General features: G+C 46.9%; 4 protein-coding genes across 4 annotated transcripts in view; 2 read left to right on the top strand and 2 right to left on the bottom strand.

The window, feature by feature from the left end:
* Positions 1-13,304: 13,304 nt before the first annotated feature.
* LOC130110452 (fish-egg lectin-like) lies at positions 13,305-20,700 on the bottom strand. Its single transcript, XM_056277559.1, has 5 exons — positions 20,553-20,700; positions 18,638-18,874; positions 16,357-16,574; positions 14,640-14,767; positions 13,305-13,624 (listed from the first exon to the last, which is right to left on the bottom strand). The coding sequence occupies exons 1-5, from the start codon at positions 20,626-20,628 to the stop codon at positions 13,483-13,485; spliced, it is 801 nt and encodes a 266-aa protein (XP_056133534.1). The 5' UTR covers positions 20,629-20,700; the 3' UTR covers positions 13,305-13,482.
* A 48,032-nt stretch (positions 20,701-68,732) lies between these two features.
* e2f7 (E2F transcription factor 7) lies at positions 68,733-96,143 on the top strand. The gene is made up of 13 exons (XM_056275756.1): positions 68,733-68,846; positions 69,466-69,561; positions 69,910-70,212; positions 71,006-71,165; positions 72,161-72,412; positions 85,777-85,935; positions 86,832-86,969; positions 87,462-87,635; positions 88,508-88,592; positions 89,577-89,889; positions 91,182-91,374; positions 94,258-94,640; positions 95,988-96,143. The coding sequence occupies exons 2-13, from the start codon at positions 69,466-69,468 to the stop codon at positions 96,141-96,143; spliced, it is 2,412 nt and encodes an 803-aa protein (XP_056131731.1). The 5' UTR covers positions 68,733-68,846.
* Positions 96,144-105,873: 9,730 nt separating this feature from the next.
* Positions 105,874-124,302, top strand: csrp2 (cysteine and glycine-rich protein 2). Its single transcript, XM_056276499.1, has 6 exons — positions 105,874-106,020; positions 110,253-110,375; positions 114,811-114,979; positions 119,678-119,807; positions 121,260-121,353; positions 124,027-124,302. Exons 2-6 carry the CDS (start codon positions 110,264-110,266, stop codon positions 124,101-124,103), a joined length of 582 nt encoding a protein of 193 aa, XP_056132474.1. The 5' UTR covers positions 105,874-106,020; positions 110,253-110,263; the 3' UTR covers positions 124,104-124,302.
* A 3,636-nt stretch (positions 124,303-127,938) lies between these two features.
* Positions 127,939-144,179, bottom strand: part of zdhhc17 (zinc finger DHHC-type palmitoyltransferase 17) — a 34,534-nt gene continuing 18,293 nt past the window's right edge. Inside the window, exons 9-16 of the mRNA XM_056277343.1 lie at positions 143,939-144,039; positions 138,134-138,258; positions 134,046-134,108; positions 133,525-133,618; positions 133,208-133,291; positions 132,526-132,683; positions 129,824-129,918; positions 127,939-128,077 (exon numbers count right to left, since the gene is read on the bottom strand). Of these exons, the coding sequence (XP_056133318.1) occupies positions 127,939-128,077; positions 129,824-129,918; positions 132,526-132,683; positions 133,208-133,291; positions 133,525-133,618; positions 134,046-134,108; positions 138,134-138,258; positions 143,939-144,039 (859 nt within the window). The remainder of the gene's footprint in view (positions 128,078-129,823; positions 129,919-132,525; positions 132,684-133,207; positions 133,292-133,524; positions 133,619-134,045; positions 134,109-138,133; positions 138,259-143,938; positions 144,040-144,179) is intronic.

The following is a 144,179-nucleotide window of genomic DNA, read 5'->3' as shown; positions in this document are numbered from 1 at the left end:
GGGGCCCAAGTGAGAAACTGGGGCCCCTGTGAGAAGCTGGGGCCCAAGTGAGAAACTGGGGCCCCTGTGAGAAGCTGAGGCCCCTGTGAGAAGCTGGGGCCCAAGTGAGAAACTGGGGCCCCTGTGAGAAACTGGGGCCCCTGTGAGAAGCTGGGGCCCAAGTGAGAAACTGGGGCCCCTGTGAGAAGCTGGGGCCCATGTGAGAAGCTGGGGCCCCTGTGAGAAGCTGAGGCCCAAGTGAGAAACTGGGGCCCAAGTGAGAAGCTGGGGCCCAAGTGAGAAGCTGAGGCCCCTGTGAGAAGCTGGGGCCCCTGCACCGTAACAACCAGGATGTAGACGTCCTCCAAAATGTCCCCGCATCACCCAGATGGAGGCATCGGTCCACATCTGGGGTTACTGGTGTCGTTAACACCGCCCAGTCCGGGCCTGCATCTCATCACATGTCCCTGTTTAATATCATGGTACACAATCACAAAAAACTGCAACGTCACTCCCCCCCCCCCCCCCGACATCGTGCAGCCTCATCTCTGGAGACTCAGCGTCCATTAGCAGCCCGGTCATGGATGGAGTCCGTTCATTAAAAGCACCACCCGTGGTTCTTGTAGTTGAACGACAGGCCTGGGCGATGGTGACAATATGGCTCCTGCTTCCATGTTGGACATTACAGAAGCATTAGACAGCAGGGGAACGGCTCCCCTCCAGGTACGACCCCGGGGAGGATTCCTCCAACCAGCTCGTTGCCCCCTTGAAACTGACTGCCAGACTAATTGACGGCAGCAGGAGAAGCCGTCCCAGCTCCCCGTGGAGGAGGCCGGAGGAGCGCGCTCCGATCTCATTTGACACTTTAAATGAAAAATCCTTCACTGTCACCGACCTCCTCCTCCGACGTGACTCCTCGTGATCCAACGCACATGCGGCAGGATGCAAAAATGAAAACGGTGTAACCTTGGAGACCGGAGGAGAGGATCAAGAGCAGGTTAGGAGGAAAGAGAGAAGAGGAGGTGACAGGAGGGGTAGAGAATATGAGAGGAGACAATAGGGAAGGTGTTGAGACAATAGAAGGGTAAATGATAGGAAAGTAGAGTGGAGGAGAGGACTCAAAAGAGGAGGAGAACAAGACTACTGGCAGCAAGGGGAGGAGGATTAGAAGAGAGAGAAGGGAGGAGAGACTGAATGGAGGTCTGCTGGTAGCTGATGCTGAACAAAAAGGAACCGCATGGATGAAAGAAGTCAGTTCATTTCGAGTCCTTGAAGCTTCACTGAAGAATCCAAACTGACACCCTCTACTCCCCTCAACCTCCTCTACTTCACCTCTTTTCATTCACTCCCTCTCCTTCACTCCCTCTTCTTCACCTCTTCTCTTTCACCTCCTCTCCTTCACTCCCTCTCCTTCACCTCCTCTCATTCATCTCCTCCTTCACCTCTCCACTTCCTCTACTTCACTACCTCTCTTTCACTCCCTCTCCTTCACCTCCTCTCATTCACCTCCTCCTTCACCTCCTTTCCATCACCTCCTCAACTATACACCACCACAGACAGTCACATTATGTGGGAGGAGGTGAAGGTCTTGTGATGTGTTCTGTGGTAGTAATCTGTTTTTACTAACTGCATGTAGTGCTGGGTGAGATATAGAATATCATCATGACAACCATTGGGGTATTTTACATAAAATTATTTACTTTACCTTATATTGTTATATCGTCTATCTGTAATACTGCCAATCTATCATACTGTCTGTAATACTGCCAGTCTATCATACTGTCTGTAATACTGCCAGTCTATCATACTGTCTGTAATACTGTCAGTCTATCATACTGTCAGTCTATCATACTGTCTAATACTGTCAGTCTATCATACTGTCAGTCTATCATACTGTCAGTCTATCATACTGTCTAATACTGTCAGTCTATCATACTGTCTGTAATACTGCCAGTCTATCATACTGTCAGTCTATCATACTGTCTGTAATACTGTCAGTCTATCATACTGTCAGTCTATCATACTGCCAGTCTATCATACTGTCTGTAATACTGCCAGTCTATCATACTGTCAGTCTATCATACTGTCTAATACTGTCAGTCTATCATACTGTCAGTCTATCATACTGTCTAATACTGTCAGTCTATCATACTGTCAGTCTATCATACTGTCTAATACTGTCAGTCTATCATACTGTCAGTCTATCATACTGTCTAATACTGTCAGTCTATCATACAGTCAGTCTATCATACTGTCTGTAATACTGCCAGTCTATCATACTGTCTAATACTGTCAGTCTATCATACTGTCAGTCTATCATACTGTCTAATACTGTCAGTCTATCATACTGTCAGTCTATCATACTGTCTAATACTGTCAGTCTATCATACTGTCTAATACTGTCAGTCTATCATACTGTCAGTCTATCATACTGTCTAATATTGTCAGTCTATCATACTGTCTGTAATACTGTCAGTCTATAGTACTGTCTGCTGTACTGTCAGTCTATCGTACTGTCTGTAATACTGTCAGTTTATAGTACTGTCTGCTGTACTGTCAGTCTATCGTACTGTCTGTTGTACTGTCAGTCTATCACACTGTGTTATACTGTCAATCATACTGTCTGTTATACTGTCAGTCTATCATACTGTCTGTAATACTGTCAGTCTATCATACTGTCTGCTGTACTGTCAGTCTATTGTACTGTCTGTTCTACTGTCAGTCTATCATACCGTCTAATATTGTCAGTCTATCATACTGTCTGTAATACTGTCAGTCTATCATACTGTCAGTCTATCATACTGTCTGTAATACTGTCAGTCTATCATACTGTCAGTCTATCATACTGTCTAATACTGTCAGTCTATCATACTTTCAGTCTATCATACTGTCTAATACTGTCAGTCTATCATACTGTCAGTCTATCATACTGTCTAATACTGTCAGTCTATCATACAGTCAGTCTATCATACTGTCTAATACTGTCAGTCTATCATACTGTCTAATACTGTCAGTCTATCATACTGTCAGTCTATCATACTGTCTAATACTGTCAGTCTATCATACTGTCAGTCTATCATACTGTCTAATACTGTCAGTCTATCATACTGTCAGTCTATCATACTGTCTAATACTGTCAGTCTATCATACTGTCTAATACTGTCAGTCTATCATACTGTCAGTCTATCATACTGTCTAATATTGTCAGTCTATCATACTGTCTGTAATACTGTCAGTCTATCGTACTGTCTGTAATACTGTCAGTTTATAGTACTGTCTGCTGTACTGTCAGTCTATCACACTGTGTTATACTGTCAATCATACTGTCTGTTATACTGTCAGTCTATCATACTGTCTGTAATACTGTCAGTCTATCATACTGTCTGCTGTACTGTCAGTCTATTGTACTGTCTGTTCTACTGTCAGTCTATCATACCGTCTAATATTGTCAGTCTATCATACTGTCTGTAATACTGTCAGTCTATAGTACTGTCTGCTGTACTGTCAGTCTATCACACTGTGTTATACTGTCAATCATACTGTCTGCTGTACTGTCAGTCTATCATACCGTCTAATATTGTCAGTCTATCGTACTGTCTGTAATACTGTCAGTCTATAGTACTGTCTGCTGTACTGTCAGTCTATCATACCGTCTAATATTGTCAGTCTATCGTACTGTCTGTAATACTGTCAGTCTATAGTACTGTCTGCTGTACTGTCAGTCTATCGTACTGTCTGTAATACTGTCAGTCTATAGTACTGTCTGTTGTACTGTCAGTCTATCGTACTGTCTGTTGTACTGTCAGTCTGTCATACTGTCTGTTATACTGTCAGTCTATCATACTGTCTGTTACACTGTCAGTCTATCATACTGTCTGTTATACTGTCAGTCTATCATACTGTCTGTTGTTCTGTCAGTCTATCATACTGTCTGTTATACTTTCAGTCTATCGTATTACCCGTCCATCTGTTATACTGTCCATGTAAAGTGCCGGCAGCTCCAACGCATCCCACCTGTTACACCAGTGGTTCTCAATCAGGTCCTCAGGTTCCACCAGCCCTGCTGGTTTTCTATTCTACCGGAACAACCAGAATAATAAATATAACAATAATAAACAACAACTACTACTACTACTACTACTTTCGGCTGCTCCCGTTAGGGGTCGCCACAGCGGATCATCTGAACAATAATAAACAAATACTATTATAATAATAAACAACCAGATAATAAATAACATACCAGAATAAAATTTATCTCCCCCAATAACAAGTGCTAAAACTTGAGCTGGGACTGTACATCATACAAGCACAGTACAGTACACTTGGTTGTAAACCCATCTACCATTTGTACCTTACAAGTACTGCCATGTGAACCAAGTGGCTGAAATGGATGTGATGGACCATCTGTGATGGCACATCTGTGATGGCACATCTGTGATAGTACATCTGTGATAGTACATCTGTGATGGCACATCTGTGATAGCACATCTGTGATGGTACATCTGTGATGGCACATCTGTGATAGTACATCTGTGATAGTACATCTGTGATGGCACATCTGTGATAGCACATCTGTGATGGCACATCTGTGATAGCACATCTGTGATGGTACATCTGTGATGGCACATCTGTGATAGTACATCTGTGATGGACCATCTGAGATGGTACATCTGTGATGGTACATCTGAGATGGCAAATCTGTGATCTGAGATGGCACATCTGAGATGGTACATCTGTGATGGACCATCTGTGATAGTACATCTGTGATGGTACATCTGTGACGGCACATCTGTGATAGTACATCTGTGACGGCACATCTGTGAAAGTACATCTGTGATGGCAAATCGGTGATCTGAGATGGCACACCTGAGATGGCACATCTGAGATGGCACATCTGTGATCTGAGATGGCACACCTGAGATGGTACATCTGTGATGGCACATCTGTGATCTGAGATGGCACACCTGAGATGGCACATCTGTGATCTGAGATGGCACATCTCAGATGGTACATCTGTGATGGCACATCTGTGATCTGAGATGGCACACCTGAGATGGCACATCTGTGATGGCACATCTGTGATCTGAGATGGCACACCTGAGATGGTACATCTGTGATGGCACATCTGTGATCTGAGATGGCACACCTGAGATGGCACATCTGTGATGGCACATCCGTGGGAAACGTGTGTACTAAACTGCGCAGGAGCAGACTTCTTTACGCGTCATGCAATGCCAGTAAGATTGTAAAAGCTGTGCATCGTAGGACAAATAAAAGAGAATTTGGATGTGATCTGTTGCATCCCTCATTAGTCTCCGCGCAGACGCATCTATTATTAAAACCGTCCCTGGTATCTCTCGTGGCATGCTGGGAGAGACGCCACAGCCAGGACCGCACAGGAATGACGCTGATGGACGGTCCCTGACGTGAGCATCCACCACCAGGGCCGATTAGCCTCCAGACACGTTGCAAGGAAACCAGTACACAATTCCCATCCCAGCATTCCCAAAGACAGACTGACAACAGAACAGCCTTTTGTCCGACCCGAGCTCCTCAGGTCGCGGGTTCTGTTTCCGGCCGTTGCTTAAGTAAAGTTTCCCTGCCGTTCACCAGGTGCGTCCGGGAACACGCCTCCATTAAAAGAGGGACAAGCTGTTTGCAGACCCCGAAGCGTTTCAAGGACGGGGAGGGGGAAACCCCCCCCCCCCCGCAGCACCCTTCCCAAACAAATCCGGTTTCCTTCGCGACACGGATCGATCCCCGTGTAGCGAATCTCGGCGGCGCAGGAGGTTTTGGACTGCGGCGGGCAGACCAGGCGGACTCCGCCTGTGCAGGTGCAGCCGGTCGGTCTGCAAAGAGCCATTTTCTGCACCGCCGTCCACACGCCTCCACGCACGCGCCTCCCCAGCAGGACGGAACCCCCGACCACGAGCCAGAGGAAACCAGAATAAAGTGACCTTACCTGGTGCCTGTCAGCTGGACGGAGGAGGAGGAGGAGGTGTTGAGTCGCTCCACCGCAGCTCCGTTGTCAGGCGGGCGGAGCGGCGAGTTGAAAAAAAGAAAAAGAAGGAGCCGGTGTGTCGGAGGAAAAGTCCGCCGCAGCTCCGCTGAGACGCTCGTGCACGGCGGAGAAGACTCCCGTCACTCCCGTCAACGCGCCGAAAAGGCTCCTCTGCTCCGGAGACGAGGAGGAAGAGGAGGAGGAGGAGGAGGAGGAGGAAGAGGAGGGGGCGCCAGGCTGCGGACCGAAGCGCTGCACACCGCGGAGTGCCAAAGCGGAGCGTCGCGGACAGCGCGGAGCGCCGCTGAGCCGCAAGGTGGCGGTATTGCACACCATAAACCCACAATGACACAGACGCGGACAGCCGCGCGGGGTCCCAATTTAAAAAGGTACAGCCCTTAATAAGAAGGCAGACCTTAATTGTCCTTAATTAGAAGGCAAACCACAGCACTGGCAGCTGCTGTCACTCCCACGTTGATTGACAGGTGTCTTAACACAAGGACGAACACTAAACAACGACTAAATCTGAGTTTCTGATGTTTTCTGAGGCTGGAAAGGTTTGTTCACGTCTCCAAAGGTTGCAAAGAGTGGAGTCAAACACACCATATGTTCCATTAGCATCTGATGAGAAGACTCCATCCCTCCATCATCCCTCCATCATCCCTCCATCATCCCTCTGTCATCCATCCATCATCCATCCATCATCCCTCCATCATCCCTCTGCCATCCATCCATCATCCATCCATCATCCATCCATCATCCCTCCATCATCCATCCATCATCCCTCTGTCATCCATCCATCATCCATCCATCATCCCTCCATCATCCCTCTGTCATCCATCCATCATCCATCCATCATCCATCCATCATCCCTCCATCATCCATCCATCATCCCTCTGTCATCCATCCATCATCCATCCATCATCCCTCCATCATCCATCCATCATCCATCCATCATCCCTCCATCATCCATCCATCATCCCTCCATCATCCCTCCGTCATCCATCCATTATCCATCCATCATCCCTCCATCATCCCTCCGTCATCCATCCATTATCCATCCATCATCCCTCCATCATCCCTCCATCATCCATCCATCCATCATCCATCCATCATCCCTCCGTCATCCACCCATCATCCATCCATCATCCCTCCATCATCCATCCGTCATCCCTCTGTCATCCATCCATTATCCATCCATCATCCCTCCATCATCCCTCCATCATCCATCCATTATCCATCCGTCATCCCTCCGTCATCCACCCATCATCCATCCATCATCCATCCATCATCCAAACCGCTGTCCTGCTCTCAGGGTGGCGGGGATGCTGCAGCCTATCCCAGCAGTCATTGGGCAGCAGGTGGGGAGACACCCTGGACAGGCCGCCAGGCCATCACAGGGCCCACACACACACACACACACACACACACACACACACACACACACACACACACACACACACATTCACACCTTGGGACAATTTAGTACGGCTGAGTCACCTGACCTACAAGTCTTTGAGTCACCTGACCTACAAGTCTTTGAGTCACCTGACCTACAAGTCTTTGAGTCACCTGACCTACAAGTCTTTGAGTCACCTGACCTACAAGTCTTTGAGTCACCTGACCTACATGTCTTTGGACTGTTGGAGGAAACCCACGCAGACACGTGGAGAACATGCAAACTCCACACAGAGGACGACCCGAGACGGGTCCCAAGGTTGGACTACCCCGGGGCTCGAACCCACGACCGTCTTGCTGTGAGGCGACCGCGCTAAACACTGCACCCCCGTGCCGCCCTTGAGAAAGACTCAAAATATTTATTTTACACCCGTAAGACAAACGCTTCAGTTGTGTGTGTGTCGACCCACCTGCGTTTGATATGGGCACTAAGTCACAGACTGGGCCTTCATCCAACCACGGCAGCATGACGTCACTTTTCTGCCCCCTTTGGTTGAAGGTGTGTAAATCATCTGATGTGGTAGAAAGGAAAACATACTCCTGACAATCAATCAATCAATCAATCAATCAATCAGTCAGTCATTAATCAATTCATCAATCCGTTAACCAATCAATCAATCCATCAAACTTTACTTCTAAACCACATTTCATACAGGAAAAAGCAATGCACTTTACATTAAAGGCCCACTGAGATACCAACATGGGGATCGCCGGTTCGAATCCCTCGTGTTACCTCCGGCTTGGTCGGGCATCCCTACACGACTCTGTGCATAACTGTAGTCCACTGGCTTCCGGGTTCTACTGCAGCGGTCACACCAGTTTCCTGTTTGTTGGCGTGTGCTGTTGACGATGGCATATTTTTCACGATGCCTGCAGGATTCACCATGGATACATGTCAACCACACGCACACACAACTGTCCACACACCTCCACCTGCACCTCCCAGCACACCTCCACCTGCACCTCCCAGCACACTTCCACCTGCACCTGCCAGCACACACCTCCACCTGCACCTCCCAGCACACTTCCACCTGCACCTGCCAGCACACACTTCCACCTGCACCTCCCAGCACACTTCCGCCTGCACCTGCACCTCCCAGCACACTTCCACCTGCACCTCCCAGCACACACTTCCACCTGCACCTGCCAGCACACACTTCCACCTGCACCTCCCAGCACACCTCCACCTGCACCTCCCAGAACACTTCCGCCTGCACCTGCCAGCACACACTTCCACCTGCACCTGCCAGCACACACTTCCACCTGCACCTCCCAGCACACACTTCCACCTGCACCTCCCAGCACACCTCCACCTGCACCTCCCAGCACACACTTCCACCTGCACCTCCCAGCACACGGGTGGAACATTTCAAGTTGTACATATCAAGTGACGTCCACACGTATGAGGACGAGGGTACTCATCCTCATAATTGTGGATGTAACTTGATACAATGGTGCTTTAAAGTTTGTGAACCCCTTACAGTTCTATATTTCTGCATAAATATGATCTAAAACATCATCAGATTTTCACACAAGTCCTAAAAGTAGACAAAGAGAACCCAATTAAACAAATGAAACAAAAATATTATACTTGGTCATTTATTTATTGAGGGAAATGATTCAGTATTCCATATCTGTGAGTGGTAAAAGTATGTGAACCTCTAGGATTAGCAGTTAATTCGAAGGTGAAATTAGAGTCAGCTGTTTTCAATCAATGGGATGACAGTCAGGTGTGAGGGGGCGCCCTGTTTTATTTAAAGAACAGGGATCTATCAAAGTCTGACCTTCATAACACGTGTTTGTGGAAGTGTATCGTGGCAAGAACAAAGGAGATTTCTGAGGAGCTCAGAAAAAGCCTTGTTGATGCTCATCAGGCTGGAAAAGGTTACAAAACCCCCTCTAAAGAGTTTGGACTCCACCAATCCACAGTCAGACAGGTTGTGTACAAATGGACGAAGTTCAAGACCATTGTTACCCTTCCCAGGAGTGGTCGACCATCAAAGATCATTCCAAGAGCAAGGCGTGTAATAGTCGGCCAGGTCACAAAGGAACCCAGGGTAACTTCTAAGCAACTTAAGGCCTCTCTCACATTGGCTAATGGTAATGTTCATGAGTCCACCATCAGAAGAACACTGAACAACAATGGTGTGCATGGCAGGGCTGCAAGGAGAAAGCCACTGCTCTCCAAAAAGAACATTGCTGCCTGTCTGCAGTTTGCTAAAGATCACGTGGACAAGCCAGAAGGCTACTGGAAAAATGTTCTGTGGACGAATGAGACCAAAATAGAACTTTCTGGTCTAAATGAGAAGCGTTATGTTCGGAGAATGGAAAACACTGCCTTCCAGCATAAGAACCTTACCCCATCTGTGAAACGTGGTGGTGGTAGCATCATGGTTTGGGCCTGTTTTGCTGCATCTGGGCCAGGACGGCTTGCCATCATTGATGGAACAATGAATTCTGAATTATACCAGCGAATTCTTAAGGAAAATGTCAGGACATCTGTCCGTGAACTGAATCTCAAGAGAAAGTGGGTCATGCAGCAAGACAACAACCCCAAGCACACAAGTCGTTCTACCAAAGTATGGTGAAAGAAGAATAAAGTTAATGTTCTGGAATGGCCAAGTCAAAGTTCTGACCTTACCAGAAAAGTTTAGCTGCAGTTATTGCTGCACGGGGGGGGGGGGGGTCACACCAGATACTGAAAGCAAAGCTTCACATACTTTTGCCACTCACAGATATGTAATATTGGATCATTGTCCTCAATAAATAAATGACCAAGTATAATATTTTTGTCTCATTTGCTTAATTGATTTCTCTGTCTACTTTTAGGACTTGTGTGAAAATCTGAAGATGTTTTAGGTCATATTTATGCAGAAATATAGAAAATTCCAAAGGGTTCACAAACTTTCCAGCACCACTGTGTGTACAACTTGAAACTTTTCACCCGTTTGCTGGAAGGTGCAGGTGAACGTTTGTTGACAACTCTGCGGAAACGGATGATCCGCTGTGGCGACCCCAAAGGGGAGCCGCCGGAAGGAGTAGTAGTTGAAATCTATGGTTAAGCCGGCACGGTGGCACAGTGGTTAGCGCGGTCGCCTCACAGCGAGAAGGTTCTGGGTTCGAGCCCCGCGGTAGTCCAACCTCGGTGGGTCATCCCGGGTCGTCCTGTGTGGAGTTTGCATGTTCTGCCTGTGTCTACGTGGGTTTCCTCCCACAGTCCAAAGACCTGTAGGTCAGGTGACTCGGCCGCACTGGGAGCACTGGGAACACTGACAGCACCGGGAACACCGAGAGCACTGGGAACACTGAGAGCACTGGGAGCCCTTTTCGACCAAAGTAGCCCTGGTTCAGGCACCGGTTCCGTTCAGGATTCTGAGAACCTTGGTGTTGTGTGGCGAACGGGCCCACGTTTCGACCAGTTTTTAGCGGAACCGTTGTACATCATCAACGGGGGACTTTGTGTGTTGCACACCGGATGTAAACATTAGCTACATCCCACTGAAACCCACTAGCTAGCAATAATATGGCATCATATTATTACGTCGTCCAGCTCCACTTTTGGATAAGTCTTTTTTTATTGTCTCTGTAGTCCTTCTTAAGTTTTTTTGTAACTTGTTGATAATTTGTTCTTGCGTTGGAGTGGACCCATTCTTGGCCATCTCTTCTACTAATTCGCCATACAGCTTACTCTTTGTCGTGCTACTCTCTAGTTTCTCCTGAAACTCGGGAGATGCCCAGATAACAACCAAACGCGGAGTTTCCTCAGCTGACCACTGCGCACCCTTGTTATCTGCTGATTTCGCCATTATCCAGCGTTAGGCTATCTCCTCCCTCTTCCTCTGGAATGTCACATGCCCATCAATGTCGTCACGGTTCGCGTTGAAAATCCTGCTATTTTTTGGTGCCGGTTCGGAACTAACTTTTTGGGTTCGCAACCAATGTATTTTTGGTCGAAATGGTGTGAACCGCCAAAAAAGGGTTTGCAAACCGGCAGGGAACCCATTCCCTGTTGGTGGTAAAGGGCTATGGGAGCACTGAGTGCACTGAGAGCACCGGGAACACTGAGAGCACTGAGAGCATTGAGTGCACTGAGAGCACCGGGAGCACTGAGAGCACTGGGAACACTGAGAGCACTGAGAGCACTGGGAACACCGAGAGCACTGAGAGCACTGGGAACACCGAGAGCACTGAGAGCACTGGGAACACCGAGAGCACTGAGAGCACTGGGAGCACCGAGAGCACTGAGAGCACCGGGAGCACTGAGAGCACTGGGAACACTAGGAACACTGAGAGCACTGAGAGCATTGAGTGCACTGAGAGCACCGGGAGCACTGAGAGCACTGGGAACACTGAGAGCACTGAGAGCACTGGGAACACTGAGAGCACTGAGAGCACTGGGAACACTGAGTGCACTGAGAGCACTGGGAACACTGAGAGCACTGAGAGCACTGGGAACACTGAGAGCACTGAGAGCATTGAGTGCACTGAGAGCACTGAGAGCACTGGGAACACTGAGAGCACTGGGAACACCGAGAGCACTGAGAGCACTGGGAACACCGAGAGCACTGAGAGCACTGGGAACACCGAGAGCACTGAGAGCACTGGGAACACCGAGAGCACTGAGAGCACTGGGAACACCGAGAGCACTGAGAGCACTGGGAGCACCGAGAGCACTGAGAGCACCGGGAGCACTGAGAGCACTGGGAACACTTGAGTGCACTGAGAGCACTGGGAACACTGAGAGCACTGGGAACACTGAGAGCATTGAGTGCACTGAGAGCACCGGGAGCACTGAGAGCACTGGGAACACTGAGAGCACTGAGAGCACTGGGAACACCGAGAGCACTGAGAGCACTGGGAACACCGAGAGCACTGAGAGCACTGGGAACACCGAGAGCACTGAGAGCACTGGGAACACCGAGAGCACTGAAGAGCACTGGGAGCACCGAGAGCACTGAGAGCACTGGGAACACCGAGAGCACTGAGAGCACTGGGAGCACCGGGAGCACTGGGAGCACTGGGAACGCTTTTGTGGGATGTCTGGGCTGCTTTAAAATGTTGATGTTTTATTGAAAGCTGCCCTCATCCACCTCAGATCTGTTCGGCACATCTAGGTTAGGTTTGCTGAACACAAATTCCCCAACTCTTTACATGCCGGGACTTCATGACAGGAAACGTCACACTCCGATCCAGATCCACTTCCTGACGCCGCGTGTCCGCCTCACTTTACACGTTCAGTTTTGTTTGTGTGTTTCTGGGACTTTTCTGGCATTGTACCTGCCGGTTTGGTTAGTTTCAAAACCTTTCAATTTTCTTTTTTTAATCTAATCTAATCTAAACTCATCTAATCTTATCTAATATCTATTCTAATCAAATTTTATCTGATGCTTTCTAATCTAATTTATTCTAATCTAATGTATACTTGGCACAAAAAGTAAGGAAATGTGTGTTTGGTGGGTTATGTCTGTGTTGTACCAATGCTTCTCGGCAGTAAATCTTACACCGTTGGAAAGCCTGTTTCTCTGCCTTTTAGATGGCGCCACATGTGTAAGGCACATGTCTATATGGGATGAGCAGCAGAGCTGGGTATGTGGGCTGCGCCCAGGAAACATGTGCCAGATCTCCTCTGCCAATGCCAAACAGCTTCTCTTGCTGCTGCTATTGACTCTTGTGTTGAGCTTCTGGTAGCCCAGGTGCTGCCCACCAGCTGCCTGGTGGAGGATTTACTGCCCAGAAGCATCGTTACACCAAAGACATTGTCTACCACACACACATCTCCTCACTTTGTGAGCTGAGTTTGGTTTAACGGAGGGATCATGACATCAGTTCTTGTCTATCAGTGAACATGAAAGGAAGAACACATTAATCCATGACACATACATTTACGCTTTATAGAAGTTTATTGTCTGATTTTTGTTTGTGGCATTTTGAAAGAAGCACAACAATTTACTAGTAGACCTCATGAATTAGCTGCAAAAACACTACCACCACCTCCCCCACCCAAAACAAAAACCACCTGCTTTTGGTGGGACTGCTGCTGGGTTTTACGGTGTGCAGGTCATGACGTTGTAGGCGGTTGTGACGACCCAGAGCTTACCCAGGTCATAGCTCACGTGTCTGGCGGTGATGCACGTGGACACGCGAGTCCAGCTGGTCCCGTAAGGACGACTGCTGGAGATGCCGGTCCTGCAGAAAGAGGAGGTCAGATGAAGAAGTGCTTATGGGGCTGTAAATGTGATGACAGTCATTTTACCAAGAATCTTTTGTCTTTTTGTCGTTTTCAGCTGGTCCGTCTCACGGGCTTGTGGGTCAGCACCCGCGCTCCTCGGGCTTTATGATGCTGACTTGTCTGTGGGGCTTGCTAACATGAATGTTGCTAGGTCTGCTGGGCGGGTGTATTGTTGTGTTTAGGTGTGTTTCTGTGACTGCCTGCTGAAATCTTGTGTTATTATAGTAAGTATAGATTTTGTTGTTGCTGTTTTTCTCGTGCATTTGTTAGCGGGTAGTTGTGGCGGCATTGGTGAGGGGGTTCGTTTAGATGAAAGTTTACCTTTCAGTTTTTGGAGCGCTTGCTTGAAAAGTGATTCATTGATTCCGAGTCACCGAGTCATTCGGTGATTCATTCCCTACACCCACTCCATCAAATTCAGGGATTAGGGGCTGTTGACAATGGCATATTTTTCGCGATGCCTGCAAGATTCACCATGGATAAATGTCAACCACATGCACACAACTGTCCACACACTTGTTTCACCTGCACCTCCCACCCGTGCCATCCTGCACGTCCACAATTCCGCCCGTCCGCGCATCCTCATAACTGTGGACGTAACTTGATATGTACAACTTGACACGTTTCACCCGTGTGCTGGGAGGTGCAGGTGAAGGTGTGTGGACAGTTGTGTGCATGTGGTTGATGTGTATCCATGGTAAATCTTGCAGGCATCGCGAAAAACGTGCCGTTGTCAACAGCGCACGCCAACAAACAGGAAACTGGTGTGACCGCTGCAGTAGAAGCCAGTGGACTACGCTTATGCACAGAGCCAATTGAATTGAATCCTATCCCAGCATGCACAGGGTGAGGAGCTGGGAGACACCCTGGACAGGACGCATATCTATCAGAGGATATATGCACACACACACACACAAGACTTCCTATTAACATGTAGGTTGACTGGCACAAGTCTGGAGGAAATCACTTTACCTTTCATAAATATGGCCAGCTGTGGTCACACCGAACACCTTGCCGTCGCTTCCCGCCTCAATCATCCTCATGGAGACACCGCTGATGTAGCTCCATCCGCTGTTGGAGCAGGTGGTCGGGCTCACAGTCTGCAGACAGACATTCAGAGAAAGGAGGGGGTTAACGGGACCATGTCTGCCGTTAGTGGCTGTGGTGTCCCTGGGTGCAATAAAATGGTTAAACCGGATGAAACTCCACTCACCCCGGGCTTGAAACCGTTTGACCAGCTCCACTTAAGAAGGAGCCGTAGTTAAACGGAGGCTTCACACATGCTCAACCTCATTCGCGTGTGCTAATCGTAACGGCGGCGTTGTAGTGGTTATGGGGGTACGTAACTCCCCTTATTGAGCTGGTAGGAACGTTGGTTTACAGCGGCTGTTTTCTCGGTTCGGGTTTACAGTGACGCACTTCCGCTGCGCGGGTTCTGGTTGTTGTTGTAATGGTGGAAGGAATAAACGGTGCACGTTGTGTAGCCGAAAGAGACAGTTGTCACGACTCCCGCTTGAGCTCCTCTGCAGCATCTCCATAACATACTGTAGCGAATTCGGGGGGGACAAGGCGACCACAGGAACTGCCGCGGCCGGGAAGCGAACCCGTGTCGCCCGGACCGCAGGAGACATCGCTAACCGCTCGGGCTAAAGGGTCAGACCCACCAGCCAGCGGCCAGCGGGTCTTCTTATCCATGCACATATGGCAGGTCTCTATCATATGGCGGGTCTGGCCAGATGGCCACGCTGGCCATCTGGCGGGTCTGACCCTTTAGTCGAGCGGTTCGTGATGCCTCCTGCGGTGCGGGCGACACGGGTTCGCTTCCCGGCCGCGGCAGTTCCTGTGGTTGCCTTGTCCCCCGAATTCGCTACAATACCTCCGCCATAGAAACCCTATTGCCCCGGGTCGCGCTGTTCGGAACTATCCGGGGTCTCCCGTGATCCGCCATTGCTGTTCAATAATTGGCCCATTGACATCTACGGAGTTGACTCTCTCTCTCTAGGGCTCTGGTCTGACTGGCTGACACACATGTTTTCCTCTCCCGCAATGCATTGTGGTACATGTTGGCAATGTAGCGCAGCTGCGTGGGCAGGAGAACGTCGGTTTCTCTGTGAAAACGAAGGGACCCGGAGCGGTTTTGGTTTTAACGGACTAGACAGACCACCAACCCTCACCGGCTGTGCGGATGATTAGAGGAGAGAGTTCCCTTCAACCCTTATTGTTGTGGATTCAGCTCAGGTGTGTGTAATGAGCCCCCAGCCACGACAAGAGGGGTTGTCACACTACACGACCGACCCCGGGGAGTAAGTGTGGCTGTAATGGCTTACGGCGGACTCCGACTTTTACCGACCTTTGACCCTTTACAGTGATGAGCATGGCCCACGACTCGAAACGCCACTGCTGAAAAAACCATCGAACAACTTCTGAGCAAGTCTCTTAATGGTTCTACTGGAAGCTGTGATGGTGTGAGGTGGTCTGTACCGGTATGTCTCGTGGAAATCATCAGAGTGTGCTGTGCTCTACTGGAAACCATAAGCCTCCGGGTTTTAATGGTTCCTGGTGGAAACCATTAAAACCATTAGATCAGTGTCCGAAAGCAGACCAAAGCCTGATGCAACCACCAGCACCCCGCTGGAGGTTTCTGACCTGTTCTGCTGATCCCTGGTATGACGTGTGAGGGCGCTCTTACCCTTGTGAAGTAAACTCTGTACCGGTTGGTGACCCCCCAGCAGCCTAGAGATCCACAGCTGTAGTAGACCATGTTGCCTGACAGACGAGACCAGCTGAGGCTGCCGGCGCCGTTGAAAGTCACGGCCCTGGACGTGCGCAGGCAGTAGGTGAGGGTGGAGGTGGTCGTCCCGACGACGAACGTGTCCCCGCCCGCGTCGATCTGCTTCAAGCTGAGACCTGCACACAGCAGCGGGTACCGGGTTTACTACACGGACATCAAGGCTGGTTCTGCTTTGTTTTTGTCTGTGAATAGCCTTAATCCCTCTCTCTCTCTCTCTTTCTCTCTCCATCTAACTCTCTCTCTCTCTCTCTCTCTCCATCTCTCTCTCTCCTTCCATGTAACTCTCTCTCCTTCCATGTAACTCTCTCTCCTTCCATGTAACTCTCTCTCTCTCTCTCTCCATCTCTCTCTCCTACCATGTAACTCTCTCTCTCGCTCTCTCTCTCTCTCTCTCTCTCTCTCTCCATCTAACTCTCTCTCTATCTATCTAACTCTCTCTATCTATCTAACTCTAACTCTCTCTCTCTATCTATCTAACTCTCTCTCTCTATCTATCTAATTCTCTCTCTCTATCTATCTAACTCTCTCTCTCTATCTATCTAACTCTATCTATCTATCTAACTCTCTCTCTCTATCTATCTAACTCTCTCTCTCTCCATCTCTCTCTCCTTCCATGTAACTCTCTCTCTCTCTCTCTCCATCTAACTCTCTCTCTCTATCTATCTAACTAACTCTCTCTCTCTATCTATCTAACTCTCTCTCTCTATCTATCTAACTCTATCTATCTATCTAACTCTCTCTCTCTATCTATCTAACTCTCTCTCTCTATCTAACTCTCTCTCTCTATCTATCTAACTCTCTCTCTCTATCTATCTAACTCTCTCTCTCTATCTATCTAACTCTCTCGCTCTGTCTGTGTGTCTCTCTCCCATCTCTCTCTCTCCCTCCATGTAACTTTCTCTCTCTCTCTATCTAACTCTCTCTCTCTCTCCATCTCTCTCTCCCTCCATGTAACTCTCTCTCTCTAACTCTCTCTCTCTCTCCATCTCTCTCTCTCCATGTAACTCTCTCTCTATCTATCTAACTCTCTCGCTGTCTGTGTCTCTCTCCCATCTCTCTCGCTCTCTCCATGTAACTCTCTCTCTCTCTCCATCTCTCTCTCTCTCTCTCCATCTAACTCTCCCTATCTCTCTCTCTCTCTCTCTCTCTCTAACTCTCTCTCTCCATCTCTCTATCTAACTCTCTCTCTCTCCATCTCTCTCTCTCTCCATCTAACTCTCCCTATCTCTATCTCTCTCTCTAACTCTCTCTCTCTCCATCTCTCTATCTAACTCTCTCTCTCTCCATCTCTCTCTCTCTCCATCTAACTCTCCCTATCTCTATCTCTCTCTCTAACTCTCTCTCTCTCCATCTCTCTATCTAACTCTCTCTCCATCTCTCTCTCTCCATGTAACTCTCTCTCTCTGCATCTAACTCTCTCCATCGCTCTCTCTAAGTAACTCTCGCTCTGTCTGTCTGTCTCTCTCTCTCATCTCTCTCTCCATCTCTCTCTCTCTCTCTCTCTCTCCATCTAACTCTCCCTATCTCTATCTAACTCTATCTAACTCTCTCTCTCTCTCCATCTCTCTCTCTCTCTCTCTCTCTCTCTCTCCATCTCTCTCTAACTCTCTCTCTCCATCTCTCTCTCTCTCTCTCTCTCCATCTAACTCTCCCTATCTCTATCTAACTATCTAACTCTCTCTCTCTCCATCTCTCTCTCTCTCTCTCTCTCTCTCTCTCCATCTCTCTCTAACTCTCTCTCTCCATCTCTCTCTAACTCTCTCTCTCCATCTCTGTATCTATCTCTCTCTCTCCATCTCTATCTAACTCTCTCTCTCCATCTCTCCCTCTGTCTTTCTCTCTCTATCTCTCTCTTGTTATTTCGGCTGCAGGAATCACATCAGCCTTTCAACACATCGGCATTCGTTACCAAACCGGGTTTCATCCGGTTTACAGTCTCTCAACATCCGGTTTACAGTCTCTTAACTTCCGGTTTACAGTCTCTTAAGCCAACATGCTGAGTTCCTCCCCCGCAGCACAGCATCTCCGTCTCGCGCAAGAAATGCCAAAACAAGACCCCTGATCCGGCACCCGCCACGGGTCCCGTGCCCAGCATCACTCTTTCATGAAAATGCTGCGAAATATGATTATGTTTCTGTTAAAGTTTACTGCAGTCAGCAGGAACACAGACTGGTCTTACCGGAGGCAGCGCGCCATCTGCCGGCCACGAACCGGTAGACCCTGTAGGAGTTGGTGACGCCCCAGATGCCGGCGGAGCCCACGGTCACATGCTGCAGACTGGCGGAGGGCAGGCTGGTCCAGGAGGTGCTGCTCAGGTAGAAGGTTCGTCGGTAGAGGTCTGTGGCCACCACCTGCCCGAGTCCCGCATCGATCTGAGACGCCCGGTAGAGCCGGGGCCCGTCTGAACAGCTCCAGGCTGTGTGTGTGTGTGTGTGTGTGTGTGTGTGTGTGTGTGTGTGTGTGTGTGTGTGTGTGTGTGTGTGTGCGTGCGTGCGTGCGTGCGTGCGTGTGTGTGTGTGCGTGCGTGTGTGTGTGTGTGTGTGTGTGTGTGTGTGTTAGCCACACAAAAGGAGAAAGGAGAAAAATATATTTTAGTCAAAGATCCACTACTACTACTTCCGGCTGCTGCCGCTGGGGGTCGCCACCTAATGAGAACCAGACTCAACGGATGAACTTAACACGCTGGGAGGTTTCTGGCCCCCGACTCGGTGCAGCTCTGCAACCGGGCGACCTGAGCAAAATCCACCAACCACAACCACCGGGATTTCACGCCTACCTACGACGACCACGGGCGGTCAAAATGACGGCCGGTGTTTAAACTCTATATTGTGTCAAGATAAAGACCCAACTGACATATTAACGCATCACATATGTTAGTGTGTCTGTTAAGAAACTGACACTGAAATTAACATTTTAACAACTTAAATACTGTTTTTAAACGATTTAAAATGGCCGCCGTCCAACACCTGTAGACACTGCAGCGCCTCGTGGTAAAACTCATTTTAATGCAAGCATATGGAGAATTCAGGGACCCCCCCCCACACACACACACACACGCACACAACGTTATTAAACTTTGAAAACCCAAAACGGCCATGATGACCGTGTTGGTGGTTCTGGTCAGCGGTTCGGTATCGTTATTCATCCCTGTGATGGTATGAGAATGAAAAGTGGACGTGGTCCACGTGGTCCAAATGCATGATAATGAGAATCTACGACCTCACCTTTCTCATAAAATGAGGAATATTTTTATCATTTTATTATTGTTGCTACTATATCATTTTTATTTTATTATGAAATCATAATCATAATTATGTTATTATTAATACGTGAGTTTGGTTTTTGTACTTTTTCTTTCCTTTTCCTATCATCTCAGATGGAAAAACTGCCCGTGTTGTGTTTGTGTGCTGTACGAGTCCGCAGCCCCCCAGCACAAGTTGCCCTGTCCAAGGCAGAGAGGATGGACCCAACTAAAGATAACGAGGTAGAAACGCTGTTCATTCACACGTTGACAGTATTTGAGGGCGCAGTGGGGGAAACCCGTCTCGGTTCGACACCTTAACTGACGTGACCGGGCGGTCCCGTGTGACCACGCGCTACACATCTTATTCTCCACACGCGGGAGCGCGGCTCAGGATATAATGTATCGACGGTGTGTAAAACTCCCTGTGGTTGTCATGGTAACATTTTTCACATCACCCAGAACTACGAGAAGAAGAAAGCCACTTTATCTCGTCACCGTGCAGCTGTTCTGGTTGCAGCGAACGTGTTGTCTGCATGTATAGCAGCAGCAGTGTGCAGCTGCACCACCCATGGACCAACGCCACTTCTGCCACTGCCTTGCTCACGGGCACAGGCAGGAGTATTAACCCTAACATGCACGTCTTTGAATAATAATAATAAATTATAACAAAACAAGTCAAATAATGTGTTTACATGACGTAACATTAACTCAAACCAGCTGTGACCGCGCCATCAAAACCGCTATTGAACTTGTGAGTGCAGGTCTTCAGACATCCCACACGTCAAAATGAGCCCATCGTGGATTCATCTGGACTCCAGCTGTGAACAGAGTCAATGGAAAGGCGACTTACCCTGGATGGTGGACAGGAGGCAAAGCGCCAGAAGCGCCAGTGCAAAAATAATCTTCATCATAATTCTCATCTTCATCTCTTGCCTTTGCAGAACTAGCTGTGTGTCTTTATATACAGTAGCACCTGGACCTCAAATCCAGGTGACACAATAGCTCCAACCGGTTCTGCAGGGACCAGCGAGAGTGCCACACGGAAGCTGACAGTATTTACTGGAAGACCTGCATTCCTCTTCTAGGAAAGACCTGGTTCCGCAGCTTCAGAAAGAACACATTCCTGATTAGTAAACAAATTGGATCTGCTACGAGGAAGACGCTCCTCATGAAAGCTTGATATTATGATGAACAAGCCTAATTCAGAAATTCAAAAACTAGTTATTACAGCTCGAGCTTCGTGGGAATTCCCCAGTGAGGACACAAGGGAGGAAACATGGTGCTGCAGAGCCTCCACCTCCCCTTGACCACATCACAACCCCGCTGCCCGCCGTCCAACAACCACACCTGCTCCTCACCGGCCCACAGGACACCATGCCGGTTCAGTACATGATACTGGTTCGGTACACCATAACCATTCAATACACCATACCGGTTCAGTACATGATACCAGTTCAGTACACCATACCGGTTCAGTACACCATACTGGTTCAGAACACAATAACAGTTCAGTACACCATACTGGTTCAGTACACCATACTGGTTCAGAACACAATAACAGTTCAGTACACCATACTGGTTCAGTACACCATACTGGTTCAGAACACAATAACAGTTCAGTACACCATACTGGTTCAGAACACAATAACAGTTCAGTACGTGATACCCATTCAGTACACCATACCAGTTCAGGACACCATACTGGTTCAGTACACGCTACTGGTTCAGTACACCATACCGGTTCAGGACACCATACTGGTTCAGTACATGATACCGGTTCAGGACACCATACTGGTTCAGTACATGATACCAGTTCAGGACACCATACCGGTTCAGTACATGATACCAGTTCAGTACACCATACCGGTTCAGTACACCATACCAGTTCAGGACACCGTACTGGTTCAGAACACAATAACAGTTCAGTACACCATACCGGTTCAGTACACCATACTGGTTCAGAACACAATAACAGTTCAGTACACCATACTAGTTCAGGACACCATACTGGTTCAGTACACCATACCGGTTCAGTACATGATACCAGTTCGGTACACCATAACCATTCAATACACCATACCGGTTCAGTACATGATACCAGTTCAGTACACCATACCGGTTCAGTACACCATACTGGTTCAGAACACAGTAACAGTTCAGTACACCATACCGGTTCAGGACACCATACTGGTTCAGTACACCATACCGGTTCAGTACATGATACCAGTTCAGTACACGATACCCATTCAGTACACCATACCGGTTCAGGACACCATACTGGTTCAGTACACACTACTGGTTCAGTACACCATACCGGTTCAGGACACCATACTGGTTCAGTACATGATACTGGTTCAGGACACCATACTGGTTCAGAACACAATAACAGTTCAGTACATGCTACTGGTTCAGTACGCCATACCGGTTCAGGACACCATACTGGTTCAGTACATGATACCAGTTCAGGACACCATACCAGTTCAGTACATGCTACTGGTTCAGTACACAATACCTCGTCTGCCTCCTCTGTGTGACAGTGTTTCCTTTGTTTGGTATTTTATGTTTATTCTGGTTTGCATTTTTGCCTGCCCTCTTTGGCAGTGGTTTTTTTGTGGTTATTGTGTATTTGCTAAAGTCCAGTAAAGCGACTTAGCACTTACCACCTGCCTCTGCCTCTTCTCTGCGATTGGGTCCAAACGCACTGCGTTACGGATACTGGTTTAGGTGGTTCAGCACATGATGCTGGTTTAGTACATGATACTGGTTTAGTTACTGGGTCAGTTCATGATACTGGTTGGATGGATGGTGCATGAGGTATGTGATGGGGATGACCGCGGTCTGCTATGTTGCTCTTTTCTGTCGTGAAGCCGCACGCGTATCAGCACCACGATGAAGAGGTCTGGCCAGCAGCTCCTGGCAGACTCAACCTCTCCATGACTCCAGCCCACTCGTTCTGCAAACGCGACTACAACAGAAATTCACGTTTCTTATCAAACACCCGGCTCTTGCGCCCCGGTGGCTCACCTGGTAGAGGGGTACCACATATGGCTGAGCCCTTACTGCAGCGGCCCGGGTTCGAATCCCACCCGGGTCCTTTGCTGCATGTCATCCCCTCTGCCTTTCCTGTCTCTCTCTACTGGCACTATCTAATAACTCAGGAATCTCTGGAGAAATATCGTAAAATTGAGTTTCTGTTGGATGAAAATGGACATAATCCCTTGACAGAGACTCTGCGGGTTGTGGTGTTGGGCGACTTTAGAACGATGAGATCACGTCCATTCACCAGAGGTTTAGGAAGGTGTGGATCTACATCACTCTGATGCGAGTCATAAGACATCACTATAGAGTGTGGGACTGCTTTGATAACAGTTTCATATTGTTTTCGGTCATTTAAATCAAATTTTGAACAAAACTTCTCATAAGATGTAACGTCCCCTGTATTTTCCATTAAGTGCATTACAGACCATGTTCCTTTCTCGGGCCAGTTTTTATAAAACAAGGACTTATTTCTAAATACCACGTACCTGCAATTCCACAATGGGGTGGTATGAGGACCAAAATGATGCTCGTATCATTTCCAGTACAGTACTATCTGTTGACGACACGGGGATGACGTCATAGGGAGTTTTTTTTAGGTCATAATCACATCTATTGACCCCCTCCAACTTTCCGATCTGCTCTCCTCTGCTCTCCCCCTGGAACCAGCCTCTACCTTACCTGATGATCTCACCAATCACCTCAATGCCACCCTGTCTGCCTCCTTCAACACACTGGCCCCTCTCAAAACAAAAAAGTCTCCTTCAACACCTCTGCACCCTGGTTCACACCTGAGCTCCGCACAATGAAACAGACTGCCCGCCAACTGGAACAACTCGCCAAGAAAACATCTCTCACTGTACATCAAGAAGCCCACAACCTCCACCTCTCTGCCTACAAAGATGCCCTCACCGCCCCCAAGTCTGCCTATTTTTCCACTATCATTAGTGATTCCAACCACAACCCCCGCACCCTCTTCTCCACTGTAAACAACCTCCTCAGGCCCCATGCCGATGCCCTCTCCAACTCTACTGCTGAACAATGCAACTCATTTCCTCAGTCTTTTGCAGACAAAATCGCCGCTATCAACAAATCACTGTCCCCTGCATCTGACTCAGCAGCACCTACTCCGGCCCCTCTTCTCCTCATTCCTCTTGACCTGCCTACCCCTCCCCCTGATCGCCGCCTCTCCCGGTTTGTTCCAGTTGCCCCTACCACTATCTCTGAACTCATCAGCTCATCAAAATCCACAACCTGCTCCCTTGATCCCCTCCCCACCCTCCTACTGAAGAAATGCCCCCCTGCCCTATGCCCCTACCTCACCAACCTTTTCAATTCCTCACTGTCCCATGGAATTGGCCCCTCTGCCTACAAACTGCAGCTGTCACCCCAGTTCTCAAGAAACCTGGTCTTGATCCATCCTGCCTCAACCACTACCGGCCAATTTCCAATCTCCCCTTCCTCTCTAAAACCCTGGAACGCATTGTCGCCACACAACTCCAAACCTACCTACACTCCAACAAGCTACTTGAACCCCTCCAGTCTGGTTTTCGCCCACTCCACAAAATTGAAACTGCACTCCTTAAAGTACTTAATGACCTCCTCATCTCTGCTGATACTGGAGCCCTTAACATCCTCATCCTCCTCGACCTGAGTTCAGCCTTCGATACTGTGAGCCACAACATCTTGCTCACCAGATTGAAAGATGTCGGTATTGAAGGCACCGTACTCAGCCCTACCTCTCCAACAGGTCACACTTCATCTCACTTCACAACCACTCCTCTGTTCCATCCACAGTCACACAAGGTGTTCCCCAAGGTTATGTACTTGGCCCACTCCTTTTCATCATCTACATCCTCCCGCTTGGTCAGATTCTCTGCCATTTCAACTTGGACTTCCACTGTTATGCTGATGGCACCCAGATATACCTCAGCACCAAATCCCCTCACAATCCACCCCTCTCTCACATCGACTCCTGTCTGTCTGCAGTTAAAGTCTGGATGCAGCAAAACCTCCTCAAACTCAACAGTGACAAAAGTGAACTCCTCTTCATTGGCTCCAAGTCCACTCAGCAAAATCAACAACCTTGCACCCACCATCGATGGCACTACTGTCTCTCCTTCCCCCCAGGCACGCAACCTTGGTGTGATCCTTGATCCCTCCCTCTCCCTGGAGCCACATATCCGCCAAATGGTCAAATCCTCCTTCTACCACCTTCGCAACATCGCAAAAATAAGATCCTCTCTCACACGCCCTGCTGCTGAGATACTGATCCGTGCCTTCATCTCCTCCCGCCTTGATTACTGCAACTCACTCCTCTAAGGCATCAGTGCTAGCTCTGTCAAGAGACTCCAATTGGTCCAGAACGCATCCGCCCGACTTTTAACTTTCACCAAATCCTGGCACCACATCACCCAAGTCCTAAAAGACCTCCACTGGCTACCCATCTCCCACCGGATCAATTACAAACTCCTGGTTCTTACCTATAAAGCCCTTCACAAACTGGCTCCGCCATACCTCACCGATCTCCTCTCCCTCTACCAACCCTCTCGGTCCCTCAGATCCACCTCAGCCTCCCTTCTCTCTACCCCCAGGTCCAACCTCCGCGGCTTTGGTGACCGAGCCTTCTCCAGAGCAGCTCCCAGGCTCTGGAACTCACTTCCCCAAATCATTAGAGACTCAAAATCCCTCCCACTCTTCCAATCGAAACACTTTTTCTCTATTGCCTTCTCGTGCCCCCCCGTCCGCTCATACACCCCTGGTCTGGGGCAGGCTGGGGACTGAGCGCTCGACCTGCATCTGTGATTTATGATGTTTGTTTTTCTTTCCCTTTATATCTGTCCAAGTCGGAGAGTACTGCTGGCGTCCTCTTCTGTGGCTGCCTCTTCTCCCTTTCGTAGCCCCCCTTCCCATCCACCCCTGTATGTCTGCCCCCCCTTCCCATCCACCCCTGTATGTCTGTGTTATGTTCATCTGTCGTCTTGTTTCACTCCGTTTATTGTAAAGCGACTTTGAGTACTAGAAAAGCGCTATATAAGATTGATTTATTATTATTATCTAACCAATTTATAAGCACCCTAACCAATTTATTTTGATAGCACCATTAATGCCATAGTACCATCAATAAAGGCGGAAAATGCCAAAAAAAAATAATAAAAAAAATCTTAAAGAACAAAAATATGCGGCTCCCGGAAGTTTGGAACCAGATCCAAGTCAGAAGGTCTCTCGATATCCAACCTGACGAGAAGATGAAATCCATTTAAATTATAAATAAACAAGCCTCGCTGGTTAATTCCAGCAAAGGCTTTGTGTGTGTGTGTGTGTGTGTGTGTTACACTTTTAAGAATTACGCGATGGCCGGTTCTTGTGTAGCATATTCATTTTCCTTTTTACTCCTGTTGGAACACAAACAAACACAACATCAGTCCTGGCGTCTGTGTATTATTCGTGCGTCTGACGTCTCACTCTACTTGTGACAGGCGTCAGTCACCTTACACCTACAGTGCCCCCTGTTGGCCATGTGTTCCAACCATTTAAGACAGAACCAGAAATACTAGAAAATAATAGAAATCACATGAACAACATTGAAGCAGTAATTTTAACATATTTTAAAGTCTTTCGCTTTTTTATAAGGAGTTTTAATTTTAAATGGGGGGCAAGATATTTGAATCTTTTCCATGCCAATGTCTATGAAAACACTCAGTGCCACGTGTGTGTGTGTGTGTGCGTGCGTGTGCGTGTGCATGTGTGGAGTTACAGTAAAAGGCTTCAAGTTTTCCAGCAAGTGTCCTCATTCGTGGAAATTGGATCAGCTGAGCGTAAACATTTGCAGACTTAGATTTTATGGAATGTGGATTTGCAGACTTCCTGGCACTCGACTCATTCGTTCACTCATTTACAACAGCAGCTGCCACTTCCAGAGCTGCCACCGCCCCGTCACGATAACCTTACCACACTGTATTCATACCACACAACGCCTGCTCACCTCTGTTCATCTGCACTCAGACCTGCAATCACTGTTCTGTCGTTAACCCCCAGTTTTAATCTCGCTTTCACGTGTGTTCATACGAGTCGTTTCTGCTCATCTGAAGCGCTCTTTAAGCTCTGCTTTACAGCAGACTCGTTTTCATTGCAGGATCAGGATCAGGAACAACTTATTGTCGTCTCATTCATGTACTTGCCTACACAAAAGAGAAGAAATTTCGTTTCTCCCTGCCCACAGCAGTGCAACACAAAAGACAAAAGCACACATCCGAAACCTCCCCAAAACAACACCACCAAAAACCTACAAAACCAGAGAGAATCAAAAATCAAATCAAATCAATTTTATTTGTACAGCCCAATATCACAAATTACAAATGTGCCTCAGTGGGCTTAACAGCAACACAACATCCTGTCCTTAGACCCTCTCGTCGGATAAGGAACAACTCCCTAAAAACCCCTTTAACAGGGAGAAAAACTAGGAAGAAACCTCAGGGAGAGCACCAGAGGAGGGATCTCTCTCCCAAGACGGACAGCCAAACCACCCCCGGTCTGCATGGGCCAGCAGCCAGCTCGGCCTGCCCCGCTCTCCCAGCCGAACCAACACCAGCTCTCCCAGCCATCACAGACATAAATCCTCATACAGAAGACATAATTTCACACGAACTCCGATGGACACGTGGACAAAGACACTACATAGTCGGCACTGGGTGAGGCCGCCGCAAACGCGAGTCCGCGCCGCAATCTTCCCACACCGGAAGTAGATTGTAAGATGTCTGACTATCAAGTGGGTAATGATGAATACTTGAACAATAGTTCATTGCTTGTAGACTTTTCGAATGTAACTTTTTAAGAGCAATGCGTTATCACTTTTTATGAGTTATGTCGGTGTTTTTGAAGAAATTGGCAAACCAGTGTGACATGAATCTCTTTCAGACTTTGGGACCATGACAGGTAGTGGCTGTCCCTTCTATTCAGTTGACGGAGACGTGCTGAGTACAAGCATTCCAGAGAGCATGGCAATCAGAATGCTGATCTGCAAGGTTTTAAAAAGTTGACAAGGAAACCGTACTAATCAAGATCACACATATTTATGCCTTAACCGTCTAATCGATATGCTGGAAAGATTGTGAACCCTTTAGAATTTTCTATATTTCTGCATAAATATGATCTAAAACATCATCAGATTTTCACAGAAGTCCCAAAAGTAGATAAAGATGAACTAATTAAACAAATGAGACAAAAAAATCTTATACTTGGTCATTTATTTATTGAGGGAAATGATCCAATATGACATGTGAGTGGCAAAAGTATGTGAACCTCTATGATTAGCAGCTAAGTTGAAGGTGAAATTAGAGTCAGGGGTCTTTTCAATCAATGGGATGACAGTCAGGTGTGAGGGGGCGCCCTGTTTTATTTAAAGAACAGGGATCTATCAAAGTCTGGTCTTCACAACACGTTTGTGGAAGTGTATTATGGCAAGAACAAAGGAGATTTCTGAGGAGCTCAGAAAAAGCCTTGTTGATGCTCATCAGGCTGGAAAAGGTTACAAAACCACCTCTAAAGAGTTTGGACTCCACCAATCCACAGTCAGACAGGTTGTGTATAAATGGACGAAGTTCAAGACCATTGTTACCCTTCCCAGGAGTGGTCGACCATCAAAGATCACGCCAAGAGCAAGGCGTGTAATAGTCGGCCAGGTCACAAAGGAACCCAGGGTAACTTCTAAGCAACTTAAGGCCTCTCTCACATTGGCTAATGGTAATGTTCATGAGTCCACCATCAGGAGAACACTGAACAACAATGGTGTGCATGGCAGGGCTGCAAGGAGAAAGCCACTGCTCTCCAAAAAGAACATTGCTGCCTGTCTGCAGTTTGCTAAAGATCAGGTGGACAAGCCAGAAGGCTACTGGAAAAAAATTTTGTGGATGGATGAGACCAAAATAGAACTTTCTGGTCTAAATGAGAAGCGTTATGTTTGGAGAATGGAAAACACTGCCTTCCAGCATAAGAACCTTACCCCATCTGTGCAACGTGGTGGTGGTAGCATCATGGTTTGGGCCTGTTTTGCTGCATCTGGGCCAGGCCGGCTTGCCATCATTGGTGGAACAATGAATTCTGAATTATACCAGCAAATTCTTAAGGAAAATGTCAGGACATCTGTCCGTGAACTGAATCTCAAGAGAATGTGGGTCATGCAGCAAGACAACAACCCCAAGCACACAAGTCGTTCTACCAAAGAACGGTGAAAGAAGAATAAAGTTAATGTTCTGGAATGGCCAAGTCAAAGTCCTGACCTTAATCCAATCGAAATGATGTTGAAGGACCTGAAGCGAGCAGTTCATGTGAGGAAACCCACCAACATCCCAGAGTTGAAGCTGTTCTGTATGGAGGAATGGGCTAAAATTCCTCGGACTGATCAACAGTTACCAGAAACTTTTAGTTGCAGTTATTGCTGCATGGGGGGGGGGGGGGTCACACCAGATACTGAAAGCAAAGGTTCACATACTTTTGCCACTCATAGATAGTAATATTGGACCATTTTCTTCAAAAAATAAATGACTAAGTATAATATTTTTGTCTCATTTGTTTAATTGAGTTCTCTGTCTACTTTTAGGACTTGTGTGAAAATCTGATGATGTTTTAGGTCATATTTATGCAGAAATATAGAAAATTCTAAAGGGTCCACAAACCTTCAAGCACCACTGTAAGGAGCCAATACGTGAAACTATAAGAATGTCTTGATGCATACTCAATAATGTCGGTAAGAAAATCAAAGTAGGTTGAACCAGTTCAACTACATACATCATCTACCCTAACATAGTCAAAATAACAATCGACAAGTATGTGGTTTCACAAAGTGTGGCAGCCAAACATTTTAGTGTTACGTTTGATCCCAGCCTTTCCTTTGATAAGCATGTTAAAGAAATCACCAACACTGCCTTTTTTCAGTCACATAACACAGCTAAAATTCGGTCTTTTCTCTCCATGGCTGACGCAGAGACTCTAATACATGCATTTGTTTCATCCAGACTTGATTACTGTAATGTTCTGTTCTCAGGTCTGCCACATTCTAGTACTAAAAGTCTTCAGATGATTCAGAATGCTGCTGCTAGAATCCTAACTAAAACTAGGAAATTTGACCATATTACACCAATTCTTGCCTCCCTTCATTGGCTTCCTATCCATGTTAGATCAGAATACAAGGTGCTTCTGCTGACTTATAAAATCCTAAATGGGCTTGCTCCATCCCACCTGTCTGATCTCCTTAAACCTTACATGCCATCTCGAGCACTTCGTTCTCAAAATACAGGGCTCCTGTGTGTACCCAAAGTTAAGAAGAAGTCAGTTGGTGGCAGCAGGGCCTTTTCCTATCAGGCCCCGTTCTTGTGGAATAACCTGCCTGCTGCCGTCAGACCATCAGAGTCTGTTGAGTCTTTAAATCCAAACTTAAAACTCATCTTTTTGTCTTAACCTACAATTAGTTGTCTTTAAGTTGAGAGCTTCGGGTTCTGTCTCAATGAATTTACCAACCACTGTTCTGCCCACCAGATTATAGAGCATAGATTATTGACTATTGCAAACTGTTCTCTTCGCTCACGTCTTTCTCTCGCTCTCTCTCTACATCATGTCTTTATACTTCTCTCTCTTCTTTGTGAATAGTTTTGTTACCCTGTGTTCTTGTTTTTCACTGACACTTTAATATTGTATATCAGTTACACATTTATTTCTTACCAATTGTATGCAAGTTCCCCCTGAGGGATCAATAAATCAGGAATCAGGAACAATGTCTTGCCATGTCTTCATGTACCTGCGTACGCAAAAGAAACCAAATTCTGTTTCCCTCAGCCCACAGCAGTGCGACACAAAAGACAAAAACACACATCCCAAATTTCCCAAAAATGACACCACCAAAAACATACAAAAACAGACAGAACAAAGCAAAAAAGACAACAACAAACAAACAAACAAAAAACACACAGTTAACAGCACAGTCCACTCAGGGCAACTCAGTCCAAAAATTCCACTGTCCAAAGAACCAACACCAGCCAGCATGACTGGAGGAACTGCCAGTCTGCATGGGCTAGCAGTTAGCTTAGCCTGCCCCGCTTCTGCGTCCTGTCAGACCGCCCTCGGTGTTTCCTCCTTGGGCACAGCTCCAGGCAGGGCCGTGGTCCCTGGGCCCACAGGACGCAGCAGACCAGGTTCCCCCAGCCGACCCAGCGCCAGCTCTCCCAGCCAGACACCTTCGACACACCTCCCCGCACTCCACACGACAACACTAAGACACAGTCAACGCCAGGCGAGGCCGCCGCCAGACCATCCTCGGTGTTATCAGAGCTGCCGGTCTGCATGGGCTAGCAGTTAGCTTAGCCTGCCCCACTTCTGCATCCTGTCAGACTGCCCCTGGTGTTACCTCCTCAGGCGCAGCGCTGGGCAGGGCCGTGGTCCCTGGGCCCACAGGACACAGCAGACCAAGCTCTCCCAGCTGATCCAGCACCAGCTCTCCCAGCCATCAAACAAAGACACAATAAACTTAGACACAGACGTGGACAACGACACTGCATGGACGGTACTGGGTGAGGCCGCTGCAAACGTGAATTCGCATCGCTATTTGTAAGGACGTTGAAGGGCAGTGAAAGGAACAGCTCCTTCCTATCTGCAGGCCATGGTCAAGCCCTACACCCCCGCCCGACCACTTCGCTCTGCTGCCTCGGGACGCCTGGTGGCCCCGTCGCTCAGAGGCCCCTGCTGCCGATCGACCCGGTCCCGGCTCTGTTCTGTCCTGGCCCCACGGTGGTGGACTGAACTCCCCACTGATGTCAGGACAGCGGAGTCGCTGCCCATCTTTCAGCGCAGGTTGAAAACTCACCTCTTCAAGAACTACCACCCTGTTACTTGTTCTTACCACTTATTGTATGCACTCATTAAAAAAGCAAAATCTGTTTTTCGCGCTTTTACTTTAGCACTGGTTTTGCTCTTAGATGCTTGTTTAGATGCACTTATGACCTGTGATGACCAGTAGTTCTCCTGATTTCCTATGTTAAATGATGCACTTATTGTAAGTCGCTTTGGATAAAAGCGTCGGCTAAATGACTGTAATGTCATGTCATGTTTTGTTTTGTGCTTCCTGACCTTGCAGCTTTTTCCTTTTTTTACTGTTTGTCTGTATTCTTCAGTGGATCATCAGTTTACACACACACACACACACACACACACACACACACACACACACACACACAATACCATACATCACACACTATTTATTATTACTACTGCTGCTTTTTTGTTCCGTTTTGCTGTTGTTCTATTGTTATTGTGGCTGCAGTGATGAGGAGCTGAACGCTTCTTCCTCCTACTGCTTCACCAGCAGGTAACAAACAATCTGCTGCACACGGAGATGTGTTCACTGAGTGCGATGTGTGTATTTGTTGATCACTTCACATTACTGTAATGGATTATCTGTATGTTATATCCTGCTTATTTACATATTCTAAATAAATCATCATGTCATATCATACCTTTTAGATCTGTTGTGTGTGTGTGTGTGTGTGTGTGTGTGTGTGTGTGTGTGTGTGTGTGTGTGTGTGTGTGTGTGTGTGTGTGTGTGTGTGTGTGTGTGTGTGTGTGTGTGCATTCATATATCACATGCTTATCTCATGTCAAGCTAAATTCCTAACGCCCGTGCTGAACATGGCAGTAACGAGGTTCTGATTGTGGGTGTGATCACATTGGTCCCCATTCTGTATCACTGGTCTGATAACCTACATGAACTGGTTTGTCTGGTCTTGGGACTGTGTATGAAATGTTCATCTTCTGACAATGGAGACCAAAAAATACTGTAGCAGGGCCGTCGGAGCACCATAGGTCGTTTGTACAAGCAGCTTATTACGACCTATAGTTACGTTTTAAAGTTAAGCGATCTCTAGCGGTCGTGCTGCCAATGGAAATCTTAGTTACTTGAGTAGACGGCGAAATAACACAAAAACGCACTGACTACATATTCTGTTGTTCTCAAATTGTTTTTGTCACTGTTTACTGACGACTTACCTGCATCAGCCTGCCTATGGGGCGTTGTAAAAAGGATGTCAACAAGGAGATAAAAACCCACAATGCACAGAGGCCAACAGTATCTGCCGCAAATCTCCTGCTGCCGGTAGGGGCGCTAACTTAGGAAAAGCTCCTGTGGGTCGTATTAGCGGGTATACCACTTCTGTGATCGTATGGGTTGGAGGACTTGTAGTGAAAATAGCAAATAAACCATAAAGCAGCAGGCCTCATACATACGGCAGATGTGTCCTACGGTTGTAAAGTAAATGTAGTGGACCCTGATGTGATGCAACACATGTGGACCCTGATGTGATGCAACACATGTGGACCCTGACGTGATGCAACATATGTGGACCCTGATGCGATGCAAGACATGTGGACCCAGATGTGATGCAACACATGTGGACCCTGATGTGATGCAACACATGTGGACCCTGATGTGATGCAACACATGTGGACCCTGATGTGATGCAACACATGTGGACCCTGATGTGATGCAACACATGTGGACCCTGATGTGATGCAACACATGTGGACCCTGACGTGATGCAACATATGTGGACCCTGATGTGATGCAACACATGTGGACCCTGATGTGATGCAAGACATGTGGACCCTGATGTGATGCCAGACATGTGGACCCTGATGTGATGCAACATATGTGGACCCTGATGTGATGCAACACATGTGGACCCTGACGTGATGCAAGACATGTGGACCCAGATGTGATGCAAGACATGTGGACCCTGATGTGATGCAAGACATGTGGACCCTGATGTGATGCAACACATGTGGACCCTGATGTGATGCAACACATGTGGACCCTGATGTGATGCAACACATGTGGACCCTGATGTGATGCAACACATGTGGACCCTGATGTGATGCAACATATGTGGACCCTGATGTGATGCAACACATGTGGACCCTGATGTGATGCAACACATGTGGACCCTGATGTGATGCAACACATGTGGACCCTGATGTTATGCAACACATGTGGACCCTGATGTGATGCAACACATGTGGACCCTGATGTGATGCAACACATGTGGACCCTGACGTGATGCAACATATGTGGACCCTGATGTGATGCAACACATGTGGACCCTGATGTGATGCAAGACATGTGGACCCTGATGTGATGCAACACATGTGGACCCTGACGTGATGCAACATATGTGGACCCTGATGTGATGCAACACATGTGGACCCTGATGTGATGCAAGACATGTGGACCCTGATGTGATGCAAGACATGTGGACCCTGATGTGATGCAACATATGTGGACCCTGATGTGATGCAACACATGTGGACCCTGACGTGATGCAACATACGTATGTGGACCCTGATGTGATGCAAGACATGTGGACCCAGATGTGATGCAAGACATGTGGAGATGTGATGCAAGACATGTGGACCCTGATGTGATGCAAGACATGTGGACCCTGATGTGATGCAACACATGTGGACCCTGATGTGATGCAAGACATGTGGACCCTGATGTGATGCAACACATGTGGACCCTGATGTGATGCAACACATGTGGACCCTGATGTGATGCAACATATGTGGACCCTGATGTGATGCAACACATGTGGACCCTGATGTGATGCAACACATGTGGACCCTGATGTGATGCAACACATGTGGACCCTGATGTGATGCAACACATGTGGACCCTGATGTGATGCAACATATGTGGACCCTGATGCGATGCAACACATGTGGACCCTGATGTGATGCAACATGTGACACACAAACACTGCCCTGTTTCTTTTATAATGTGTATTTGTCCATCTTCTCTGTGTTCCTGGACGAATGTCACAGGTCATTCCTGTTTCCTGACAATGGGAACTCATATGGAGACTGAGAGGATGCTGAAATCCGTGGACTGTCCCCCAAGACCTTCACACCTGTGTGGAGTCTCTGAACATGCAACTGTGCTGTACGACTGCACTGGATGAATGGAAGCAATAGAAGTAGAAAAAAAAACAACTGTTTTCTCCTCCGCCTCCGTCACACCCGGACTTGTTTTCAACATATCCATTTCAACGCGTTTTGTTCCAATTTACCCTCACTTCCCTGTTGGGTGGAGAGATTACTTCAGGCAAATACCATCCAGTCACTGGGCATGAAACACCTCACATGAACTCACACATGAGGACGAGGGCGAGGATGAGGATGAAGATTAGGGTGAAGATGAAGATGAAGACGAGAATGAGGGCAAAGATGAGGATGAAGATGAGGGCGAAGATGAGGATGAAGAGGAGGATGAAGGTGAAGATGAGGGCGAAGATGAGGATGAAGATCAGGAAGAGGAGGACGAGGATGAGGATGAGGACGAGGATGAGGACGAGGATGAGGATGAAGATAAGGGCAAAGATGAGGATTAAGATGAGCGTGTCTTCTCCTTTAGGTATAGCAGTCCATCTACACCTAAAGGAGAAGACACACTCCTTCGAGGACAGCAACGTACACATTTTGGACAGGGAAGATAGATGGTTTGAAAGAGGGGTGAAGGAAGCCATCTATGCGAAACTGGAAAAACCATCCCTCAACAGAGGAGGAGGTCTGCGACACCACCTATCTCCCACTTACAATGCCGTCCTTTCAGCTCTACCCAGGAGACTCAAGAAGCCTAGCCTCCAAGAACAACAGTCACTCACTAACAGCTCCAACGACTCATGACCACTGAATGGAGCACTAACGAAGTCGAAACTAACACCCCCAACGACCGTCGCTGCTTAACATCGGAACACAAAAGAGCCACACATATCAATACCTCTGATAACGACGGGCGTTGCTTAACATCGGGACACAAAGAGCCATGGACATCATTAGCTCTGATAACGACTCCAAAGAGGATAAATATCTGAGTCTCATCACCAGCCAGTCAGACTAGCTTGGTCGAGTCAGAAAGGCACGAACTGATGAAGCCTCTTGGATGAGAGGCGAAACGTCTTCACGGATATATACCAAGTCCAGTTGCACTCGATTAAATTCCTTTGGATATCTGATATCTACCAATCTATTGTCTGATATCTCCTAATCTATCATCTGATATCTCCCAATCTATCATCTGATATCTCCCAATCTATTATTTGATATCTCCCAATCTATTATCTGATGTCTATCAATCTATTATCTGACATCTCCCAATCTATTGTCTGATATCAATCTATTATCTGATATTTCCCAATCCATTATCTGATATCTCCCAATCTATTATCTGATACCTCCTAATCTATCATCTGATATCTATCAATCTAGCATCTGATATCTCCCAATCTATTATCTGATATCTCCTAATCTATCATCTGATATCTCCCAATCTATTATCTGATATCAATCTATTATCTGATATTTCCCAATCCATTATCTGATATCTCCCAATCTATTATCTGATACCTCCTAATCTATCATCTGATATCTACCAATCTGTCATCTGATATCTACCAATCTAACATCCGATATCTCCCAATCTATTATCTGATATCTCCCAATCTATTATCTGATACCTCCTAATCTGTCATCTGATATATACCAATCTATCATCTGATATCTCCCAATCTATTATCTGATATCTCCCAATCCATTATCTGATATATATATCAATCTATCATCTGATATCTACCAATCTATTGTCTGATATCTCCCAATCTATTCTGATATCTCCCAATCTATTATCTGATATCTCCCAATCTACTATCTGATACTTCCTAATCTATCATCCGATATCTACCAATCTATCATCCGATATCTCCCAATTTATTATCTGATATCTCCCAATCTATTATCTGATATCTCCCAATCTATTATCTGATATCTCCCAATCTACTATCTGATACTTCCTAATCTATCATCCGATATCTACCAATCTATCATCCGATATCTCCCAATCTATTATCTGATACCTCCTAATCTATCATCTGATATCTATCAATCTAGCATCTGATATCTCCCAATCTATTATCTGATATCTCCTAATCTATCATCTGATATCTCCCAATCTATTATCTGATATCAATCTATTATCTGATATTTCCCAATCCATTATCTGATATCTCCCAATCTATTATCTGATATCTACCAATCTATTGTCTGATATCTCCTAATCTATCATCTGATATCTATCAATCTATCACCTGATACCTCCCATCCTATTATCTGATACCTCCTAATCTATCGTCTGATACCTCCTAATCTATCATCTGATATCTCCCAATCTATTATCTGATATCTCCTAATCTATCATCTGATATCTACAAATCTATTATCTGACATCTCCCAATCTATCATCTGACATCTACCAATCTATTATCTGATATCTCCAAATCTATTATCTGACATCTCCCAATCTATTATCTGATATCTACCAATCTATTATCTAATATCAATCTATTATCTGATATCTACAAATCTATTATCTGACATCTCCCAATCTATCATCTGATATCTACCAATCTATTATCTGATATCTCCAAATCTATTATCTGACATCTCCCAATCTATCATTTGACATCTACCAATCTATCATTTGACATCTACCAATCTATTATCTGATATCTACCAAATGACATATTAAATAAACACCCTTATTTGTCCTCTGTTGGCTCGTGCCTTCATAACCATAGAAACTGAACTGGAGGAGAACGGACATGAAACTCGCTGCTGTGGTCATTTGACTAGGTCAAAAGAAAATGGTGGCTGTTGCTAGTTGCCATGGTGACAACACGTGTCCTCCAGTGACCAAATCAGTGTCCTGTGTTGGACAAATGAAATGAACCTCTTAAAGCACACGCGCGCACGCACACACACACAAAACACACAATACACACAAAACAAACACACAACACACACTACACACACTACACACACAACACACACACACACACACACACACATACCAATCCAACCAGAAAAGCGCTTCCAGGAAGCGGGTTGCCAGGGTAATTGGTGAAACAAAGTAAAACATAGAAAATAAAAACCTGCTCGGTCTCGTAACCTTGGCTACAAATGACATCTTAATGTGATACATTTCAATGGGACACGTGAAAGGAAAGAAACAAACACAACCCCTTCAGCAGAAAATCCCTGGCGTGGTTTTCAGAGGCAGCGGTCTTCATGACATTTCCATCATATTTCCATTTATTCCAGTCACTAAAGTGTTGACAGAAAAATATAATACACATAATACACAGTACCGTGAGGCATCGATGGCGGCGTAACCACGACAACACAAACACAGCACCCGTGAAGCCGAAATGAGCCACAGAGAGGCCATTTTGTGGAGAGATAATAGGACTGTAAACAGATGACGTCACCTGAACATGACCATCCTGTTTTAGCACAGATGGACAGAAACTGGACTCTCGCTCATATACATGCGTATACATACACTAGCAGAGGTACCCGGCGTTGCCGGGAAAATGTTCTCGCCAAAACAACCAACACGATCTGATCTTTGCGATATAATCGATGATGGCATATTGGATAATTTACGATGACATGTGATAAACAAACGTCAAATAAACGAATCTTACTAACAAAAATGATCAAATGTCATAATTTTCAATCCATTCATCAAGCTTCTTTGCCAGTGTGTGTATTAGTCGCTCAGTGCTCAAGCGCCTCAGGGTAAACCACGTTGCATGTCTTACTATTTGGCGCTACGATAGAAAGCTTTTCTGCACTACCAGTTGTGGAGGCAGCTACACACAACTGGCCGTGTGAGAAACATGGAGCAGAGAGATTTACTCCAATCGTTTTAAAAGTCTGTGTTGGTTTATGGTAAACAGCAACAATCAAATCCCCATCACCAACTGCAATTTCACAGTGTAAGAAGCCTAACCTGTCATTTTACACACCCACCAAATTGTGCTCCAGTATTTCAATGTCATTGTTTTTGTTTGTTTGTTTTTTGGTTTGTTTTGTTTTTTGTATTTTTGAAGTCGTATGTGGTCCATCTGGAGGTCACGTTTTTTTTTTGTTTTTTTTTGCTTGATTCTCCAGATGGAAAATGTTTAAAACCACCTAAGTTCAGTCATAATGACATAGTAGTATTTCCACGAGTAATGGGGGAGAGGTTTTGTTTGTGGACACTACACTCCAACGCTACTCGGTGGCACTGTGAGACGATGGATAGCGGAGAGGAACTGCTGTAAGGGGACAGAAGAACAACCACAGCGAGCAAATAAACTCAATTTCGCAAATAAATCAAATTTTTTACTTGGTTTTTGAAATATTTTTTTAACTGTGCAATCCTTGGAAAGGGCTGATTCTAAAGATGCCTTTCTTTTTGTTCTACAATGAGTATTTCTGGAGTTTTAAGCGAACATACAAACATACACTCTCACTTTATATATATATAGATAGATATATAAAAAAATCTCCCTCACCCTTTTTCGGGTGGTGTGTGTCTTCCTCAAGCTCAGGTCCTCTACCAGAGGCCTGGGAGTTTGAGGGTTCTGCACAGTATCTTACTGTTCCTAGGCCCGCACTCTTCCAGGAAGAGATCTCAATTGTTGGTTCTGGAATCTGCTGGAGCCACCCTCCCAGTTTGGGGGTCAGAGCCTCTAGTGCCCCTATTACCACTGGAACTACTGTGGATTTTACCTTCCACATCCGATCTAGTTCTTCCCTCAGCCTTTGGTATTTCTCTAGCTTCTCATGCTCTTTCTTCCTGATGTTGCCATCACTCAGGATTGCTACATTGATCACTACTGCCGTCTTCTGTTACTTGTCGACCACCACAACGTCTGGTTGGTTAGCCAGCACCTGCTTATCAGTCTGGAACTTGAAGCCCCACAGGATCTTAGCTCTGCCATTCTCAACCACTTTGGTGGTGTCTCCCATTTGGACTTGGTGACTTCCAGTCTGTATTCAATGCAGATATTCCTGTATACTATCCCAGCCACTTGGTTGTACTTTTAAGTGTACGCTTTCCCAGCTAGCATCTTACACCCTGCTACTAAGTGCTGGACTGTCTCAGGGACGTCTTTGCACAGCCTGCATCTTGGGTCTTGTCTGGAATGGTAGACCCCTGCCTCAGCCAATCTGGTCCTGAGTGCCTGTTCTTGTGCTGCTATGATCAGAGCTTCTGTGCTGTCCTTCAATCCAGCCTTTTCTACTCACTGGTAGGATTTCTCGGTATCAGACACGTCTTCTATCTGTCGATGGTACATCCCTTGGAGGAGCTTGATCTTCCATGATACCTCCTCTTCTTCTTACCCCACACTCTCTGTCTTCTGCTGCCTGAGGTACTCACTCAGCAATTCATCCTGGGGAGCCCTCTTTCTGATGTACTCATGGATATTCCTTGTTTCATTCTGGATAGTGGCCCCGACACTCACTAACCCTTGGCCCCCATTTTTTCGCTTAGCATTGAGTCTCAGGATGCTGGACTTCAGGTGGAACCCTCCGTGCGTTGTGAGGCGTTTACATGTCCTGATATCTGTGGCCTTTACCTCCTCCTTTGGCCAGCTCATTATTCCAGCTGGGTATCTGATGACTGGTAGGGCATATGTGTTGACAGCTTGGATCTTATTCTTCCCATTGAGCTGGCTACTCAGGACCTGCCTCACTCTCCGGAGGTATTTGGCTGTAGCTGACCTCCTTGCTGCCTCCTCGTGGTTTCCATTTGACTGTGGAATACCCAGGTACTTTTAACTGTCCTGTATGTCTGTTATCCTGCCATCTGGTAATTCAACCCCTTCAGTGCTCACCACCTTTCCTCTTTTTGCCACCATTCGACCGCACTTGTCCAGTCCGAATGACTTCTTTTTCTTTTTCTTTTTTTTTTGGTCATTTATTTTTTATTAGGTTTTATTCTAAAGATACATGTGCCAACTGGACACGAAACACACACTAAAAAAAACAAAAGCAAAATCAGAGGGGAAAAAAAACAACAGGGGGAGGATCCATCTCTTAAATGAACAACAAATCGACATTTACATGTATATAGATACATACATATGCACACATATACATACATATACATATCTGCACAAACCTGTATAAACATATTCACACCTATATATAAAATCAGGTCTTACACAGTTGACACATGGCTAAACCATTTTGAGCAGTTCTCATCAAAGATGCCAATTTGAGTTCTTTGTTTAAATGTAATTCTCTCCATTGTGACTATCTTGAACACTAAGTCAATCCACTCATTTATGGTTGGTGTCTTTCCTAAGCCATTTTCTGGCCAAGGCCTTTTTGCAAGCCACTAACAACACCCTTAACAAGTTTTTATCACTCCTTGCACAGTGGAGCTCTTACACATCACCAAGGTACATGGTTTAAAATTAAAATTGATCTTCATCTTAGAAACTGCCTCCAGGACACCGTGGACATTTCTCCAAAATGGAGCCACAGAAGGACAACTCCAGAAAATATGAAAGTGGTTTGCTAATGCGCTTCCACAGGACCTCCAGCAAACAGTCTGATTTGAATAGTTAGTATAGAAGAATCGAGTCACATTCTTCCAGCTGAAGTCTCCCCAGGAGGGGGAGATTGTCATTAACCATTGCTGTTTGCAGATTCTGCCCCATTCTTCCAGTGTTATTGTGAGATTACCCTCCACTTGCAATTTTGCTTTAATATTAAGGGTATGGTCTCCTTTTAAACTTTGAAGGGCAGAATATAAATTTTTTTTTTTTTTTTGGTAAGTAGTGTCTTTATAGGCTTTTTGAAAAATAAGAAGGCTTTCCTTTCCCACTATGGTGTCGTCTTTTGGAAATGTCTTGCCAATAACATCTCTGATTTGTTACCTAAAGTGATCCTGACTTTGTAGGTTAAAATTGTCCTTACAGTCCTGGAAGCTCAAAACCGTACTTTGATTTAAGAGTGTGCAGCATGCGGTAAGACCATTTCCAGTCCAGCCTCTAAACCTTGTGTCATATTTACTGGGCATGAAGTTCAGATCATAGGCAAACCATTTGAAAATTTCAGTCCTGCCCTTCTATTGATGTCTTTTAATTATTTCAGTCCACGTCTTTAGGGAACTAGTTATCCAAGGATTATTGGAGTCTGAAAGATGACTAATTAATGAGGGGTCCCCAAATAACGTGTTAACTGGTAGTCCCTTACCCATTGAGCTTTCTATCTCTTTCCATCTTGATCCTTAGCTGGGTTTACACCAGCCCACTAGTGGCCGAATCTGAGCTGCTCTATAATAATCCCTCAGACATGGAAAGACTAATCCACCTCTCTCCTTTGATAATTGTAGTTTTATATCTTACTCTTGGTTTTATCCCAGCCCAAATAAATCTAGAGATAACTTTATCCCACTCCAAGAAATACTGTTCCCAGTTTTTCAATAGGCACCAAATGGAATAAATAGTCTCCCCGCCTGCCGCCCAATGACTGCTGGGATAGGCTCCAGCATCCCCGCAACCCTGAGAGCAGGATAAGCAGTTTGGATAATGGATGGATGGATAAAAGTCTTGATAAACTATTCATCTTTACTGAATCTATACGTGAACTGATATTTAGGTAAGGAAGTAAATTCAATCTAGCTGTTATAATTTCCCTTTTGAGAGGACCATAATTCATTCCTTCTAATTTGGATAAGTCTATAGGCAAAAAAATTCCCAGGGATTTTACAATTTTTTTAAAATCCAGACCATTTGATAACTAGAACGAAGATACGGGGGGGGGGGGTTATAGATAAAAGTAAGGACCTAGGTTTTTTTGCTCATTTAGTTTATAGCCTGGCTATAAACTAAATTCATTCATCCAGCACTGACCTTAGCACAGGTAGAGAGTCTGTTGGACTTGAGAGATACACAGAAATATCGTCCGCAAACAAGGCCAGCTTTTGCTCCCCTGCTGCCATTATCACACCTTTAATCATGTTGTTCTGTCTAATCCATTGTGCCAGTGGTTCGATAAAAATTGTGAATAGAAGCAAACTTAACAGGCCACCCTGTGTTGTGGATCTCTCTCTCGTAAGAAGAATCACTAAGCTTGCCATTGATTTTGATTTTTTTGTTTGGCTGATGGCCTGCTATATAGGGCTTCTAATGCCAATCAATCAATCAATCAATCAATCAATCAATCAATCAATCAATCAATCAACCAAGTTGCATTTACTTGGTTAAAACAAAACTCCTCCATAACCTTAAATAGGAATTTCCATCTAACAGAATCAAAAGCCTTTTTAGCATCTAAACTTATCAGAATGGGCTGTATTTTATTTTGGTTTATGCATCTAATAATTTGTGAAGATCTTCTAATGTTATCGTGAGTCTGACGTGTCAGAACAAATCCTGTTTGGTCCATATTAATGATTTTGGGTAAAAACTTTTAAAGTCTTTTGGTGACGATTCAGGTAAACAATTTTTAATCAAGGTTTAGGACACTAATTGGTCTGTAGTTAGCACAATCTAATTTATCTTTCCCACCCGTAGACTGAGATAATCACTTCTTTCCATGAAGCTGCAGGTTCCTCTTTTGTCAGAGCCCAGTTGAATGTTCTTAGTAGAATCGGTGTCAGAGCCTCTTTCTCGCTCTTGTACCACTCCGAAGTGAATCGGTCTGTGCCCAGGGATTTATTAGCTTTCAATCTGGCATAGCCACGTAAATTTCTTATTTCCTTATCTGTAAGATTAGTGCTTTATTTTGAGCTTCTGTAAGGGTTGGCAAATTTGATGATTTGAGTGGTGCCTCCATTCTCAGGCCATTATCAACCAGAGGTTGTGAATATAATTTTTCATAATATTCCTTAAAACAATCTTGAATTTCCTTCTTCTGTTGGGGAGTGTCTTTAGTTTTGGGGTCCTTTATCTTATATATCGTGTTATCTGCCTGTTGTTTTCGAAGTTTGTAGGCCAGTAATTTTGTATATTTGCTGCCACCTTCATAGTATTTTTGTTTAGTGAATATAATTTTATTTTGGATTTCTTGTATGTATATATATATATATATATATATATACACACACACATATATATATATATATCTTTATAGTGTGGTGATACACATTTGAAGGTAGATTCACCAGGGGCTGCTGCTCCTTTAAGGCGGACATTTTAGAGTGCTGACGTAGGCACTGCTTAGAGTTTCCGGGGTGGAGCCATGTTGGCAGCAGCCTAGCGGTTGGTTAGCTGGTTGCCAGGAGAGATTGTGCTGTATCGATGTCGTTTTGTGTGGCGAGTAAACGGAACTGACTCGACTCGATCTCTCCGTCTCCTCATTCCTGCACTCCCACTATACACACATATATTATTACGGATACAGGAAAAAAGATTTTAATGCATAACAGTACAAGCCTGTTTTGTGCATCTCGCACTCATCAGTTGTAGACACCAAAAAAAAAAATATCTCATTTGAAACTATAAGTAAAACGTCTTTATTACCCCCCCCCCATTAGATGATACACATATGACATTTTTTAGGTTTTTTTAAAAATGCTATTTTAAATATGGGTTTTCAATATGCTATATTAAATATGAGGTTTTTTAAATATGTTGGGGTTTTTTTTGGTTTTTTTTTACTACCTGTCTTCCCAACTGTGTCCCAACACCGACCCAATATATAATTCACATAAGTTACCTTGTTATATTTTCAACATTTTCAATGTAGGCCATTTCAACAGTGCCCTGGCCCCTAAATGCTTTTCAAAACAAACCCCAGTCCCATTGGTTGTAATGTTTTCTACCCCTCCATTGGTTGCTGTGCATCATAAGTACCTACCCCATTGGCTGTTATAATCTCAATGTTCCCTCGTCTGATTGCTCACTGTCCAACCGAAATTAGGGGCGTGACGCTGGGCAACGTAACGTTATGATTCTTTGTGAAAAAAAACATTAGCAGCTGATGAGTGCGAGACACACGAAACAGGCCTGTACTGCAATGGATTAACATCTTTTTTCCTGTATCCATGTTGATATTCCGCTCCTCGTTAGTCAAGCAATCAACACCATTGACGGTTTTGGAAAAAAACGCTATATATATATATATATATATATATATATATATATATATATATATATATACAGTGCATCCGGAAAGTATTCACACCCCTTCACTTTCCCCACATTTTGTTATGTTACAGCCTTATTCCAAAATGGATTAAATTCCTTTTTTTTCTCATCAATCTACACACAATACCCCATAATGACAAAGCGAAAAAGGTTTTGTAGAAATTTTTGCAAATTTATTAAAAATAAAAAACTGAAATATTGCATGTACATAAGTATTCACACCCTTTACTCAGTATTTGGTTGAGACACCCTTGGCAGCGATTACAGCCTCAAGTCTTCTTGGGTATGATGCTACAAGCTTGGCACACCTATATTTGGGGTATTTCTCCCATTCTTCTCTGCAGATCCTCTCCAGCTCTGTAAGGTTAGATGGGGAGCGTCGCTGCACAGCTATTTTCAGGTCTTTCCAGAGATGTTCAATGGGGTTCAAGTCTGGGCTCTGGCTGGACCACTCAAGGACATTCACAGACTTGTCCCGAAGCCACTCCTTCGTTGTCTTGGCTGTGTGCTTAGGGTCGTTGTCGTGTTGAAAGGTAAACCTTCGCCCCAGTCTGAGGTCCTGAGCGCTCTGGAGCAGGTTTTCATCAAGGATCTCTCTGTACTTTGCTCCATTCATCTTTCCCTCGATCCTGACTAGTCTCCCAGTTCCTGCCGCTGAAGAACATCCCCACAGCATGATGCTGCCACCACCATGCTTCACTGTAGGGATGGTATTAGCAAGGTGATGAGAGGTGCCTGGTTTCCTCCAGACGTGACGTTTGGCATTCAGGCCAAAGAGTTCAATCGTGGTTTCATCAGACCAGAGAATCTTGTTTCTCATGTCCTGAGAGTCCTTTAGGTGCTTTCTGGCAAACTCCAAGCGGGCTGTCATGTGCCTTTTACTGAGCAGAGGCTTCCGTCTGGCCACTCTACCATAAAGGCCTGATTGGTGGAGTGCTGCAGAGATGGTTGTCCTTCTGGAAGGTTCTCCCATCTCCACAGAGGAACGCTGGAGCTCTGTCAGAGTGACCATCGGGTTCTTGGTCACCTCCCTGACCAAGGCCCTTCTCCCCCGATTGCTCAGTTTGGCTGGGCGGCCAGCTCTAGGAAGAGTCCTGGTGGATCCAAACTTCTTCCATTTACGAATGATGGAGACCACTGTGCTCTTCGGGACCTTCAAAGCTGTAGAAATTTTTTTGTACCCTTCCCCAGATCTGTGCCTCAACACAATCCTGTCTCGGAGGTCCACAGACAATTCCTTTGACTTCATGGCTTGGTTTCTGCTCTGACATGCACTGTCAACAGTGGGACTTTATATAGACAGGTGTGTGCCTTTCCAAATCATGTCCAACCAATTGAATTTACTACGGGTGGACTCTAATCAAGATGTAGAAACATCTCAAGGATGATCAGTGGAACCAGGATGAACCTGAGCTCAATTTTGAGTGTCATAGCAAAGGGTGTGGATACTTATGTACATGCAATATTTCAGGTTTTTTTTTAAATAAATTTGCAAAAATTTCTACAGAACCTTTTTCACTTTGTCATTATGGGGTATTGTATGTAGATTGATTAGGAAAAAAAAGGAATTTAATCAATTTTGGAATAAGGCTGTAACATAACAAAATGTGGAGAAACTGAAGGGGTGTGAATACTTTCCGGATATATATATATATATATATATATATGTGTGTGTGTGTGTGTGTGTGTGTGTGTGTGTGTGTGTGTGTGTGTATGTATGTATGTATGTATGTATTCAACCTGGTTTCTTTTCCTCATATGTCTACTTTAATTTTGGGATCTATTGAGTTCTTATGTGCAGACTCTAGGTTCTTCAGTTCAACCTGAAGGGTGTTGAGTTTTTATACTCTTTGTTTCTTAAGAAAGGACGTTAACACAATCACCTTCCCTCTCATTACTGCTTTACATGAATCCCAGAGCACAGGTGGAGACACCTCTCCATTATTGTTATATTCTAAACCATCTGATACTGCCTTTGCAAACCGCTCAATCCTGTTTATTCAGTATGCTGGAATTAAATCTCCAGTGTGTAAGTAAGTAAGCTTCCTTGTACATGTTGTTGTTAAGGACACATACACTGGGCAGTGAGCGGAGAGGTCCTTTGTTCCAGTATGACATTTTTGCACCCTGCTGCTATCCATTCCAACTAATAAGAAATACTCGATTCGCGAGTATGTTGAATGTAGGGGTGAAAACCATGTGTCTCTAACTGATGGATTTAGGTGTCTCCAAACATCAGTCAGCCCTATCTCTGATATTACTGGGTTTATTTTCTTTATCGTCTTGGGTTGAAATATTCTTGTTCCAGATGAGTCAAGGTGAGGATTCAGAATGGTATTAAAATCACCACCACATACAGGAGTCCCTTGTGCTTCTATAGCAATCCTATCCAGATTTTTATATAAAAATCTGACTCTGAGCCGGGGGGGGGGGGATATATACATCGTAGAAGGTAAACAAAATTCCATCAACTTTTCCCTCTATCAGTACGAATCTGCCTTCTCTGTCCTCGTTAGTAGATATATGTTCATATAGCACTCTTCCAGAGAGCGACATAACTACCCCTCTTGTATGTTTTGAGCCATTTGAGGAGGAAAATTCATATTTAAAGCCTCGTCTTTTGGGTTTTTCATGTTCTATCCCTGTCATGTGGGTTTCCTGCAGGGATGCAATATCTATGTTTTCTCTTTTTAATTTTGTAAGAATTTTGGTCTGTTTGACTGGGCTGAGAAGCCCATTAACATTTAGAGAAATTACATTAACCACGTGGTGCATATACTCAAAGTTTTAGTTTTGTGTGCTATATTGTACAAGGTAGTATCTTTCCCAGTTGCAGATTTCTTACATTGAGAAAAAGAATAAAAATAGATCTCCCCTACTTTTAACACAAAACAATAACACACACTCAAGAACATTAGAACAACTACAGAAACTTCCCAGAAAAAAGGGACCCTCGTCCCTAAAGTCCCTGTTGGAAGGTGGAGTATAATGTTCCCGTAAATTGTTGGCGCCCCCTAGTGGCGGAATGACCAACCTGCATGTACATTCCATATCCCCTAGATAAGTCCAACATATACAATAATGTTAACCTGCTCAATCGGTGATTTCAGTATTTGTAAATTGTCTTACTTTATATTACATTTAGTGGGCAACTATCCAAAGGGGGGGGACTCAAATTTACCTCCCTCGTTTCCAATCAGTTCACTTATTATTCCGTGTGATTTGTGGTCTTTTAATGCTGGGGTGGTCTCCTAAACTCCTGAAGCTTTTCTCTCACTCGCGTCTCCATTCGTCGTCCTCCGTCCCTGGCGTCTGCTTGTTGCCATGGAAACGCCTTCTGTACGTTCTCCTCCACGTTGGACCCTGGAGCCTCTCTAGCGGTGGCCACCCGAAATCCCCTTGCTCGCAGCTGCCGTGCGGCTTCCTGCGCGTTCTCGTAGGTCGGGACCCCCTCGTGAACGCAGTTTGGAAGAGAAAGCCCTTCTCTCCGAGTGCGTTTTTCATTCCTCCGTACGCACGGCGCTTCTCCATCACCTCATATGCACAGTCATGGTCGAAGAAAACCTGCTTGTTATTTATGCGAACTTTATCCTTCCATGACAACTTCAGAACTGCAGAAAATCTCTAACGGTGGACCTTGGTAGTGGCATCGGGTCCTGGCTTCTGTGTCGGGGCTCTATGAGCGTGTTGAATGTGGAGGGGCATCTTGTCGGGGGACGGGCGCTCCTTACTCGGCGGGTTTTCCACAAACTTGATCATCGAGTCACCTTGGGCGTCATGGGGCACCCCGTACATCCGGGTGTCATTTCTTCTGGATCTGCCTTCCAGATCGGTCACCTTTTCCCGCAGCCTGCCTTGTTCTGTCAGCAGCTGTGGCGGGACCTCTTTGGTTGCAGCGCGGCTCGCTTCCAGGTCTGAAACGCGCTCCTCCGCCTCGGTAATTGCCTGTCTCCCCGACTTCTGACAGCTGCTGGTTAAGCTCTCGTTTTAGCGCTGCGAACTCTTCCTTGAAGTCTATCCTTGCCTCCCTTTTAAGCTCGGAAATAGCCATGTGCGTGTCTTTCTTGAAGTCCTGGATGTCTTTAGAGACAAACGACATTTCACGGAGCAGCACATCCCCGTGCTCAGTAGCCTCGTCTCCATTTGCTTGCAAGACGCCATTTTCCTCGTCGGAGGGCTCCATTTCACTTTTTTTCGACGTCAGTTATTCAGTTACCCGTTTTATCGAATTCTCCTGACTTCTCAATGATCCCCCTCCCCTCGTTTCTCTAGTGTCAAAGTTTGCGAGTTAAAGTTTTCCAGTAGGGGGGTTATTTTAACACCGATTGAGTCAGAGCAAATTGATCAGTGCCCCCAGGGGGAGCTGTTGGCTGCATAACATTACCCTACAACACAAATAACTACGCGTCCATCCCGAACATGGCTTCACTGGAAGTCCAAGCCAGCGCATTCTTAGACTCACAAGTCAGTCTCTAGACCAGTGTTTCTCAACCCAGTCCTCAAGGAACCACTATCCTGCAGATTTTCATTGTAACCCTGCATAGTTAGCCCTGCTTGTACTTACTCGACCAATCATCTCGCAGCACTTAATTATGCAAGGTGTGCAACATCTGACAAAATTCATTGCTGATTGGTTGAATAACTACAAACAGGTACCTATTCAGGGTTGCAAAGAAAATATGCAGGATAGGGGGTCCTTGAGGACTGGGTTGAGAAACATTGGTCTAGACGCTTCGCTCAACTAGAGAGACTGAGGACATTCTCCCAGCGTTCCTTGCTAAAACTGCGTGGAAACAATTAGTTTTTTTAAAAAAAAAGCTCATTGCAGAACCAATCCAAAGTCTTTAGGGCGGGGCCGTCACATGAGGGCGGGGCCGTCACATGGGGGCGGGGACATGCAGAAGTCGTGCGCTTGTAAACGCTGTCGTACCAGCAACCCTTGCGTTATAGGATGGCTCAGGCGCAGTCACCGAAGAAAACTGGACAAACTACACAGTCGGCGAGCTCACATTAATTATGGTTTCAGACTCACCGTTGCACTACAATGTGTACTTGGTCAACAGCCGCTCCAACCAGCCGCTCCCGAAATAACGGTGTTTGTAGAAGCCGTCTCCACTTTGCTTGGCCAACAAAAGTTTCTGGTGTGCCAAACACAAGACCGGAATCACCGGCGGCGGTCTGGTCATCCATGTCCTCGCTTTGTCCCGCGTATACGGCAGGAGTACCTTTTGCTTTCTGCTCCTCCATTATGGACAGCAGGGGGCGTACGACCAGCACCATAGGTTTCTGTCCCTGTGCGGACAAGTGGCAGACAGTTGGCCAGGCTTGACAGACCAAGCTTTTCCCGTAACCAGCTGGTAAACAAGCAAACACGTCTTTCTTGTCCTGGGTTAAACGTTTTAAACAAAGCCGCTGTAAATCCTTAATTGCACCAATCCTGTGGACTGAGCACAGGTTCGATAAAGCTGAATCACATGATCTAACGTTACTCGGGACATCCATTTTCAATGTTTTAAAAGGCTCTCTCCACGTTACAAAGTGATTCGCTATAGCTCCGGTTTGTCTCACTGCGGAGGAGGGTGGGGAGAGGGCAGAGTTTCCGGTAAGGCGTGTCCTTGACAAACTGTAAGGGGCGTGGCAGTAGGCGTAGGCTTGTTAGCGGCCGTTCTCGTCGCCGTTCTAGCAACCATCTTGCATCAAATCCCCGGAAGATTGCTAGGCGGAGATCTCCGGTTGTCTGGTATCGCGAGACTAGTGCATACTTAGCGCCGGTCTATTTTCTTTTTTTCTTACTTTATTGATACTTCAAATACATTCAAACAGAGCAAAAGAGACACACGAGACACCACAAAAACAATAGATTGAAGATAAAAAAAACAATAAAGACACAAAAGAGAAAAGCAAATTATAAAAAATAAATAAAAATAACAGAAAAAAATAAATAAAGGCGAGATCATATTTTATGTAAACATATTCAGAGATTTGCAAATGTTGATAGTTTTTAAAGCTTTTGTGTTTTTTTGAAGTAGAGATTGTCCTTAAATATTGTTCAACTTCTTTTTTAAGTGCAAAGAGTTGAGGCTTTCTGTTGGAGAATTTACATTTATGTATATGAAACTTGGCTAAAAATAAAAGCATATTTATAAAAAAGAATGCATCACCATCTTTGTGATTAACATTATGAAAACCAAAAATAACATTCTTATAGTAAAGGTGAAAATCAGAAAAGACAAAATCAGCGATAAACTTGTGGAAGTCTCTCCAGAATTTATAAGTGAACTGACATGACCAGAATAAGTGCATTCTTAGTGCCGGTCTAAAGTCCGGATAAATGAGGAGGGTTGCGTCAGGAAGGGCATCCGGCATAAAAAAAAAACAAATTGCCAAATCAAATATGAGGATCATAAATCAGATTTCCATACCGGATCAGTCGAGGCCCGGGTTACTAATGACTGCCACCGGTACTGTTGGCCAGCAGGGTGCCGGCAGTGGGAGAGTCAAGTCAAGTCAGGTCAAGCTTATTTATATAGCACATTTAAAACAAACACAGTGTAACCAAAGTGCTGCACAAGTTTAAAATACAATATAAAATAAGTGACACATATAAATACTATAAAGGAGTGGAGGAAGGGAGGGTGGAGGTGAGAGTCAGAACTTTGAATGTTGGCACTATGACTGGTAAACGGAGACCGTTGGCTGATATGATGGCGAGAAGGAAGGTAGATATACTGTGTGTTCAAGAGACCAGGTGGAAGGGGAGTAAGGCCAGGAGCATCGGAGGTGGGTTCAAACTCTTCTACCATGGTGTGAATGGGAGGAGAAATGGGGTAGGGGTAATTCTGAAGGAAGAATATGTCAAGAGTGTGCTGGAGGTGAAGAGAGTGTCGGACAGAGTGATGAGTATGAAGCTGGAAATCGAAGGGGTGATGATGGATGGTATGGTATCAGTGCATATGCCCCGCAAGTTGGGTGTGAGATGGAAGGGAAAGAAGAATTCTGGAGTGAGTTGGATAATGTGGTGGAGAGGGTACCGAAGGTGGAGAGAGTGGTGATTGGAGCAGACTTCAATGGACATGTTGGTGAAGGGAACAGAGGTGATGAGGAGGTGATGGGAAGGTATGGAGTCAAGGAGAGGAATGTGGAAGGACAGATGGTTGAGGATTTTGCGAAAAGGATGGAAATGGCTGTGGTGAATATGTATTTCATGAAGAGGGAGGAACACAGGGTGATGTATAAAAGTGAAGGAAAGTCCACACAGGTGGACTATATCTTATATAGGGGGCGTGATCTGGATTGGAGATTGCAAGGTGGTGACAGGGGAGAACGTAGCTAGGCAGCATCGGATGGTGGTCTGTAGGATGACTTTGGAGACCAAGAAGAGGGAGAGAGTGAAGGCAGAGCCAAGGATCAAATAGTGGAAGTTGAATAAGAAAGACTGTGTGTGGAGCTCAGGGAGGAGTTAAGACAGGCACTGGGTGGTAGAAAAGAGTTGCTAGATGGCTGGATAACCACTGCAGAAATAGTGATGGAGACACCGAGGAAGGTACTTGGTGTGTCCTCTGAACAGAGGAAGGAAGACAAGGAGACTTGGCGGTGGAATTAGGAAGTACAGCAAAGTATACAGAGGAAGAGGTTGGCAAAGAAGTCGGATAGTCAGAGAGATGAAGAAAGTAGAAAGGAATACAAGGACATGCAGCGTAAAGTGAAGAGAGGTGGCAAAGGAAAATGAAAAGGCATATGGTGAGTTGTATGAGAGGTAAGACACTAAGAAAGGAGAAAAGGACTTGTACTGATTGGCTAGACAGAATGATCGATCTGGGAAGGATGTGCAGCACATTAGGGTGATGAAGGATAGAGATGGAAATGTGCTGACAAGTGAGGAGAGTGTGTTGAGAAAGTGGAAGGAGTACTTTTAGGGGCTGATGGATGAAGAAAATGAGAGAGAGAAAGAGAGAGAGAGAGAAGGTTGGATGATATGGTGATAGTGAATCCGATGTGCGGTGGATTAGCAAGGAGGAAGTCAGGGCAGCTATGAAGACGATGAAGCATGGAATGGCAGGTGGTTCAGATGAGTGGAGGCATGTCTCCATGCCTCCATGTCTCCTCCATGCATGGAGGTGTTTAGGAGAGATGGCAGTTGAGTTTTTAACTAGATTGTTTAACATAATCTTGGAAAGTGAGAGGATGCCTGAGGAGTGGAGAAGAAGCATACTGGTACCGATTTTCAAGAACAAGGGCGATGTGCAGAACTGCAGCAACTACAGAGGTATAAAGTTGATCAGCCACAGCATGAAGATTTGGGAAAGAGTAATAGAAGCTAGGTTAAGAGGAGGAGAGGTGATGATCAGCGAGCAGCAGTATGGTTTCATGCCAGGAAAAAGCAGCACAGATGTGATGTTTGCTTTGAGAGTGTTGATGGAGAAGTATAGAGAAGGCCAGAAGGAGTTGCATTGTGTCTTTGTGGATTTAGAGAAAGCATATGACAGGGTGCCGAGAGAGGAGGTGTGGTATTGTATGAGGAAGTTGGGAGTGGCAGACAAGTAAGTAGGTGTGCTGCAGGATATGTCTGAGGGCAGGGTGACAGTAGTGAGATGTGTGGTAAGAATGACAGATGGGTTCAAGGTGGAGGTGGGATTACATCAAGGATCGGCTCTGAGCCCTTTCTTGTGTACAATGGTGATAGACAGGTTGACGGACAAGATTACGCAGGAGTCTCCGTGGACTAAGATGTTTGCAGATGATATTGTGATCTGTAGTGAGAGTAGGGAGCAGGTGGAGGAGAGCCTGGAGAGGTGGAGGTATGCACTGGAGAGAAGAGGAATGAAAGTCAGTAGGAGCAAGACAGAATACCTATACGTGAATGAGAGGGAGGACAGTGGAATGGTGAGGATGCAAGGAGTAGAGGTGGTGAAAGCATATGAATTTAAATACTTGGGGTCAACTGTTCAAAGTAACAGAGTGCAGAAGAGAGGTGAAGAGAGTGCAGGCAGGGTGGAGTGGGTGGAGAAGAGTGTCAGGAGTGATGTGTGACAGAAGGGTACCAGCAAGAGTTAAAGGGAAGGTTTACAAGATGGTAGTGAGACCAGCTATGTTGTATGGTTTGGAGACAGTGGCACTGATGAAAAGACAGGAGGTGGAGCTGGAGGTGGCAGAGATGAAGATGATAAGATTTTCATTGGGAGTGACGAAGAAGGACAGGATTAGGAAGGAGTATATTAGAGGGACAGCTCAGGTTGGACAGTTTGGAGACAAAGCAAGAGAGGCAAGATTGAGATGGCTTGGACATGTGTGGAGGAGAGATGCTGGGTATACTGGGAGAAGGATGCTGAATATGGAGCTGCCAGGGAAGAGGAGAAGAGGAAGGCCAAAGAGGAGGTTTATGGATGTGGTGAGAGAGGACATGCAGGTGGTTGGTGTGACAGAGGAAGATGCAGAGAGAGAACAGGAAGACATGGAAATGGATAATCCGCTGTGGCGCCCCCTAATGGGAGCAGCCAGAAATTGTAGATTTTGTATTTATTTATTTTGTCTCTGTCTCATTCAACAGCAACAAGGCGGACAAAAATTCACATTCAAGAATTTCGAATTGTCCTGATGAATCAATACTGATCTCATGATCTCATCAACAGCAGTATGGATCATGGGAATTTTCCCCATACAGACTATTGTTAGGCACCGTGCCTCTCATCCACATGACGTATCCAATAGTAGAAACAACAACAACCGAATATCTGGAGCAAATATATGCAATGTACGTCCTACTTTAATTCTGCTTTGACACCAAACAATTTTGGCCTCTTGAAATGTGAGATCTCTGGGTAATACGTCCTTTATCATTCATGATTTTGTTGTTTTTAATAATCGGGACTTTATGATTACTGAGACACATTTACAGGCCCCCTAATTCAGTTAGTTTTATCTCTGAGTTTTCTGACCTTCTATTGTCGTGCCAAAATATGACAGGGTGCTTATTCTTGGTGATTTTAATATTCATGTGTGTTGTCCTTCCCATTCCATCACCTCACATTTTTTGGATCTTATAGATTCTTTTAACCTCTTGTCAATTTGTTCAAGGGGCCACGCATTCCAAAGTCCACATTGTAGACCTTGTACTCTCATCTGGTTTCTCTCTCAAGTGTCTTAATCTGGTGGCTATGACACTGAGCGAGAGAGAGAGAGAGAGAGAGATGGGGAGGGGGCTGGGAACTCTTCTCTCAGACTGTTAACAGGCTGATAAAACTCTGTTTGGCTGCCGGAGGTGATTAAATCACATCTATCTTGATAGATAATCAGACATCAGAACGCCATCAGACTCCGGAGAAGAAAAGGTGGAGTAATGACGGGAGGCGATGGGTAAGAGAGTGGATGAGTGTGGCGTAGATGAAGAAGAGCAATGGCGGAGGATTCATTAAAGAAGCTTTTCAACAACACTGACCTGCCGTCACATCAATCTTCAGTAAATGAAAGCTCCATTTCGTCCTGCTTCCAAAATAAAACACAGGCCGAAGTCAATGAGGACAGTTTGCATTCACACCCGTCTTAATGAAGCTGTGAGGAAACACAATGAGCAAAATGACTCACACACACACACACACACACACACACAGGTCACAAGACTTTCCTCTGCTCTCTCTGACAAACTGAAGAGTTTTGCAGTTCAAATAAACCCTGGACCAAATCTTCACCTCTCAAATCCAGTTTGAAGTCCAGTCCCGTTTATCCACCGATATTGCCGTACTCTCTGAAACCCGATTGGCCGACCAAGGGCAGCTGAAAGAGGAGAAGGGCGGTTACACTTTTTTCTAGAAAGGAAAAGCAGCTGATGAGCCGAGGATCCACGGTGTGGGCTTTGCCATCAAAAACAGCCTCGTTTGCCACCTTGCTGAGCTTCTTCTGGGCATCAGTGAACGCCTGATCACAATACGGCTGGCGACTGTAAATAACCAAAGCATCACTGTCATCAATGCATACGCTCCAACATTTGACTCACAAGATGAAGTAAAGAAGATCTCCTATGCCGACCTGGACAATGTGCTCACCAAAGTCCCCAAGGAGGATAAACTAATCCTGCCTGGAGATTTCAATGCCAGCGTGGGATGAATTTACAACTTGTGGAGAGGCATAATTGGCAAGGAGGGAGTTGGAAACACAAACTCCAATGGCATCCTGCTGTTAACAACACACAGCCTAACCATCACCAACACACTCTTTCACCAGAAGAACCAATTGAAAACAACCTGGAGGCACCCTCGTTCTAACATTCGGCACCTCATTGACTACACTATCGTCTGTCAAAGAGACCGACATGAGGGACTAAACGCCAGAGTGATGATCAGTGCAGATGACTGCTGGACTGACCCAGGATCCAGTGGCATGGAGTCCAAGACGACAGGGGGCCTCTTTCTGCTGCAGCCTTCATCCACCTCCCCAGCCATTGTGATGCTTCCCTAAAGTCAGCCATCATCCTCCACCTGTTCCACCATTGAGGTCTTGGTTGGATTGCTCTTTATCAGGGACCTCCCCCTTGACCTTACCACCATGGGTGACCCTACCAGGAGCATTGCTCTTGGGATCTCAGGACCATAATAATAATAAATAATAAATTAAACTTATATAGCGCTTTTCTAATACTCAAAGTCGCTTTACAATAAACGGTGAAACAAGACAGCAGATAAACATAACACAGACATACAGGGGTGGATGGGAAGGGGGGAGGGAGAAGACATACAGGGGTGGACGGGAAGGGGGGAGGGAGAAGACATACAGGGGTGGATGGGAAGGGGGGAGGGAGAAGACATACAGGGGTGGATGGGAAGGGGGGCTTCGAGAGGGAGAAGCGGGAGCCACACACGATGCCAGCAGATACAGATACAAAAGAGAAAGAAAAACAAACATCATAAATCACAGATGAAGTCGGAAGAGGTGAGTCCCGACCAATGACCTGGATGTAGGCGCAGACCGCAGCAGTGGCCGATGCACTTGGGGAGGGAGATCTTAAATCCTCCTTCAGCTCTGGTTCAGTCCCCCATACACTTAAACTAGCTGCTGTCACTCCCATCCTCAACAAAACTGGACTCAACCTTAATATCATGAGCAACTTCCGGCTCATCTCCGATCTCCCCTTTCTGTTAAAAATACTGACAGGTTTTGCTGCCTCCCAACTCAACGCTCACCTAATCTCCAACAACCTGTTCGAACCATTTCAATCTGGTTTCCGCTCACAGCAAAGCACAGAAACTGGACCGGAGAAAGCATCTGTGTCCTTCCCAGATTCACGCATCACCAAGTTTACCCTGCTACCCCACAGAGACATTCACCCCAAGATCATCAACAGGATCATCAGAGGGTGTTTCTCACTCCCTAATGTGCAGGTTGCTCATCATCCATCCATCCATCCAATACCTGAACCACTTATCCTGCTCTCAGGGGCGCAGGGATGCTGGAGTCTATCCCAGCAGTCATTGGGCGGCAAGCGGGGAGACACACTGGACAGGCGACCAGGCCATCACACAGAGCACACACACACACACACACACACACACACACACACACACACACACACACACACACATTCACACCTAGGGGCAATGTAGTACGGCCGAGTCACCTGACCTACATGTCTTTGGACTGTGGGAGGAAACTGGAGCCCCTGCAGGAAACCCACACAGACACAGGGAGAACATCCAAACTCCACACAGAGGACAACACGGGACGACCCCCAAGGTTGGACTACCCCGGGGCTCGAACCCAGAACCTTCTTGCTGTGAGGCAACCACGCTAACCACTGCGCCACCCGTTGCACATCATCCATACATACATCCTGAGTACCTGTACGACCACTCCCACTTAAAAAAGCAGGCAGTGGGCATGTTTACCAAAACACTGAAGGATGTGGCGCTGGGCTGTCAAAGCCTCCATCTCACACGAGCCAGAGGGCCTCCCAGGGACCCCTACCATGCCCCAGACACCATCAGGAGCCAAAGACCTCCCAGACATCCACTCAGACCCAGCACACAGCCCTCCCCCCCTCACCAGAACAGCACCACCTCCACCAGCAGAGCCAGACAGGCCTTGCTTACTACCCCGCCCAAACCGAAGACTCTACCAGAAGCAACAGCCTAGCCCTCGGCCTCTCCCCAGCCAAGGACACAGCATGCAGAATCAAACCAGGGCCCACGCAGCTACGCAGAGGTTGTGCAAGGATGAGCGGACTCTGAAGGAATGAGTGAGACTAAACAGCTCCTCCAGTACATCTGCACTAAACTGAACTAGTGTCATAATGAAGCACCCGTGCACGCACATACACACACACACACACATACACACACACACACACATTTACAAAATACAGTGTTTATACAGTTCAATGTTCGTACCTCTCTTGGCAAGCCAGTAATCACTGTTTTATCCATTTTACCCATACTATCTCCCCTTTGTAATGAAATCCCGTTCATCTGAAAGGGATTTCATCTGAAACGGAGCTACACCGCCTCACCACATGGGGAAAGTAGAAACATCTTAGAGAAGACCATTTTGAAAAACACCGGCTAACAACAAAAGGTGTTCTTAACCTATCAGAAGGAGATAAGCTAGCGGTCCTACCAGAGAGCCGCAGGTCAGCAGCAGCGTGTGATGCTAGGGGACGTCACCTGACCCACCTTACACACACCTGACACACGACTGCTGTCATGCTGGATGACGCTGTGTTTGTTCTGTTGTCTACCACTTCCCTGGGCTGTCATGTGTTTTCTACCACTTCTCTGGGCTGTAATTTGTTTTCTACCACTTCTCTGGGCTGTCATGTGTTTTCTACCACTTCCCTGGGCTGTAATGTGTTTTCTACCACTTCACTGGGCTGTCATGTGTTTTCTACCACTTCCCTGGGCTGTAATGTGTTTTCTACCACTTCCCTGGGCTGTAATGTGTTTTCTACCACTTCTCTGGGCTGTCATGTGTTTTCTACCACTTCCCTGGGCTGTCATGTGTTTTCTACCACTTCCCTGGGCTGTGATGTGTTTTCTACCACTTCCCTGGGCTGTAATGTGTTTTCTACCACTTCCCTGGGCTGTAATGTGTTTTCTACCACTTCCCTGGGCTGTGATGTGTTTTCTACCACTTCACTGGGCTGTCATGTGTTTTCTACCACTTCCCTGGGCTGTAATGTGTTTTCTACCACTTCCCTGGGCTGTAATGTGTTTTCTACCACTTCCCTGGGCTGTCATGTGTTTTCTACCACTTCCCTGGGCTGTCATGTGTTTTCTACCACTTCCCTGGGCTGTGATGTGTTTTCTACCACTTCCCTGGGCTGTAATGTGTTTTCTACCACTTCCCTGGGCTGTAATGTGTTTTCTACCACTTCCCTGGGCTGTCATGTGTTTTCTACCACTTCTCTGGGCTGTAATGTGTTTTCTACCACTTCCCTGGGCTGTAATGTGTTTTCTACCACTTCCCTGGGCTGTCATGTGTTTTCTACCACTTCCCTGGGCTGTAATGTGTTTTCTACCTCTTCCCTGGGCTGTCATGTGTTTTCTACCACTTCTCTGGGCTGTCATGTGTTTTCTACCACTTCTCTGGGCTGTAATGTGTTTTCTACCACTTCCCTGGGCTGTAATGTGTTATCTACCACTTCCCTGAGCTGTCATGTGTTTTCTACCACTTCTCTGGGCTGTAATGTATTTCTACCACTTCTCTGGGCTGTCATGTGTTTTCTACCACTTCCCTGGGCTGTAATGTTTTCTACCACTTCTCTGGGCTGTCATGTGTTTTCTACCACTTCCCTGAGCTGTAATGTGTTTTCTACCACTTCTCTGGGCTGTCATGTGTTTTCTACCACTTCTCTGGGCTGTCATGTGTTTTCTACCTCTTCACTGGGCTGTAATGTGTTTTCTACCACTTCTCTGGGCTGTCATGTGTTTTCTACCACTTCCCTGAGCTGTAATGTGTTTTCTACCACTTCTCTGGGCTGTCATGTGTTTTCTACCACTTCTCTGGGCTGTCATGTGTTTTCTACCTCTTCACTGGGCTGTAATGTGTTTTCTACCACTTCCCTGGGCTGTAATGTGTTTTCTACCACTTCCCTGGGCTGTAATGTGTTTTCTACCACTTCCCTGGGCTGTAATGTGTTTTCTACCACTTCCCTGGGCTGTCATGTGTTTTCTACCACTTCCCTGGGCTGTAATGTGTTTTCTACCACTTCCCTTTGCTGTAATGTGTTGTCTAATTAATGTGTTGTCTAATTAATGTTTATCTTCATAATGTTTAATGCTTTGGCAATATGTACACTACCGTTCAAAATTTTGGGATCACATTGAAATGTCCATATTTTTGAAGGAAAAGCACTGTACTGTTCAATGAAGATAACTTTAAACTAGTCTTAACTTTAAAGAAATACACTCTATACATTGTAATGTGGTAAATGACTATTCTAGCTGCAAATGTCTGGTTTTTGGTGCAATATCTACATAGGTGTATAGAGGCCCATTTCAAGCAACTATCACTCCAGTGTTCTAATGGTACAATGTGTTTGCTCATTGGCTCAGAAGGCTAATTGATGATTAGAAAACCCTTGTGCAATCATGTTCACTCATCTGAAAACAGTTTAGCTCGTTACAGAAGCTACAAAACTGACCTTCCTTTGAGCAGATTGAGTTTCTGGAGCATCACATTTGTGGGGTCAATTAAACGCTCAAAATGGCCAGAAAAAGAGAACTTTCATCTGAAACTCGACAGTCTATTCTTGTTCTTAGAAATGAAGGCTATTCCATGCGAGAAATTGCTAAGAAATTGAAGATTTCCTACACCGGTGTGTACTACTCCCTTCAGAGGACAGCACAAACAGGCTCTAACCAGAGTAGAAAAAGAAGTGGGAGGCCGCATTGCACAACTGAGCAAGAAGATAAGTACATTAGAGTCTCTAGTTTGAGAAACAGACGTCTCACAGGTCCCCAACTGGCATCTTCATTAAATAGTACCCGCAAAACACCAGTGTCAACATCTACAGTGAAGAGGCGGCTGCGGGATTCTGGGCTTCAGGGCAGAGTGGCAAAGAAAAAGCCATATCTGAGACTGACCAATAAAAGAAAAAGATTAAGATGGGCAAAAGAACACAGACATTGGACAGAGGAAGACTGGAAAAAAGTGTTGTGGACGGATGAATCCAAGTTTGAGGTGTTTGGATCACAAAGAAGAACGTTTGTGAGACGCAGAACAAATGAAAAGATGCTGGAAGAATGCCTGACGCCATCTGTTAAGCATGGTGGAGGTAATGTGATGGTCTGGGGTTGCTTTGGTGCTGGTAAAGTGGGAGATTTGTACAGGGTAAAAGGGATTCTGAATAAGGAAGGCTATCACTCCATTTTGCAACGCCATGCCATACCCAGTGGACAGCGCTTGATTGGAGCCAATTTCATCCTACAACAGGACAATGACCCTAAACACACCTCCAAATTGTGCAAGAACTATTTAGAGCAGAAGCAGGCAGCTGGTATTCTATCGGTAATGGAGTGGCCAGCGCAGTCACCAGATCTGAACCCCATTGAGCTGTTGTGGGAGCAGCTTGACCGTATGGTACGCAAGAAGTGCCCATCCAACCAATCCAACTTGTGGGAGCTGCTTCTGGAAGCGTGGGGTGCAATTTCTCCAGATTACCTCAACAAATTAACAGCTAGAATGCCAAAGGTCTGCAATGCTGTAATTGCTGTAAATGGAGGATTCTTTGACGAAAGCAAAGTTTGATGTAAAAAAAAATCTTATTTCAAATACAAATCATTATTTCTAACCTTGTCAATGTCTTGACTCTATTTTCTATTCATTTCACAACATATGGTGGTGAATAAGTGTGACTTTTCATGGAAAACACAAAATTGTTTGGGTGATCCCAAACTTTTGAACGGTAGTGTACTTTGTTACATCATGCTAATAAAATCATTTGAATTTGAGAGAGAGAGAGAGAGAGAGAGAGAGTTGTTATTGTTGTTTTATTGTTTCTTCAGTGATGGTTACAATGTTGTGTTGATGTTCATTATTAGTGTTATTGTGTACTGTCCACACTGTATTTTGATGATTTGGCAACATTGTTTTAAAACTTTCATGCCAATAAAGCCCTTTGAATTGAATTGAATTGAACTGAGAGACCGAGAGAGACAGAAAAGTTGTATAGTACAGTATACAGAGATTTGTTCACTGAGTTTGATCTGTGGATTTGTTCATCTCTTCAGATTATTGGCAATGGATTATCTGTATATTAAATCCTGCTTGTTTACATGTTTGAAATAAATCTTCATTCATTCATTCATGTCCTGTCGGCTCCAGCAACGCACTCATTGTGAACTACCGTATTTCATTTGTGGTCATTGTGACCCGCAGCCAGAGGAAAGAAGCCGCTTTGCTGTTTGGTACAAAGTTCCCCCTTAGATAAAGGTGTGGGGTCAGAATGTGATCAGATACTGCAGTGGTTCTCAACCTTTTTGGGGTCCTGGACCCCCTGCGTATTTTTGATCTACCCTGAGGACCCCTCCAGCTGATCTTGGGGGAGGGGGGTTGCAATTTGATAGAAACAGTAGAAACTGCATTTTAAATTGCATTATAGCATTTATTCACTCTTTGGGGCAAAAATACGAGCTTTCAGTTGTAACTTAGATATAGTTAACAAAACAGAATTCTTATGCAGTAACTTTCAGATATATGTAACAAAACAGAATATGTATTCAGTAACTTTCAGATATATGTAACAAAACAGAATATGTATTCAGTAACTTTCAGATATATGTAACAAAACAGAATTCTTATGCAGTAACTTTCAGATATATGTAACAAAACAGAATTCTTATGCAGTAACTTTCAGATATATGTAACAAAACAGAATATGTATTCAGTAACTTTCAGATATATGTAACAAAACAGATTATGTATGCAGTAACTTTCAGATATATGTAACAAAACAGAATATGTATTCAGTAACTTTCAGATATATGTAACAACACAGAATTCTTATGCAGTAACTTTTAACAATGCAAACGGGAGCGAGGTCTCTTATTAAAATACAATAAATTACACTTGTGAAACAGATGTGATTAGAGAAAAAAGTCCTGTTACCCTTTATAGTTTAGGTAGATAAAGGTCTCAGTCACATTTGAGTAAAATAATCCTAGTTCTATAAATGTCATAGGATCTTTTTTTTAAAGATATTTTATTTTCACTGACCCCTTGCAATTACACCACGGACCACTAGGGGTCCGCGGACCCCCGGTTGAGAAACACTGAGATACTGCATGCTGAGGCAGGCTTTCTGAGAGACTCCAAAACACAACTCGCTCGCTCCGGCGCCCGGCTACACAGCAGCCAAGCTCCTCTCACAGAGGGCCGGGGTTAGCCTCTCCTCCTTTATTAGCATGGGAAACCGGAAGACAACAAACAGCAACACGACCAGGAGCCGGTAATGGCGTCCATTGTCTGTTTGGCATGTAACTGCGTCACACATTCATAATACACGAGTATTCCCGCTTAAAGACCAGACTCCGTAGCCGGACTATGCTATGCTACTGCTAGTCACATATCAGCTAGCATAAACTGAGCAACCCTTAAACCAGTTCAACAGAAACTGGTTGCGTATAGCACACATATCATATATCCTATACGCATAGCACACATATCATATATCCTATATCATAATAAACAACGTGTAAATTCTTACTTACAGGCATCGTTTGGAGGAAACTCAACCCCCACCAGACGGGGACTATCCGGAGCGTGTGTTCACTGCGTGTTGCTAGCTGCCCTCCGCTGCGTGGCTAACGTGAAGGTCTGCGAATAAAGTGACCAGCAGATGGCAGTATTGCCACATCTTCCACGAATAACGCAACTCACTGGCCCGAAGGGCCTCGCAACAACAGAAGAAAACACGTGTGCTCTAGAAGTGGCAGCTGACGTCACAGACACGCTCAGGCAGCCTGGACCAGCGGCATCTCGTCATCATATGGGAAGCTTCATTAGGAGGTTAATTGGTCCCGGATAGCATGCGGATGTTAGGTAATGAGGCAGCACTGGCGGCCTTCTTCTGGCCCTGACAAAAGGGATGTGAGCCCGAAGTGGCCCACATGTATAACAGCAAATATGGCCTAAATATGCCAAATCACATGTGGCCTTTTTGGGTAAAGATGCGGTGCTCTGGGCAACATGTGATCTGGATGTGACCCTGAAGTGCCCCGTGTGGTAAATGGTGAATATGGCCCAAATATCACAAAACAAATATGGGCCACCTTTGGCCAATATGGGGCACATGGGGCATTGCTATGGCTTGGTTCTGGCCCAGATCTGGCAAACAGGGGCGGACCGCTCAAGTGCCATCATTCCACGTGGCATATGTGTCGGATGAAAGTGTCAGTGTGGGACGGGTCCGGGCCACAGCAACTTTGCTATCTGGGTACCTCTGGACAAAAGTAATTTCTAGCATAGCTACATTTAGGCGTTTTATAGTGTCCATTATTAATGTGTCTGTGAATGTTCTCATTCATCCGGGTCAAGGTTAGTCCAGTTGCACTTGTTTCAACTCCTTTGGATAACCATTATTAATGGTTGTCAGGAAATAGCTTGCCCAGTCCTCTTGAGGATAAGGATAAGGATAACATTTTGCAGTGTTTTCTATGCCGGGGGGATGGTCATGTTAATATTCAGACAAAAAAAAAATCATAGCTTTTAAGAAACAGGTCACGTATCAATTAAAAATCTCTCAGTGTGATCTTTACTCTAAAGCTAAATGTTGTTCATCCTTTTGCACAAAACATTTTACAATATGGATTATAGAAAGTGGGCCTCACAGCAAGAAGGTCCTGGGTTCGAGCCCCGGGGTAGTCCAACCTTGGGGGTCGTCCCGGGTCGTCCTCTGTGTGGGGTTTGCATGTTCTCCCCGTGTCTGGGTGGGTTTCCTCCGGGGGCTCCGGTTTCCTCCCACAGTCCAAAGACATGTACACTACCGTTCAAAAGTTTGGGATCACCCAAACAATTTCGTGTTTTCCATGAAAAGTCACACTTATTCACCACCATATGTTGTGAAATGAATAGAAAATAGAGTCAAGACATTGACAAGGTTAGAAATAATGATTTTTATCTGAAATAAGATTTTTTTTACATCAAACTTTGCTTTCGTTAAAGAATCCTCCATTTGCAGCAATTACAGCATTGCAGACCTTTGGCATTCTAGCTGTTAATTTGTTGAGGTAATCTGGAGAAATTGCACCCCACGCTTCCAGAAGCAGCTCCCACAAGTTGGATTGGTTGGATGGGCACTTCTTTGAGCAGATTGAGTTTCTGGAGCATCACATTTGTGGGGTCAATTAAACGCTCAAAATGGCCAGAAAAAGAGAACTTTCATCTGAAACTCGACAGTCTATTCTTGTTCTTAGAAATGAAGGCTATTCCATGCGAGAAATTGCTAAGAAATTGAAGATTTCCTACACCGGTGTGTACTACTCCCTTCAGAGGACAGCACAAACAGGCTCTAACAGGTACTATTTAATGAAGATGCCAGTTGGGGACCTGTGAGGCGTCTGTTTCTCAAACTAGAGACTCTAATGTACTTATCTTCTTGCTCAGTTGTGCAACGCGGCCTCCCACTTCTTTTTCTACTCTGGTTAGAGCCTGTTTGTGCTGTCCTCTGAAGGGAGTAGTACACACCGGTGTAGGAAATCTTCAATTTCTTAGCAATTTCTCGCATGGAATAGCCTTCATTTCTAAGAACAAGAATAGACTGTCGAGTTTCAGATGAAAGTTCTCTTTTTCTGGCCATTTTGAGCGTTTAATTGACCCCACAAATGTGATGCTCCAGAAACTCAATCTGCTCAAAGAGGTGCCCATCCAACCAATCCAACTTGTGGGAGCTGCTTCTGGAAGCGTGGGGTGCAATTTCTCCAGATTACCTCAACAAATTAACAGCTAGAATGCCAAAGGTCTGCAATGCTGTAATTGCTGCAAATGGAGGATTCTTTGACGAAAGCAAAGTTTGATGTAAAAAAAATCTTATTTCAAATACAAATCATTATTTCTAACCTTGTCAATGTCTTGACTCTATTTTCTATTCATTTCACAACATATGGTGGTGAATAAGTGTGACTTTTCATGGAAAACACAAAATTGTTTGGGTGATCCCAAACTTTTGAACGGTAGTGTAGGTCAGGTGACTCGGCCGTACTACATTGTCCCTAGGTGTGAATGAGTGTGTGTGGGGGGGGGGGTGGACTGGCATGATGGACTGTGATGGCCTGGCGGCCTGTCCAGGGTGTCCTCTGCCTGCCGCCCAGTGACTGCTGGGATAGGCTCCAGCACCCCGCGACCCTGAGAGCAGGATAAGCGGTTTGGATGATGGATGGCTGGATGGATTATGGAGAGTTAATACGATTCAAAGGGAATTGACTCCAATCCTGGATAATGCTTAGGTAATACATAAAGGGCTGCATTTTAATAATGACAATAACTTTATTTATACAGCACTTTTCTAAAACAATGTTACAAAGTGCTTTACAAAGAAATAAAACCAGACAAGGCAAAAATAGGAATAAGACCAAATAAGTGAGAGCAAACATAGAAACCGTATGAAAACATACAGTCCACAGACCCACATTCGCATTGTGGAACTACTGGAGGAAATCCATTCAGAATATGGACCCACAACTGACACTATTGCGGCTACTGACAATGCATCACATTTCTCAAAAGCATTTCGTGAGTTCAATATCCTAGCTATTTCAGATGAACAGCAGGAGACAGAGGAGCAGGATCTCGATCCAGAGGGAGAAGACGTGTCAGAGTGTGCTATCATTCTGCCGCCTCGCGTCAGGTGCTCCACTCACACACCGAGTTTGGTTTCAACCACTGATGCCACAAGGGCAATTAAAGACAATTCAGTTCTCTCCAGGTTGACTCATTCATCCATGGCAACGTGTGCAGCCCTATGGAATGCTTCTTGCAGAGCAAAATACGCGGAAATACCCAATGACTTGACCAACCAGCAACTGAAGACAGCCTGCGTTGGTAGGCGGAAGTCTCTTCATGACTGTTTGAATCAGCAGGAGAAACTTCCTGACATCATGCCTGCCTTGCTACTCCCACCATTTAAAGAGGTAGAGCTTGATTTCCATGTGGAATACTGCAGAGTCCTCAAGCCCATTGCCATTCCAATTGACCGCCTTCAGGGTCAGACCTCGTGCTACTATGGTGAGCTCATACCTACCCTCTTTGCTGTTCAGGCTAAACTGCATGACCTGCAAGCCTCAAACCTGCGGTACTGCTCACATATTTTGCAGGCCACCATAGCTAGCTTTGAGAAAAGGTTCAGTAGCTTCTTACAGCTGAAGACTGATGTCAATGAAGCCATCCTGGCTCTGCAGCAACCCATGCGTTTTTTCCAGATGAGGTGGTTTCCTCCCAAGCTAGCTGCAGAGAAGAAGAGGATACCTCACCTGTTTCTGCACTCAGCTGAGGAGCTTGGCCTTGTGTCAGAAAGTGAGACTGCCTCATCAAACACCGATGAAGAGAATGAAGACGATTTCTTCATCTTCTCTGGCCAGGGTACAGGTCAACTACTCTCACTTCAGTGTCTTAGGGTTAAACTGCGATTTCATGAATTAATCATCAAAAATTAATATTCATCAATTAAAAAAATAAATGAGCAGATAGTTTCATGTCACATTTTTAAATATGTTTGTGATATTAAACATCCTTGAATTTAATGTAAACTCATAACAACCTTGTTTCCCTCTACTGTTTCCAACCCCGACAACAGGAGCTGAGAGCCAGCTGGGCAGAGAGCTGCTGCCCAGCCACAGCAAAGCAGAGGTGGAGGCCCCCCTCGATTTCTGGAGAACCCCAGAAAAGGACCTTTCCTGGCTGGAGTCATATCCACTGATCACGCTACCCTTTGGGAGATTCAACACCAGTTGGCCATCGTCGGCACCAGTTGAGCGTCACTTCTCCTTTGCAGGCATGGATTACCACCCTCACAGAAGGCGACGAACAGCTGAACCGATGGAGAACGTAGTTATGCTCAAAAACAACTAAAACTGAAATTTAAAAAAAGTTAGACATTAGTTGTGCTGCAAAACAACGAAAACTGAAATAAAAAGACTGCAGTGTCAGGGGGCACACAAAGGAGTACAACTCTTTTTTTGTTAGGTTGCTGTTGGCATTGGGGAGATGCTTCTCTTTCCCCTCTACTATTTTGTGCTGTGTCATACTCTGCTGTAATGGTGCAGCTATGTGTCTTTTGCACTCGTTCAATTGGCTGCTTGTAAAGTTAGAGATTCTGTCCGCGGATCCCCCGCCGGTCCCGCGGGACTCCGCTCGCCGCTCGCCGCTGCGCTGAATTTGGCGGTAGATTCTGCGCGTTGACGGCAATTATGAAAGCACTTCGGGGCAAGTCCGCAGACTTTTGGGGCGGGAAGGGGGCGCGGGAAAGGGGGGCGGGAGGTGAACCGGGCGGGACGCGGCGACGCGTCTTCTCCGGTTACCGCCGACTCTTGGCGCGGCGTCTCAGGTGATATTAGCGCCACTGCCCCCCCCCCCGCCCCCCAGCCAGCTCTCCATCTGTCTCCACATACCGCAGCGTTAATTACGGCCAGCTTCACCGGGCGGCGGCCCCCCCCCCCCTCCGAGCCGACATCAGGGCAGGAGGCCCGGGGGCACGCAGAGAAGACCCGGAGGAGACCGGGCGCAGGAGGAGTGGCGGAAGAGTTCGGCGACGCTCCCGGTCACAGCGCGCGGCTTGACCCGCCAACGCTGCCTCTCCGCAGGCGCGGTCGCCGCCCCCGCACCCATTGGCAGCGCGTAGGTGACGCAAGAGGAGGCGCTGGAGCCGATTGGCTGGACTCGGTGCGCGCACGAACGTACGTAGGCGCCGATTGGCTGGACCCGGGCTCGTAGCCGCCGATTGGTTGTTGCGAGGCCGAAGATCGAGAGCGCCGAAAAGACGGTTTAGCGGGCCAGTGTCGAGTTCCTCTCCGCGCAGAGCGGCAGTCAGGGGGGCAGACTGAGCACCGCCGCCCGCTGCGAGGCTGATCTGACGCTGTAGCCGGGGTATTTTATTCGCAAGAAAGGTGAGAAATTATTATCCTTACGAAATTATTCATTTATTCGCTTACTCCTGTCTGGCGGCTGGCTGCGCGTTGTGATCCCGTGACGAGCTTTAGCTAAAAGGATCAACGTTAGCGGACGTAAAGGTGAATTACCTTGGGATACCTTCGAGATAAATAAATCTGTCTCCTTTACCGTCTTGGGTAGACACCGTATAAGCCAGCGCAGGTTAACGGAACACGGCCGGCCGAACTGCTGTGAGAGAGCTGGCCTTGCTGGGAGTTGGCTTCCCTATTAATCTGTTAACCTCGGACGTGAAACGTTCTCCTCCCCACGACCTCGCCGGGTTCTCGTCTGCAAGGCCACATTACTGCCTTTGAGAAACGCCAAAGGAAAGGCGACGTCGTTTCAGGGGTTTAGCCCGCTGTGGGCTAAGTTAATTAGCTCCAGAACTTTGCGCCAAATTCGCAGGAGCTGCCCTCTGAAGTTGTCGCCACTCAGAAGGAACGGTCTCCAGATTCGGTCAGATTAAGGAACCGGTTTCTAAATAGTTTTCAAGCCCAGCCCCCCCCCCAAACCCCCCCCCCCCATCAGTTCTGTGTAACTGGTCGACTCAAGAGTTTGACTGCCACTTTTGCCCAGATGGAGATGGACTGTCTGACTCTGAAAGACCTCAGCAGCCCCAGGAAGGGCTGCAAAGTGGACCTGGACGAGGACGGGAGGGAAAATGACCAAAAGGTAAGTTATGCCAGACAGAAATGAACACGGTGTCAAGTTTCTTATGATTCAGCTAAATACAAAAAAATCATAGTAATTAAACAGACAAGTAGTCTTGATTACATACATGTAAGTTATTGAGAGGGTTTGTCCAGCAGGCTGGAAGAGCCATACTGCATCAGAAGTGATCTTGCTACCAGCTTGTGAGCAAATAAACATACTGATCTATTCCTGGGTGGCTAAAATAAATCGGAAATGTGCCCGGTTGCATGGTGGTTCCCCAATTTATCTGTGTCCTCGATTAATTATTTCCTCCCTCTCTCTCTCTCTCTCTCTCTCTCTCTCTCTCTCTCTCTCTCTCTCTCTCAGGAAAACATCTGTGCAGAGTGGAGGAGATCCACCCCAATGAAGGCTGAGTCCGCTGTGCTGCTGGGGCGGAAAGCCCCCACGCCTGACCTGTCCCACATCACCCCCATCAAACACCCCGACAAGGCCTCCAGCGCTGAGCCCCTGACCCCCACCGCCAACCTGAAGGTGCTGATCAGTGCCGCAAGCCCGGACATCCGGGACCGAGAGATGAGGAAGGGACTGTTTCGGCCCATTGAAAATGAGAGGGAGACACCGGCGATGGCAGATATGGTAGAAGTTACAGGGATGGAGAGTTCTTGCCAGGTACGCAGACCAGAAAATTCTTTTTTTCTGTTTGTTTTTTGTCTTCTGGCCTGGATGGATGGCACAGCTCAAAACTCACAAGCCACTTTTGCCGATCTATTTGGCAAACATTTTAATAATAACAGGACAACTTGTATGTATTTACCCAGACAGACAAGACAAATGGATTTGTTGAGTCCAAGATTTTTCTCTTGATTCACTGTTTTCCTGTTGCTCTGAAAGCAGAAAATTCAAGTAAGGAAACCTCAGAGTGGGTTCATAGTGAGATATGAGGTCCTTCAGTCAAATAAGCCATTCAACACCTGTCATCATGTTATACTTTCAGAATTATGTGTCACTACACTGTCACTGATTTTTACGCACTTTGACTCGAAAGTCATTTGTCTTGTTTCACGTGAAATAACATTTGTCATAACTGTTGAGAATTTAAGTCAAATCTAACTTTGCAAGAATGAAGGTGATGTGGGTTGTTTAGTCCAGTGAGAATGGCCTCAAAATCATTAAACCATAACACAACAGTCACCAACTTGCGTATACTTTACAAGTAGTACACATCCATAGGATCTGGGGGGGGAAAGCATCAAATAAAGCCGATAACTTTCTCCCTGGTAACCCTAATAGTTGTCATGGCAGCCAACACAGCATGCATTATGGGAATATCAGCACAGCTGGAAGGCATACACCAACCAGATTGCTCATCTAAAGCTACTTGTTTTCATGAAGCTGACAGCAGACCACAGGTTTCTGTGTGGTGTTTTGCATGTTATTGGTTAATGCATGTCTGTCTGTCTAGTTTGAGACAGTGGAGGAGGACGAGGATGTTGAGAAAAAGCCCAGCAGGAAGCAGAAGAGCCTGGGTCTGCTATGCCAAAAGTTCCTTGCTCTCTACCCTGACTCACCACCAGCCAACAACCCCATCAGGATCTCACTGGATGAGGTGGCTGCCAGTCTAGGTAGGAGCCAATAGGAGGAGAGGGAAGATGGAGGGGGTGGGTGTATGTTCTGGTTAATGTACGTGGCTCGTGTTCGTTTCTCCCAATCATAAAATGTTTATGTGCTGTTGGATTTGGAGGCAGTTGCTATGGCGACCTTGAGTCCGTGGACCCATCACACCCTCGCTGTGTTAAACAGAAAGGCACAGATTCTTAATTTCTAACAAGCTGCTTTGGTTTTTAATCATGTGAAATGATCATATTAAGTCATTACACAGCACCTTATGCCATGTTTTTCTTCACTTCGGTCAAAACATATTTTCCCGTTGGTGGCGATGGTCCCCCCCCCTTTTCTCCCCAATTGTATCCGCCAATTACCTCACTCTTCCGAGCCGTCCCGGTCGCTGCTCCAACCCTGCTGCTGATCTGGGGAGGGCTGCAGACTACCACATGCCTCCTCCGATACATGTGGCGTCGCCTGCCACTTCTTTTCACCTGACAGTGAGGGGTTGCACCAGGGGGACATGGCGCATGGGGAATCACGCTATTCCCCTCAGCCCCCCCCCCCCCCGAACAGGCGCCCCGACCGACCAGAGGGGGCGCTAGTGCAGCAACCAGGACACATACCCACATCCGGCTTCCCCCCCGCAGACACGGCCAATTGTGTCTGTAGGGACGCCCGACCAAGCTGGCGGTAACACAGGGATTCGAACCACCGATCCCTGTGTTGGTAGGCAGAGGAATAGACTGCTGCGCTACCCAGATGCTCCTGGTGGCGATGTTTTATCTGAAGTTAGTCGCTCAAATGGCAGTAGAACCCCAAACCCCGGCACTGGTTAATGCCTTGCCCTACCTGTTGAATTACACAGGGAATCTAACTGGTAACACTGGCAGTTTTATTGCCTTGCTCCTTTCAACTGTAATGTACTACACTATAAATATGATGCACTGATATTTGGTTACTTAGACCTCTGTTTTGTGTGTGTGTGTGCGCGCGTGTATCTCTACCCCATCAGGTGTGGAGCGGCGGAGAATCTACGACATTGTCAATGTGCTGGAGTCCTTGATGATTGTAGGCCGAATCGCTAAGAACCGCTACACCTGGCATGGCCGTCTGTGGCTGGTGTCCACGCTGGGCGGGCTGAAGCGAGATGCCCGGCAGCAGGGCTACCACCTCTACATGGAACAGGCCGCCGAGGCCAGAGAGAGCAGGACGCCCCGTGGGGAGGCCTCCATGGAGGGAGGAGGAGATGGGGAGTCCAGCCACAGTAAGGATCAGAGTCAGGTTAACTGGCGAACTGAGTTTTATACATCCAAGGAATTCTCGGACTATAAAAAAAATGTAAGATTAAAAAATGTGAGAGGTAAAATATTAAGGATGGAAGATGCTAACAGACTCTGTCCTTGACATACCAACCATACTTTGTGTGTATTTGTGTGTGGGTACAAAAGTCACAGGAAACATAAAAATCAAAGTAGTGCACAAATAAAAAATATTTTTGAATAGAAACATTGAAGAAATGGGGGTTATTTCGTATAACATACACACATAGTGTCCGGTAGCAAGAATAAACAATACCTTGATGTGATTTGAGTCTAAGGTAGCAAACGCAAAAGTGAAATGGCGACCGTGTAAGCACTGGTGTCTTTTTGGCAGCAGGTCGGCCATCATTTTCCCTTCAGCTTCAGAGTCATGAGAATGAAAACAAGTCGTCGGGTAACCCAGTGATGAACCCCGCCTGCTTTTCTTACTCACATCCATCGTCAAACGTGTACATGTCGACTTAGCAACGGGACCGGAAGATTACAGGAACAACTGAATCAACGTTTGGTGCCTCTACATCCATTAATTAGTGAGCCTGTCGCTGTGGCAACATCGTTTGCCAATCACACTTAATTGTTCTATTCTAAAAGGTTACTGTTTTCCCCTCTAGAGCACATATATAAAACTCAAATTATAATAATGATCAATTATTCAGATCCCCACAATTTTTTCAAAACTTTATAGGTTTGTTTTTTCTTAAAAATATACACACACAAATTAAAACACAGCCCCCCCCCTTGACACCCCAAAAAAAGTAAATTGGAGAAAAAGAAAACAAGACAAACAAAATCATCAATTAAACATGTATGAAAACGAAGGGGCTTCGTTACAACTGGAACCACTCAATATTCCCACGTACATATATGCACACAAACATGCCTACAGACACACAGATATATACAGTATACATACATACTTATACACAAATTAAGCGATAGACATGCCCACACATCTCAAGACACGTGTAAGTACAGGCGCACAAAGCGGAACAGGCTCATCGACAATAACACATGAATCAGGCACTTCCATCCATCCATTATCCAAACCGCTTACCCTGCCCCCAGGGTCGCAGGGATGCTGAAGCCTATCTCAGCAGTCACTGGGCGGCAGGCGGGGAGACACCCTGGACAGGCCGCCAGGCCATCACACAGAGCCGATACACACACACACACACACACACACACACACACACACACACACACACACACACACCTCTGAGCTTTAAATTGATTTAAATTTATTTTAAATTTAGTATTCATAACCCGATATATTGTATATTATAATATATATAATAATATATGTTAATATTATGTATATAGTTAGTATAATATATAAGTATATTATAGTTAATTAAACGTTATAATTATATTATTAATAACTTTATATATATATACTTCGTTAAATGAAACACTCATCGGTGGGGAAAGTGCTCAACAAACAAGGAGCAAAATAATTGATTCAAGTAGTTCTTCATGAGACAGTGCAAGCCTGTTTCATGCCATAAGCAATCATGATGGTTAAGCCGTTATATTTGGTCATTAGCGGACAGAAACATTAATTATTCAACCAGCTGGAAAATCCTCTCAAAGAGCAAAATATATTCACCCAGCAGGAAAATGTGCAACCTATGTCTAACTGACAAATACTTTATCATCTGCAAACCAGAAATGTCCACACTGAATAACAGGAATGAATTGGCCAGCAGTTGCACACATACGTAGATATAAGCACCTATTTGTAATTACAAATAAATCATGACAATAAACAAATACTCCCCCCATTGGACCGTTAGCGATCACGTGTTTTTGAATGTCGCACCTCTCCCCCGTTGGACATTGTGCACGTGATGTGCATGATGAGGCAGGAAATGGTATGTCCTTTCCTCGAGTAGCTTTATTGACAGCTGATGGTTGCTTATGGCATGAAACAGGCTCGTACCCCAGCAATACGGCGACCTCCTAGAAAATGACGTCACAACATCATACAAGAGGGCTGCAGAGATCACCGAAAGAGAAGCAATGACGAAAGACAAAAAAATCACCTTGGACCTGAAATTAGGCAACTGCATTGATGTCACTGCCCGGAACCAAGCCTTCATCACCCTGAAGGACCACAAACCGAACTTTTTAAACAAGCCAACATGTAGACTAGTCAACCCCACCAAACCAGAAATCGGAAAGATAAGTAAAAAGTTCATCGAAAACATGAACGATCAACTCTTGAAAAAAGTCCCCGTAAACCAATGAAACACACGGAGCAAGTATTAGAATGGTTTAAGAACATAGATGACAAGAACTGCAGATTCATATATTTTAATATCTGCGAGTTCAACCCCTCCATAAGCAAAGAGTTACTATCCAAAGCCATTGATTTTGCTGCAAAACACACAGTGATATCCGAGCAGGACAGAGACATTATATACCAGGACACAGTGCTATCCGAGCAAGACAGAGACATTATATACCAGGACACAGTGCTATCCGAGCAAGACAGAGACATTATATACCAGGACACAGTGCTATCCGAGCAGGACAGAGACATTATATACCAGGACACAGTGCTATCCGAGCAAGACAGAGACATTATATACCAGGACACAGTGCTATCCGAGCAAGACAGAGACATTATATACCAGGACACAGTGCTATCCGAGCAAGACGGAGACATTATATACCAGGACACAGTGCTATCCGAGCAAGACAGAGACATTATATACCAGGCGAAGAATCACTTCTGTACCACAATGGAAACCCGTGGCAAACAAAAGGTAGTAGTACATTTGATGTAACCATGGGCAGCTTCGACGGGGCGGAAACTTGTGAACTAGTTGGAATGCATTTGTTGTCTCAACTACAGGACCTGGACATCAATGTTGGACTCTATAGGGATGATGGGCTAGCGATTTGTAGCAAAACACAGAGGTCAAACAAATTAAGAAAACAATCAGCAAAATATTCTCAAACAATGGGCTAAAAATCACAGTTGACGCAAACAAAAAACAAATGGACTTCCTGGATATCTCAATGGACCTTAGGGGTTATAATGGCCTTTAGAGATTATAATGGACCTTAGAAATTATAATGGACCTTAGAAATTAGTGCCATTGAGATGCCCATTGAGCTGTCCATTGAGATGTCCATCTCAATGACACTCAATGGCACATTACAAGCCGTACATGAAGCCCAACAACACGCTGTAGTATGTCCATGGAGAAAGCAACCACCCGCCCTCCATCTTGAAGAACATCCCAGAAAGAATTAATAGAAGACTCTCAAAACTGTCATTTAATGAGTCCATCTTCAATGAAGCTACACCCCCATACCAAGATGCATTGCAAAAGAGCGGCTAAAATTTTAAGCTCAAATACTACCCACTGACTGCCAGCAAATCAACAAACGTAGCATAAAACGAAACATCAGCTGGTACAGCCCAGCCTACAGTGATACCGTGGTCACAAACATCGGGAAGCAGTTTTGTGAACTTTTGGATAAGTGCTTCACCCCGGACCACCAACTGAGGAAGATATTCAGTCGGAACCCCATCAATATTAGTTACAGCTGCATGCCTAACATTCAACAAATAACATCGTCCCACAACACAAGAATCATCAACAAATCAATGACACCATCATCACAACCAGACTCCCCCAACTGCAACTGCCATGTGAACGATTCATGCCCCCTCGAAAGAAAATGCAGACAAGGAGTTATCTACCAAGCTACGGTGACGAGAGATGACGACGGCAAAATAGAGACATACATCGGTCTAACAGAGGAACATTCAAAAAGAGTTTTAATGCACACGTGTAGCTTTAGAAACAACCGTGTAAAAAGAATGTCACATCTTTAAGCCCTTATATTTGGTCACTGGCGGACAGAAACATTAATTATTCAACCACCTGGAAAATCCTCTCAAAGAACAAAGCACATTCAACCAGTAGTAAAATGTGCAATCCTATGTCTAACTGAAAAATATTTTGTCATCTGCAAACCATAAATGTCCACACTGAATAACAGAAATGAATTGGCCAGCAGATGCAGACATAGATATAAGCACCTATTTTGTAATTACAAATAAATCATGACAATAGACAACCCCCCCCCCCCACATTGGACTGTTAGCGATCATGTGTTTTTGAATTTTGAATGTCGCACCTCTCCCCTTCCCCACTGGACATTGTGCACGTGATGTGCATGACGAGGCAATAAATGGTATGTTTTTTCCTCAAGTAGCTGTATTGACAGCTGATGATTGCTTATGTCATGAAACAGGCTTGTACTGTCTCAAGGAATGTACTTGACTCACTGGATTATTTTGCTCCTTAATTGTTGAGCACTTTCCCTACCATTGAGTGTTTCTTTTTTTCTTTTTTTAAACTTTATTTTCCAATTTTCAAGTTTTTTTGGAACAGGTATACAAAGCACACGAACAACAACAACAAAAATAAACATGCAGGAATCCCCCTCCCCCCCAAGGCTCAAAAAAAAAAAGGACTACGCAGGAATTTCTTATTCCAATTCCACATAATAACCATATTTTTGAAGACAATATAAAGTTGTACACATATATCTATAAGTATTTTCGTTACAACCAAGTAAATAAAAAGTACATTCAATAAAAGGGAAACCATTCAATAAAGTCTATGAAAGGACTCCAGGTCAAAGTAAAGTTTTTGCGGGTTTTACATATTTTATATCAGAGCTTTTCTAAAGGTAGAAAGGACAGCACCTCCCTCAACCACTGCAAAAATGATGGCGCTTTATTTGACTTCCAGTTAAATAGGATAAGTCTGCGTGCTAGTAATGAGGCAAATGCTAGAGCATTTGCCTGCAAAGTTGTGACCTTACAGTTAGGGGGTGGTATGCCAAAGACGGCTGTGTGAAAATCAGGGTTTATGGTCTGTTTACAGATATGTGAGAATACATTAAATATCTGTCCCCAATAACTGTTGAGGGAGGGGCATGCCCAGAACATGTGTCCCAGCGAGGCTGGACTATGACTGCACCTCGGACAGCTAGGGTCTGTGGTGGGAAAGATTCTGGCAAGCTTGTCCCCCGAGTAGTGAAGACGGTGAAGCACCTTAAACTGAATTAACCCATGTGGTATACACAATGAAGACGTATGAATATGAGTTAAGCTGTCCCGCCATGCCTCTTCAGAAAGCTCTACACCCAAACCTCTCTCCCATGCAGTTTTTGTTTTGTCCCAGGATATCTGTTTCAATCCCTGTATCAGTGTGTAAATTATAGAGACCCGTTTTTTCCCAAAGGGATCCTTCTCTAGAATAACATCTAATTGGCTCCTGGTTGGCAGATACGGAAATGAGGGAAACACTTTCTTGGCAAAACTACGGATTTGAAGGTATCTAAAAAAATGGGATCTGGGTATGTAAGTGTCTCAAATGAGGCGAATGTTCCATCTTTAAATAGATCACAGAAAAACACCAGTCCATTTCTATGCCAAAGTTGAAATGTGTTATCTAACACAGATGGCAAGAAGAATTGATTATTTGCTACTGGAAAAAGACCGCTAGCATGCTTTAATCCAAAATGCCTCCTAAACTGGAGCCATATCCTAAGTGAAGCTTTAACCACTGGGTTTGTTATTTGTATGTTACGATTATGTGGTAGTGGAGAGGTGAATATCGGTAAAGGATTGGATAAGAGTTCCATGTGAACCCAATCTGTACCCTGTTGATTCTCATATGTAAATGCCCAATGTAAAAGTTTTACAATGTTCGCAGCCCAGTAGTAACAAATAAAGTTAGGCAAACCTAATCCCCCTGTCTCCTTAGGGACCTCCAAGTATATTTTCTTCATCCTGGGGTTTGAATTGTTCCAGATGAATGATGAAATTAATCTATCTAATTGTTGAAAAGTTGTCTTAGGTATGAATATGGGAATCATTTGAAAAAGATAGAGAAATCTGGGTAAGACTGTCATTTTAACTATATTAATGCGGCCCACTAATGAAATTGGTAGCGTTGACCACTTTTTAAAATCTTGTTTTGTTCGTTCTATTAGTGTTTTAAAGTTATGGTTATATAACCTCCCCATTGTATGAGTGACTTTGATTCCTAAATATGTAAATACATTATGTTCAAGTTTGAATGGAAAGCTAGAGTAGTCTCTATCAGTGTGGTTAATCGGAAAAAGCAAGCTCTTTGAATAGTTTATCTTATAACCTGACAGGCGACCAAAGTTATCCAGGGTAAGTAATAGTCTTGGTATAGATTCTATTGGGTTGGATATATATAACAACAGGTCATCTGCATAAAGTGATACCTTATGCAATTTACCACCTCGTGAGATACCTTTAATGCCATCCTCTGCCCTAAGAGCTATAGCGAGTGGCTCAATTGCCAAATCGAACAAGTAAGGAGAGAGGCTGCAGCCCTGCCTGCAGCCCCTACGGAGTGAAAAATAATCAGAAATAATATTATTCGTCCGCACTGCGGCTGTCAGTGAGCAATACAATATTTTAACCCATGCTAGGAATGTGAAACCAAAGCCAAACCTTTCTAGAACAGCAAATAGATATTGCCATTCGATGTGGTCAAATGCCTTCTCAGCATCTAAAGAAATCACTACTTCTGTCTGTTCTACGGAATGTGGTGTGTACAGTACATTAAATAGGCGGCGCATGTTATAGAATGACTGCCTGCCTGGTATAAAACCAGTTTGATCAGGGTTAACAACCGTTGGGACAACAGTTTCAATACGGGTGGCCAAGATTTTTGTAAGGATTTTGTAGTCGCAATTCAACAAGCTCACAGGACGGTAGGAGCCACACATTAGGGGATCTTTTTCTTTTTTAAGTAACACTGATATGATTGCCTGCCTCATAGTTTGGGGCAATTTCTGTTGGTTAAAAATTTCCTGATACATCAGGTTAAGTATTGGTGCCAGCTTGGTAGCAAATTCTTTATACATTTCAATTGTGAAACCATCCGGACCTGGTGCTTTGTTGCTCTGCATGGATTTATTTGCTTGTATCACTTCCTCTGTTGATATCTCTCTGTCTATCTGTGCTCTGTCTTCAAGGGCAATTTTTGGTGTGGTCAGACCGTCTAAAAAAGTTAAAATATGCAACAAGTCGCTGGGCGGTTTTGAACTATAAAGGGTAATATAAAATTGTTTAAACTGGTTATTGATGGTGTCAGGGTCGGCAGTCTTTACCCCAGCTGCTGTGCAAATTTCAGAAATAGTGTTAGCGGCTATGGACTGTCTAACCTGATGGGCTAATAGTTTTCCAGCTTTCTCTCCATGCTCATAAAATGTCTGTTTTGATTTAAAGAATAATTGTTCTGTTTGTTTAATGGAGAGATTGTGGAATTCTGTTTTTAATAATTTTTTCTTATAAAGTTCAGGTGTTGGGGAATCGGCATATGAACGGTCCACTTCCGCTATACTATGGGACAGTTCTGTTAGACGTTGTTTATGTTTCTTTCTCTCATGTGCTGTGTATGAGATTATTTGGCCTCTAAGGTAGGCTTTGAGAGCCTCCCAAACAATAGTTAGTGGCATATCTGGAGTATGGTTGAATTCCATAAAGATATCTATCTGCTGGGAGAGAAAATTTTTAAAGGAGTCCCTGGACAGTAATAGAGGATCAAATCGCCAGGTGCGTTGGGGTTTAGGGCAGTCTATGAAACCTATATCTAGATGTACAGGACTATGATCCGAAATAAGAATACTATTATATTGGCTCCCCCTAACCATAGGAAGGACCCTACTATCCAGGAGAAAAAAATCAATCCTTGAGTAAGAATGGTGCACTGGGGAAAAAAAGGAGTATTGTTTAGTAGTTGGGTTGTTTCTTCTCCAGGGATCAAAAAGAGAGTAGGATTCCATAAATGAATGGATAACAGCACCTGCCTTCGAAACTTTACTATTAGGTCTTGGGTTTGATCTGTCCAAATATGGATGTAATACACAATTAAAATCTCCCCCCAATATTAATCGGTAATTATTTAAGTCTGGGAGGGCTGCTATGAAACTAGAGAAAAAAAGTGGGTCATCCCAGTTTGGTCCATATACATTTGCCAGTGCCACAAGTGTACCATACAGGTTACCCGTCACTATCACATACCTTCCCCTGGGGTCAGAAATAGTCAGTAGTGGAACGAATGGGATACCCTTCCTGATCAAGATGGCCGTGCCCCGCGTTCCATTCTCATTCCTGGAACAGAAAATTTGTCCTATCCAAGCTTTTTTTAGTTTTGTGTGTTCACTTGACCGAAGGTGGGTTTCCTGTAAGAACATGACATCAGCTCTGAAAGATTTTAAATGTACAAAAACCCTACTACGCTTTACTGGATTGTGAATTCCCTTTATATTCCAGCTCAAAAAACGAAGATAACCTGTATTCTGAGTGTCAAACATTTTTTCTAAAAATTAAAAGAGAAAAGAAAAGAAAAAGTCCCTGCCTACTAGCTACAAAACAAAAACAGAGCCTTGAGAACCCATGCTGATCTACTAATTCCCTAGAGATCGCATCCCCCATTTCTAGTATAACCTGGCAAATAACCATATAAAAACCCTCTAACAAGCCCCAACCAGGGCGAACAGTGGTCTTGTTAAGATTATATTAAATCCAAAAAGTATTTATATACCTAAGAACTATATATCAACACCCATATTAAAAAAAAAATTTAAATTAAAATTTAAAAAAAAGAAAAGGAAGGAAAATATATCTACACCCATATAACAGCAGTTCTAATACAGTTCCTTTGTAGGTAAGTGACACTGAGCTGGGTGTCGCCCTAGCAGTCGTCACCAAAGCACTGTTACGGGTCTCATAATAATTAGCATCCATACACACATAGACATGCACACACACGATAATAATAAAGCAGAAAAATAGCTTTTTTAAATGGGCAGCAGGTATGAGACATTCTTATTAAATGAAAAATGTAACATTATCTGTGAGTCTCAAATTACAAAAGTTAAAGTGAATAGATAAAGTTAAACCATAACGTTACCCTGTTGTCTTGGTGTCTTAGCTAGTTACTTCCGCTAGCTGTTGGCACATAGCAGCTAATACCAGTTAGCCGCCAATACCAGTTAGCAGCTAATATCAATTAGCCGCCAATACTAGTTAGCCACAAATATACTGGAGTGTATCAACATCTTACTGTACATTGTCCTGAGGCTTTAGATTCTCCCTGATATAACCCATCGCCTTAGATGGGTCTTCCTTCCAACCGCTTTTCTTGGCCGGACGATGACGTGATACGAAGCACCGCCGGGAACCGGATCCCGAACTTGACGCCCTGGCAGCTCCGGAGGAGCCTCTTAGCTTCGGAGAAGGCCGCTCTCTTCTTCGCCACTGCCGCGGTGTAATCCGGGAAGATGCTCCCTCTCTTGCCGTGCAGGCTCAACGGAGCTGAACGGGCAGCTTTGCGGAAAACCTCCTCCCTCTCTGAGAAATAGTGAAACTTCACCACGATGATCCTGGGGGGTTCTCCTTCGTTGGTGGAGTGCCGCAGGCCGGGGTGAGCCCAGTCTAGGGTCGGGGTGAAGCTGAGGCCCAGTAACTCCTGCAGTAGTTTAGCGATGCTAATAGTAGGCTGCTGGCCTCCGCCGCTGGTCTCCAGTCCCTCCTTTATCCCGACAATGCGTGCATTACACCGGCGTTGTCGCCCCTCCATACCGTCTACCTTCTGGCGTAGCATAGCAACTTCAGGTGTTAGCTGGCCGGTGTCCTCCTCCAGTTTCGTGGTCTTGTCTGAGTATGTGTTCAGGCCGTCCTCCACGTCTTTCAGACGGGTCTCTTGTTTCGCCATGCCGGCCTTTATAGCGTCTATTTTTGCATTCAGATCCTCTGTGAATTAATCTATCCGTGCCAAGATCTTGCTCTCACTGCTCGCGATGGCAGCCATCCCCCAGATAGGTCTGTAGACTCCCCGCCCGGGGCTTCCACAGAGCCCGAGGCTTTAGCGGCCTGGTCACTGCTGGATTTGTTTTTGCCCATCGCGTCTTCTAGATGAGTGATATGCAAGTACAGGGTTGTGAGTCCGGTGTGCTAGCGGTTAAGTATCGTGTGTGTTAAACCTAATTTATCTGTGTTTGATCTGAAAAGTTAAAATATTAATGAAAAGTTCGCCCTGATCAGGAGCTCAATCTAAAGACGTCCTCACATGTTACTGCTCACCAGCGCCCCCCTTGAGTGTTTCTTTTAACAAAGTTATATATATACACTCACCGGCCACTTTATTAGGCACACCTGTCCAACTGCTCGTCAACGCAAATTTCTAACCAGCCAATCACATGGCAGCAACTCAATGCATTTAGGCATGTAGACATGGTCAAGACGATCTGCTGCAGTTCAAACCGAGCATCGGAATGGGGAAGAAAGGTGATTTAAGTGACTTTGAACGTGGCATGGTTGTTGGTGCCAGACGGGCTGGTCTGAGTATTTCAGAAACTGCTGATCTACTGGGATTTTCACACACAACCATCTCTAGTGTTTACAGAGAATGGTCCGAAAAAGAGAAAATATCCAGTGAGCGGCAGTTCTGTGGGCGAAAATGCCTTGTTGATGCCAGAGATCAAAGGGGAATGGTCAGACTGGTTCGAGCTGATAGAAAGGCAACAGTAACTCAAATAACCACTCATTACAACCGAGGTATGCAGAAGAGCATCTCTGAACGCACAACACGTCGAACCTTGAGGCAGATGGGCTACAGCAGCAGAAGACCACACCGGGTGCCACTCCTGTCAGCTAAGAACAGGAAACTGAGGCTACAATTTGCACAGGCTCACCAAAATTGGACAATAGAAGATTGGAAAAACGTTGCCTGGTCTGATGAGTCTCGATTTCTGCTGCGACATTCGGACGGTAGGGTCAGAATTTGGCGTCAACAACATGAAAGCATGGATCCATCCTGCCTTGTATCAAGGGTTCAGGCTGGTGGTGGTGGTGTAATGGTGTGGGGGATGTTTTCTTGGCACACTTTGGGCCCCTTAGTACCAATTGAGCATCGTGTCAACGCCACAGCCTACCTGAGTATTGTTGCTGACCATGTCCACCCCTTTATGACCACAGTGTTCCCATCTTCTGATGGCTACTTCCAGCAGGATAACGCGCCATGTCATAAAGCTCGAATCATCTCAGACTGGTTTGTTGAACATGACAATGAGTTCACTGTACTCAAATGGCCTCCACAGTCACCAGATCTCAATCCAATAGAGCACCTCTGGGATGTGGTGGACCGGGAGATTCGCATCATGGATGTGCAGCCGACAAATCTGCAGCAACTGCGTGATGCTATCATGTCAATATGGACCAAACTCTCTGAGGGATGTTTCCAGTACCTTGTTGAATCTATGCCACGAAGGATTAAGGCAGTTCTGAAGGCAAAAGGGGGTCCAACCCGGTACTAGCAAGGTGTATCTAATAAAGTGCCCAGTGAGTGTATATATATATATATATATAGGGCGCCTTCCTTTGGAGGTTTTCCAGGCACAGCCAACTGGGAGGAGACCCCGGGGTAGACCCAGAACTCGCTGGAGGGACTACATGTTCAATCTGGCCTGGGAACGCCTTGGGATCCCCCAGGAGGGGCTGGAGGGTGTTGCTGGGGAGAGGGACATCTGGAGTGCCCTACTTAGCTTGCCTCCACCACGACCCGACCCCAGAGAGGCGGGAGACCAGACATCCATAAAATTTCTGACGGGACTTACATCTGTTATATCTGAGTTTTTCTAATGGCACTGAACACTTCTTTGGTCCAACTTGTGATTGATGGGGGCTTATCAGACTTCCACCTATAAAGAATAAGTCTCCGGGCTTGACGTGAGGCAAATGCTATAGAGTTAGTTTGGGATGTAATGATGTATATGCCCTCAGTGGTAACTCCAAAAATGGCAGTGAATGGGCTGGGTTCAATTGTTTAACAACACATATATGAGAAAGTTTCGAAGATACAACCCCAAAATGTAGTCAAAGATGGGCATTCCCAAAACATGTGCCCAACTGTGGCTGGGTTCAGGTGGCACCTATACTAATACAAGCAGGACCGATATTTGGATAACACTTTGAATTGAATAAGGCGTTGCGTAAGGCATTAAATGTTATTTAAGGCAGAGCGAGATGGTGTGAATGCGCTGTAAGGAATGATTCCATGTCGATTCCACACGGTTGCTCGCTCCTGCAGATTTCTCCTCTATAACATCAGGAGGATTCACCCATTCCTCACCGACCAGACGGCACAGGTGCTCATCCAGGCTCTGGTCATCTCCCGGCTGTATTACGGCCATTCCCTCCTTGCTGGTGCCCCGGCGTCGGCCATCAGACCTCTGGAGCTTGTTCAGAAAGCTGCAGCTCGTCTGGTGTTCAACCGCCCTAAGTTCTCCCACACAACTCCCCTTCTCATGTCCCTAAACAGTCTCCCAGTAGCTGCTCGCATCCAGTTTAAGACTCTGGTGCTAGCCTACAGGGCAGTGAAAGGAACAGCTCCTTCTATCTCCAGGCCATGGTCAAGCCCTACACCCCCGCCCAACCACTTCGCTCTGCTGCCTCGGGACGCCTGGTTGCCCGTCGCTCAGAGGCCCCTGCTGCCGATCGACCCGGTCACGGCTGTTCTGTCCTGGCCCCACAGTGGTGGAATGAACTCCCTACTGATGTCAGGACAGCGGAGTCGCTGCCCATCTTTCAGCACAAGTTGAAAACTCACCTCTTTGAGAACTACTACCCTGTTACTTGCTCTTAGCACTTATTGTATTCACTCATTTAAAAAAAAAACTCTTTCTTGCGCTTTTACTTTTGCGCTGGTTTTGCTCTTAGATGCTTGTTTAGAGAGAAGATGCACTTATGACCTCTTGACGACTAGTAGTTCTCCTGATTTCCTACGTTAAATGCACTTATTGTAAGTTGCTTTGGATAAAAGCGTCGGCTAAAGGACTGTAATGTAATGTAACGTAATGATTCAGTGAGCTTGATGTTTAACACTAGAACGACCGGGATTTCACCCCTACATAAAACGACCATGGGTAGTCAAAATGATGGCCGGCTTGTAACTCTATGTTCTGTCAAGATAAATACCAACAATGTATAATGCCCAGCTCATACCCAGAACAATGCACAGTTCAGTGTTTATAATTATATTTTGAATTACTTTTGAAATTGAACAGTGTTTTTCTTTTTCTTTATTTTATTATTATTTTTTGCTATTTTTACAGAACAGAAGTTCAGCCAGAACTTCAGTTCCTCTCTTTTCAAATGCTTTAAAAACATATTCAGCTGCATGTTGTGGGCTCTGCTGAACTGAACTAACATGGCATGTTCCTCTGTTGTGTGAGACAGGAACCACCGGCAACCGCAAGGATAAATCTCTCCGGATCATGAGCCAGAAGTTCGTCATGCTCTTCCTGGTCTCCAGAGACCAGATTGTCACTCTGGACGTGGCAGCAAAGGTCCTCATTGAGGAGAGCCAGGATTCGTCAAACCACAGCAAGTACAAGAGTAAGTCTTTTCTTTGACAGGTTTGTGGCCATCTCTGTGTGCATTCTGTGCTCTTATTTAGACTTTTATGTCAAGAATCATACTGTCATTCATTTGCAAACTGACTCGGAGTCCTGCATCCCTTAGTTAATCAGAATCAGAATCATTTTTATTGGTTTGCACAAAAATGGAATTTAACTCCGGTTTCATTGCTCTCTCAGTGTACTTGACATAGAATAACAACACTACAACACAACATCTTAAGATATATTGGAAGGCTCCCCCTGAAGTCCACCGCCATCTCCACTGTTTTGAGCGTGTTCAGCTCCAGGTTGTTATGGCCACACCAGAGGGCCAGCTGATCAACCTCCTGTCTATATGCAGATTTGTCACCATCCTGGATAAGGCCAATGAAGATTGTGTCGTCCGCAAACTTCAGGAATTTAACAGATCGGTCACCTGAGGTGCAGTCATTTGTGTAGAGGGAGTAGAGGGGAGATCACACATCCCTGGGGGGATGCCAGTGCCGATTGTCCGGGCGCTGGATGTGATTTTCCCCAGCCCCACCAGCTGCCTCCTGTCTGTCAGGAAGTTTTTGTTCCCTGGGGAGTCGAGGTGTTGGAAGATGCAGTGCAATCCCATGTTGACTGCATCATCCATTGAACTGTTTGCTCGGTAGGCAAACTGCAGGGGGTCGAGCAGGGGCCTGCGATTTCCCCTAGGTGGGCCAACACTAGTCTCTCTAATATTGGTACATCCAATGAACTTTGAAGATGAGCTCCCATTAGTCAAGGTGGTCCTATACTGATTATCCAGGCTTAAAGAGAATGAAAACTTGGTATCACAAACCAGGTGGTTTGATTTATTCATCAGTTGATTTATTTGTGTTGCTAAACCAGGTACTTTTCCCCCCTCAGCCAAGGTCCGCCGCCTGTATGACATCGCCAATGTCCTGACCAGCCTGGGCCTGATTAGGAAGGTCCACGTTTGGGACGAGAGGGGCAAGAAGCCAGCCTTTCAGTGGCTTGGCCCTGTCAATTTTAACAATCCCAGCGGTAAAAAGAAACACACACACACACACACACACACACACACACACACACACAACAAAGGCAGCCCCAGTGTTTACATGTCAACAACCCTGTGAAAACCCTGTGTACATGTGAAAAGAGGGTGTAGCACAAGGGAAAACAGCAGACAGATGTTGAATAATTGTAGGCTTTCATAGCTCAGGAGCATATTAACACACACAATAGGTGGAACATTTGAATCTCTTTTATTTGCCAAGTAAGATTTCACACAGTAGTAATTTGACTTGCTGGGTTGGTCACTGGGACAATTAGGCATAACTTTGAAATTTAAGATATGTTTATAGATCAAGGCATAATGCTGCCAGGGTTAGGGGTTCGATTCCCTGTATGTGCCTTCATGGTACTATAAGATGCTTTGGTTTAATTGTTTTATGGAACTTGAGATATTTCAGTTCTGTACGTCTCTCATGAGCATGCAGCTCTTCGTCCAGCTCTTCATCCTCCTTCAACCTTTAGGAACGACAGCTGCTGTGGTACCCGACACCAGCATGACCACTCAGCCATTGGCTGACCAGGCAGCCAGGAAGCCCAAGCTGGCACGCCACGCCTCCTTCAACGTCACCCCCACCACTGCTGTCCCCTATCGGCAGGTTAATTCTGCTCCCAGCACTCCGCATCGAGAGCCCACAGGTAAACTGGAGAACATATTTCATGTAGCAATACACCATGTACCTCGGTCTTCTGCTGAAGAATTGGGGTTCACAGTGGATTAAGAAAGCAGCTACGGCTGTACTACCACTTTAAAGATAAGAGGTTAAAAGATTGCCGGTAAGAAGACCGGGGGAGAAATGTGGAGCAGGATGGGTGAATAAGTACCCAACTGCCAACTATTGTTGAGGAGCTGCTGAGCGAGGCACTTCACTCCCAACTGCTCCAGTATAACTGCTCAGTGGAACACAATATAAAACTGGTTGTACTGGGCAGAGTTTATACTTCAAAAAATTACAATTAAGAGGAAAGACAAGCATCCTAGTTGAAAAGTTTTTTTCTTCCAGACTGATAAGACATGTGAAAGTGACATGGACCTAATGAGCAGAAATTGAATTTAGCTTTGTCTGGTTGAGTTTGGGGCGGCGTGGTGGCGCAGTGGTTAGCGCGGTCGCCTCACAGCAAGAAGGTCCTGGGTTCGAGCCCCAGGGTAGTCCAACCTTGGGGGTCGTCCTCTGTGTGGAGTTTGCATGTTCTCCCCGTGTCTGCGTGGGTTTCCTCCGGGTGCTCCGGTTTCCTTCCACAGTCCAAAGACATGTAGGTCAGGTGAATCAGCCATACTAAATTGTCGCTAGGTGTGAATCTGTGTGTGTGTGTCGATGCTGTGTGATGGCCTGGCGGCCTATCCAGGGTGTCTCCCGCCTGCCGCCCAATGACTGCTGGGAGAGGCTCCAGCATCCCCGCGACCCTGAGAGCAGGATAAGCAGTTCGGATAATGGCTGGATGGATGGTTGAGTTTGATGTGGTTGGTACAAAAGATTTTATGTTTCATAAATCTCTCTTACTATGCTCAGGTGTACAACACCAACCTGTTGACTACTCCAGGAGAAATACAGCCACCACCGCAATGTGCCAACTGCAGCCTGGAAATACTACAGAGTAAGTGTATACACACACACGCACACGTGCATGCAGATATCAGTTTTTACGCTGGCGCAGTAAGAGCAGTAAAAATGTTTTGTTCCTTCATCACCACCTTCCAACCAGACAGCTTGCAGTAATAACCACATACAGCAGCTGGTTTTGTGCCGGTTGTTGATGAGCGATCAGCACGTTCACTGTATTGTTGCGTATGTTTTTGTTTTTGTTTTATTTCTCCCCAATTGTACTTGGCCAATCACCCCACTCTTCCGAGCCGTCCCGGTCTCTGCTCCACCCCTTCTGCGGATCCGGGGAGGGCTGCAGACTACCACATGCCTCCTCCCATACATGTGGAGTCACCAGCCGCTTCTTTTCACCTGACAGTGAGGAGTTTCACCAGGGGGACATAGCGCGTGGGAGGATCACATTATTCTCCCCAGTTCCCCCTCTCCCGAACAGGCGCCCTGACTGACCAGAGGAGGCGTTAGTGCAGCGACCAGGACACATACCCACATCCGGCTTCCCCGCCGCAAACACGGCCAGTTGTGTCTGTAGGGATGCCTGACCAAGCCAGAGGTAAAACGGGGATTCGAAACGCCGATCCCCGTGTTGGTAGGCAACGGAATAGACCGCCACACCACCCGGTCGCCTTGTTGTGCTTGTTTATTCATTTAAACCAGTTTCCAAACTTCAACACCGCAACAATAATGTCCTTTTACTTTGTAAGTAGAGAAGGTGTTGAGTTAAGACCAGCAGCGATATCATACTGCCAACCACGACAAACCTGCTGTGTAGAGTTGCAGGACTAGTTGGGTATCATTCAGATTGTACCCTTTGGATTAAATTTATCAGAATCTTTTTTTTTTTTACTAAGTACATTTTCACACACCAGGTATTTGATTTTACGTGTTTCACTGTGACATATGCAATTTAAAGTATGAACTAGTCCAAGCAGAACATTTTACTGGTCAATCTAACATCCAGCTGCTGTTATTGCTGCAGAGAGCGTCTCACCTTAGGACTGCCGACAGCTGCCCCAGAAGAGTTGCTCCCCTCTTCCCTCCAGCACCACCAACACCCCCGCCTGGCCTACCTGCCCAGCCTGTCCCACCCCTCCGTGGTAATGCTGTACAGACCACCTGCCAAAACTGAGAGGTCCGACCGGACTCAGACGAGTCAGAGGTCACCGGGAGGATCCTCCTTGCCTGCAGAGACGAAGAAGAGAAAGAGGGACAGAGAGGAGGAAGAGGCAGAGAGGGAAGAGAAGATGGCAGTGATTAATATGGAGCCGTATCAGGAAGAGGATCCTGACCAGGTCTGGTAGTACTGGAAGTACTTGTAGTAATAGCAAGTACTATATTGTGATACAGAATTAGACGTTACTTGTGCAGCCTTGGGGGGGGGGGGGCATCAGATACCCTGAACAAGTTGATGTTTTGTGTCTCATTAAGGACATTTTAGTCTGAGGTGGTCCAGAAACAGAACTGTGGTTCCAATTTCATCTTCCACGCAAGGCTTCCTCCTTTTTCATTACAGTAAATACACAGGAAGCAGAAATGGTGCTCCTCATAGGAGGAAAAACACGTGTTTACTGTTTAATATCCTCCATTATTATAGTTAAGCCTCAGATAAAACATTTGGAGCAATATGAAGAATTATGTCAGCCATGGTGGCAGGGTTTCCTCTCATCCTGGTAAACCTGAAAATCTATAGACACGTTTTCCAGAAAACATGAACATTATTGTTGAGGTCATGAAAAATAGTAAAATTAGGTTATAAACATTTTTGTTGTTTTGATTTCCCCCCCCTTTTTTTCTCCCCAATCGTACCCCTCCACTTACCCCACTCTTCCGAGCCGTCCCAGTCTCTGCGCCACCCCCTCTGCTGATCCGGGGAGGGCTGCAGACTACCACATGCCTCCTCCCATACATGTGGAGTCACCAGCCGCTTCTTTTCACCTGACAGTGAGGAGTTTTACCAGGGGGACGTAGTGCGTGGGAGGGTCACGCTATTCCCCCCAGCCCCCCCCCCCCCCAACAGGCGTCCCGACCGACCAGAGGAGGCGCTAGTGCAGCGACCAGGACACATACCCACATCCAGCTTCCCACCCGCAGACACGGCTAATTGTGTCTGTAGGCACGCCCGACCAAGCCAGAGTTAACACAGGGATTCGAAATGGCGATCTCCGTGTTGGTAATAGAAACATGCCCAGAATCATTCCTTAATTGGAAAACACCGACGCAGTTCTTCCAGACATTCACATTTTTTTCAAACAACGAAATCCCATTCTTCACACCGAGGTGAAGTGTTTTTGTGGAAGGTGATTCTGATGAGTCGGCCATAAGAGGACCACTCCTCACAAACCTCCTCTGACTTCACTGGAAAGAGAATTTATCATTCTGATAAATCTTTGCCAGGCAATAGATTTCCTTCCAGTTTTGACATGAATGTTTTTTTAAGGGTGATGAGAGATATTGGGTAATAACTCTCAGAAGTGATCAGGCGCCCAGGTTTGGTACACGTCACCAAATAAATGGATTGCAGGTGACAGTTTGTCTTTTTCTTTGGTTTCTTAATAACACGTCACTATATTTCTGTTCCTTCCAGAGGAGAGCAAATGTTCAGACGGGCGCGGGTGACTGTTCACAGCCATGTTTCTCCAGAACCTCCCCGGGCAACCGGGGGGGTCATCCCAGAGACCTGCCCCTCTCCACGGCCCCGGGCGACAGGGAAGCGAGTGCCCATGACCCCGGTGACCTGGCCCAGCCGTCTCACTACCTGTACATCCCTAACAGTGCAGGTACGTCTGTGGAAGATAAAAAACACACTGAATGAAAAGCTGATCCTGCTCTGTGTGTTTACACGTTCCAACGCCAGAGGAGCAGAGGATTGTGTTTAGACATCTGCACTCTCTGATGTCTGGTAGAACTGAACCAGAAACTCCTTCAGAAAGGGTCCATCCCAAAGAAACACACAAAATTACATTACAGTCATTTAGCCGACGCTTTTATCCAAAGCGACTTACAATAAGTGCATCATTTATCATAGGAAATCAGGAGAACTACTCGTCATCAGAGGTCATAAGTGCATCTTCTCTCTAAACAAGCATCTAAGAGCAAAACCAGTGCTAAAGTAAAAGTGCAAGAAAGAGTTGGGTTTTTTTTAATGAGTGAATATAATAAGTGCTAAGAGCAAGTAACAGGGTAGTAGTTCTTGAAGAGGTGAGTTCCAGAGGTGAGGTTCAAAAATCACACATTCTTTTACTGCTGTCTTTGTAAGGACCCCTAATTGACCACATTCATTGCCTAGCCCTTAACCCTAACCATCAGAACGACATGTCTAACTTTAACCTAACCCTAACCATCAGAACTACATGTCTAACCTTAACCTAACTCTAACCATCAGAACTACATGTCTAACCTTAACCTAACCCTAACCATCAGAACTACATATCTAACCTTAACCTAACCCTAACCATCAGAACTACATGTCTAACCTTAACCTAACCCTAACCATCAGAACTACATATCTAACCTTAACCTAACCCTAACCATCAGAACGACATGTCTAACCTTAATCTAACCCTAACCATCAGAACTACATATCTAACCTTAACCTAACTCTAACCATCAGAACTACATATCTAACCTTAACCTAACCCTAACCATCAGAACTACATGTCTAACCTTAACCTAACTCTAACCATCAGAACTACATATCTAACCTTAACCTAACCATCAGAACTACATGTCTAACCTTAACCTAACTCTAACCATCAGAACTACATGTCTAACCTTAATCTAACCCTAACCATCAGAACTACATGTCTAACCTTAACCTAACCCGAACCCTAATCCTAACTCTAACCCTAACCCTAACCATCAGAACTACATGTCTAACCTGAACCTAATCCAAACCCTAACCCTAATCCTAACCCTAACCATCAGAACTACATGTCTAACCTTAACCCTTAACCTGAGTCCTAACCCAAAAATAGACCCTTAAAGAAGTGAAGACTGACCAAAATAGCCTCACTTTGCAAAAATTTCCTCATTCTGATGGTTAAAAACTCAAATTGGTCCTCTCACAAAGATATAACCCCCCCCCCCACACACACACACACACACGCTATTATAATCTGATGCTCTGACCAGAGTAATTATCATGTTAGCGCATTTTTCATGGTATGGTCCCAAACCAGGTTAAGTCCCATTAACACACTGATTTCGGGCGTCCGGGTGGCGTGTCGGTCTATTCCGTTGCCTACCAACACGGGGATCAGCAGTTCAAATCCCCGCGTTACCTCCGGCTTGGTCGGGCGTCCCTACAGACACAATTGGACGTGTCTGCGGGTGGGAAGCTGGATGTGAGTATGTGTCCTGGTCACTGCACTAGCGCCTCCTCTGGTTGATTGGGGCGCCTGTTCGGGGGGGGGGGGGGAATAGCGTGATCCTCCCACGCGCTACGTCCCCCTGGTGAAACTCCTCACCGTCAGGTGAAAAGAAGCGGCTGGTGACTCCACATGTATGGGAGGAGACATGTGGTAGTCTGCAGCCCTTCCCGGATCAGCAGAGGGGGTGGAGCAGAGACCGGGACGACTTGGAAGAGGGGGGTAATTGGCCGGATACAATTGGAGGGAAAAGGGGGGGGGTGAAAAAAAGAAAAGAGATCAGCAGCATACAAGGCTGAAAAAATGTTTTTTTAATATGTAAACTAAACAAGGAAGGGAAAGTGCTTGTACACATGCCGGCGAGCCAGACCGACCTCACTAGTCCATGACATTGATCTTTTGAGATCCCGTCTTGCATCCTTGTGAACGAAAGCAAAATCCTGACAAGCCGACGGTCTGATCAGACGTGGAGACAGACCCTCGGCAGACACGAGACACAGCAGGACTGTGAACCACATCAGCCTGGCGAACAGTAGCTTGATGCATCAAGGGAACCTTTCCTTAGAAACAAGTCACATGACGCACGTGTGCTGTTGTCATGGAAATCATTCTTTGTTCAGTTTAGGAAAGAAAAGAGCAGTGTGATTGAATCAAGATAAAGCCCTGAATAGATGTAGATATAACCCATCCCTCCCTCGCTCGCTCAGTCGATCTGCTGTTCTGTGGTAGAAGAGGAACTCTTTTTGGACACGTTCATGTAAAGGAGTCACTTTGTTAATATGGTATATAAAAGGTGGGTCAGTGTTTTTCTTTTTTTGCCTTTCTCTCCCCAATTGTATCTGGCCAATTACCCCACTCTTCCGAGTCATCCCGGTCGCTGCTCCACCCCCCCTGCTGATCCAGGGAGGGCTGCAGACTACCACATTCCTCCTCCAATACATATGGAGTCACCAGCCACTTCTTTTCACCTGATGGTGAGGAGTTTCACCAGGGGGACGTAGCGCATGGGAGGATCACGCTATTCCCCCCCAGTTCCCCCTCCCCCCCGAACAGGCGCCCCGACCAACCAGAGGAGGCACTAGTGCAGTGACCAGGACACATACCCACATCCGGCTTCCCACCTGCAGACTCGGCCAATTGTGTCTTTAGGGACGCCCGACCAAGCTGGCAGTAACAGACCGCCACGCTACCCGGACGCCCAAAGATGGGTCATTGTTAAAGTCAGTTTCTTAAATAGCTGTTTAAAATTTCAAATTCTCTCTCTCTCTCTCTCTCTCTCTCTCCCTCTCTCAGGTCTGAACAGCCTCAACTTCCTGCTCCCTGCCAGTCAACCAACAGGGAGCATGTCACTTCCTTCAGGTGTTATGCCCACCCTGACCCTGCCCTATGTCCTGGTCCCTTCCTCAACCCTCCCCCACTACCCACTCCTCCAGCAGCAGGGCAGTGACCCCTCCCACACCAACCTGGGGTTCACCCTGCCGGCTGTGATGTCACCCACCCACTTCCTGGTGGGGGCGGGGCCTTACGGTCTGGCAGGTTCTCCGGAGGTCTGCGGGTCACCGGTTCCGTCCCCGACCACCCCAGAGCAGAACGGGCTGTATGGACTGACGGCAGCCCCCCCGCTCTCGCCCCCAGGGGCCCGACAGACGGTCAACATCCCCGCCCCGGAGCCACTGGTAAGACCAATGGCTTCACTAGATATCAATCAATCAGTCAAAATTCATTAACACCACTCAGTATGTACATACAAACTCAATCGTTGCATCGCACGGCAAAAGCCGCTAACAAACTGATTAATTATTCTTTCATTAATTTGAGTGAATATTGTTGAAGAAAATAAAACCGTATAAACAAACACCTCTAATCGGGAACTCCACAACACTCCTATAGAAGGTTAGAAACTTTGCCTGGACTTACTTCCATAATGAGACGGGACCATTTCAGTGTTGGGGACCGGCCAAATGCCAGGGCGTTTCACCCGGGCATCAGACCTTCCTTTAGTGGAACGGCTCCTCTCATTCGGGCCAACCCGATTCATCTCAAGTCTGGTTTAATGAGAATTTGTCTTGTAGTCTGCAGCTCGGCGGACATTTCTGTGCGCAGAGAACAGAGGAGTCCTTAGAAATTCCCAAAGAGTCTGACCTCAAATTAACCGGGCGTTGACGTTAGACCTATGTCCGTCAAAGACGGTTGACTCGGTTCATCTGGATACAACGTTTACTGAGATACGATTCAACCTTCTTTGATTTTCTTACCTGGATTATTGAGCGGCAGCACGGTGGCGCAGTGGTTAGCGCGGTCGCCTCACAGCGAGAAGGTTCTGGGTTCGAGCACCGGGGTAGTCCAACCTTGGGGGTCGTCCTGGGTTGTCCTCTGTGTGGAGTTTGCATGTTCTCCCCGTGTCTGTGTGGGTTTCCTCCGGGTGCTCCGGTTTCCTCCCACAGTCCAAAGACATGTAGGTCAGGTGGATCAGCCGTACTAAAAAATTGCCCCTAGGTGTCAATGTGTTTGTGTGTGTGTGTGGGGGCCCTGTGTGATGGCCTGGCGGCCTGTCCAGGGTGTCTCCCTGCCTGCCACCCAGTGACTGATGGGATAGGCTCCAGGATCCCTGTGACCCTGAGAGCAGGATAAGATAATAGATGGATGGATGGATGGATGGATTATTGGCATGCATCAAGACGTTAGACCTACATCTTCATAAAAAACATGCACACACACAGAACTAACACCATACACCCATAAATATAGACACCATACACACCCGAATATTCAGAAAACACACATCCAGTCATGTCTCCCTATCTCTCTCTCTCTCTCTCTCTCTCTCTCTCTCTCTCTCTCTCTCTCTCTCTCTGATTAAGATGTACTACATGCACACACAAACAGAACTGGTCTATTTCCATTATGGCAGGCCAGAGTTCAAGATGGCAGCGTGTGTCAAAACCCCAAAACTAATATTTATACAAAACCAAAGTGTAGCATAAACAAAAGTAGAATTAATCTCTCCCCCCCTCTCTCCCCAGACACCACGCACACCCAAGGAGACCACACTTAATGCCTCCAAGGCCTTCTTCCAGACCCCGGGCGACCTGGGAAATGTAGTCACACCTGCCCCGGTCACTCGCAAAAGAGGCTCCGCCCAGAGGAGGCTGGACATCGGCCAGCCGCCGCCTAGCTAGAAGCTTGGGGGGTTCTTGTGTTGTTGAGTCTATACGTGCTATTTTAATGTGGAACGGTCCAAAACTGCGAGTGTGTTTTGAATGTGCTGCTCACAGGGTTAAACTGAACTCTCTGGCTTGAAAACACTCAGGTTGTAGTTTTTGGTTGGGTTTGAGACCATCAGTGCATTATGGTATTTTTAAAAAAATTTTGTAATTATTTTTTGTTTTTGTTTTGGGGTTTTGTTTTGGGTTTTTTTTTTTTAAATCAGGAAATAAACGGGACGTTCCATTTCAAAAATGACATGGATCCATTTCAGGAGATACCTCGACGCGGCGCTCGCATCACAACTCTAGGACTACTTGAGAGCTCATTTTCAGGAGGTCTCAGGGTGGCTCCTAACTTTAGTGGTTATCTTTTATCATTCTCAAGAGTCGTGACGCTAATCTTTTGGCAGCATTTGAATTTTCCCGTTTTCCCCTTTAGGTGGCAGGTGTCTCGTTTTTAAACAGATCTCCCACTTGTCGAGCCGCTAACAGTTAAAAAGTGCCTCTTGGTTATATTAAATATTGGTATGAGACCTTGCAGCAGCATTGGTAATGCAGACGCAGTCTCTTGTGGTGGAGGTCTGCCACTACCGCATTAAACACTGGAGCCTCAAGCTCCCCCATTCCAGATTCCTTGTTTTATAGCCCACCTTTATATTTATATTGTAGCTAATATATGTTGATTACAGGGAGTGTGATGGAAGATTACATGTAATTGTTACTTTTCAGCACTAAATCCTCACTAAGGAATGTACGTTAAGCTTTTAAATGATTGTCTTCAGCCCCTTTTTGATACTGGAATATCAAAGACCACAGGATTACCCCATCTCCAGGTCTGAGGCCATGGTTCTCTACCAGAAAATGGTGGATTGCTCCCTCCGGGTTGGGGATGAGTTGTTGCCTCAAGTGAAGGAGTTCAAGTATCTCAGGGTCTTGTTCACGAGGGAGGGTAGGATGGAGCGGGAGATTGACAGGTGGATTGGTGCAGCATCAGCAGTAATGTGGATGTTGTACCGGACCGCTGTGGTTAAGAGGGAGCTGAGCCAGAAGGCAAAGCTCTCAATTTACCAGTCAGCCTTTGTTCCAACCCTCACCTATGGTCATGAGCTTTGGGTTGTGACCGAAAGGGTGAGATCACGGCTGCAAGCGGCTGAAATGACTTTCCTCCGTAGGGTGTCTGGGCTCAGCCTTAGAGATAGGGTGAGGAGCGCGGACATCCGGAGGGAGCTCGGAGTAGAGCCGCTGCTCCTTCGCATTGAAAGGAGCCAGTTGAGGTGGTTTCGGGCATCTGATTAGGATGCCTCCTGGGCACCTTCCTTTGGAGGCACGCCAACTGGGAGGAGACCCCAGGATAAACCCAGAACTCACTGGAGGGACTACATGTCCAGTCTGGCCTGGGAACGCCTTGGGATCCCCCAGGAGGAGCTGGAGGCGTTAGTGGGGAGAGGGAGGTCTGGAGTGCCCTACTTAGCTTGCTGCCACCGCAACCCGACCCCGGAGAAGCGGCTGATGATGAGATGAATGAATGAATGAATGAACAGGATTACCCTGGACCTTCTCCCTGTGATAATCTGACATATTGCTGTAAGGAGATCCGTCACTGGAGCTTTAAGTTTAGACAACCACTAACCAGCGCTGTAGGAGCGCGCAACCACAGGAAGTGTTTTTTCCACCAGCGGGAAATGCCGATGATGGAAATATGGGTGCTGTGTTTCTAGAACCTTGCACAGGTTGTAGGTTTTTTTTTTTCTACCATGGTGCATTATGGTTAATCAAACCCTTGACCTCTGAACCAGATTAATAGAGGATGAGGTCACATTTGAGGATGCTCTGAGATACTTGAATCATTTTTTTATTTTATTTTTTTTTATCCAGAGACGAAGTCTGGAAGGACATCGGTGTACTGTAAAACTATTTTCAAATTATATTTATCAAGGGAATTTTGACTTGAGTATGTACATAGGGCTTCACTAGCACACAGTCACACCTGGGAGTGTACATCCAGTGTAACCAGTTTACTACTGCTGGAAACAGAGCAGCTTCCTATGGACTAGTCGGGGTTGAGTGCCTTGCTCGGAGACGAACAGGTCGCTTTGTACGCCGGCCGTTTCCTAGATTTTCCAGGGAAATGAACCAGCAGCCCTGTGGTCAGGAGCCCGTATCGCTAACCTCAAGGCCAACAGCCTCCATGTCTGTTATTGGGTAGTAAAATCACTGTGGGCAAGATTCTGTCATTATTTAGGATATTCTGGCGCTGTTACACCAAAGGGTGCAGAGGTCATCCACGATGGGCGTGTCGGTATCAGCGTACAGCCGTATGTCGCTCATTTTTGCATCTTATATTCATTGAGCATCATGTCTTTATGCAGAACGTGTAATGCTGCTTGTTGTTATTTTCCTTTTGCACTGCTCATTTCATTAAAGACCAATTCAGTGTTTAGTGTTCTTCGCTGTAGCGAGGTGCAGAGCTTCACTTCCATTGTCGCTTCTGCACCTCCAAACAAACTGGTACTCTTCTCAACGGCTTTTTACAAATTCTGTAATAATAAAAAGTTCAAAAGGGTGACCTGCATTTTAAGGCTTCTGGTTATTTTACTCCGTTAAGAGCATTTTCATCCATTTTCCAATGCAGTCACTTCTTTTCATCCACTTGGAATGAAATGAGTTTCCTCTGTAGGGTGTCTGGGCTCAGCCTTACAGATAGGGTGAGGAGCTCAGACATCCGGAAGGAGCTCGGAGTAGAGCCGCTGCTCCTTCGCGTCCAAAGGAGCCAGTTGAGGTGGTTCGGGCATCTGATTAGGATGCCTCCTGGGCACCTTCCTTTGGAGGTTTACCGGGCACGGCCAGCTGGGAGGAGACCCCGGGGTAGACCCAGAACTTGCTGGAGGGACTACATGTCCAGTCCGGCCTGGGAACACCTTGGGATCCCCAGGAGGAGTTGGAGGGCGTTGCTGGGGAGAGGGACGTCTGGAGTGCCCTACTTAGCTTGCTGCCACCGCGACCCGACCCCGGAGAAGCAGCTGATGATGAATGAATGAATGAATAACTTGTTTTCGGGAAAGAACGGGGAGGATGCAGGGAAGCCAGCTGGTTCAGAACAGAAAAACTCACTGCTGCTACAGACGAGGGAGAGATATTAGGAGAAAACGATGGATTCACCTCCACAGGGGGCGCTGTTCATTACTATGATCAGGCCTGATGTGGTCAGAAACACAAGATTCCTTTATTCAGAAGGATGTTCAACTTTCAGACCCGTCCTCAACAACCTCACACCTGCTTAGCTCCTCATAAAGGTCCACATGGCCTTAATCATTTGAGGCCAGCAGATCAGGATCACAAACACTTTGTCGTTTCATTTCACACACTCGCGCACATGAAATGTAGCAGAACTTGGTTGCCCCAGCCCACAGCAGCACAACACTCATCCAAAAACTACAAGAACACACATAGCCACACTAACACTCATATCCACACTAACACACATAGCCACACTAACACACATACCCACACTAACACACATACCCACACTACCACACATACCTACACTAACACACATATCCACACTAACACACATATCCAAACTAACACACATACCCACACTACCACACATATCCACACTAACACACATATCCACACTAACACCCATACCCACACTAACACACATATCCAAACTAACACACATACCCACACTAACACCCATACCCACACTAACACATATACAAACTAACACACATACCCACACTAACACACATATCCAAACTAACACACATACCCACACTAACACACATCCAAACTAACACACACATCTAAACTAACACACATACCCAAACTAACACACATACCCAACCTAACACACATACCCACACTAACACACATACCCACACTAACACACATATCTAAACTAAAAAAAAAAATCACTGTCCAGTACAACGAACGCCAGCCAGGATGACTGTCAGAACTGCCGGTCTGCATGGGCTAGCAGTTAGCTTAGCCTGCCCCGCTTCCACACCCTGTCAGACCGCCCTCTGTGCTTCCTCTTCAGGCACAGCTCCAGGCAGGGCCGTGGTCCCTGGACCCACAGGACGCAGCAGACCAGGCTCCCCCAGCTGATCCAGCACCAGCTCTCCCAGCTGATCCAGCACCAGCTCCCCCAGCTGATCCAGCACCAGCTGATCCAGCACCAGCGCTCCCAGCCGATCCAGCGCCAGCTCTCCCAGCCGATCCAGCGCCAGCTCTCCCAGCTGATCCAGCACCAGCTGATCCAGCACCAGCTCTCCCAGCCGATCCAGCGCCAGCTCTCCCAGCTGATCCAGCGCCAGCTCTCCCAGCTGATCCAGCACCAGCTCTCCCAGCTGATCCAGCGCCAGCTCTCCCAGCCACCAAACAAAGACAAAACAAACTTAGATGCAGACGTGGACAAAGACGCTGCATGGACGGTACTGGGTGAGGCCGCCGCAAACATAAGTTCGCGCCGCCATCTTCCCACACCAGAAGATGTGGGAAATGACCATGGTGATGACAGATCATGGTCAGTATATTTTTGTGTGTTTAATTAGTAATAATAATAATCATAATACTTTTATTTAATGGTGCCTTCCATGACCCTCGGTGTTCCCTCCTCGGGCACAGCTCCAGGCAGGGCCGTAGTCCCTGGGCCCACAGGGCGCAGCAGACCAGGCTCTCCCAGCCGATCCAGTACCAGCTCTCCCAGCTGATCCAGCACCAACTCCCTCCTCGGGCACAGCTCCAGGCAGGGCCATGGTCCCTGGGCCCACAGGGCACAGCAGACCAGGCTCTCCCAGTCGATCCAGCACCAGCTGTCTTCACCCATATAGTACTCGAAATGTAAGACTCAAGCTGACGGAACGCGGGTATTGATCACCAGCGTGTTAACACAGATTTCAGTGCAACGTCAGACGGAAGAGGTGAACTCTCGCCACAAAATCAACATGAAGCCCGAGTCTGACATCACAGGTTCTTCAAAAACTGATCAGGCTTTTCATGCATCTTGTGCCAACTCTGTGTTTAACGGGGTACAGGACGAAGGACCACACACTGTACACACACAGGCCTGCCGTCTGTCAGGCCATAAAGCTTTATCGAGGTGTTTTATGTCTGCGCTACTAAACCTGAGGAGCCGTTCTGCCAATAGGTCCGTGTTGGGACCTCCCAGGCATGTATGACGGCAGCGCCAGCAGACCGACTAACTGACGTTATATAGGCTGGACATTAAGCCGTGTCTCCTGCGGCCTAAAACCGCCAAAAAAAAAAAATAGACAATTTTGTGTGCAAAACATACCACCCCCACCCCCACCCACCCCCCACACACACACAGTATGACTGAAGAGGTCCAAACTGGTGTGATTACAGACATGCTAACGGGCTCCGCTGGCCCTCCAGACTGCACAGACGCACTCGCGTTACCTCCTCGGCGACCTTTACGTTACTTACTCCCGCTCCCCGGACGAACTCGGAATCCGACGCTCTCGGTTAAATGAGCACTCCGCAGACTGCTTCATCGCCCCTGAATGCCGGTGCTGAGTGAGTTCCCTGTGGGACCGCAATCTGGGAGGAGGTAACTCACAGGGAGCCCCTCGGCAGGGCGGGGGATTCCTAACAACGGTGGCGTGAACTCTTAAAGCGCCCGTCACTTCTTACGGCGAGACCACGTCCAGGTATACCTTCCATTAGCCTTCCATTCCGCTTGGATGCCCTGCTGAGTGACGAGGGGGGCGGACGTCCGTCCAGACTGTGCTGAGGCTGACCTACAGGCCCTCACACGAACCGCATCACAGCGGCTTCAGCAAACCAGCCAAATACTGATGACGTCGACTGAGGATTGAGAATGTGAAGTTTCCTGCAACTGCAGGTCAGCAGCGCCTGTCCAGCAGTCACTGGGCTGCACTCAAATGCCTCTTAAAATGTGGAGTACTCCCTTTACAGTACAAGTACCTCCTATCTAGCTGTGCAGTCAGGAACACGATGATAGGGGTCACACAGAGCTGAACACGATGTCTGCTGGTACTGTGTAGTACTCGTGGTATTTACAGCTGTACTTCTGGGGTTTTTCGCATGTCTGCAGATAAACTTCCATTCCATTATCCAAGCCGCTTATCCCAATCAGGGTCACGGGATGCTGGAGCCTATCCCAGCAGTCATTGGGCGACAGGCGGGGAGACACCCTGGACAGGCCGCCAGGCCATCACAGGGCCCACACATGGTCCTTCCCGTGTGCCAATTCCACTTAATAAGAAAACAAATACTATTGCCCTGTGTACATCCAGCCATCCATCCAGGACATCCAGAGTGAGACCCCGGTCGGTCTGCTGCTGGTGAGCTGGAGAGCTCAGCCTGGAAAAGGGCTGGCTGCACATATGCAGATAAACCGCCAGATGTAAATACTGTGACTCAGATACTTCATTACTCCTACACAGAGTATGGTAGGTATGCAAGTCTGCCCATACCGTAAGTACTGTAGCTGCCACACTCCGTAGTGGCGCAAAGAAATATGTGGAAAACACACACGTTTATCGTCACGTGAACTGACCTTGAGCCTGAAATCAGCTTTCATTTGCTTCAGGCCGCATTTACTCGCCCCCTGGATCGGCGCCCACTCCACCTCGGCTGTAACCAAGAGCAATCCACTGACACTTCCTCCTCCTTCAGAAAACTGGACACAATGCAGATTTTTAAGCGGGTAGACTGTTTGTACAAAATCCCTCCCACCCATTACAGGTGATATTACATCACATGTGACATCACATGTGACATCACACTACATGAGCCACGTGTGCTGTGCTGATGACGTCATTTGCGGCTGGTGTTCAGCAGTCTGTTCATTTCCCTGTATGTTGCTCAGTTTTAACAAACACTACAAACTTCAGGGCATCCATGAAATACGACAGACAGACAAGCAGGCAGACAGACAGACAGACAGACAGACAGACAGACAGGCAGACAGGCAGATAGACTGGCAGTCAGATTGACAGACAGGCTGACAGACAGATGGCCGCAATGTCACCGTATGACCACCAGGGGTCGTAGTAGTTACAGCACACCTCCATCCACTCTGCTCAGGAGCCTTTTAGCAACACAACCAATACATCCCTGTGACCTCTGAACCTGAGGAGAGGTCTTCCATACAGACCAATGAGGTAGCACGTGTTCATGTATTGTTGTCCCCTGTTCTGTGTGTGTATATATATATATGTGTGTGTATATAGTGTGTATATAGTGTGTATATAATATATATAGATATAGTGTGTGTGTGTATATAGATATATATAATGTGTGTGTATGTGTATATATACATGTGTATATATACACATATATATAGTGTGTATATAATATATATATATATATATAACTTTGTTAAAAGAAATACTCAACGGAAGGGGAAGTGCTCAGCAAATAAGGAGCAAATATATACATATAGGATATAAATGAGGTAGTACGTGTTAATGTGTTGTTGTGCCCTGTTGTCTATGTTTAGTGTGTGGTATGTGTACACGTATTCATTGCGTGTGAGTCTGTACAAATCTCCTCTTGCAGCACAAATGAAGTATCTACCCATCTATGAAGTGTGCAGACGAAGATGAGAACTCAGCATTTGTCAGTTCTCCAGAGCAGAAAACAAGGTGGGATGTGGTTTGGCTGCCATCCTGCATCAGCATGTGTAACGAAACGGCTCGGCTTTAAACCAGCCAGTCTGTATAGACCAGCCAGCCTGTATAGACCAGCCAGAGCCTTTATAGACCCGCCAGCCTGTATAGACCAGCCAGAGCCTGTATAGACCAGCCAGCCTGTATAGACCAGCCAGAGCCTGTATAGACCAGCCAGCCTATATAGACCAGCCAGCCTGTATAGACCAGCCAGCCTGTATAGACCAGCCAGAGCCTGTATAGACCAGCCAGCCTGTATAGACCAGCCAGAGCCTGTATAGACCAACCAGCCAGCCTGTATAGACCAGCCAGCCTGTATAGACCAGCCAGAGCCTGTATAGACCAGCCAGAGCCTGTATAGACCAGCCAGAGCCTGTATAGACCAGCCAGGCAGCCTGTATAGACCAGCCAGCCTGTATAGACCAGCCAGAGCCTGTATAGACCAACCAGCCAGCCTGTATAGACCAGCCAGCCTGTATAGACCAGCCAGAGCCTGTATAGACCAGCCAGCCTGTATAGACCAGCCAGCCAGCCTGTATAGACCAGCCAGCCTGTATAGACCAGCCAGAGCCTGTATAGACCAGCCAGAGCCTGTATAGACCAGCCAGCCAGCCTGTATAGACCAGCCAGCCTGTATAGACCAGCCAGCCAGTCTGTATAGACCCGCCAGCCTGTATAGACAAGCCAGCCGGCCTGTATAGACCAGCCAGTCTGTGTAGACCAGCCAGCCTGTATAGACCAGCTAGAGCCTGTATAGACCAGCCAGCGCCTGTATAGACCAGCCAGTCTGTGTAGACCAGCCAGCCTGTATAGACCCGCGCTGACAGGGTTGGTACTGGATGGAAACCAACATCGCTGCTTCTTAACGTGCTCACAAGTCTGTAATGTGGTGTGACTAGTGTGCAGGACACTCCCTGCAGCCATTCCTCCATCCGTGTGTTCGGTTCCCACCCTGCACACAATGCCGCTCGGCCGCACTGCGGGTTATTGGGCCGTGACTCCCAATTAGGCCGAGAAGCAGCGAGCTGGGGCCTGCTGCTGAGCGACCAGGTGGTGCACGACTCACACAACGCTGAACAAACAGAGCAGGACGAGTCTCACCCGTCAATCACCCAACGCCTCACCTGTCAATCACTGCGGATGAGTCTGCAGAATCATTTACATTTCAGTCAGTTTGGCAGCAGATCTGAAAACCTTTTCACGACTTCGGCGTCCCGCTCCAGGGGTTTTTCTACCGATTTAAAAATCATTTCTAAGTCATTTACGGCTCCAACTTGCTTACAGGCGAGTTTTCGTGACGAGGTTAATACTTTACCGTTAACAGCGCGCATTGATCCGACAGGTTGTCCGCTGCGCCGCACCGGGATTCACGTCTCCGCCACAAAATAGTCCCTTGGAAGAAAAAAAAAAGATGATTTAACAACTGAAATTAAAACGCTCATGACGTCAAGATAACATACATGTTCCCGGTGGAAGTAGGGGGGGGGGTTAAGGTTGGCTTAATCGACTGAATGGTTGAATTCCGGGAAAATAGGAAAGCCGGGTAAATGATTACAATAACACGTGGGACGCTGCAGCACATGCTCCGCATTGGTGTCGTGACGTCACGGGGCGGTTGCCGCGTCGCGGTAAAGCGGCTAAAACAGCGGTATTAAAGTGCACACAAAACAACACAACATGTCCAACGAGGCAATAGTGGAAACTAAACCGGCCATGATCCGAGCCGCTCGTCCCAGTACGGGACGCTGGAGCCTCCCTCCCAGCGGTCACTTGGGCGGGAGGCGGGGAGGCTTTAGTGTAACGCAGGGCGCCATGGGACACATGGAGAACCACGCTGGAAGACAAGAGTCGGCGGGAAGCAGCCCGCTAATTGATCAACGGCTGATTAACAGCACGTTAATGAAAGCGGCAGAACTCCCACGAGACGCACCGCTAAATCACCGACGGCGGGTCACGCGGGGGGTTCCCATGGGGACAGAGAAGACCACGCCCTCTGCGGGACTCATTGACGGCGGGTCACGCACGGGGGTTCCCATGGGGACAGAGAAGGCCACGCCCCCCTGGGCAAACGTGAGCCGTAGGAGCGGAGAGCCTCTGTTCGAACCAGCAGCGGAGCCGCACCGGACCTCATCCCCGCACCGGACCTCATCCCCGCGGGGTCCATTCAGCAACCCGAACAGCGCGAAGAGGTGAGTTGACACGTGTTTATCCGGCTTTCCTTGTGCAGTGTGCTTCCCGACCGGCCTAAACTGGTGGTCTTGCGGAGTTGGAGGCATGTCGGCTCGTCTCAGAGCCTCGGTTGACATGAGGAGGACTTGGAAGTTTACTGTAAAATCCACAAGTTGTTTAAAGCGGAGCAGTAGAGACGATACCCTGCCCCCTGTTCACCCCCGCATGGCGGGGGTGAACAGGGGGCACTTCGCTGTTCGCAACACCTGCGCGCATCGCACACGGTCATGTTTACACAAGCCACACGGCGTGGAGTCCAATGATCCGTTCGATAGGTCCAACAACGGAGTCAGACAGTAGAGACTGAATGTTCAACAATGGAGTCGGACAGTAGAGACTGAAGGTTCAACAATGGACTCAGACAGTAGAGACTGAAGGTTCAACAATGGACTCAGACAGTAGAGACTGAAGTTTAAATAATGGAGTCAGACAGTAGAGACTGAAGTTTAAATAATGGAGTCAGATAGTAGAGATTGAAGGTTCAACAATGGAGTCAGATAGTAGAGACTGAAGGTTCAATAATGGAGTCCAGATAGTAAAGACTGATGGTTAAATAATGGAGCCAGACAGTAGAGACTGAAGGTTCAATAATGGAGTCAGACAGTAGAGACTGAAGGTTCAATAATGGAGTCAGACAGTAGAGACTGAAGGTTAAACAATGGAGTCAGACAGTAGAGACTGAAGGTTCAACAATGGAGTCAGACAGTAGAGACTGATGGTTAAATAATGGAGTCGGACAGTAGAGACTGAAGGTTAAACAATGGAGTCAGACAGTAAATACTGAAGGCTCAACAATGGAGTCGGACAGTAGAGACTGGAGGTTCAACAATGGAGGCGGACAGTAGAGACTGAAGGTTCAACAATGGAGTCAGACAGTAGAGACTGAAAGTTCAATAATGGAGTCAGACAGTAGAGACTGAAGGTTCAACAATGGAGTCGGACAGTAAAGACTGAAGGTTCAACAATGGAGTCAGACAGTAGAGACTGAAGGTTCAACAGTGGAGTCAGACAGTAGAGACTGAAGGTTAAATAATGGAGTCAGACAGTAGAGACTGAAGGTTCAACAATGGAGTCAGACAGTAGAGACTGAAGGTTCAACAATGGAGTCAGACAGTAGAGACTGAAGGTTAAACAATGGAGTCAGACAGACTGAAGGTTAAATAATGGAGTCAGACAGTAGAGATTGAAGGTTCAACAATGGAGTCAGACCGTAGAGACTGAAGGTTCAACAATGGAGTCAGACAGTAGAGACTGAAGGTCAAACAATAGAGTCAGACAGTAGAGACTGAAGGTTCAACAATGGAGTCAGACAGTAGAGACTGAAGGTCAAACAATGGAGTCAGACAGTAGAGACTGAAGGTTAAACAATGGAGTCAGACAGTAGAGACTGAAGGTTAAACAATGGAGTCAGACAGTAGAGACTGATGGTTAAATCATGGAGTCGGACAGTAGAGACTGAAGGTTAAACAATGGAGTCAGACAGTAGAGACTGAAGGTTAAATAATGGAGTCAGACAGTAGAGACTGAAGGTTAAATAATGGAGTCAGACAGTAGAGACTGAAGGTTCAACAATGGAGTCAGACAGTAGAGACTGAAGGTTAAACAATGGAGTCAGACAGTAGAGACTGATGGTTAAATAATGGAGTCGGACAGTAGAGACTGAAGGTTAAATAATGGAGTCAGACAGTTGAGACTGAACGTTCAACAATGGAGTCAGACAGTAGAGACTGAAGGTTAAATAATGGAGTCAGACAGTAGAGACTGAAGGTCAAACAATGGAGTCAGACAGTAGAGACTGAAGGTTCAACAATGGAGTCAGACAGTAGAGACTGAAGGTTAAACAATGGAGTCAGACAGTAGAGACTGAAGGTTAAACAATGGACTCAGACAGTAGAGACTGAAGGTTCAACAATGGACTCAGACAGTAGAGACTGAAGGTTAAACAATGGAGTCAGACAGTAGAGACTGAAGGTTCAACAATGGAGTCAGACAGTAGAGACTGAAGGTTAAATAATGGAGTCAGACAGTAGAGACTGAAGGTTAAATAATGGAGTCAGACAGTAGAGACTGACGGTTAAATAATGGAGTCAGACAGTAGAGACTGAACAATATATGTATCTGCAGTTAAGGAACTAAATCGACCGTGTCAAAAGGTTTGATTGCATTCAAACACACTACAAGACAGTCAACAGGTTACGCCAGTTTGTGTAACCTAACGACTCTATTAAACCAATCACCTAATCAATCACCTAATCAATCACCTAATCAATCAGTCAGATAAACGACTTGCTGCTGAGACGTCTTAAACCGCGTTGAGGAGATGAAGACGGTTAATTAAACCCGATCCCCTGATGTCCGTCAGCAGAAGGCTGTGTTGCTTCACTGCCAGATGGAAGCTCCGGAGTCTTGCAGATTTCAGGACATCTTGCAGGTACTGTGTCAGCCATGACGGGTTTTACCCACCCACACTCGGCTTGGTTGTTTGTGTCCTCAGACAGACGGCTCGACAGAGTGATGGACAGATAAGGGAATGACAGACACCGATGGACGGCGGTTTGTGACTAAAGAAACAGACATTCCTCTGACTCTCGGAGAGACGACGCCATCGAGGGAGGAGAGAAAGTGGTAGCACGTTTCGTTGATATATTCTTATTTGAATATTCGACAGGGAGTCACCGCCGGTTTAGAAACCCAGTATTTCCGTTTCCGTCCGCCGCCATCGTGTCTCTGCCCACCACAGACTTTAGAGGAATGTTAATTTGTGGGGTGCAGAGCGAAGCGAGAGAGTGAGGCGTGTCTCCAAAACCAGAGCTGGAGATTCACCTCTGAACAATGGCATAAATATAGACAGTGCAGGCCCGTGGGGGGTGGGGGGTGGGGGTGGGGGGTGGCCTGCCTCCGACACTGTGTTGGACGGAGAAGGGTCCCTTGCGAGTGATTCGGATTGCCGTCTCGGAAATACGCCTGTGTTCAAAGAAGAAAAGGCAAACCCATCTCCGTCAGGGTTTAATTTCTTTACTGTGAAACAGTCTGTAGCCGTCTGTCACAACATGACATGCTTATTCTACACAAGCTACACATACACTATGAAGTTATTCAATTATGTGAATAGTTTCTTATTTTCTTTGGCGTTTTTTGTCATATACAGATATGCAGTGGTGATCGTTGTCCAGTGTCAAGTCTCTATTGGACCAGGTGACGAGACGAGACGATATAGGTGCAAAAATCTGAACGCCAAGACTGACAAGCTGAGCACACCTGCAAGCCAAGCGAGCAGTCCGGCCTTTCAAACGTAAAAGCGAGCGGCAGTAAGAAAGACAAGAGCAAAGACAGGAGACGTAGCAAAGCTCCCTAAATTAGATTCCTTTGGCCTTTTTTCGGAGTGGGTCTGTGCTCGCGCTTCATAACTAGCAGCCGGTGCACCGCAATTACCTTACACCTCGGCCTCCGAATGAGTTTGGCATCTTTTTGTACAAATAACATCGGACTACCTCCAAGTCTGCGTCACTACATCAGCGGGCGATGCAGGGCCGACGGAGAGCGTCCCAAGTCAAAGAAGACACCACCGCTTTGTTGGTAGACCAGACCAGCCAGCAGGGCCAGCCCTACAACCGTGAATGTCTGTCAGCGATCATGTTAGTGACCGAGTGAACAAGTTACACGATTGGGCCGCTGGATCGGGGGACCAGCAATGCCACTAATGTCACACGAGTGGTCGGCCGACCAACGAAGTGGAGGTTTCCCGATTGGCCGTTGCTCTTTCACAATGAATCGGCATGGTGACTCCGGCTCATCCCACATTTATCGCACTCTAAAAAACGGATTATGTTCGGGTCGCGTAGCGGTCTACTCCGTTGCCTACCAACACGGGGGTCGCCGGTTCGAATCCCCGTGTTACCTCCGGCTTGGTTGGGCGTCCCCACAGACCCGACTGGCCGTGTCTGTGGCCAACTCGACTCTAGAGTTGCTCTTTGAGCTCATGTAACGGCTCCATGCCACCTGAAAAGTGGAGCCGAAGAGGAGAATGTAGGCCCGCCTCCACGTTTTATACCTGCAGTTCCGTTAGGTGAAGAACGGTGAATTATTCTGGATTAGTGCTGAACACGTCATTGGTTCACTTCCTGAAAGGAGCCGTTTGTGGGGTTAGGTCGCTGACCTCTGACCCTCACCTCTGTTCTCATTCACTCCACAGAGCCGGCCAGCATGCCCAACTGGGGAGGAGGCAACAAGTGTGCGGCGTGTCAAGGGACGGTGTACCACGCCGAGGAGGTCCAGTGTGATGGGAAGTGTTTCCACAAGTGCTGCTTCCGCTGCAGTAAGTTCCACTGCCTTGTTAAATAAGCTGAGCCAGGTACCCCAAGTCACCTGCTGTACACTAACTAGTCTGTTACCCTGAGTCACACAGTGCACACCTGCGTTTTACCCCGAGTCTCTTTGTATACATCTGTCTCTCTCGCGGCATAGCTAGTCTTTTAACTACTTACCTGAGGAACAGTACCTAGGACTGAAGGAGGACTAGTAGAGTAACTACCACTAGTGCAGTGCTAGAGTACGGTCAGTGGGCGTTTCTGGCCATTCTGGCACCCTAGGTGAGATCTCCAACCTCCCACCCCCCACCTCCCCAAAAAAGCGCCATCTTCAGGGGAAATAACACTTTTCTAGCTTAGCTTTTCTCGTTCTAGCTTAGCTTGCTAGCTAGCTAGCTTAATTGTCCTCTTTTTCTGAGATCTATTACCTCTTTCCGCTGCTGAAGGGCACACTTATTTTCTCATCTTAAAACGTGTTTATTCTTTTATAATTTGTGTGTACTTGAAGACAAACCGCTTCAGTTACTCTTTATGTCGATGTAATTGATTCATTATCCAGGTCATTGTTTCCGGTTCTTCCTGTTGTGAGGACCGGGCGGGGGGGGGGGTTGTCTATATCTGTGTACTAGAAGAACCCCGCTACAATGTAGCGGTTTGGTTCTCCACCCGTCTAAATCTCCCTCCTCTTCATCCTGCCAGCTAACCGCCTTCCCCCTGCCCCTAAACCCCCCCCCACTCCAACTCCCCCCCTCCCCTCTTTTTTCTCCCAATTACATTTCTGGCCAATTACCCAACTCCTCTGAGCCGTCCCGGTCGCTGCTCCTCCCCCTCTGCCGATCCAAGAGGGCTGCAGACTACCACATGCCTCCTCCCATACATGTGGAGTCGCCAGCCGCTTCTTTTCACCTGACAGTGAGGAGTTTCACCAGGGGCACGTAGCACGTGGGAGGATCACGCTATTCCCGCTAGTTCCCCCTCCCTCCGAAAAGGCGCCCTAACCGACCAGAGGAGGCGCTAGTGCAGCGACCAGGACACATACCCACATCCGGCTTCCCACCCACAGACACGGCCAATTGTGTCTGTAGGGACGCCCGACCAAGCCAGAGGTAACACAGGGATTCGAACCGGCGATCCCTGTGTTGGTAGCCAACGGAATAGACAGCTACGCTACCCGGATGCCCCCTAAATATATATATTTTAAAGGGGCGCACCCGGTGCCCTAGGCAACTGCCAAGGTTGTCAAGGCCTAGGAACCGCCCTGAGTACAGCACTCTAGTAGAGTAACTAGCACTTTGCACTGCTCTGCAAAGGCCAACAGCAGTGACAACCGCTTGCATGTTTTCAAGAGGTCAAAGGTGATGCTGTCCCAGTGGTGTGACCGGTATCATCGCCCACGGTGCTTGAAATATTAGGAGTAGAAACCATGAAACGGGAACTGTTCTCGTTTCGCCGAGGACTTCTGAACTTTGTCCAGTCGCAGTGTAGCTCCGTGGGCGATGCTACCATGGATGGACGTCTTTGTGGTTTGATAGAAACAGTTGGGGGGCTGTCCGATGTTCCCTCGGCGCTCCGGGATCGGTGGGCAGACGAACGTCGTGTTGCTGGACTCCATTCGAACCACTGTGAAGACGTTGGAGAGGACACGTCGCCCGAAGGGACGCGGAAAAACATTTCACACTGAGGGAGGAGCGGAACAATCCCGGTTGTCCCCCCCCCCCCCCCCCCCGTCCTGACAAAGGGCCGGTTTGTCTGAACCGCTCGCTGGAAATCCAACCAGCAGAAGAATGCGAGTCTTTGTTTCTCTCCCGTTCAGCAGTCTCTCGGTGTGATCTTCTCTGACCTTTGACCCACTTCCTCCATTTGTTCCCTATGAAGATTTTTGGTTTTGGGGTTTACTTTTGGCCAGAGGAAATGCTGAAAACCTGAACTTATAAAGAGCTCGGTGTTCTGTGTCCACGTGCCCCCCGTTCGTCCTCCGCCTTCCTGCAGATTCACATCCAACCGGAAACGCACGAGCAGGTAATTCGTTTAAGGACGTGAATGAATTTAATTAGAGGATGAGGAAAGGGAAGCCGTTTGAACAGCAGAAATCGGATAAAAGAGTTTGTTTTGAAGCAAAGAAGCATCCGCGGGTCAAATCCAAGAAAGAGACGGATACTCTGGCGCCTGTTGACAAGTCAGAGACGACGAGTCCAGCTTACTTTGAATCTAAGCCGAGTCATCTGTAGCTCAGTGCACACACCAACCAAGTCAAAAGGTTGGGGGCTAAATGAGCTCGGTGGTTTTAAGAAGCAACGATGTACAAATCGGAAAACTGATGAAAGATTCTTCTTTTATCTACCTGATCCTCTCAAAACTCTCAGAGCTCTCTGTCTCTCTCTCATCCTCTCAGAGCTCTCTCTTTCATCCTCTCAGAACTCTCTCTCTCTCTCTCTCTCTCTCTCTCTCTCTCTCTCTCTCTCTCTCTCTCATCCTCTCAGAACTCTCTCTCTCTCTCTCATCCTCTGAGCTCTCTCTTTCATCCTCTCAGAACTCTCTCTCTCTCTCTCATCCTCTGGGCTCTCTCTTTCATCCTCTCAGAACTCTCTCTCTCTCATCCTCTCAGAGCTCTCTCTCTCTGTCTCTCTCTCATCCTCTGGGCTCTCTCTTTCATCCTCTCAGAACTCTCTCTCTCTCATCCTCTCAGAGCTCTCTCTCTTTCTCTCTCTCATCCTCTCAGAACTCTCTCTCTCTGTCTTTCTCATCCTCTCAGAACTCTCTCTCTCTGTCTTTCTCATCCTCTCAGAACTCTCTCTGTCTCTCTCTCCCTCTCAGAACTCTCTCTCTCTCTCATCCTCTCAGAACTCTCTCTCTCATCCTCTCAGAACTCTGTCTGTCTCTCTCTCTCTCTGTCTGTCTCTCTGTGTCTCTGTCTCTCTCTCTCTGTGTCTCTCGCTCTCTCATCCTCTCAGAACTCTGTCTGTCTGTCTCTCTCTCTCTGTGTCTCTGTCTCTCTCTCTCTGGCTCTCTAAGTAAATGAAGAAGACAAAAAAGCACAGTGAAAGCCAATAAAATGTATAAATAAAAATATACAGGAATGGGCGTCAGGATGGCGTCATGGGTATCGCCAGTTCGAATCCCCAAGTTACCTCCAGCTTGGTCAGGTGTCCCTACAGATACAACTGGCTGTGTCTGTAGGTGGGAAGCTGGATGTGGGTATGTGTCCTGGTCACTGCACTAGCGCCTCCTCTGGTCGGTCGGGGTGCCTGTTTGTGGGGGAGGGAGGGGGAACTGGGGGGAATAGCGTGATCCTCCCACGTGCTACGCCCCCCTGGTGAAACTCCTCACTGTCAGGTGAAAAGAAGCGGCTGGTGACTCCACATGTATGGGAGGAGGCATGTGGTAGTCTGCAGCCCTCCCCGGATCAGTAGAGGGGGTGGAGCAGAGACCGGGATGGCTCGGAAGAGTGGGGTAATTGGCCGGGTACAAATGGGGAGAAAAGGGGGGGAGTAAAAAAAAAGCACAGTGAAAGTCAATAAAATGTGTAAATGAAAATGTACAAGAATGAAAGACCTGGACTCGACCGAAGCCCCACAGGGGTCTTCTTCCCTCTGGGGTATGTGCTTCTGTCCGTCGTGCTGATTTGGGTCAGAATAATGACTGGATGAGACCACGAGTCTCCGTGTCAACCGGGCCATTCACATTCCCCATCAAATCCAGTCAAACTGAGACCCAAATGAACAATGAGAGTTTCCATGGGAGAGAAACAAGAAAATGTCTTTTAATATGACCTTACCTGACCTCTGGAGACGCAAGCCGACTTGTTTTCAGCGTGGCTGTCTGATGGTTAGCCCGTGAGGTGCTACAGCGACCCTCTTTTTGCTCCGTCTGTCTCCCGGGTTCGTTCAGAACAGCTTTACTGGTAGGACAGCAGATATGCTGCAAAAGCAAAACAAGAACAGACAACAGTAACACGGGGATCGCCTGTTCGAATCCCCATGTTACCTCCGGCTTGGTCGGCGTCCCTACAGACACAACTGGCCGTGTCTGTGGGTGGGAAGCCGGATGTGGGTATGTGTCCTGGTCGCTGCACTAGCGCCTCCTCTGGTCGGTCGGGGTGCCTGTTCGAGGGGGAGGGGGAAGTGGGGGGAATAGCCCACGCGCTACGTCCCCCTGGTGAAACTCCTCACTGTCAGGTGAAAAGAAGTGGCTGGTGACTCCACCTGTATGGGAGGAGGCCTGTGGTAGTCTGCAGCCCTCCCGGGATCAGCAGAGGGGGCGGAGCAGAGACCGGGACGGCTCGGGAGAGTGGGGTAGTTGGCCAAGTACAAGTGGGGGAGAAGGGGGGGGGGTGAATCGACAAACAATGAAAGTCAAATAATTATTTGGTTTTTGAATTATAATTTAGTTGTGTGTGTGTGTGTGTGTGTGTGTGTGTGTGTGTGTGTGTGTGTGTGTGTGCAGTGGTGTGCAGGAAGGGGCTGGACAGCACCACGTTGGCGAGCCATGACCAGGAGATCTACTGCAGGTCGTGCTACGGCAAGAAGTACGGCCCTAAAGGGTACGGCTACGGGTCTGGGGCCGGGACGCTGAACATGGACCGCGGTGAGCGGCTGGGCATCAAGCCGGAGCAGTGAGTCAGCCAGACGCTGGGGGGTCTTGGGGGGTCTTGGGGGGTCTTGTGGGGTTGGGAGTCTGTGCGACCACCTGTCGGTGGATTCACGGCGCTGAAACACTTCACAACAGACCTGCTGCCGTCAGTGGTGGATCTAGAGGTTTTTTCCTGGGGTGGCAAGACTGTGTCCCAGAGGTGGCAGCTGCCCCCCCTTGCCACCCTGTAGATCCGCACCTGTGAGCGGGAGGGGGGGAGTCTCAATCGGCGACTTCTGTTTGAGATGAGTTTGGTGCGGGTCTCATTGACCTTCCCCATGCATGTACATAAAATATACTTTAAAAACACATTATCTGATTTATAAATGGGGTGGCAACAGGGGCGGATCTACAGGGGCGGCAAGACTGTGTCCCAGAGGTGGCAGCTGCCACCCCTGTTGCCACCCCTGTAGATCCGCCCCTGGCTGCCGTTCAGCGTGATGCAGGTGTTTGACAGATGTGCCCAGGTTTGAAATGAATAATGAGGAAGAATAAAGCTTCTTGTGAGCCACCGCAAGCTGAGCAAACATCAGCGGGTTTATTCTCTTCTGCTTACCTGCCACTCAAAGTCCTCACGTGGACTGGAGGAGCCACGCATCCAAGCCGTCTTTCCGCTGCACACACCCGGAAGTCATTCGCTCCACAGCGGATGCCGGGAGCTCCGTCGGACGGCGACTTCCGCTCCCGCCTGAGGCGACGGGTGCGTTGGAATTTTGCAACTTTTAGGAATTCTGTTGCCTTCTACCAGGGGTGTCAAACTGCAGGCCTCCAGGGCCGCAGCGTCTGCAGGGATTTGTTGCAACCGTGCACTACACCACCCGATTCCACTAATTAGCTCCCCTCCTGGATCAAGGAGGGAAAGGAACTAGTTTAGAGCAGTGGTTCTCCACCTTTTTGGGGTCCTGGACCCCCTGCGTATCTTTGATCTACCCTGAGGACCCCTCCACCTGATCTTGGGGGAGGGGGGTTGCAATTTGATAGAAACAGTAGAAACTGCATTTTAAATTGCATTATAGCATTTATTCACTCTTTGGGGCAAAAATAAGAGCTTTCAGTTGTAACTTAGATATATGTAACAAAACAGAATATGTATTCAGTAACTTTCAGATATATGTAACCAAACAGAATATGTATTCAGTAACTTTCAGATATATGTAACAAAACAGAATATGTAATCAGTAACTTTCAGATATATGTAACAAAACAGAATTCTTATGCAGTAACTTTCAGATATATGTAACAACACAGAATATGTATTCAGTAACTTTCAGATATATGTAACAAAACAGAATTCTTATGCAGTAACTTTCAGATACATGTAACAACACAGAATATGTATTCAGTAACTTTCAGATATATGTAACAAAACAGAATATGTATTCAGTAACTTTCAGATATATGTAACAAAACAGAATATGTATTCAGTAACTTTCAGATATATGTAACAAAACAGAATATGTATTCAGTAACTTTCAGATATATGTAACAAAACAGAATATGTATTCAGTAACTTTCAGATATATGTAACAAAACAGAATATGTATTCAGTAACTTTCAGATATATGTAACAAAACAGAATATGTATTCAGTAACCTTCAGATATATGTAACAAAACAGAATATGTATTCAGTAACTTTCAGATATATGTAACAAAACAGAATATGTATTCAGTAACTTTCAGATATATGTAACAAAACAGAATATGTATTCAGTAACTTTCAGATATATGTAACAAAACAATATGTATTCAGTAACTTTCAGATATATGTAACAAAACAGAATACGTATTCAGTAACTTTCAGATATATGTAACAAAACAGAATACGTATTCAGTAACTTTCAGATATATGTAACAAAACAGAATACGTATTCAGTAACTTTAAGATATATGCAACAAAACAGAATACGTATTCAGTAACTTTCAGATATATGTAACAAAACAGAATATGTATTCAGTAACTTTAAGATATATGTAACAAAACAGAATATGTATTCAGTAACTTTCAGATATATGTAACAACACAGAATATGTATTCAGTAACTTTCAGATATATGTAACAAAACAGAATATGTATTCAGTAACTTTCAGATATATGTAACAAAACAGAATATGTATTCAGTAACTTTCAGATATATGTAACAAAACAGAATTCTTATGCAGTAACTTTTAACAATGCAAACGGGAGCGAGATCTCTTATTAAAATACAACAAATTACACTTGTGAAACAGATGTAATTAGAGAAAAAAGCCCTGTTACCCTTTATAGTTTAGGTAGATAAAGGTCTCAGTCACATTTGAGTAAAATAATCCTATTTCTATAAATGTCATAGGATCTTTTTTTTAAAGATATTTTATTTTCACGGACCCCTTGCAATTACACCACGGACCGCTAGGGGTCCGCGGACCCCCGGTTGAGAAACACTGTAGTGCACGGTTGCAACAAATACCTGCAGACACTGCGGCCCTCGAGGCCTGGAGTTTGACATCCCAGCACTAGGCGATCCGTACCGTGCCCGAGCACGGAACTCGAACGCTATGACGTTAATCATGCGACGGTGCCGTTTAAAGACATGGCGGCAAAGGGACGACTTTGGTCCACCGCAGAGGTGCAGTGTTTGTGAGGGCACACAGCAGCGGAGGCTAACCGCGTGCCAGCGGAGCCACGTGTACCCAGGTTTTCATTCCGACCCCGCTCCGCACCACGTGACGTCGCTGAGACCTTCTTCCTGTTTGGCTGAAGGGCCGCCAATCAGCGAAGTCACCTGGTGTGGAGTCCGGCGGGAAGGAAAACCTGGGTACACGTGGCTCTCCGTGGCACGTGGTTAGCCACCGCTGGTCTACAGGAACAGCTGGATGAACAGCTGGATGAGAGACCCAGAACTCGCGACTGTCTCCACGCTCGTGGGTACCAAAGAACCACGGAACAATGTCGCGACGAGCTGGAAAAACTGCGGGTTCGGGATCTGGAGGTACGGGATGCGCTCCGCAAACCTGGCACTTCACCGGACCCGAACAGTTCTGACACCAGAGGGCCCAATCCTATGGTCATGTTACCTTGTAGAACGACCAAGGCGGTCACTATGACCGTTTTGGCTTTCCAAAGGTTAATAACTTTGTGGGGGGGGGGTACAGACCTGCCCCCCCCCCCGAATTCTCCTAAAATTGCATATATTTGCATTTAAAATGAGTTTCAGATCAATTGCGCATAAAAAGATCGACCTAAAACGACCACGAGCGGTCAAAATGACCGTCTCGTAATTTGCGCGTGATCGTGTGCGTCATGTCAGTATTTATGACGCGTGTTGGTGGCGTCATTTCCTGCGTGAAGTTCGTTGGTCTGTCCTAGAAACACACTAGCGCCCTCCAGTGGAGAGAAATAGTTTACATTGTCAGTTTTGCTATTCAAGTTCCGCCATGTCTCTCTGTAGTCTAAATTGTTTAAAAACAGTAATTATAGTTGTTCAAATGTTAATTTTGGCGTCCGTTAGTTTCATTACAGACGTGTGAACATATGTAATGCGTTAATATCTCAACTGGGTCTTTACCTTGACACAGTATGGAGTCCAAACACCGCGGCGGTACCGGCGTTTCAGGTAGGAGTTCGAGCCCAGTCGTTCCGGTGTTCAGTGAAAAGACAGCCTTACTCTCCAGCTCCAGAATGGTGACATGAGACAGACAGTGGTGAGGTTCAGGAGTCCTGTCACTTAATCGTCGCAGGTTCAATTCCCACAGCACACCACATCTCCATCAGCAGCCATGTTAAAACCAGACGGGGTGACATCCAATCAAATCCCACCACAGAGAGACAAATACTACGAGTAACGCCGTGGTTTAACATACCAAACCACACACACACACACACACACACACACACACACACACACACACACACACACGATCACAACACACACACGATCACAACACACACGATCACAACACACACACACACACGATCACAACACACAATCACAACACACACGATCACAAGACACACACACACACACACACACGATCACAACACACACACACGATCACACACACACACACACGCACACACGATCACACACACACACACACACACACGATCACAACACACACACACACAACACACACACACACGATCACAACACACAGACACACGATCACAACACACACACACACCCACACACGATCACAACACACACACACACACGATCACAACACACACACACCCACACACGATCACACCACACACACACCCACACACGATCACAACACACACACACAGAGACACACACGATCACAACACAGACTAGAGAATCCCCACCCGTGAAGACACCCGGGCTTGTTTGCTGTGCTGTGGCTGTTCTGAAAGGCTCTGTTGTGTTCTGGTGACCCGACTCTTCCCGGGCCCCTCGTGTGTGTGTGTGTGTGTGTGTGTGTGTGTGTGTGTGTGTGTGTGTGTGTGTGTGTGTGTGAGGTGTAACGTTACTCCTCTATTTTAACATGACTTTCATCGCCAGTTGTGTCGTCATTTCACCAGACGGTCGCTTTTCCATCGGCGTTTCCCTCCCATCTCTCTCCACCTGCCGTTTAGGCCGGAATTAGTTTCTGTCCGACAGTCTGCAGGTTCTGATCAGACCGAAACAGGTTCAAACCAGTAAAAACTGTTTTCTTGATGTTTTTGTTTCGTCTCATAAGGACCCAGTGTCACAGACCCACCACCAACCACAACCCGTCCAAGTTCGCCCAGAAGTTTGGAGGTTCTGAGAAGTGTTCCCGGTGTGGAGAGTCCGTCTACGCCGCCGAGAAGATCATAGGAGCAGGCAAGGTGTGTGAGGAGGGACTGACGCTTACCTTACGAGACTGACAGGACCACGACCCGGAGGGACTAGAAGGCCTTTCTTTCCAGCGTTGCTGCCTTGCTCTACCCCAGTGGTCCTCAGTCAGGTCCTCGTCTTGCTCCAGGTATAAAACCTCCCTGACTGGATGGAGGCTGAATAACTGGAACACGTGAATATAATGAACTACCCGGTAGACTAGAAAGCCAGCTGTACTGGTGGTAGATGAGGACCTGGTTGAGGACCACTGATGTAGAGTACCCTGACAGTGTGACTGTTAGTTCCTGTTGAGTATGGCAGTAAATGGGGTTTACGTCAGACCAGCTGTGGAGACCATAATGGATCCGGGCTGGATTAATAACGGGTCATCGGCGGGATCCACCATATACTTGTTCTCATTATTCCCGCTCTGGATTTTACCCGTGCTGGCCGGGTAGCGCCCGGGACCGGCTCCAGCTCTGCTGCCCACTGGCTCAGCACAGACAGAGGACTAGATCAGACCGCACATGTAGCGAAACCCTAACGTGGGTCCAGAGAAAACGGCGTCAGGCCACAGAAACGAGTTTCACACGAGATCTTTTACGACCACAACTGAGAAACATTAAAAAACAAAACCCAATCCACAATCCTCCGAGGTGATTCATCCTTTATCTCCCAACCTTACACTCATTTCTTCCAGTGAACCAATTAACGTGTGTGTAGCGAACTCGGGGTCAGCCGAGAACCGCCGCAGCCGGGACGCGAACCCGGGTCTCCCGAACCACGGGGGACTACGTAAACCAGTCGACTAAAGGGTCCGACCTGTTAGCCAAGGGCTAGCGAGTCTAGTCGGTCGTGGTGCGGGAGACCCGGGTTGACGTCCCGGCTCCGGCGGTTCTTGGCTGACCCTGAATTCGCTACATTGGTGTCAGATGGTGAGACCGGCAGGCCACCGGCAGGCCACCGGCAGGCCACCGGAGGCGCGTGCACCCAGAGACGCGAGGGAGCTGGAATGCTGACGCACGGGGACACGCTTCCCGAAGGGGGGGGGTAGGGTAACGACCACGGATGAATAGACTCGCTAGGCCTTGGCTAATGGGTCAGACCCTTTAGTCGACTGACTAATGTAGTCGCCCGTGGTGCGGGAGATCCGGGTTCGTGTCCCGGGTGCGGCGGTTCCCGGCCGCCCCCCTGAATTCGCTACATGTGGATGGGGCGGCTGTTGGAGTCCTGCATGTTAGCTTACCGACTGTCCTCGATTACCCAGAACAGCCATCACCATTCTACTTTGTGATGCGGCGTCAGCGGTTGCAGGTGCAAGGCGGTCTAATGTCAGGACATTTATTTGCTTCTACTTTTGACTCGTGAGAATGGTTAGCAGCAGTAAAACCTGACTGATGTGGGTTGAAGGAAAACCTGAAAAGTGTTGAAAAGCCACTTTCCTCTCGTTCTTCCCCCCTCAGCCTTGGCATAAGAACTGCTTCCGCTGTGCCAAATGTGGGAAGAGTCTGGAGTCGACCACGCAGACGGAGAAAGATGGAGAGATCTACTGCAAAGGTGAGAAGGCCCGCGGGGTAGTTTGCATGCTAACCGGAGGTTCAGGGATCGGGTTTAATCAACGGTGTCGTTGTGACTCTGGACCTCATGGTGTGTCTGTCGTACTGGATCCCAACATGGACCCAGACATGCAGACGGGTCGTCCGGGTGCTCAGTTCTGGTCCAGAGCCAACTAGTCACCTCTCTGTAATATGGGCAAAAATACATTAAAGTAGGGCGCCCGGGTAGCCTGGCGGTCTATTCTGTTGCCTACCAACACAGGGATCGCCGGTTCGAATCCTCGTGTTACCTCCGGCTTGGTCGGACACAATTGGCCGTGTCTGCGGGTGGGAAGCCGGATGTGGGTATGTGTCCTGGTCGCTGCACTAGCGCCTCCTCTGGTCGGTTGAGGCGTCTGTTCGGGGGGGAGGGGGAATAGCGTGATCTTCCCACGTGCTACGTCCCCCTGGTGAAACTCCTCACTGCCAGGTGAAAAGACGCGGCTGGTGACTCCACATGTATGGGAGGAGGCATGTGGTAGTCTGCAGCCCTCCCCGGATCAGCAGAGGGGGTGGAGCAGAGACCGGGACGGCTGTGGAGAGTGGGGTAATTGGCCAAGTGCAATTGGGGGAGAAAATAATAATGATAAACATGTTATGTTAAAGCAGGCCATCCATCCATCCATCCATCCATTAGCAGACCGCTTACCCTGCCCTCAGGGCCCGGGGATGCTGGAGCCTATCCCAGCAGCCATCGGGCGGCAGTAATAAAGTGATAATAAATAATAACAATGATCAGAAGTAATAAATTCACATAGGATAAAACTTCCGTCTTTCCCACTCAGTAAATGCTCGGCTGGTAGGAGTTCATCCAACACGACAGTAAAACGTTAGTCTAGCACGGCCGTAGACCAGGTCCCGGTCTGCAGGGGGAGTTTCCCCAACACCTTCTAACGAGCGGTGTTTCTGGGTAGTTCAGATTCAGCTGAAGGTAGAAAACCTTTAACCATCCTTTCTTAGCCGGGTTCACGGCAGGCTACGTGATGATATCAGCAGAGAGAGAACAGGACAAACCGGATCTGATTCTGGCTCAGCCAAAGTGCTGGGTGTTTGTTTCACCTGGGATCCAGACGGTCTAGATTCCTGTTGGGCTGGTCTCTGCCCTGCGGCTTCCACGCGTCACACGGTCCGGGTCAGGCTGGCTGTTGTGTTGCATAAACCTCACAGTGAGACGTTGTGCTGATGAGCAGGACTGTTGGGTTGGGTTCAGGTGGGTCACATCATGACTTCATCTGTGGCTGAATGTCATTTTTTTGCTTCCTTCTCGTCAAAATTCCCTGAGGTTAAAAACAAACAACAACAACAACAACAACGGATGTAGTATGCAGAAAGGCAGGAGGTGGTGATGTGAAAAGTCTCCTGGGTGGGCGGGGCTCTCTGCTGCAGGATAACAGCGTCAGGCTAAGCAGCCAATCCCAGATGAGTATGCTGAAACGTCTCTTGATCTTGTTCAGACGTTTTCTTTGACGAATTAATTAATGGCCCCTCTGTAGCAAACCCCGCCCATCTGGTGCTCCAGGTGGAGTACAAGAAACAAGATATTGCCAAAGGCCCAGTTTGGTTGAGAGCTAACATAGACATGTAATCTATTGTAGCGAATTTGGGGGGCAGCCAGGAACCGCCGCAGCCGGGACGCGAACCCGGGTCTCCGCACCACTGGCGACTACAGGGTCCGACCCGTTAGCCAAGGGCTAGCGAGTCTACGCATCCATGGTCGTTACACTATCATTATTGTTATTTTCCTCCTCCTCCACTTTAAAGCACCTTTCACCGTGTCATCACTGTTTGTGTCTGACTTTGCTTCATCTGAAGGTTGGATGCTTTGAACTGCTCCGGTTATCTAAATAGAGTGCATTAATTAAATGGGGCAGACACCTTTGAGCAAGGCACCTAACCCCCAAAATTCTGGCTGCAGCTCTTAAGACTCCAGTAACACCGAGTCTGTTGGTGCAAAACCAAAACCAAAACCTTTCAGTGGACGTTATTGAACATTGCAGTTCGCTGAGGCTAGCTGGCTCAACCCTGAATCAGTTTAATAGATTCTGCTACCCATCACTTGGTTCGACTCCTAATGAAGGAAAAATAGGGTTAGGTTTAAAAAAAAACATGGGCGTTTCCTAGGGGTGGGTAATCTTGTCCAGAAAGGGCCGGTGTGGGTGAGGGTTTTTGTTACACACCTGAACCCACTAGTCAACCAGCAGAGTCTTTGCTGAGGAGCTGGGATTAGGAGACACAGGTGTGTAACTGCTTGGTTGTAACAAAAACCTGCACCCACACCGGCCCCTTTCTGGACAAGACTGCCCACCCCTGCTTTAAGCACAAGTTAGATCTTCTACATCAGCAAAACACACGTTCAACCAGACAAGAGCCAATCAGTGACGTTAGCTAGCCATGACACAGTTAACTCTTCTGGGTAGCTTTGTAGACCAGTGTTCTCAATTGGGTCCTCGGGTACCAGCAGTACGGCTGATTTTCCATTCTAGCAGGTAGTTCAGTAAACCGGCTGTACTGCTGTATGAGGACCTGATTGAGAACCACTGGTGTTGTCTTCAGTGGACTGTAGAGTACTGGAGTGACGTCACATCTTGTTTTTGGTAAACGCTACATGCTAATCCCCCCCCCCTCTTTCCTGCAGCGTGCTACGCCAAGAACTTTGGACCTAAAGGCTTCGGTTATGGCCAGGGTGCTGGGGCTCTGGTCCATGCCCAGTGAAGAGCTTCATCATCTCCTCAGTTCATTCCTCCTCCTCCTGTATGACAGGAAAACCAGTGTATACTTTGACTTCCGCCTTCTGCTGACGTTCATCTTCTGCCTGTACATTCTCCTGTGAAACGAGTTTAGTATTCCACAACCTGAGCAATTTACAATTAAACTTTTCCAGACGAAACAATTTTGACCCCCCAATCTTTGTTTTAAAGCAACCTGTATCCAGTTCGTTTTCTCAGAATGTTTCCAAATGACTCAAAATCAAGCAGCAGATTAGAAAAGTGACTGACCTGCCGCCATCTTGGACGAGGCCAGCTCTGTTGGGATTGGCTGCCATGCTCTGGTTTCTGATTGGTGGCGCTTAAGAGCAAACTGGGAAAGTATGAGGGGACCCGAGCCGTTGACACAATTTGACCTTATTTTATTATTAAAGCCATTAAAACTGAACCATGCCCAATATGTTTACATCTGAAGCAGAGTTCCAGTGACGTCCTGTACGAAGGCGGAGAGGCACCGGACACCGTGAAGATGTGCTTTATCCACACTGCAAATGGGGGCGGGGCTTAGGTGTGCTAGAGGGCGGAGCTTGGTTGTTGGGCGGGCTCAGACTAAACAACAGAATAGGCGAGGGGGGTTTTCTCTGAAGCGGCTTTAAACTCACCTTCAAAACCTGCGGCTCTCTCGTCGGTCCTCGTTTCCCCACAGCACTGCTGGTTCCCCCCCCTACCTGACGCCTCAGGTGTCCGTCGTTAAACACCCGGAAGAAAGGAAAATCAGCATTTCTGAGGTTCCCAAGGACCCAGGGCAGAACCTCTGCCCCCCTCGTCCACCTCTCCGAGAGGCGACATCTGCCCCACGGAGGAGAACAAACGACAGCTACTTCAAGCGTAATTAAAACGACTTAAAAAAATTCATTCCCCAGCCCCGACACAAGTCTTCCTGGTACAGAAGTGGACAGAGTATAATTACATAGGATTTATGGGTATCGCTTTTGCTGACTAAAGTCAGGATTTATGGGTATCGCTTTCATTGACTAAAGTCAGGTCATGTCCTTTAGCCACCCGGTGCCTTTGCCTTTGCAGGGAAGTTGCCGACTTCAATCAGCGACCACCCCCCCTGCTGGTGGGGAGGGGTAAAGCATGTCAAATGACTTGAGACCACCGTCTCCTCTGGATGATGCGACACGGCGAGGCCCGGCAGATGAGGGGAGATCTTTTAGTACACATCCTCCCCCCTCCTGAACGCTATCAGACTATTGCATGAACACCTCTCGGCTTTTTAGAGGAACAGAAACACAGGGAAAAGTTGGCCTCCATTTCTCTCGTGTCTTCGCTTTACAATTTGTACATCCAGTGGTAGAACAAACCCAGCAATATGACATAGAAAACAACCTTTTAGCATGGAACATTCAAATATATTACACACGGCGAGGGCCGAGCGCCACCTGCCGGCCACAGCCTGCCCACCGATGACGACTCGCACTAAAAAGGTACACACACTGGATTGAGAAAACAAAACGAAACGAGTCCCAACAGACAAATGAACGTAACGCAGAAAAGTACTTGCAAATACCGAACATTCACTATTTACAGACACGTGGCTGGCGCGGGGCTGCCGCCATGTTGGTGTGGATGGCGACGGGCGGGTCTTGGTTCGGCGACAGCCCGACTGTCCCAAGCGTCACACATGCAGAGGAGTTTCTCGGCTGGGGGGGGCGGGGCTTGAAATGCATATAGACAGCAGTGTCGGACATTACTAAAAGCTACAGTCATACAATTTGGAGTATAATTACTTTCTTCTTCTTTCGTTTTGATTGGGTAAAATCCCGGAACAACAAAAAAAAAGGTTTACCCAGGAGCAGCTTAGAGAAAACAAACAAACGAGCAACAAAAAACAGGTAGAGTCCCTCATGACCAAACACTGATGCTGCCGCCGCCCCGCGGAACCGACACACGCGGCACTCCAGACAGGAAGTGACGCGACCTTCAAGCGGGAAGGGGAGGGTCTTTAACATACGCGGCCACTCTTGATTGGGACCCTCCTCTTACTCTCTGTAAACACGGAAGGGTCGGTCTAAAACGGCCTCCTGCCCAGCGACAGCGTACAGAAATAATAATAAAAAAAAAAGAAAACACTAAAAGGCGATCAGTGCAATAACGTAGGCAGACGCAACGGAACAAACAAAACCACGAAGAAGAAAAGAGACTTCCCAAGTGTCGCGAGAAACGCGTGGACTGAACCTCGGCGTAAACTGAACACCGTTTTCGCTTGAATCCCGGATGGAGTGAGCCGTCCCTCCGCGGCCCCACGTCGCTCGTCCTGACACAGCTACACCACATGGCTGCGCCTCCTCTCACGCCACAATCTCTGCTCCACAATAAATATGCTGTGTCCCTTGGCTAGCTACAACCCTAGCGTCACAGCCCTGCTCGGGGCGCCGTGTACACCCGCTACACAGGCTTGCTCCGGGGACGTCTCCATTAAAACCTACCCACTTAAAAACAGAAGTAAAAACAGGATGGCGCTAGGACGTAATCTCACCTATAAATAGCTTTCAAATAAATATACTTGTATCACATTGTCTGTAGGATATGTTTTCCTGTCACATCTACGCTGGTAGCCACTGATGTAGGTTTATTATCCTCTATATATATCTATATATATATATATATATACTGCACGCTGCTTTAACGCGAGTGCGTAGCTACCATGGCAACCCGAAGCCAGCGTCTCTAACCCCCCGGAAGTCCCGAGGCTGAAACAACTCACGACCTGCCCCGAAGCGGGGGGGAGGGGGGGATGGGGGGACGGGACGGCGCACCGGAGCGCGTGGGGGGGCGGGGCTTAGACAGCGGCTACGTCCGTAACAAATCAGCTCTGACCTCTGAGCGAGCTCAGCGACATCGGCAGCCGCCGGTGGGGGTTCCTCGGGGGCGGGGCGTGGGGCGGGGCGAGGGGCAAAAAAAAAAACAAAACAATTAAGACCTTAAAAAACACATTCCCATCTGTACATCAATCCCATTTGGGAACGAACTCCCGCAGTGTCGTTGCAACGACCGGTTCCAACGGAGCCGAGTTCCCGAACCGATCCAGGGCCAATCGCAGGATACAAATATTCATAAACGCACGAAAAAACCAACCAATCAGAAGGTACGGGACTACTGGCGATGATGGGCACCCTGACTACAACACAGCGGCTGACTGGATTAACGTGGGGGGGTGGGGGTGGGGGGGGGGGCAGGAACCACACACGTGTTTCGTCACAGTGCCGCGCTTCACAGCGTTGCGTCTCCTTGTGTTGAAAAATGAAAATGAAAATGAAAAAACATCCCTTATTTTTGTCGTTTTCCTGCCAGTTTTTCAGAAGTTAGACCTCTCCTTACCCCCCCCCCCTTCCCCTCGCCGTGCCTGGCAGCACCAAACTGTCCAATGGGCACACGGGACGAGGATGAGGGGGAGGGGCCAGCTTAGGAGTCAGGTGGGGGGGGGGCTGTTAGCGACAGAAGTGGTGCTGATACTACAGTGGGAGTTTGACGTGGTAAGAGTCGTAGTAATAGTAGTAGTAGTAGTAGTAACAGTAGTAGTACTAAGGTGGTGGTAGTGGTGAGTTGTGGTCCTGTAGTAACAACATGCTTGATTCCTGGCGGTGCCATTTTGTTCAGTCGTGAGAGAGAGAGATGGCCCCAAGAACTTACAAAAAAAAAATTAAATTAAATTAAAAAAAAAAAACCAAACGAACAAAACAAGCGCTCCCGAGAAGAAGCGTCTTTTCTTCTTTCTGCGTCTCTCCTCCGGGCGACGCTCCATCCCTCCCCCCTCTTCCCTCCTCTTCTTCCTCCTCCTACACCAGCTGGTAGCCCGACCCGGATGTCTGGTCGTACTCTATTGTGTACTGAGTAGTCCAGTCCACGGTGACGGGCCGGATCAAACCACAGCAGCGGACCTCGAAGAAATCTATGAGGTTCCGAATGCACCCGTGACTGAGAGAGAGAGAGAGAGAGAGAGAGCGATGATATGATCAACATGTAGGTCACAGGTTTTTAGGACACTTCGTTTAATCTCCAATTAATTCCTAATTTCTTACTTCCAACAGATCAAGTCAAACCAGATGTTTTGTTTTCTGGTCCAGTTAAGTCTTCTGGGTTTTCTATGTTCTTCATACTCTGGGTCAAAGTATTTTACCATCCTCACATGTCCAACTGTGTTCTGGACTTCAACATTCAATGTTAAAGTAGGGCTGTGTACTGGTGAGAATGTGGTGATACGCATCACGATACAGGGTTACGAGTCAATGTATCATTAAGTTAAAGTAGAGTAGTAGGTACTACTAGTAGTACTAGGAGTAGATAATTAGGCTTGTGTACTGGTGAGAATGTGGTGATACGATACGTATCATGATACAGGGTTATGATTCAGTATATCATGATATAATGTGATACTGTAAGAAAGGTGATATATTGTGATACTGTAAGAAAGGTGATATATTGTGATACTGTAAGAAAGGTGATATATTGTGGTACTGTAAGAAAGGTGATATATTGTGATACTGTAAGAAAGGTGATATATTGTGATACTGTAAGAAAGGTGATATATTGTGATATTGTAAGAAAGGTGATATATTGTGATACTGTAAGAAAGGTAATATATTGTGATATTGTAAGAAAGGTGATATATTGTGATACTGTAAGAAAGGTGATATATTGTGGTACTGTAAGAAAGGTGATATATTGTGATACTGTAAGAAAGGTGATATATTGTGATACTGTAAGAAAGGTGATATATTGTGATATTGTAAGAAAGGTGATATATTGTGATACTGTAAGAAAGGTGATATATTGTGGTACTGTAAGAAAGGTGATATATTGTGATACTGTAAGAAAGGTAATATATTGTGATATTGTAAGAAAGGTGATATATTGTGATAGTGTAAGAAAGGTGATATATTGTGGTACTGTAAGAAAGGTAATATATTGTGATATTGTAAGAAAGGTGATATATTGTGATACTGTAAGAAAGGTAATATATTGTGATACTGTAAGAAAGGTGATATATTGTGATACTGTAAGAAAGGTGATATAGTGTGATACTGTAAGAAAGGTGATATATTGTGATACTGTAAGAAAGGTGATATATTGTGATACTGTAAGAGGTGATATATTGTGATACTGTAAGAAAGGTGATATATTGTGATACTGTAAGAAAGGTGATATATTGTGATACTGTAAGAAAGGTGATATATTGTGATAGTGTAAGAAAGGTGATATATTGTGATACTGTAAGAATGGTGATATATTGTGGTTTCATAGGCCTGTGCTCTTTGTGCTTATGCTACTTCCTGTCTCAGTTTACGTTGCTGGGTTGGAGTGGAGGAGTCACATGGCTGAAGACAGATTACAACACTGTTATCTAGCGGTTGTGGGGTTACACACAACACAACATGTTTGTCGTGAACCTTTACATGTAAACAATTAAAACTCCATATAGTGGTGTTGAGAATCGATACAGTATCACACAAGATAATATCACCATACTCCAGTGTATCGATCTTTTCTTACACCCCTATGGTAAACACCAACACACAGAAGCTGCCCGTCTGCCGGGTGACGCACACCTCATCAGCACATTCATGCAAGCCAAGACGAGAAGACGACAGAAGACGAGAGAAACGGTGAGGAGACAGGAAGGTGAGGAGACAGGAAGTTGAGGAGACAGGAAGGGGTTTTTACTTGAAGGGGCTCTCGATGGACGTGGCGGTGACTTTAAAGTGCTTGTATCGGCGAGCGTTCATCCTCTCGTTGGTGGTGATCCCCAGACCGGCGATCTGCGGGGAGACACAACAGCGACGTCAGAGTAAAATGGAGGGCGGGGCTAACAGCGATTCAAATGGGTCTTCTGAAGGTCAGAGTTCACAAGACAAACTGTTCAACTAAAATGTGAATCAATTAATTCATTACATGTACATACATAATACACAAAATAACACCTGTTAACACACAAACATCTCCCCACTCATCCAAAACAACCTCATCTTCACAAGGCTTCACACTTTTCTTATTTTTGGATTTTTCCCCGTTTCTCCCCAACTGTATCCAGTCAGTCGGCTCGGTGCATAACTGCAGTCCACTGACTTCCGGTTTCTCCTGCAGCGGTCACACCAGTTTCCTGTTTGTTGGCGTGTGCTGTGGACAATGGCATATTTTTCATGATACCTGCGAGATTTACCATGGATAAATGTCAACCACATGCACAGAATAATGAGGATGAGTGGACGGACGGAGGGACAGACAGATGGACGGACGGAGGGACGGAATTGTGGACCTAACTTGACATGTACAACTTGAAACTTTTCACCGTTTGCTGGTAGCTGCAGGTGAAAGTCTGTGGACAGTTCTGTGCATGGCGTTGACATTTATCCATGGTAAATCTTGCAGGCATCGTGACCCCACTCTTCCGACCCGTCCCGGTCTCTGCTCCACCCCCTCTGCTGAGGGCTGCAGACTACCACATGCCTCCTCCAATACATGTGGAGTCACCAGCTGCTTCTTTTCACCTGACAGTGAGGAGTCTCACCAGGGGGACATAGCACGTGGGATGATCACGCTATTCCCCCCAATTCCCCCTCCCCCCTGAAACAGACGCCTTGACCAACCAGAGGAGGCGCTAGTGCAGTGACCAGGACACATACCCACATCCGGCTTCCCACCCGCAGACACGGCTAATTGTGTCTGTAGGGACGCCCGACCAAGCCAGAGGCAACACGGGGATTTGAACCAGGATCCCCGTGTTGGTGGGCAATGGAATAGACCGTCACTCCACCCAGACGCCCCTTAAGGTTTCTCACTTTTAAACGTTTTTGGGATGTTCTGATGGGATGAAAAAAATGGGAAAACAAGACAGATCTGCATCTCCTCAGGTACCACAACAGTTGGCATAGCATCACTAGCGGTGCTTTACAGCAGCTATCACAACCCTCATCACCAGCCGATCCGATCAAGGGCGATCCTCATTAGGCGACTTGTCTGGATTTGTATTCTTGTAAACTGGTGAAACGTCATCCGTCCCTAAACAAGTTCAGATTTACCCAAGACCACGTCACACACCCACACGTGTTCTTGAGCTGCACTTTCATGGAGGGTGCATCGGGTCGGGACTTGGCTGACTGGAGATAGATAAAGATCCCGGCATTCATTTTGACATCAACAGTAATGCCCAGAACTACAAGTTATTATAACATTTGTACTGCAAACTAATTTTGCAACCTAACTCATTTCTGAGGAAATTTGTGGTGAAAAATCAGCAGCGTAAATTTCAGATATTTGTCCTTTTGTGCAAAAACGTTTTTGAAGCTATGAAGCCCTGCTAGTTTGGGGTATTGTGCAATACCAGCAAATACTTCTCATTTCCAACTGTAAACTGAGTTTTGCAAAACTGAGTTTGTGATGTGATCTCGTGAGTTTGTACTTCCAAGCTCAACTTTCAAGACCGAACACCTGAAAAACGACAGTTTGCATCTGGAGTACTCAGTACTCAGTACTGAGAAACGCAGAGTATCTCTTGTCCTGTAACCACAACAGTGAGTCATGACTCTTACACTGGTTTCCATTAAAACAACAGACAACATGATCACACGCTGTACTGTGTCTGGGTCATTGACTCATTCTATGGTACGGCCAACATGAAACACTACGTCCCAGTCCCCACAACACCTCAGGGACGCCACCCGCTGGGGTTGATCTCCAAAGCTGTGATCTCCAAAGCTGTGATCTGGCCACACACTTTTCTGGATGAGCCGCGTTTTTGAACTGGTTCTCCAGTGAGCGGGAGGTCAGACCAGGCAGAAACATGAATGTGGGGGCGTCCGGGTAGCATAGCGGTCTATTCCGTTGCCTACTAACACGGGGATCACCGGTTCGACTCCCCGTGTTACCTCCGGCTTGGTCGGGCATCCCTACAATCACAATTGGCCGAGTCTGCGGGTGGGAAGCTGGATGTAGGTATGTGTCCTGGTTGCCGCACTAGCGCCTCCTCTGGTCAGGCGGGGCGCCTGTTCGGGGGAGAGGGGGACTTGGGGGGGGATAGCGTGATCCTCCCACGTGTTATGTCCCCCTGGTGAAACTACTCGCTGTCAGGTGAAAAGAAGCGGCTGGCGACTCCACATGTATGGGAGGAGACATGTGGTAGTCTGCAGCCCTCCCCGGATCAGCAGAGGGGGTGGAGCAGAGACCGGGACAGCTTGGAAGAGTGGGGTAGCTGGCCAAGCACAACTGGGGAGAAAAAAGGGGGAAAAATCCAACAAACAAAAAAAAAAGAACGACGAATATGACTGATTGACGAGCTCGTGTGGCTCGTTTCCTCTACTCTTACAGAGACAATAAGGCATCTACAGCAGTATGAACTGTTGGGGGGAGGGGGGGACGCATGCACCCACCTGGTAGAGCTGGCACATGATGAGCACGGCAACCCACATGAAGTGGAAGACACTGTTCAGAAACATCCAGAACATCCAGGGCGAGCAGGACGCAATCTGGGTCACGTAGAGCCAGAACCCGTCCTTCGCATAACTGGTGGCACAGTGGATCCTCCAGTCTGGCCCGGGACGAGACAGATAGAGAGATACGAGAGGGAGAGAGAGAACATATTACAGTATGGTTTCAGTATTAAGTATAAAAGTATAGTGAGGTATAATGGAGTATGTTATGGTCCACTATAGAAAGTATAATGTGGTATGGTGCAGCATATCATAGTGTATTATCGTGTATATATCACAGCAGAGCATTATCAATGCTGTATATTACAGTACAGTACAGTATAGTACAATACAGTGGATTATATGTATTATAGTATATTATCTGTGATGGCCTGGCGGCCAGTCCAGGGTGTAGCCCCGCCTGCTGCCCAATGGCTGCAGCTGGGATAGCCTCCAGCACCCCGCGACCCTGAGAGCAGGATAACCGGTTTGTATAATGGATGGATGGATGGATGGTATATTGTCGTACATGTAGTAGATGTATTATAGTATAGAGTAGTATGGTGTAGTGGATTGTATTGCAGTATAATGTAGTAAAGTCTGGTTGATTGTATTATAGTGTAACGTAATACAAAGTATTCACAGGAGATGCAGCCGTAGATCATCCAGCAGATCATACAGAGCAAGAAGAACAGGTAACCCATGAAGTAACGATGGTTCCCACTTCCTGCAGAAGGGAGAAAGATTAAATTCAAAATAAAAAAAGAACAGGCAAACATCAGGCCAACACTGGAACACGGTCCCTCACATGAAGTCATCACACCCAGCAACATCATCTGATCCCGACATCGACCCAGGGGGCGTTTCATTTTGGAGAGACTTCACAAAGAAAAGAAAAACTGGGTCCAGCTGGTTTGTGAGAAGTGTGTGCGTGTTGTTGCCATCTTGTTCGTGACTCACCAACACAGTTTCCCACCCAGGGGCAATGGTGGTCAAACTTGGCGATGCAGCGGTTGCAGACGGCGCAGTGTTTGGACCTGATGGGCTTCCGTATCTGTGAGGGAAAAGCCACGTAAAGAGCCACAGCGACAACGTTTTGGCATTATTATTATTCTCATTACTGCGAGCATCAGCAACAGTATGAGGAGTGGAAGAGGAAGAAAATTAGCATTATAATTAGTAGCAGTTGTTACTGTTGTTATTATTAGCAGGAGTTTTTCCACTTATTTCTGTTTTCCACTTGCAGTATTATATGAATCACTATAAACCAACCATGAATCAATATGATATGAATCATGTCATACCGATTGATATATCGCACCAAATCATATCTCATATCATTATGAGTCAAATATGAATCAATAAGTTTCAGATGCATAAACAAGTGGAATCAGTGAATCATCTCTGCTGTGATGTCACAGATGACCAGGGTACCTGAGCTCCTCTCAAACGTCTGAATAAAGTTTGAAGGCTTTGTTTACCAGGCAGGTGCTGCAGAATATACTGAGATCCAGGCTGCCCGACTCTGCCAGCTCAACTATTGTCTGGAGGCGAAAACAAAGCAGAAATAAACAGACATTACAAACTGCAGGAGACTTGGCAGAAAAGACCAAACAAATCCATCCACCCTGCTGAAGTCCACCCCAGGCTGAGGCTGGAGGATCTGTGACAGGATAAACGTTAAACATCATCTTTCAGCTGAATGACATTAGGGATGATAAAAAATAAAGACACCAGGTTGGTTATGGCGTGACTGACCATCCACTTCACTTGACATCTTGACTTTTTTTTCTTGAGTTTAATAATTTGCAAAAAGGATATCTTCCATTTCTTTTCCTCAGAAACACACAGAACCTAAAAGAGAAGAAGCTGCACGGCATCGTCACACCAAGCCATGACCAGAGTAGCTCTAACAATGCTGGCTAAATTTAGCTCAGGCGTAAATCACACAATGGGGGAAAGTCGGCCTGCTAGCGAGCATAGAGGAGACTCTGTTGTCCTCCATCGGCGCGTTAATGAAGGACGGACTCGGTCCCATGTGCCAGCAGACGGCTGGCAGTCCGGCCTCTTTCTATCTGAATACAACACTGCAGCTTATGTGGAGCTGGGACGACATGAAATCAGGCTGAATGTGATGTTATCTGCAGACAAACCTGGAACACTGTGAGATTTGGGGCTAAGTACTGACAGGAGTCTGGTAATATGAACTGTTTCACCGCACCACTGTCATGAGTCCATGTACTGCGATGTATTGTGATACCACAAATACTGTGATACGTGGCAGTAGTTGGTCAAAATTTTACAGAAAAATCACAAAGAAACCAGCTCAACATCCATTATATCAGAGTAATCAGTCACAGCTAGTGTGACACTGGCGCTGCCTGCTGTGGTGGACACCAGAACCACCGGCATTTCACTCCTACCTAACACGACCACGGGCGGTCCAAATGACCGCCGGGTTTTAAACTTTTATTCTGTCAAGATAAAAACCCAACTGAGATATGAATGCACTGCATGTTAGTATGTCTGTTATGAAACTGACACCGAAATTAACATTTTAACAACTAAACTACTATTTTAAACACTTCAAACTTCAGAGAGACATGGTCGAACTTGAATAGCAGACTTGAAAAAGTGCAAATATTACCTGAAAAACAAAACGGGAAACACACTTTGCCTATAAAACGTGACATGTCAAGAAAGAACTGAAAATAAATATTGAAACAGTCCCAAACATCATCATCATCATCAGTTCCATAACCTATGGAGGTCGTAGGAGCACAGCTGATGCCTCAACAAGTCTCTTCCAGCATCCCCTACCCATCGCAGCTCTCCCTGTAGCCATCCTCCCATGCCCTTTAGCCAGGTTTTTCTCCCTCTCCCTCTCCCTCTCCTCCCAGTCCCCTCTACCAGGCCTTGCAGGATGTCCTTCCCAGTCCCCTCTACCAGGCCATGCAGGATGTCCTCCCAGTCCCCTTCTATCAGGCCTTGCAGGATGTCCTTCCCAGTCCCTTCTACCAGACCTTGCAGCATGTCCTTCCCAGTCCCTTCTACCAGACCTTGCAGCATGTCCTTCCCAGTCCCCTATCCAGGCCTTGCAGGATGTCCTTCCTAGTCCCTCTTACCAGGCCTTGCAGCATGTCCTTCCCAGTCCCCTCTACCAGGCCTTGCAGGATGTCCTTCCCAGTCCCCTCTACCAGGCCTTGCAGGATGTCCTCCCAGTCCCCTCTACCAGGCCTTGCAGCATGTCCTTCCCAGTCCCCTCTACCAGGCCTTGCAGCATGTCCTTCCCAGTCCCCTCTACCAGGCATGGCAGGATGTCCTTCCTAGTCCCTCTTACCAGGCCTTGCAGGATGTCCTTCCCAGTCCCCTCTACCAGGCCTTACAGCATGTCCTTCCCAGTCCCCTCTACCAGGCCTTGCAGCATGTCCTTCCTAGTCCCCTCTACCAGGCCTTGCAGGATGTCCTTCCTAGCCCCTCCACCAGGCCTTGCAGCATGTCCTTCCTAGTCCCTCTTACCAGGCATGGCAGGATGTCCTTCCCAGTCCCCTCTTACCAGGCCTTGCAGGATGTCCTTCCTAGTCCCTTCTACCAGGCCTTACAGCATGTCCTTCCTAGTCCCTCCTACCAGGCCTTACAGCATGTCCTTCCCAGTCCCCTCCTACAAGGCCTTGCAGCATGTCCTTCCCAGTCCCCTCTACCAGGCCTTGCAGCATGTCCTTCCCAGTCCCCTCTTACCAGGCCTTGCAGGATGTCCTTCCCAGTCCCCTCTACCAGGCCTTACAAGTGTCTTTTCTGTTCAGCAAACGTGCCCAAACCAGTTTAATTTCCTTTTTTTTTTTTTTACCATTGTCAGTAAACTGTCATGTTTTACTACCCAAAAAACGACCGGAACTTAAAAACTACTAGAACGACCGTGGGAGGTCATTTTGACCACGGCGGTGTTTAGACGCTATATTGTGTCAAGATAAATTCCCAGTTGAGATATTAACGCATTACATATGTTAGTGTGTCTGTTATGAAATTAACTGACACCAAAATTAAAATTTCAACAACTTTAACACTGTTTTTATACCATTTAAAATGGCCGCTGTCCAACACCTGTAAATACTGCGGCGCCTCGTGGTAGTCATGGTGCGTCTGTAGCCAGACATGTTGGAGGGTGCTAGTGTGTTACATTACATTAATGTAACGTAATGTTTCTAGGACAGAGAAATGAACTTCACGCAGGAAATGATGCGACAACACGTCATAAATACTGACATGACGCACGTGATCACGAGACGGGCCATGTGACCGCTCGTGGTCATTTCAGGTAGATCTTATAACTTTTTTGTGCGATTGATCTAAAACCCGTTTTAATGCAAATATGTGCAATTTTAGGCAAATTCGGGGAGCGGCAGGTCTGTATCTTTTATTTTCTTCAGTTATTGAACGGAAAATCCAAAAGGGCCATAATTACTGTCTTGGCCGTTACGATACTGTACATGCCCCTTAGTGGTCATAGATTAAACTACACCACAGAGACGCCGCCACGTCTGTGTCCTATTAAAATCAATGCAGTGTTTTAGAAAACAGTACAATAATGTGAAAGATGATATCATGGGTGTGTTGATATTTTCGTACACTCATAAATTAGACTGGTGAAACACAACCAATAAGGCATCTGAGACTGACAGTCAAGCGTGTCTGAATGTCTTCTACCAAGACTGTTCTGAAGATCTGCTCGCTGATGTCAACCAATGGCAGAGCACTTTGATTTTCTGTGAAAAAAATAAATAAATCTAAGACCTGATTGGTTTGTTTGGATTGACATGCCCTTCCTGCCCCACCGGTCCAATCCCTGCTGTTGGGGGACTAACAGATAACATCCGGATGTGGGCCACTTCAGGCAATAATGCAGCACTGACGGCCTTCTTTTGGCCCTGACAAAGTGGATGTGAGCCTGAAGTGGCCCACATGTATAACAGCAAATATGGCCCAAATATGCCAAATCACATGTGGGTCTTTCTTGGCAAAGACGCGGTGCTCTGGGCAACATGTGGTCTGGATGTGACCCTGAAGTGGCCCGTGTGGTAAATGGTGAATATGGCCCAAATATCACAACACAAATATGGCCACCTTTGGCAAATATGTGGCACATGCAGCATTGCTATGGCTTGGTTCTGGCCCAGATCTGGCAAACTGCAGCGGACCGCCCAAGTGCCATCATTCTATGCGGTATGTGGGTCAGATGAAAGTGTCGGGTGTAGGACAGGTTCAGGCCACATCAACTTTGCAATCTGGGATAAAAAAATTAAATGCAGTCACATGACAACAAAGTTAAACGAGCCTCAAACTCAAAACAGGAGAGAAGTGTTTCTTGCAAGAGGCGCCGCAGACAATAAATCAGAGATATGGTGGACTGACACAGCCTGATGAAAAGGTTTTAACACCTTTAATACCCAACAGTGGTTTTTCTCATCTTATTCGATAAGCATCGCCAACACCTGGACAGTGTGTCTGCACCTGAATCAGTGTTTCTAAATTCAAAGCTCTCCGGGAGCGGAGGGATGAAATCTACGTTTACCTTCTTCTTCTGCTCTTCGGAGGCCTTGATGATCCCGGGGTCGGACTTCCAGGATTTACCAAAGTTGTAGAAGAGTGCCACGCTGTTTATCAGGAAGGGAATGTGGACCGTGGCGAACGGCAGATGTGCTGTGACGTTAAGGAAGACGGCTGACAAGTGTTGTTGTTGTTTTTTTTTTTAAATGGACCCCCCCCCTTTTCTCCCCAATTGACCTTTCGCAAAGTACCGCCCCAGAATGGTGCTTGTCCAATCCTACCTTAGCAACGGTTTCTAAGAGGGAGGTCAAAACGCTGAAACGGTGTGCCTATGGGATCTGCAGACCGGATACTAGATATGTGAAAAGTTTGGAGGGGTGTAATTTTCTTTCCCTTCCCCAAACCCAGAATGCAAGAAGCACAATGTGGGCAATGGATTTGGCAGTATAGCAGACCCCATGGCCAGCTTAATCCACCCAAAACCACCAAAAATACCTGTCTGCTCCAAGCTAAGCTTGCTACTAGCTATTATTGATAGCTAATACAGCTAACGTATCATTACTGTTACTTTTACCCACACGATGATTATTACCATTATCAACAACGCGTTACTGACTAACAAAATAACATTATTAATGTACCTGATGAACGTCACCAGCTTAGTCTGTGGCCAGATACCTCATTTAATGACAGCTAATGCTAGCTAGCCCGCTAACATAACTTTGTTATGCTAGTCCCAGGTTAGCCAGGTTCCACCTTTCACTTCAGAGCATAAAGACCCGTGGGGAGGGTCGGCTGGGATGGTCTCTGGCCAGTCTGGCCTCCCCAAATCCGGCCTATTTTAAACGTTTCTCCCCCTCTGGGAGCTCCAGGTGGGGACCGGCCGTTCGGGAAAGTCCTCCTGCCCGCGGAGGCATCTCGTTTGCCTTATTTTGTTGAAAATACCGGTTCTGGTCCGAAGGTAAAAAAAAATCATGGGGCGGTTCCCCCGGACCCGGGACATGTCCCTGGCCGCCCTGCGACCCCCAGGAGCCCCTACAGGACCCCCGAACAAGCCTGGATAAAAGAACGCTATGGGCAACCTTGGCCAAAATCAACACTATAATACGGTGATGCTGACAATGGATTATTAAAAGTACACCAATAACAGCTGAACTATGTAACTTACCCAGCAGCTCAAGAGCACAGCTGGTCCACAGTGTGTTTCAGACTTAGTTGGTGGGGTTTCTCATTCTTTGATTGTGACCGGTAAGCTTTACCCTCCATTACAGTCGCCCCCGGCAGCCCGGAGTCCACGCAAGTCAGTTTTACTTTCAATATTCTGAATGTGTCCCTCCTGCATACTGTGACCCCTCCTGCCTTTCACGGGACGACATTCAGGATGAATTACTCCAAAATACATCACTTGTTTTCTCTGGGAATGCGCTGATTTCATCCCACAAAGTAAAGCCAGTAGAGTTGAGCTATATAAAATGCAGCTTGATTGATTGATTGAACAGAGTAGAGTCGGGTCGAGCCGGTACCATGCAGTGGAAACGGGGCAGTACCTGAGTGATGAAACGGTTCTCTCAGCAAACGCCGTGTCCACATGAACTGATTCACCTTCTGTGTTCCTCTACCTGGACTACTGAGCACGCATCAAGACGTCTCTTCACTCGGTCTGTTGTCTTCAGTCCAGTGGACGTTCTCAAACAAGACTGAAACGACTCCGGGCCTTCCGTCCTTCCCTCAGGTGAAGAGGAGAATCATGGACTGGATGTGAAACCAACAACAGCTGGCGGCTCCTAATCCGATTTCAACCACATGCTCCAGGAAGGCAAGAGGTAAACACAGCGACAGGGAGGAGACAAACACACCAGGAATCCTCAGATCACACACACACACACACACACACACACACACACACACCATCATCATCGGCGGTCACTCGGGGTCGAGTGCGACTGTCCTCCTTCTAGGTCGTTGTGGGTCTGCAGGTGGGTGAGGAGGCTGATCCTGGAGCCACATATTCTGGGGCGATGTGGGCAGGGGTGTGAAGACATGGTTGAGGATGTGGTTTGGGTCTCTCTGGTATCTCCTCCCTTCTGAGTCTGTGCTTGTTTTCAGCAGCACAGCGGAGGTCATGGTTTTGTTGTTTTGGATTTCTTTCCTCCTTTTCCTCCCCAGTTGTACCCGGCCAATTACCCCACTCTTCCGAGCCGTCCCGGTCTCTGCTCCACCCCCTCTGCTGATCCGGGGAGTTTCACCAGGGGGACGTAGCACATGGGAGGATCCCGCTATTCCCCCCAGTTCCCCCTCCCCCCGAACAGGTGTCCCCGACCGACCAGAGGAGGCGCTAGTGCAGCGACCAGGACACATACCCACATCCGGCTTCCCACCCACAGACACGGCCAATTGTGTCTGTAGGGACGCCCGACCAAGCCGGAGGTACCACGGGGAATCGAACTGGGATCCCCGTGTTGGTCGGCAACAGAATAGACCGCTACCCTACCCGGAAGCCCACCTCAGCTGATGCTGTGCGATGGTGGCAGGTGTAGTTGGCCTGTTGGCCTGCTTGAGGATGCTGAAGTTGGTGTGTTTATCCTCCCAGCTGATCTTAAGATCTTCCTTAGGCAGCACTGTTGGTAAGCCTCGAGGGCCTTCAGGTGCCTGCTACATGTGGTCCAGGTTTCTGACCCATACAGTAGGGTGGGCAGCACTACCGCTTTGTACACCAGAATTTTGGCTCTGGCCTGAAGGTCATGGTTTTCAAAAACTCTTTTACTCAGTCTTGAGAAGGGCCGGCTGGCACCACTGAGAAGGTGGCGTATTTCAGTGTCAGTGTCGGCTTTGGAGGAGAGCAGGCCGCCAACATGTGGGAACTGTTCCACGTTTTTGAGTGTGGTGTTGTCTACAGAGGTGGATGGGGGCAGAGCAGGCATATTTCTGAAGGGTGGGGGCTGGTAGAGGACATGGGTCTTTATGTTAACGGCCAGCCCAAGCTGCTTGTGTGCCTTTGCAAAGACGTCCAGAGTGTAGTTCCTCCTCTACCAGGGACAGTACGGCACTGTCATCAGCATACTGCAGCACAATGACGCATGTGGTGGTAGTTTTACTGACACACAGACACACACAGACACACACACAGGTCAACACACAACTGAGGATGAACTCCAGTACTCAACAGGGACGAGATCAGAACAGTAGAACTGTATCTGGAGGGAAACCAGTCGCCGCTCTTCAGAAAATGAAGACCTTTGTCCCCTAAAGGTGAAGTGACATCATCCGGCACCTCGGGGGCAGCGGAGGAAAAAAAGAGGCGACTTTACACAATGCAAGCGTCTTTGTACCAGAGGACCTTTAAACTGGTGTAACGTTCAGCCTCCTCCGTAAACCGATCCAAAAAGCTCTTCTACTGTAACTGGAAATGCCCCCCGAGGAGCGAGCACTGACAGAAACACAGGAAATGATGTCGGCATCCTGCGCAGAAACCCTCATTTGAAGGCCGGGGACAGGAAGAGGGCGGTGAGAGCATTGAAGTTGCACACGAGGCTCCGCCCACTCAAGACAACCGGTTGATTTGGACCCCGGCGGCGTTGTGAACAGGAAGGAAAAGTATCTCATCCTGTGTGTACATTGAACGGGCTCAGAGGACACTGTCAGTACCTTCTGTGTTACACGGCGCTCTGCAACACAGGACGAGGCGACGCCAGCCCCGTCCACACGAGAACACCGGGTTCAGCACTGCTGGTACTTCCTGAGACAGTTTCACCGTCTTACTGTATCTGACAATAAAGAACCCCCTCCTCATCCTCCTTCCTTATTATGCTGCAGCTGGACTGAAACTCCATCTCCCTGCAGGGCTCTCCTGCTGGTTTCCCTCTTAACCCTCTTCCAGAACATGCTACAGGAAGTTGCTGGAACCCGTTTTATAGAAATCAGTACATCGGACCCCCTTGCTCTGAACCGTGCATGGTTTGTGATTGGAGTCTGGCTCATGGTATGAGTCCCCACCCCCCCTTTTCTCCCCAATTTTACCTGCCAATTACCCCACTCTTCCGAGTCGTCCCGGTCTCTGCTCCACCCCCTCTGCTGATCCAGGAGGGCTGCAGACTACCACATGCCTCCTCCCATACATGTGGAGTCACCAGCCGCTTCTTTTCACCTGACAGTGAGGAGTTTCACCAGGGGGACATAGCACGTGGGAGGATCACGCTATTCCCCCCAGTTCCTCCTCCCCCCCGAACAGGCGCCCCAACTGACCAGAGGGGGCGCCATCACCATCACCATCAGCAGTAACCGTCACCGTCAGCAGTAACCGTCACCATCAGCAGTAACCATCACCGTTAGCAGCTGAACGGAGGTGAGCGAGCAACTACACCCTCTAGACAATCACAATGAACAATTTCATTTTGCAGTCGCTTTCATCCAAGTCGATGTCCACCTGAAAGGGAGCTTGGCTTGTACAGCATCAGGAGTCTAAGCCATGGGCTCTTACTGGAGAATCGTCCCAACCGGGGTTTGAACCCTCGATCTCTGGCGGGAGAGCCAGCATTCTTACCTACTGAGCTATCCGGCTGACAGACCATGTTAGTGAGTTTGCCGAGAACTACAGGTTAAAAACCATGTAGAATTTAAAAAGCTGGCCGGCTGGTCTTGGTACTGTGTGTTAGCATAGCGGGATGGACACAGCTGCAGCTAGGAACATCAGATAACATAAACACGTTTACTGCAATAAATCTGTTTGATTGGGGGCGCGGGCGGCGTGGCGGTCTATTCCGTTACCTACCAACATGGGGAACGCCGGTTTGAATCCCCTCGTTACCTCCGGCTTGGTTGGCCGTCTCTACAGACACAATTGGCCATGTCGGCGGGTGGGAAGCCGGATGTGGGTATGTGTCCTGATCGCTGCACTAGCGCCTCCTCTGGTAGGTCACAGCGCCTGTTTGAGGGGGAGGGGGAACTGGGGAAATAGCGTGATCCTCCCATGCGCTACGTCCCCCTGGTGAAACTCCTCACTGTCAGGTGAAAAGAAGCAGCTGAGGCTCCACATGTATGGGAGGAGGCATGTGGTAGTCTGCAGCCTCCCCGGATCAGCAGAGGGGGTGGAGCAGAGACCGGGACGGCCCAGAAGAGTGGGGTGATTGGCCAAGTACAACTGGGCAGAAAAGGGGGTAAATTAACAAAAAAATCTGTTTGATTTATCAGTACTGACAGACAGACGAACAGAGGCAGCAGTAACAATTGTCAGAAGTAGTGTCGGTGCTGCCCGTTTGGCACGCCTACACCCAGAAGAACCGGTACTCAAACCCACCAACACGGACCGGTGTTCAGCCGCTCTTTACTCTGACTCTCATCATGATTCAGAGGCACGCTGCTGTACTGACTCCATGCAGAACACGATCCTCTCGTCCTATGACGAGGAAGCACCAACACAGGCTGGGTTCTGCAGAACAGACGCACACATTTAACTGGATCAAGTCAAGACCATCTCAGAGTGGCGTCCCGCCTGCCCCCCTTCAGCTGTCTGTTGTACCTTGCTGACATTCTCTCGCCATATTTTGTCGAGAGAAATCAAAAAGAGGTTTCATCTTAGTTTTTGTTTTTAAGAACCTACTGGCGACGTCATCGTTTAGTCGCCGGCATGAAAGAAGAGCTCGTCAACGAATAACCGCTGTCAACACATTCACTGACAAAACGAATACCGAAATACCGAAACGAACGGCAGTCTGAAACGCCACGAGATGCACGGCAACGCCAATGTGGAGAACCCCGAAACTGAGCATGAAGGTGTGTCGTCTGAACACAACCACACAGGAAAAGTCCTGATGGTCTGCAGGGAAAAGGATATCGTTCCAGAACCAGTAGAACCAGGTGGAGTACATCCAGAACTTTGTGGCCAGATAGATGCCCAGAGGAAGAGCACTGTGCATGGAGTGGTCAAAGAACGCCCTGGAGAGAGAGAGAGAGAGAGAGAGGGAGAGAGGGAGAAGAGAGAGGGGGGGGGGGGGAGAAGGAGAGAGGAGAGAGAGGGAGAAGAGAGAGGGGGGGGGGGAGAAGGAGAGAGGAGAGAGAGGGAGAAGAGAGAGGGG

Source organism: Lampris incognitus, chromosome 3 (genome assembly GCF_029633865.1).
Source record: "Lampris incognitus isolate fLamInc1 chromosome 3, fLamInc1.hap2, whole genome shotgun sequence".
In the NCBI taxonomy this organism is placed as follows: Eukaryota; Metazoa; Chordata; class Actinopteri; order Lampriformes; family Lampridae; genus Lampris; species Lampris incognitus.
The sequence above is the reverse complement of the archived record's forward strand: the minus strand, read 5'-3'. Positions and strand labels throughout refer to the sequence as shown.

Excerpts from the sequence above, each read along its gene's own strand:
- e2f7 (XM_056275756.1), top strand. The coding sequence starts at position 69,466 with ATGGAGATGGACTGTCTGACTCTGAAAGACCTCAGCAGCCCCAGGAAG. Across the intron at positions 87,636-88,507 it reads TCCGCATCGAGAGCCCACAG|GTGTACAACACCAACCTGTT; the intron begins GTAAACTGGAGA and ends TACTATGCTCAG. Across the intron at positions 89,890-91,181 it reads AGGAAGAGGATCCTGACCAG|AGGAGAGCAAATGTTCAGAC; the intron begins GTCTGGTAGTAC and ends TGTTCCTTCCAG.
- csrp2 (XM_056276499.1), top strand. The coding sequence starts at position 110,264 with ATGCCCAACTGGGGAGGAGGCAACAAGTGTGCGGCGTGTCAAGGGACG. Across the intron at positions 114,980-119,677 it reads CTGGGCATCAAGCCGGAGCA|GACCCAGTGTCACAGACCCA; the intron begins GTGAGTCAGCCA and ends TCGTCTCATAAG. Across the intron at positions 121,354-124,026 it reads TGGAGAGATCTACTGCAAAG|CGTGCTACGCCAAGAACTTT; the intron begins GTGAGAAGGCCC and ends TCTTTCCTGCAG.
- LOC130110452 (XM_056277559.1), bottom strand. The coding sequence starts at position 20,628 with ATGAAGATGAGAATTATGATGAAGATTATTTTTGCACTGGCGCTTCTG. Across the intron at positions 16,575-18,637 it reads CAGATGGCGCGCTGCCTCCG|GTCTCAGCTTGAAGCAGATC; the intron begins GTAAGACCAGTC and ends TGCTGTGTGCAG. Across the intron at positions 13,625-14,639 it reads GCTGGCCATATTTATGAAAG|GACCGGCATCTCCAGCAGTC; the intron begins GTAAAGTGATTT and ends CTCTTTCTGCAG.